This window comes from Drosophila willistoni, chromosome 3R (genome assembly GCF_018902025.1).
Source record: "Drosophila willistoni isolate 14030-0811.24 chromosome 3R, UCI_dwil_1.1, whole genome shotgun sequence".
NCBI lineage: Eukaryota > Metazoa > Arthropoda > Insecta > Diptera > Drosophilidae > Drosophila > Drosophila willistoni.
The window spans coordinates 27,861,901-27,964,663 of record NC_061086.1 but is presented as its reverse complement, the minus strand read 5'-3'; the positions used below and the strand labels follow the sequence as shown (position 1 = coordinate 27,964,663).

General features: G+C 40.1%; 2 protein-coding genes across 2 annotated transcripts; both read right to left on the bottom strand.

Moving 5' to 3' along the window:
- Positions 1-15,420: 15,420 nt before the first annotated feature.
- Positions 15,421-78,578, bottom strand: LOC6648184 (opioid-binding protein/cell adhesion molecule homolog). The gene is made up of 11 exons (XM_002069576.4): positions 78,198-78,578; positions 61,176-61,900; positions 26,776-26,934; positions 22,538-22,738; positions 22,277-22,398; positions 20,031-20,181; positions 19,385-19,482; positions 18,576-18,697; positions 17,589-17,769; positions 16,548-16,721; positions 15,421-16,394 (listed from the first exon to the last, which is right to left on the bottom strand). The coding sequence occupies exons 2-11, from the start codon at positions 61,333-61,335 to the stop codon at positions 16,203-16,205; spliced, it is 1,560 nt and encodes a 519-aa protein (XP_002069612.3). The 5' UTR covers positions 61,336-61,900; positions 78,198-78,578; the 3' UTR covers positions 15,421-16,202.
- On the bottom strand, positions 51,170-52,367 carry LOC6648185 (elongation of very long chain fatty acids protein F). Its single transcript, XM_002069577.4, has 2 exons — positions 51,850-52,367; positions 51,170-51,793 (listed from the first exon to the last, which is right to left on the bottom strand). The coding sequence occupies exons 1-2, from the start codon at positions 52,246-52,248 to the stop codon at positions 51,314-51,316; spliced, it is 879 nt and encodes a 292-aa protein (XP_002069613.1). The 5' UTR covers positions 52,249-52,367; the 3' UTR covers positions 51,170-51,313.
- Positions 78,579-102,763: the final 24,185 nt, after the last annotated feature.

Below are 102,763 nucleotides of genomic sequence, written 5' to 3'. Positions count from 1 at the left end.
CCCGGCTGCCTATCAACAGCGACACATTTCATGTGGCTCGGCCATGTAATTTAACTGCTTCTTTTGAAGTTCACAGCACTTTGCACAATAAACAGATCATAATCTTGGATAAAACTATCAATTTCAAGGCAAAAGTGGACAAAGGCAACAAGACCGAAAGGCCCCCTAAAAGAAATGTCACAGCAAGGCGGCAATGAAAATGCTTTACAACCCAACAGAATGAAAATAGAGAATAGGGGAAAAAGGGAAAGAGATCGAGAACGAGAACGAAAAAAACAGCTGCAGACGGCGGCTAAGACAATTGACAGCAACGATGTGTTAACATTTTTAGAAAGAGACCCAGCAAAGCGATACAAACGAGCAGTGGTCGGGTGACAGCCCAGAAATCACTCGATAGGTTCCTTCAACAGAGGTGGAGGAGACAGTGGGTTGGTTGGATGCCTGTACGTCCTTATAGATTTACGCACACTTAAGCAGCGTTTACTCAGACTCCGAATACGAATGGGTCGTATAAAATGTAGCAACTGTAGCTATGGCTTTGTCTCTGGTCTCGTGTTACTCATTCCTTGGACCCCCCTTTCCCATCCTTTTTTTTGTTTTTTCTTCGCCTTTGGTTTTATTTTTGTTTTTTGGAAATTTCGGGGCGTGAATGAAGTGTCATGTGCTCACGCTTACGCATTTGCTGGCCCACATGTCGTATGAGTTTTATGTGCCTTCATCCCTTTACACACACATACATACAACCATACATACATACATACAAAACATACATATTGTGTGTATCTATGACTGTGCGCTCAATCGTTTTCTAGACACATTTATTTGTCTTGGCAGTTCTTCTTGTAGTTGTTGGTGTTGCTGTTGCTTTTTTTAGTTTAACAAATAAAATTAGTGCTATAAACATTCGTTTGCCAATGTGTTCTTCTCTACGGATGTTACACACCACCACCATCAACATCAACACATCGCCAGCAGCAGCAGGAGAAGCTATAGAAGGAGCGACAGTTTGTCCTTTATATTTGTTTACACATTCGCAACTCTTTGGCACTTCACAAGTTTTAATACCCGTTACTTACAATTGCCAAAAAAAAGGGTGTAATATATATTTTAGATGCCTTTAAATGTTAGTCGAAATGTAGTCAAGAAAAACAAAAGACTTTTTAATCCCACTAAATAGGTTTAACTAATGCTAACTATTAAAATGATTTAATAAAAAGTTATAGAGTCTTGTCAACGGGTATATCAATGTCGTATACATTTTGGACTAGATAACGCGAAATTTTTTCCTCTTGATGCCAGCATTGCTTTTACAGTTTCATCTGGGATTTATTGCCATTGCCAGAACGGACACAGACCGAACTTGTATCCTATTTCCTGTGGATGACTTGGACTCGTAGTAGAATGTTTGTTCTAGGGGCAGATACATTCTTAGTATAGTATAGTGAATCTCTCTATCAGTATTTACAATTGTGTAGTTTTTTTCTCCCCTATTCAAGTTTGCAGAAAAAGAATGAAAATTGTAGCCCATTTAATTTTCATTGCAGTTCGAGTATGAAAATAAATGCAACATCTCTTAACAACTTAATGATAGAGTAGACGGTATATTCTAAAGGATTGTGTTTCTGCCACCCGCTTCTATTTTTTTCTTCCTGTAATGGATACGCTATTGTGGTTTTGAGCCAATTTCTACACGTGTCATAGAAGATTGCCTATACAAATTCATCTCGGTTGCGTTTAATGGGTTTTTGGGGTTGCTTATGAGTTTTTTTTTTTTTTTTGCTTGCGGCAACCATTTGTCAGCCATTAAAGTTGTTCCCGAATACGATAAAGTCGGGACTCTAAATCGGTAAGTACATATATAATATATATACCTTTTTATATGCATAGATTGTATGTGGATGTCTGTCTGTCTGGAGGGGAGCTTATACATATTTTTCAGAATATCAATTGGAGCACGCATTCAGCGCCCGCTGTGCGAGCATCGAGGCACATAATTATAATTCGCAGTCCGACGACCACTAAATTGCACAGACGCACACAAAAACAAATTGCTGCAAATAAATTTTATTATTATCGCGATTGAATTGAATTTTTGCTGATAAAAATGCCAAAATAATTCGCATGTTGCACATGACCACATGCCGAGTTGTTTTTGGTGGGAGATCGGGGAAGGGAATTTCGATTGTATTTTTCGGAATGGCGGCAAATCTCAGCGTGTGGTCCAGTTGGCTGACTAATAGCCAAAGGTATGCAGCAATTGCAAGCTCTCCAAAATATATAGTAGATATATAAAGCATGTTCTGTGTGTTTGTAATCCTTACCAACACGATTATAGTTTTTGTTTGAATTTTGAATGCGGTGAGGCTTGCGTTTCAAGCCTGCAGTATTTACATTGATGCACTTTAGTCGCATTTTAATTGCATGCAAACAGTGGACCACATCGTGGGGATAACTAGTTGTGCACACACACAGCAAGAGAGTGTGTGTGTGAGAGAGAGGCCCACACAAATCGGGCGATTAGCGTTCAATGAAGTTCAGACTTACTTTATTTCCCATTCAAATGTAAATTTTTCTGGTCAATAGCAGATGCAACTCTGATGCGATAACAACAGTTTTGCCGCACATTTTTGGGCCAATTCACTCAATGTATTTATTGTTGTTGTTGTTGTTGTTGTCGCTGCTATTTGTATTATTCGTGTTGCGGTAAATGGCCCTTTTGGCCACGTATGTGGGTACTTTTCGGGTGTCTGCTGTGCATGTGAACCTGATTTTGCCTTTTCTATAATTGTTATTTATTTTATTTTCGCCAATGGCAATTTGTTTTATAATTTGTCGTTGCTGGCAAGCCATAAATTCCAGTTTAGATATAGACCATTTCTATGTATGTGTAGGTATATAAATACGTATGTACTTATGTATATCTGTATAGTCATATATTTTATGTGGATTTCCACTTCTAGAGGGGTGGAGAAATACGAGAAGGCAATTAGCAACAACTTTTGTGAGATAGTTGCGCTAATTTAAAAGCTAATTAGATTCCATTTGCCTAACATTTCTGTGCAAATATTTGTGACCGCTCATTAGTCAATGCATTTTCACCATCTTGTTTCTCCTCCCCTTCTCACAATATCTCACTCTCACTCTCACTCCCTTTCTCTTTGTCTTGGCTTCACACTTGCCCGCATTTGTTTAAAAACTGAACTCTGAATTGATGCTGAGCGTCACTTGAGTTCAATTAAAACCGCACTTGTAGTTGTTTGCATAACAAACACACTCACAGTGTGCCACCCACAGCCAACCGCAGAGTCCAGGCTACAGGCCACCACAGGCCTTCGGGCTATAGGCTACAGGCTACAGGCTTACAGGCTCCACCATCACTCCCTTGCCTTCACCTAACTCCAGGACCACAGAGAAGTGTGGTTGCCCTTTCATGCACCTTTCGCTATTCAGCGAAATGAACTTTGCCAAGCGGCATAGTCATTGTTGGGTATTGTTTAACAATTAACCGCAAATTGAATGCAATTAAATAAATAACGGTGTTGAACCTTTGTGCAAACGTTTGTATGTATGTAGGCATCGCATTCATCGTCGTCGTCGTCAACGTCGTCCAAGAGCTATGTAAACACACACACACACGCACTTGCCTCCCTTCATGTATGAGAGTTGTACAAATGAAATGAAATATTACGTATACGTCATGTCGGTCCATTGGCCAGCACACACACACACACAGAGACACAATGGTCAGTCGGAGTTGCCTGCCTTCCTGCCTGCCTGTCTGCTGGATTGTATATTTGTTCAAGTTATTGTTGTAGTTATTCGCTAGCCAAGTGCCTACCGACCTACGACTGGCTGGCTGGCTGGCTGGCAGCTGCAGTACAAAACAATTTATTGAAAACTTCTGCATGCTGAAACAGGAGAACAAGTGAAACAACTGCCGCAAATGCAAGTGGATTTTCAACAGCGGCCAATTAATAGTCGTCCCCCCGAACCACCGACCCCCCGATCAGCTCTTTGATCGTTGTTCTATTTACATAGTAGGTATAGTTAAAGGATTGCCACATTCAACGCTTTTGATTGATGGATTTGTTTTGTTCTTCATACAATATAAAGCTGAGCTCGATTGTTCAACAATCGCTTTTGGTCTCTGACATTTTCTTTACTTTTTGCCATTCAGTTTGCCACTTTTTGTGTTGTTGCTTTATTGTATGTATTGTATGTTGTGGCTTTTAGCCTTTTATTGAGCTATTTTGTTATGGGTAGAAAATTTCAATTTTCTTTTTGTCACACGCAATCGAATATCCGTTTTGCAGCTTATTGCTTGCGCTTGAAATGATTGTCATACAGCGCCAAAGCGCATAGAATAGAAATATTGGCCAACAATAAGTGGTGGCAAGCCATGGTGGAAGCGAGGGGGGCAGCGAGGTAGAAAGGAAAACAGCGAGACTGAAACAAGAAACGCTAAAGTTAAATGTCAGTAAGACATGCAAAGTTATTGTCACACATTGCGGCATGTTCGATGAAAACCACACAACCCAAAAAAACACCAATCACACACACACACACACACATACACCTAGGTGTAATCTATGGTTGTTTGAATGCATTTTTCTTGTTGTACCTTTTGGTTTTTGTGTCGTTTCTTTTTTTATTATATTTCTTTTCTAGTGGTTTTTAGTGTCTTTTTTGTTGTTGTTGTTGTTGTTGTTGGAGTCAATTTGACTATTTTTTGTTGTTGTTTTCTCCAAACTGCTGTCGATTTACCCACACTTTGATGCATCATCTCATGTTTTATGACAATTTATTGCCTGGTGTTTGATGAAATTGAATAGCCAGACTTTACTACTTTTTTTTGTTGTCCAATTCTGCAACCACCATCAACCCATGACTGGGACGTGTGATGGAAATTGAAATTGAAAATTGCCAATTTTTACTTTGTACCCAAATAGAGTAGCAGCAGCAGCAACAACAGCAACAACAATAAAGCAAATGTGCAATAGAAGAAGACCAAATTGGCATATCCAAATGGAAGCATAATTGAGTTGTCTGTCCTTAATTCCTATATTTGCCAAATGGAAATACATATTAAAGTGCCACACAGAGTCTACAGACCAATAACAAGAAATGAACTGTCACCATGGCCATTTTTAGTCTTTCTTTTGTTTCGTTTCATTTCGTTTCGTTCGTTCGTTTGTTTGTTATCCAACTAAAACTTTCACATTTTTGCAAACAAAAAGTCAAATTGAAAAGTTTTTATTTTGTCAAAAAAAAAGAAACAAACACACACACGCCAAACAGAGGAAGAAGAAAAAAATTAGAAGCCGCGACTGCACGAGGAGGCAAAAAAAAAGAAGTGAAACAAAGTTACCAACACAAGCCAATTGCCCAGTTCCCAAGCTCCTCTCCAGGTCGAGCTGAATAAATATCGGGGACAACTTGTGGCCATATTCCACATAAACTTTCTTTTAACAACATTTGGTTTATTTTTTTCATCAATTTTATTTTAGATTTTCTACAGAATTTTCATGTTTTCAATTATATGTTTTCTTTGGAATAGGATTGAATGTAAAATGCGTCAAAATAAATATTCATATTCAATACGCTGTGGGTAAATAAGTGTCAAACCTTGAGCCATGCCTCCAATTGACTTGCATTTATTAGTTAGTATAACTCAATAACTAAATGAATGACTTGGCATTTAAAGACTTTATTAATATTCCTACAAAGAAAAAAAAAGAAGGATGGGAAAAATGTCTTAGTTGGCCTTTGCCAACTTTTGGTTGGCCAACATTATCTGCAGTTATTAAGACGTCTGAGAGAACAAGACAGAAAGAAGCAAAGAAACTGATAGGTTGAACAGAGAAAGAGATAAACTGCAGCGTAGGCGGTAATTATTATTCTTAATTATCCATGGATGGGTTGGATGGCAAACGTTTTCCATATTATATTCTTGTATTTAAGTATATGTATGTATAGGATGAAAAAAAAATGGGAAGCAGCTTAGCAGCAATGCCAACTAAGTGCTTTCCTGTCCCGTCACTAGCAGCTAGCTGGGCCATAGTTTTGCCAAGGACGAGGCAATTATGCAAACGTTGGAAGCAGCAGCATCAGTAAGAAAACAAAAACCAAACAAAACGCAAAAGAACTCAACAGAACAGAACAGAACAGAACAGAGTGGAACAGAACAGAACAGAAGAGGAAAGAATTCAGCGTAATCTTTATTTTGACGGCTACTTTGGGCCATGCTTGGTCTCTGGCTCGTATTTCTTTGGTGTTGTCCTTGTGTCCTTTTTCTGTTTCGCCTGCTCGTTAATTGTAATTGAAGTTTGTAATTAAAAAGTTTATACGAAGCGTGGAGTCATTAAAATGAAATGATTTCCAGCTTGGTTGAAAGGCTAATACAGCACAACTAACTGGGATCATTTGGTAAATAGATGGGTAAGAGAAATGGGTGTGTGTGTGTGTGTGTGTGTGTGTGAATGCTGCAGGTAACGGGATGGCACAACTCTTACTTGCACATTAATTTTGATTTAAATGGTGTGTAAACGTTTTAAAACTTTTGAGATTTGTGTTTCTGTTCCGGTTCTGGCCGCAATTGAGTTATTGGCCTCATTAGTGCTTGCCTACGAATGCTTCACCTAATTAGCCTGCCACATTTGAATTAACTGCCTAGCCTAAGCAGGAGAGAGAGAGGAGGGAAGAGAACTAGGCAGAAATTGATGGGTATGGGTGAGGAAGCTCCTATAGTTGTTTACCTTGTCGCACAATCAAAATGTGCAAACAACTCAAAGCTCGACAAGCAAACGACCTCAACCTAATCATGAATAATGTGCCACATATTCACACAATAAAATCACGAGAAAAAGGAAAAAGGGCCAACACAAATATCATAACAAGCTCACCAGACGGGACCCAACCGACGACCCTGTCACTCTCAGCTAAAATGTGTTAGACGACGATGGAAAAATGGAACGGAAGGGGGGCAGCATATTAAATATGCGTGTCATGTCCATTTATTTGGCGTTGTGTTGTCACCTTTGGCTACGTTAACTTTTCAATCTTATCATATGAATGTTATATGTCTATGAGAAAGATAACAAGAACAACAACTAAAATCTGTACAAAGGACAAAAACATATTTACGAAAATCTTGAGAGGCGTGAAAGTGTGTTTATGTGTGTGTGTGCCTTGATTAAATGGGCCTAGACCATGACCAGACATCTAAAGTGCACACTCGATGTCCCGTATCCCATACACTTTTTCACTCTCATCCCATATCAACATTGCTACCAACTTGGGAACAAATATTTTGTAGTCTCAGTCGGTCGCTTAATCAGCATTTGTCAAATGAAAAAAACCTTTCAACAGTTCATCACGGTAAGCAAGCAATGAGAGGGAGTATGAGTATGTATGTAATCATACGAGCATCCTTGGCTTTTAAAGACTCTCCCCCAGACATGACACTGACAGTGCAGAGACCCAGAGACAGGCAAATGGCGTCAACGCTTTTGGCTTTCTAACAACTTTGTGTGTCTGATGCCTCTCATTCTCCAGTTCTTTATCCAGGTTCCTGCTTCTTGCCCTGCCCTTCTACGCCTTAACAATGACACCAGAGTCCCTGGCAATATGCGGGCTGTGGGGGCGGGGCCGAGTTTCTGCATTGAGTCAACTGTTTCGGTTGACAAATTTGAACAAAAAGTAAAAATGTGCCCAGCGCACAGACAAAGCCACAACATAAACGACTCGTTGGGAAGTGAATGGTTTTCTGAGGCGGATGGCGAATGGAAATGGAAATGTGAATGGCTGCTCCCGTGTGAGCAAACACACAAAGGTAACAGGTCGAGTGCTTGCTGTTTCCCCCCCCAAAAGCAAGGCTGACAAATTTCCATAAATCATATTAACCCACATTCGACATTATTTACGCCCATTTGCCCCCGCCCTCCTTCTGTCAAAGTCGACAGGGCTTTTTCTCATTGTTTGGCCAAAAGTTTTCGCTGCACATTTGCTAGGCAAATAGTTGGCATCGTTTTCTTTTTCCGTCAAGCTAAGTTTCACTCATGAAGTCGGCACATATGTAAAATGTATCCTTAGATTAAAGTTGTATAATCCGAATGTTCGAATCTAACCAAGATAAATTTGCATTGTATATGAAAATTCTTTGGGCTAATAACCTCTTGACGTTAAATCACAGTAGACAAGATTCTGCAAGTGCAGCCGAAATTTCATTTTGAATTTAAGTACCTATATATTTTGAATATTAATAAATAACTAAAATTTCTAAGGCGATCAAGAGTTCAAAATCCTATCGACATGGTTCCCAATATTTTGTGGATTACCCTTAACTTAAAAAAATCATCCAACGAAATTACTCATATGCAATGATGTCTGAATGTTTATATTGCTAGTTTACAAGTTACTTAAAAGTTTACTGCCTTGCTTTAAACAATAGTACATATGCTTAGTATTAATCCTAATACCAAAACAGTCGCTTTGGACTATTTTGAGCTTTGTAATTCTGAATTTCAAAAAAACAAATTCAATTCTCATGCATTTTTTATACAAATTATCCAGAGGAAAACTTGCTAGCTAGTATTTGATGGGCATCGGTCTTTGGGCAATCACTGCTCTGTTTGCATGGCCACTAGTCACGAGAGAATCCAATTCGAAATTAAGCTTAGGCAAGCGCTTACACAATCGCCATCGCATAAAAGTCACCATCTGAGTCCGGGTCCGAGTCCGAGTCCCACGCCCCCAAACACATGTAAACCTGTCACGAAGGACACACGCAACGGAATCAACTGAACACGAAAGCTCGTCGAAAGCAACAGCCGAGGCATATTCAACACAATCATTCACATTTAAATTAACATTTCCCGCCGACGATTATCCTAATTGGGAACTGAGCAACTTGGAATTGGCCAACGTAGATTCAGAGTCACAGAAAATGCGGATTGAGCTTGGCTTTTGCTTTTCGCATATGTCAAAATAAACGAATACCGCGAGGACCCTCGTACAGTTGGCACGCGAATTTTGTTTGTTTTTCTCCATTTTTGTATTTTTTTTTTTTTGGTTTTTGAAAAATGAATTTAATGCGGCACAAAACAAGCAAGGACCGAACGGAATGGAAATTAATCAAATTAGCATTTTGTACAAATAGCAAAGCATTACCAGGGTTATAGCAACAATTTGTAATGTCAGACCATGGATGCCGAAAATAGCAACAAGGCGAAGGACATGCGAGGCATCTGGTATGAAAAATTCGTTACCTTACTCGGCTTCCTTGGAAGCGGCAACAAAGGTACATGCAATCAAGCCCACGCCAAAACAGTGATTGCATAATTACTCGGGGAACAAAACGTTGCACATAACAATTTCGACCAAGCCAAACAAGATGAGCTTGTTATCCCGCTGGAGTTCCTTCAGACCTTCAGATGTATAGACAATAACAAGAAATGAACAGGGAATACATTTCCACATCAATTGCCAAACATTATTCAGCCTGATGTGCATGACTTTGTATTTCTAGCTAGACATAATTTTAGGCTAACTGCATTCCATTTGCATATTTTCCAGGTAGAATAAAGCAATCAATTTCTTAATTTCTTAGTTCTCTCTTTTTAAAGAAATTTAGAAGCTTAAAGCATGAAAATTAAGTTTTAGTTGGAAATTTGAGAAACTTGAGATAGTTTTTCACCTTATTTTTTGGGGGGTTGGCAATCTTATCGCTTGGCTAACGAAGTAACGCCATTAGGCAACGCGTTTGCGACAACAAACAACAAGGCCATAAAAAAGGCCAACAACCCACCATTAGGCTGGCCCGAGCTGAAAAGGAGTGTGTATGGTGACTGTAACTGGGACATAGTCATAGAGTAAAGGCAAGCGAGTAAGCTGAAGCCTAATGAAATTCCATAGAAACATGTTCTCGCCTGATAAGCAGCCATTGGTCACTTGGATTTGCCAGCTGGATGGAGGACGACATGCAACTAACAGGGGAAATGTGCACCACACAGGCAATGGTGCGGAAGCCAAAGCGTGACGGGGTATGTTTAAATGGAAAGGAAAAGGAGAAGGAGCAACCCACCAACCACCACCAACTACCACCAACATGAATTATGAAAAAGTGCAAAAAGCAGAAAGTCAAAGTCATTTGCAATGCAACGCCGTAAATTATTTTACACGGCCCAGTTAATGTGAGAGTTTTCAGCGGCTATCCGAGGTTAGCAGCGTTTTTTGGCATTGCCTTCACTTATATTTCTACCTTTTGAGGCAAGAGCAGATTGCACCTCAACAACAACAACGCGAACTGCCTCAACTTTCATTTATCTTTATGAAAAGAAATCGCTCAACGTTCAGTGCTCGGTGCTCAGTCCTGAGGCTTCATTGTTTTATCCAGAACTGAAGCTTGCAGGCACCGCAACGTTTCCGTAGCGTTTTCCTGCGCTGAATTTCATGCAACGATTGCCAGAGGATTTCAGTTTCAGCTTCAGCTTCAGCTGCCTCTCTCCTGTCCCCTTAAGTTGCTTCTGCTGTCTTCACTTGCCTTGGCGTTGGCTTTAGCTTCGGCTTGGGCTTTCGCTTTGGCTTTGTGTATGCAAACAAAGTACGAGATAAACTTTTCTTCTGCCTGAACTTTGTCGACGTTGTTGGTGCTGCTGCTGCTGCTGCCCGCCATTATAATTTCGACTTGCTCTCGCACAATTCCTGTCTTTGTCCACGCTTTATGAAAATGAGTTGAAAATAATACAAATCTCTGGCGTGGAGAGTTGGGGGAAAATTGTTTTTAAATTTCTGCCACGGTTGTGTGTTATGCGACACGCGCAACAAAATAACAATGGACCACGGACAATATGTCATTAGAATATAAATTGAAATTGAAGGCTCTGGCTTCCCGTTTCTTATAACCAACAGACGCTCCACACACACTCACACACTCGAACATTGTCTTTTTGCATGTGGTAAGTTGATTCCGAAAAACTAAATGTTTCACTCACGTGCCACACGCAGCCTCATTCAGGATTGGACGATTGGGATGAAGCGCGTCAAACATAGAGGACATACATTTCCAATTTATACTGGCAAGGCTGTGCAAAATGAGCCACTCAATGCGATCGGGCCCCCCTTATAGCCACATTCACAATCAGACCACACCACACGCAATCACTCAATCCCATTCCAAAACGAAATCGAAACCCATCCAAGTTTCACGCAACAACCAACCATCAGCGCCATGAATTATGCAAATCTCTTGCGGCCCACATCACAAACTCAGGAAAAACTGAAAAAACACTCACACACACACACACAAAAGGAGAGAGACAAAAAAAAAAAACAAAATCAAACAAAATCGATTGATGTACAAATTTTTCTTAACATCGGCAAAGAATTTTCTGGGAAGAAGGCTGCCTTTTGATTTGTACGCCAATGACAGGCGTTGGGCCTACTCCTAAATTATGTAGATTTGTTTTAGCATAATGCTTGCCATGGACTACCATGGTCCTGGTCCGGAGTATGGGCCACAGAGAGCCGCCTGAGAGATTCGACAGCGATTTTTCCTCTGACTTTGGTTTTAAACCGCCATTAAGTTGCGTCCATAAATATCAGGCGTCCTTCTCTATAGTCCTCTATGGCTGGCAGAGGACCTAGCAATGGTAGGGAGTGGGGTGGGGGGTAAGAATTATGCAAATTTATTTGCCATTTTGGCCGTTGTTTCCTTTGTGGACTGTGTAAATTTTATTGAATTACTGTGCGTTGGCCAGGCAACTAATCAGGGCGGAGCTTGCTGTTGCCATAGCATATGAAGTGCTCCTCATTTCGGTTTTTCTTTTTTTTTTGTTGCTTTCTTTGTTATTTCCATTCGCTTCATCTAATTTGTTTTCATTTTGTCTACCCACTACCCATATGCCAACTTGGGTATATGGATTCAACAAACAGATTAGGGTATATAGGTCTATATAGCACTGTCTGCTTCTGAATTGTTTAATAACTCACACTTTTTTAAAGTTAATTAAAACAGATCTTGGGTATTTTTTTGGATTTTCATAATATTTTCTCCATTTTTATCCCTATCAAAAAGAAATAAACTGTTGGTAAAGACAACATTAAATATTTAATGACAAGCAACAAAGAGTATCTTAAAGTCGGCCAAGTAACTTACAAAGTTGGTAGTTCACTAAAAAAAAAAACAGAATGTTTCAATTTTTGACAACTGTGGGAATTGAACAGAAACTTGCCTTTTACGTCAAAACTTTTGCTGCATTTTTTCTTTCTTTTTGTTTTTTTTTTTTAAATCCAAATCAGCTGAAAATTAATTTAATTCGCGTTCAAAGTTTTCTGTGGCATTATGTTTTTCTTTTTTTTTCTGCTTTTCTCTTTTTGTGAGTCGAACTTTAGCTGAATTTTAATTATAAAAGTTGGAATCTTGCTCTCGCCTTGACGCCTTCTGGCTGCCTGGCTGGCTGGCTGGCTGACTGACTGACTGACTGAATGGGTGAGTGAGTGACTCTGGTAATCATTTTTAACTGTTATTAGTTGCACCATTTGGAGGTGCCTGATTGTCGGGGTTCGGGGTTGGATGTGGCGCTCGATGCACTTTTGCCAATTTCACCAATATTAATTATGATTTCATTTTTGCAGTTAGCAAATTCTTTCTGCCAGCGATTCTTCATTCCCAAATGAACATGAACCAATTGCTTTTGGTGAATTTATAAAAGAAATGAAGAGAAAACAACTATGAATATGTGATTGGCGTTGGAGTTGAAGATAGAGAAAACTTGCCTTGTGGGGGCAACTTAATTAATTTTACATTGCTTCAAGTGCTGGAGTGCTTTTGGCTTGGCATGGTAGTGGCTGCTGTCTTGCAAAAGTGTTCAAATGATAAACGAGCTAATTAATATGCCCCCCCCCCCCCCCCCCCCCCCCAAAAAAAAAGAATACTTTCAAATGGCCAAAACTGAGCTCTGCCACTGACCAGCAGTGCTCATGCAAATGGCTTCAAAATAGACGCGCCAACGGCGTCTCTGCCGCTCCTCTCCAATTATGCGATATGATTTGGAAAATTTTTATAGCCCACCCAGCAGCCCCCTTCAGTCATCATCCCACTTTCAAACTCGTACTCGAATTGTAGTGGTAGTACTAAAGCTTGGACTTTAACGAGCTTCAACTTGCAGGCCACTGGGAGCCAGTGGGGGCCATCGGGGGGAACCAGTGGGGGCCAGTTCAACGACACAAGAAAGAATTTTCATTAAAATTCATATGAAATATATTGAAACTTGCATGCATAATGGTCACTAAGTTCTCAAATGTCCACAAAACTTCCAGCTGCGGGCCGTGGGTTGGATGGCTTATGGGTGTCAACTTTGCCACGCCCACGCCCCCACGCCCCCACGCCCCCACTGCAACATGCAAATACTTGGCTGGCATCCGGGTAGTTCCGCCCCCCTTTTTGAACTGAACGAACATTCGTTCCAAATGCAACTAGCAAGTATTCCGCTAGGCGTCATCCTACTAAAGGGACCAGGACATCGTTTCCTCCACATCCGTGTGGTGCATTTTACTTATATTTATGTTTGTAGGAATATTTCTTTAAAAAAAAAAATAGGAAAAAGGGAAAAAACGCAACTCAAGTAGTAGTAGTTTGTGTGCCCTGTAAAATTTCATGCATAAAGTTTTTGCAAAATGCAAAAAGTTCTCATTTACTTTTTTTTTTTTCTATTCTATATAGGATTTTTTTTTAATAATTTAAACTAGGCACGTTTTGCATCGCTGTCCAGGACCTCAGTGTTTGAAAGGCTTTTCAAGTGCCGCAGGTAATGTCATCGTGGAAGAGAAACTTCATGGGTTTTGGTCATGCTAAAATGCCATCGATGAAATTCTAATTGAGTTTAAAGCATTTTAATACTTACATATATTTAGATGGAATGTAAGAAAAATGCATTAAGTTTTATGTTACATCTAATGCTTTATTTTATATTTTCTTTTTGAATATTTTTAAGGTTTCTTATGCGCATTATTCATACAATTAGCATCATACTAGTTTAAATGTATGTAGAGAGTTATCAATGGATTTTGAATGGGATTTTGGGGGATTTACTATTTTCTTGCTTGCCAAAACGATTTTACTGATTCGTTTCTATTTTGGGTTTTCTTTTTTGCTTGCTTTATGCGCTAAAATTCTGCAGAATTCTCTCGTGTTTATACGCCATATTCTTGCAGTTTGTTACTGGGTTCTCTTTTAATTTTTGTTTGTATTTGCTTTGCCTCAATTACATATACATACATATACATATACAGACATGTATATATATATATTTGTGAACTGTAGTTTATACTTGGCTATGATATAAGTAAGGTACACACACACATACACATTTAGTTATGTTAGTAAATTTTCTTGTATCCGAGTATTTGACAAGTAGTAAATGCAAAATAAAGTTGGTTGGAGCTCAGGAGCAGGAGCAGGAGCAGGAGGAGGATCAGGAACAGGAACAGAAACAGGAACAAGAGCAGGTGCTTTTGATATTTTTTGACTTTAAGATAGATGTACATACATGCATACATGAGCTTACATATGTATGGCACATGTTGCATATGTATGTGTATCGTTTGCAGGCTGCTAAAATGTACAGGAGTTTTCTTTCTATCTTTCTTTCATTCATTCACTCACTCATTCATTCATTCATTCATTCATCGTTAGTATCTTTGGTATTTCTTGTTTTTGGCTTTCATCTATTGTGTGCGACCTAAATGAAACAGATACAGATAACAGATACACACACACACATACATACATGTTGGGATGTCAATATGCATCTGCATCTGCAACTTGTTGAAGTGCAAAAGCTGATAAAATTCTGTTTAATGGAATTTATAATACTCACAATATGCATTCGTTTTTTTTGTTTTTTTTTTTTTTGTGTATTTACATGTTCGTCTAGATGGTCTAGCGAACAACTTGGATGCTTCTTTTGTTGGTTAATTCCAATTCACTATATAATATATATATATTTTATATAGTTATTAGTTATGCAAAAATTCACATTGAATAATTCTATGAGAAGAAAAAGAGGATTATCCTAATTTGCCTTCATTTTTGAATTTGCAATACTTTTCTTGGCTTTTCATCCTCTTTTTCTTCTGCGTGTCTGTGTCCGTGTGTGTGTGTTTGTGTTGGTGTGTGTTTATTTTCTCTTGGTGGTACAACATGTTTACTTAAATTCTAATGTACATTGAAAAACATTATGCTGAATTTACCATTATATTAGTTGATTTTCATTTTATTTATTAATGATGCAAAACAGAAACATGAATTTTACTTTACAACTATCATTTTATTATGGCAATATTTAATTTTAGTTTTGTATTTTGTTTATTTCTTTGTTTTTTTTTTTTTTTTATTGAATTTTTTTCTTTTTTTGCTTTGGTTTGGTTTGGTTTTGGGTTCATGATTTAATTTTCAAACTAAATAATATCACTATAAAATATTCACTTAATTTACATACACATAAATATAAGTACGTATGGACTAGATGTACTTGTTGTAATATACGCTCTCATTTATTTTTTTGTTTTTTGTTTTTTTATTATGAAGTAAAATGTAGTTCACATTCAGATATCTAATGCATATTTACATGACCTAATTCGAGTGGCTTATGCTATGCTATGGGACTGGATTGGATTGGGTTGGGATGGGGTTTGGTTGGGGTTGGATTCAATTGAAAGTGGATTCGGGTGTGGATTAGCATTTGCATTCGCATTTGCCATTTTCCTTTTTTTTCTCTGTTTTTTTTTTTTTGTTGTCCTCTTTATCATATTTGTGGGTTTTTCTCATTCAGTTTAGGTGTACTAATTAAATCGCTGACAAAAACTCTTGAAATATTATTTACATGGATTTTAATGCATAAATGTTGCATTCATTTTGCTCTTTCATTTTTTTTCTGTTGGCCTTGGGAAGGGGGATCATTGGGACGTGGGGACACAGATAATATGCTGAATCGAGTTAAGCTTTTGCTTAAATTCAAATCGAAAATTTTCACTTAAATGCCATAGAAAAGGTAAGCGAACATATTTCGATATTATCCGATTTTCATTTATCTGATTTGTGTTTGCTTAGTTTTTTCCCCCGAAATGCTTTTGCTGCTTCTCAGTCCCCTTTACTGATGTTTGGTGCTGCTGCTGCTGCTGTTGATGCTGTGGCATCTTTTCGCTTACCCCAAGCCGAGTCGACAATTACTCAAGGCTAAACCCAGCAGCAGGGCCATATGGAGTATCAGACATTGACTGGTGATGCCTGTGCCGGCGCTCTTGCTGCGCGACTTGGAGCTGGCCACCACTTCCGCATCTTCGGGGGCAATGTCCAGGCTGTTGCTGGCGACAATAAATTGAAATATATCGCTAACCTGCCGGGGGCGAAACATTAAGTGCAAAAGAAAGTGTCAGAAAAATATCGTATGTGTGTGTGTGTATGTTAGCAAGGTTAGATAAAGATTAAGTAGCCATCCCTTTCCATGTTAGATTCTTTGACATGTTGTGAATTTATGTTTGGCACTTACCTCATTCCAGCCATAGCGATTCTTGGCCTGTACAATTGCCTCATAGTAAGCACCTGGATGTAGATTCTTAATGGTGTATGACATGATGTGTGTCAAGGGTTCCGATGCTGGTCGATGCTCTGGTGTGAGTATAAAGTCATGCCATCTTCCCGGCTGCTGGAATGTGTCGTTCATCTAAAAGTGAATTTAAAGAGAGAGAGAGACAGAGAGTAGGTAAGTGATTTGATTTTCAATCGGCACTCCTCGCTCAATGATCATTCGATTGAATTATAACAGATATCATTGCATCAATTAAGCTACCAGTTAACGTTATATATGCATGTCGTGCCAAAAGGATTCCCTCTTTGCATTAACTGCACTCCGCAAGCCATTTGCATTCACATTCAATGGACCGTAAGCCCATCTCGCTTATGGCGAAACTCATTAAATTTTTCAATCTTCACATAAAAGTAGCCTCCGAGATGGTTTTCTTGCAATTAAGGGAGACATTTCCATATCCTTTGCGAGCATATTAAAAATCACTCTCCGTCTTCCTCACTGAATTTAATTTTTGTCGCTTTTACTGCCGCCTTTTATAGGAGAGAGTCGACGGATATCTTTGCATTCTTATTTATATATGTATGAATGTCTGTGGGTCTTTATGGTTGATTTCTTCTTTTTAGACATTTTTCCTCTCTTTTGAATTAAATTTTAATCACTTGCTTCATTAGTGCACACACACACACACACACACACACTCATGAACGTGAATATTATCCATTGTGGTGAAGTGGCAGCGCTCGGGATTCGCCTTATATGTGCTTCAAGGTATCAGGTTCAGTTCCAACCAACGTCATCATGCGTGGCTATTGTATAGACTTCAGCAACTGAAAGCAGTTCATGTCAGTGTCAGTCAGTCAGTCAGATTCAGATTCAGATTGAAAAGTCCTGAAGGCTTTTCTTTACAAGATATACGTATATATATATATATATATATTGAATGCGGGTAATTCTTTCACATCGGATTTATTTTACAGTCTACTGACTTGCCATTTTACTTACCAACACGCGGCGATAGAGGAGACGCACCTCCTCCAGTGGCGGATAGCTATCGATTTTCCATGTCAGATTGTAGCTATCAGAGGAACGTCCCCATTTGGGTGAATAAAATTCAGCTGGTCCCGGGCGTCCAGATAATTCCATATATTTACGGGAACGTCCCAGAGAATTATCGGCCACGCAGCTAAAAAAGGATTAAAAAGGTTAATTGCGTTTTCTTTGTTTTATTTCTGTTTTTTTTTTTGGGTTTCCTTCGCGTCATGTTGGCCAAAAAGCTAATTTCCTTTTAATTTTGCATTACACTCTGTCAACATTACTCATTCGCCACCCATGCCAGCCCAGAGTGCGGGCCGACTTGTGTGAGGATGGGGAGAAAGGGGCGTGTTCCCTGGTGAGTTGTGGCAATGAGCAAGCCCGCATCGAACTGGCAAACTGAACTCGTCTAACTGAACTAATCCAAACACGTCGACACGTCGTGTGCACAAAAGCCACTCGCTGTGGGTGGCAAAGCAGGTGGCCAGCTCTGTCTCTACCTATCCCCCATATGATGGGGGTCTGTTGGCTAAAACTTTGTGCATGAAATGTTGTGTCAACATGGCGAAACTTCCGCTTCTTTAATATGTTTCAGACAGATTGACATTGATGTGGAAAACTTGTTTGTCCACAAAATGGACAGGGTACGCCCACATTGTGCTCTCACGCGGTCGACAATTCCCACGGGCTGGACGTGGGCCATTGAAACGTATAGGAGCCGCTTACTTGGCTTATCCCAACTTTGAATCGGATCTGAGAACCGGAGAACCAGAGAACTGTGGACTGAGGACTGAGACCTGCTAACTGGCTGGCAAAAAGTGAAATAAGTTGTAGAGCTAAAAGTTGCCAAATTGACTAAATCAACGCTGGGTCCTACAAAAGTTCTTCATGGGAAGTTTATTGTGTGTCGTACAAGTTGTTGTCTGCAAGGATGGGGAAGGACACGCAATGCCTCACCTGTAGTTGCCAAAGTCCTCCTGCTGAATGTGGCGTATGGTGAGAGTATGTCGATTGCCTCTTGTGTTCATTATTCGTCTATCGGTCGTTTGTATCGGAAATGAGTTTTGGTACCAGGACACCTGCAGAGCGAGTGAGCGAGTGAGAGAGAAGTAGAATGAAGATGAAAAGTCAAGGATTAGCAAAAGAGCAAAATGATGATGACGATGAGGATGACGATGGTGATGGTGATGCAATGTGTTAGTGGTTGAATAGGTCAGGGCCATGTCAATTGACAGTGCAACAGTAAGTGAAACTAATAAATTCAGCTTAAATTTGACCCACTTGCTGCCAGCAAGAAGTTTTCTTTACCACAATGCCAAATGCAATGAAAGTTGGTCAAATAAAAATGGCATTAATTTGGCACAGACAAAAAACAACAAAACTTTAGAAAAACAAAACTGACAAAAAAAAAGACCCAAAAGAAATTGCAAACAGAACACAAAACATGAGAGGAGGAATTTAAAAAACAAAAAACAAAAAGAAAACAAATGAAACAGCAAGAGAAACACTGAAAAACAGGAAAAAGTGACCTGAAAACAAAGTTCTTGAATAAAGCAGACGACGACGACGACGACGTCGACGTCGATGGCAGGCACCTAACTGCTTGCTGCCCATAGCCCGTAATCGTAATAATCTAAAAATCCACCAAAAAGAAAATAGGAAAATCCTAACAAACAAAAAGAAGGAAAACGAAAACGAAAAAGAAAAACTGCATATACACAACACAATGAAACGAATGAAACGATGAATTCAAAGAGCCAACAAACCGTTGCTACTGGATCAGCGTATACAATGCAAACGAGTTTCGCCTCGTATCCCTCGCCCGAGTGTATCCAAGACTTTTCCACTTGTATATCCGGGGGATCTGCATGATGTCAGCCAGCAACATCCGTCATCAGTGGAGATAGTGAATGAGTGAGTGAGAGAAAGAAAAAGAGAGTGAGAGAGAGAGAGATACAGTGAGTATAACAGACACAGAGGCAAGAATAACAAGAGGCAAAAAAAAAAGTTTAGCACATGAAAAGAGAAGCCTTCTTCTGATTACAGTCAAAAATCAATTTCAATGCAGTTTGGCTTAGGCCATGATTGAGTTGTTCCACAAAAGATTCACGATTCCAAATTGTTGAACTTGTTGTGTGCCTTAGCCTCTTTGGTTGCATCTTAAATTTCTTCATTTTTGAAGACGAAGAAGAAGTGCGCATAGTCAGCGCATTTTATCCACGCTGATTTACGACCATCTGCCAGTTATTCGCAGATGCTGCTGCATTTTACAATAGTCTTGGAGGTCGGAGGTCGGTGGCTTGACTAGCTGGCCACATACTTAAATGTGCTTTTTCCTGTCCTGTTCCTTTCCCTTCTTGCTTCGTGATTAATGATTGCAATTTCGTGGAATTGTATGTATAGTTTACTTACATAGCACATCGAGACGCATATCAACGGTAACCGGATCACCCACACCATTATCGGCGGTGCATTGATAGACTCCAGCCTGTTGGCGTTCCAATTTCTCCAGAGTCAAAATGGGGCCATCGCCAATGCGGGCCGTTGATTTGCCAGCTCCACTCTGTCAATAAAGAACAGAGCAACAGAAAAAAAGAAGAAGTATTTTTGTTAAACAAGAATTTTCAGCAAATTGAATCAATCGACAGACATAAAATGAAGTCGGCAAATGTCAAAGGACAAATGCAGTTGACAACAGCAAGAAATGGAAAGTCAAGCTAAAAATGAAGAGATCTGCAGGGTACCCAGGGTACATTGGGTACACACAGAGTGCATATAGAGAGTGCAGCAATGGCAAAAGTCAAGCTGCATACAAATATTCCAAGTGAAGCATGCAAAACTGCATGTAAACACAGACAGCGAACAAGAAAGGAGTACGCCCCTTTCTTTTTTCTTTTTTTTTTTTTTTGCCATCGGAAACGGAAGAATCTAGTAAGCTACTACACTAGTTCACATACAAACCGAGCAATGTCTGAGCTGAACGAACGAACGTCTTGGTTGAGTTTTTGGCCCAAGTAAGTGACGCCCGAGGGGGAACACGTGTCAACCGAATGTGTGAGACGGAAATGGTATAGAGAAGGAAGTGAATTGAAATGAAACGAAATGAAATGACATACAACTCTGGGCAATATCTTTGGCCAAACAGACAGACTGAAGGACTGAGAGACAGAGAGACTGAAAGAGAGAGAAAGTCAGAAGGCAGTGAGAGCAAACAAATCGAACGGAAATGTCAAACGCGCCAAAGTGCACCAAGGCAAAAAGAAAATATTACCTAAAATAGATAGCTAAAGACCAATAGGAATCTGGACTCCAAATAGAACTTACATCATGCAAAATTCTTACACTGCTGACTTCTTCATTCTGTGTGTTTGTGTGTGTGTGTGTGTGTGTGTTTGTTTGTGGCTTGGTGTGCTGAAATGACACTGACAGTGACTGGGTCACTTTCTGTTTGTCACCTGCCATTGCCTGTAGCATACTTTTGTGGGTCTTTGGACTCGCATTAATTACAATTTGGCAGCAAAGACTTTGCTTGCCCTTGTTTGTTTTTGTCAACCTGCATGCACATACCTTTCACCTGCAGTTCACCCATCTATCCTATCTTCTAGTTTTCCACATCTACTTCTACTTCTGCTGCCGTTGCTGTTGCTGTTGCTGACAGTGATTTACTGAGTGTTTCCTCCTTTAGCTTCATTCTCATTCTACATACATAAATGTTAATGAGAATTTGATATATCGAGAGCTGTTGCTGCTCCTTCTACTTGGTTTCCTGCTGTTCTAATTCTGATTCACATGTTGATAAACTTGCCGAAAATTAGCAGCGAAAACTAATTGCTAACTGAAATTCTTGTTGGCAAGTCATATAAGTCGGCATTAATTCATTTGTCGCTCCGGCTTCAAGGACCTTAAAATTTGAATAGCTGGCTGAGTAAATGTGTGTGTGTATGTGTGTATGTGTATTGCTGCTGTTATCCCTTTGTTGCTTCATGCGTAAAATTATGTGTTTGTTGAATTCATAATTGCCTACCATTACAGGCACATGGCACAATCGTAGATGGTTGTTGCCGTTTCTCGTTTGTCGGTTGCCTTTGCCGTTGCCATTTGCCCCCTACAATTTATCATTTCACTTTCTAGGTGGAATGTGTTGAAAAGTTTGAGTGATGGGATTTTATGCTGATTTATAATAATAAGAAGTTTGTCCCTGTGTACTCTTTGCTCTGCCTGTGCGATTTTAATGTAAACGAATAATTTTTAATTAATTAAGAAGAGAGAATATGTCGAAGGCAACAAACAAACGAACAAAAAAAGAAAAGAGCCAATGCCAACATTTCTCTCCTTAATGAGTTGGCCAAGTTTGCCACTAAAGAGCTTAAAAACGGAAACCAACTTTAACTTTCAGTTGTAAAAGTGAAATTTTAATAGCTGGCAGATTCGCCCACTCTCCTCTCTTTGGTGAAGGTTCTCAGGTCCCTTTGGTCCATTTAAATGTACATAACGAAGCGAAACAGTTACGCGGATTAAATTCAATTAAATGAAATTCACTTAAAAATAGCATGAAAATTCTAAGCAGAAAAAACAAAAGCGAACAACAAGGCAATAACGACATAGAAAGGGAAAGACAAAACGAGAGAGAGAGGGAGATGGACAGGAAAAAAACAAACCTTTTTGGTCCAGTAAATGGATGGTACCGGATTACCAGATCCTTTGCACTCCAATGTAATGGGCCCCCCTTTGCGGGCCTGCAACTGTCCAGAGGTGGGAATGGCTCGTACACTGGGCGGCACTGGGGGGCGGAGAGAGAGTAAATGAAATCAGTTATTAATTGAAGTAACAGTCGACGACTGACTGTTGTCAGTGGGGCGGGGGGGCGGTGGGAATACTTGAAATGTAAATCTGTGCAAAACATGTCAACATATACTCACCCAATATCTCAACTGTGTGCACTTGATCACGATTTATTTTGTCACTGATTTGACAAACATAATCCCCAGCATCTTGCGGCTCCAAATCGGATATCTCTAAATTATAGCCATCTATCAGTCTTACGCGCTCATCTCTGGTAACCATAATGTTGGAGGCGGTGAGAACATTTGCTCCACGACGCCAAAGCAAAACGAAATTGCCTGAAAAGAGCAAAAAAAAGAAATGTATGAGAAAAATGTGTGTTGTAGTTTTGCCTGAGAAAATTTATTGTAAAATGCCGCAATATAAACATGAAGAGCGAACATGCAGGGAGACCAGCAGTTGGCATAGTTATATTTCAACACACACACACACACACTCGACACACTCTACACACACACACACATACACCCCACAGATACACATCTATCGCCTGTCCTTAACTCCACTCTCTGTGTCTGTTGAGCTGTGAACATTCTGCAGATTCACTTTTGTTTGCCCAGCCAAACCCAAAATAGAAGAATATATTCTTGGGCTTTCCACTGTTTTTCATCTATGTTTATCTTGCTTTTCATACTTTAGTATGTTTGCCCATATAAATGACATAATTTTGCAGATTCTTTTTTCTTTTTTTGGTTTCCTTTGCATATTTTTGTGAACAACTTACGGTTTTTTATTATACATTCTGTTTCGTTTCTTTTTGTATTGTATTATTGTGTCTGTTGCCACAAAAGGCAAACAAAAATTTGTTAAATGGGATTAAGTGGCGTATAATATGTTTATTTATTTGATGTGCTCAAGTTGTCGACAAAAGTGAGCGAGCAGGAGAGTGAGGGGGGACTGGTGCGATTCGATTGGACTGGTAGATTGGGCAACGCTGGTCGCAATGCCAGCGAATTTATGAAGTTGTATTTATTATGGAAATATTAAAAACGAAACGAAAGAGAACCAGCATAAAAAAAAAACAGAAAAGAAAAAATAACATAAATAAAAACTTGAAAAATGCGGCATACGCTTGTATGAGTATGTACATACATTACGTATACGTGCCGTAAAACCGAAATCAGAATTGTGTAAACATAAAGTCGTCAGCGTTTATCAAATGTATACAGAAACCGACTGACAGACAGACAGGACAGGGGTCCACTGGTCCACTGCTAGAGTCCTGCTGAAGTTGTGGCCAAGGGCGTGGCTATATCCGGGTCACTTGCCCCGCATTGGCTTATGATTTTCAGCATACGCCGTATAAAGTTTAAATGGAATTTTTTCCTTACAACCGACACATTTAACGGTATTTTAAGAAAGGTATGAAATAAATAATTAATGGCAATTTCATACAGACATGAGATTAAATTAAATATTTGCATCTATCTGCTTTTACCCATGTAAAAGTTCTACCGGTTATTGGCCCCAGTTGCAGAATGCAAATATTTTAAGCTGCCATTCATAAAAATTTTCGGGTGTGTGCCAACTGGCAAAGGATCTGCTGCCAAGTTAAACGCACACACAATCATCTTCTTTTATTGTCTTCGATTATTATTATTATTGAAACGCTTCGAGTTTGCTTTTACCCCAAAACATTTCATGAGTACAGAGCAAGTGTCAAACATTTAAGTAAGGGGAGAAGGGGAAAGGGCAGACAAGGCAGAGTTGAGCCAAGCAGGGTAAGAGTCAGGTGGTGGTTGGGTTTTATTTGGATTTTATTTTACAGGCCCCCAAACTTTTCTTTGCCTTTGCTGCATGTGTATATTGATATTATATTTGGGACCACAGAGAGAATGAGAGAAAGAGAAAAATAATTTAATGCCAAAGGCAATAAAAATTTCATTTTATAGCTCATCAATTTCGAGCATATGAATTTGTATTGGAGTTAAAGGTGCCCCATCAGGACTCCCCACAAAATGGCCATCGATTTTGGCTTTGAGGCTGCTTAAAAATTCCTAGCAATTTGGGCTGCTGCCTCATAACTATAGATAGCCATCCCAAAAATTGGGTTACATAAGTTTCGTATATAATATTTTTCTTCATTGCGGTTAACTTTAGTTTATTTTGGGGCACTCAGAGTTTATTGAATGGCAGCATTTGATTCGCCATAGAGTGAATGTTAAATGTCAATCGAATGGCTTCATAGACCATTTGATACTTAATTTCTTTTATTGGATTAAAAATACTCAGTCTCTTAGTCTCTCTCTGTTCTTCACTATCCTCGCACAGTTGGCTTTGGCGCTCTAAATACTATAAAGCTGCAATCAAACCCGTAACCGGTGCCATGTCAGTTCGGCCATCCGTTGATGCGGATTGATGTCTGTATGTATGTGTGTCTGTGTGCCGTAGAATGCAAAAGGCAACAATAAATGAAACGTGGCTTAGTTGTAGCTATCAAATGAAGAACTGCTAAACCATTTTCCCTTATTCTCCATGTGTGTGATTCATTGTGTCTGTGTTGTTGTGTCTATATGTATTTACTTTGTGTATTAAATTACACTTATTGTCTTTGTTGTCTTTATTTTGATTACATTCAAACTTATTCAATGTAAATTTAATTAAAACATGAAATTTGGCTCCATTTGTTCAATTAAATGTCAAAACTTTGAAGTATTCTCAACTTTAAAAGTTGTTTTCGTTCATTAATTGATTGAGAAATATCTTGAAATAATATTTATTTTAAAGTTAAATCAGCACTCTGTAATATTTAGTCAACTGTTTTCATTTGTAAACTAAATACCATTGGTGAATCTTTAATAGCTTTAAAACATTTTGTTGTTTTTGTACTGTGATTTAAAGGTGCAAAGATTAATTATTTCTCATGTGACGCGGTTTATTTGTTCCATTTTCGTTTTGACTGATGCGAAACTTGGCAATTTAAAGTGGCATGCGTCTCAGAGAGGTGCCAGTGCCCTCGTTGTTGATCGTCGTCAATGTGCAATTTATTTTCATTTGTTGTCAACGGTTAATTGCATTTTATTTATTGGCCTGTCAACGACAGTTGCAGCCCTTAAAGCTTTCAGCCGCTTACAACATTTCATTGGACTTTAAATTGTTGTTTAAAACTGTGTGCACTTCTCTGATAGCAAGTCAAATATATATATGATTGATGGCCCAAAATTTGTCAAAATTTATCACTCTTAAAGGCACATACATAAATAGCAAATATTAATTTTCAACTTAAGTCATTTCACATACAATTTGGGCATTCTAGTTTAGTTTTAGCAAACGAAGAGTACTAATTTATATATTCTCCAATAAAACCTTTTGAATATATTATTGGAGTTTCAAGCTGAAATCAAATCATTTTTGTCATTTGGTCTAATATTTGTTGTAATTACTTTTTGGTATATGCAAATTTTTGGCTGTCAAATCCAATTAATTTTGTTGAGAGAAAAAGTGTTTCCATTTTCATTTTCACAAAAATATATATACTAGTATTTATGTATGTACGTAGTGTCGTTTGCTAATTGAAGTTGAAATAAAAAATGAAGAAATATATATTTTCAAATGCGAAACATCAATCGATGCATAAAGATGCAACAACTTTTTATGCATCCATGAGCAATTATTATATTATTATTTACAACTCAGTCAAGCTGCATAATCATGATGCCAGACAGCCGGAGAGCCGGACAGCCGGACAGCCGGATAGCCAGTCAACCAACCAGCTAGCCAGCCGACCAGCCAATCCATCTATAATTTAATCCAATACATCTCAACTTTTAAATCTAGAACATTGATATGCCATCGAGTGGGTGGCCGTTATGGCGTTAATCATGTCAGACTTATATCTATATATAAAATTTCTCATATATTGTATGAGGTATATGTATGTATGTTTGTATATACGTATTTTGCCAGCAAAATTTATAAATGCCATTTGAAAGGAACAAAATGCCATGCCGTGGCCTGAAAAATCCAAACGACAAGCTGTTGACAGCTGTTGGTTTCACCATTATTGTTGTATGCTGGTTGTGTTGTTGTTGCTGCTGCTGTTTATAAAATTTATGTGAAGTGACATTTGGCCTAAACATATTTGCATTTATTTTGCATAATTTCTGTTGGTTTTCTGTTGCTTTTCTCTTTCTCTCTTGTGGTAAATTGGAATTTTTTTGTTTTATCGAATATTTACGCATAAAAATATTAATAACGCTAGGATTAATTATGCCATGCCATCATCATAGTCATCATCAATATCAGCATCAGCATAATAATAATCACCATCATCATCATCAACATCTTCCATAATCATGGCATTCGCCATACTTACCCAAATTTTCCACTTGGCAGGGTAGAACAAGCGTGTCGCCGACCACAGCCCGATAGGTGTGGCCACGTGATAGGAAACGGGGTTGCGGTGCGGTTAGAGAGGATGAGGCAGCCACCGCTGATTGTTGGCCATTGTTCATGGAACGACTGTTGGAGTTGCCTGCGAAATGTAAAAGGAGTGAGAATTTGTTATAGTAAAATTATGATTATACTTAATGGCAAACTCAACTAGCTTATATGTAAGTATATAGTTGTATGTATGTATGTATGTGTGCCTATCGATGGCAATTTGTTTCCATTTGAATGGCTTTCAATTAGCATAAAAATGTTGCTGTACAGATTCCCAGGATGGTCATAAACGCTCTTACCGTACAGTGATGCGAAAACAAATAAGCAACATTGAAGTGAAATATAAAGGGAATAGTGAATCATTTTGAACCTGAATGTTTCAAGTTCTGATCTGTACTTGTAAAGTTAATGAACTTGGATCCAATGTGCAGTATTGGCCATCAATGACATACACAGAGGAGGTAGAGAGATGGAGAAACTGAAGCAGACGGCTGTCGCAGACAGAGAGCGTATATAGAGTTCTGTTCTGTACGCTCTGCCTGTTCCGGCTTCGTGTTAACGCACTTTGCGCGTCCTTGGGGCATCGTTTGGCGAACGTGAAAATTGCCATTGAAGTTACCACCCGCACACACACATTTGGAGCCCCAACTTAAAACCAATTTCTGTGACCTTTCACACAAAACTGTCTGACCCAGGCACGCAGCGGCACATAGACAGTTCCTGCTGTTGTTCTTGGCTCCTGGCGACAAATGAGCCCAGCGTAGCGTAACAAATGTCTGTCGCCCCGCTGCCACATTGCCTGGACCACCTACACACATACATACATATCGCGAGGCAGCGTAACAAATTTGATTACAACAGAGGAGCAGAGCTCAGTTGCAGTCGCACAACATGACGCCCCAAGGAGTAGGAGCCAGAGAAATAGCTGCGTCAGCAAACAGGCCAAAACTTCTCCTTGCCTTCAATTCAGCCTTGCAGACGCTGTTGGCTGCACTTTTTGGTTTCCGTATTCCTCTTCCTTTTTTTTTTGCGCTGATGCCTGGACATTGGCACCATAGAACTGAAGTTCTACTACTGGCTCCTGGATACTTGCAGTTACATTCTTAAGAGACACTTTTACAGGTCCTTAGCGTCCAACAGCCATAAAGCGACATTTGCGCAGATCATCGTTTTATGGTGCAAGGGCAAAGCACAAAGGAAACGACACAAAATTGGTCAGTCTTTAATGCTGGGACTTGGCTTTTGTCACTTCTGCCACAGCCAGCCAGAGGCAGAGAGAGAGAGGCTAAGGGAAGGTGATGAGTATACACTATAACAGCTTCAACATTCCGAAGCATAACCCGCTGGCTTTCAACTTTTATAGTCATTCTCTCTCTCACCCTAACGTACAAAAGCTGGAGTTATATTAAAAAATTTCACAGAGAAATGAACTTTAAGACACTTGCCACTTTTGGGTAAATTCTGTACTTTGTTTTACAACCGGACAAAGGTTGCTCTCTGGCTTTGGATGGACAATCGACTATAAAAACTGTCATGTGGTTGCAGGACAGGCGACTTTAAAATCTCCCTTTTCTCCATGCCAAAGGACGAAATAGTCTAGCGTTAATATCTCGACATGCATAAATATTTCTCAGTTTTGCAGCCGGCGCGATATGCACTTCAGTCAGCTCTTGATCCTCTCTTCCTGCACCCAACCAAAGACTAACCCAATCCTGTCCTTGTTCGCTTTTGAAGTGACTCGAAATTAGAGTTTTGCATATGAATATTATGCAAAACTGTGAGGAATCCACACCAAGCCAGTGGTAGACAGTGGACAGCAGACGGCAGCAGGCTGGTCAAACGACCCAAGTGCCACATGTCGAGGCTTTTGCACATATTTTTCAAATGACCAAAAATGCAACTGGCCTTAAATTGCCATACATGAAATGCATTTAACATGCATGCAAGCTCAACTAGAAAACTCTGGCCAACAGATATATAGATAGCAGGGTGAGTAGAATGTAAAGAGAGAGAGAGGAGGGAGAGGTGGTAATAGGTATTTTGTGCGGACATGTGCATACATAGAGTTAGAGAAAGAGAGAGAGAGAGAGAGGGGGGCAGAGCTGGTGTGGTGGCATTAAACAATTTTCAAGTGGTTGCAAAGTATGCACAAAATTGCATTAAAACTGTGAGAGAGTTTCATTTCGATAAAAGGCAAACTTTTTCCATTTCTATCTCGCTCTCGCTCACAATTTAAGTCAAACTCGTAATAATGTTGCATACTTTAAGGCGAGTTGAACTTTAAGGGGTGCTTAAATTTCAACCAAACAAACGCTACTCTCTCACATTTACTAGTCGCGTGCACTTCACGGCACTGAACACAACGAAAACTTTCACCACTTCCGCCCTGAACACTTTCGCCTGGCCGTGTCCGTGATGAAAAATGAGCGCGAATGCATTTTGTCCTCGCTGCGAAACTGTGTCACATGAGTTACCACCATCAGAACCAGCATTTGCTCCTTCTCTCTCTCTCCCCCCTTCATCTCTCTATATCCCTCACCGTGTAAATACATGTGTATTTGTATCTGTGTGAGTGTGTGTGGCAAAACTGCAGTTAGGTTTTCAGATGTAAGTGTGTGAGTGAGTGCGTCTGCTTACCACAAAATGCTGCCGTCAGCGTTCCTGCCACACAATAAACTCAATTTTGAATAAGTGGCGACACACTACACTCGACAATTGGACTGCCTAATGCTCTAACCAACTCTTGTCAGATTTTTGTTTGGCAGTGATGACACACTAAATGTAGCTCGAAAAAAGAATTGAAATTGAAAACGCAAACCATTTGCCAACTCTAGAAGAGGTGATTTGAAACTCAGAACTATAAAACGAAAACATTTCTCTCTCTAGATCAAATTATCACTGAAATTTTTCCAACTAGATGTATCTATTATCCCGATTTTATTGGCATATTGATTCACTTGCTCTAACTTATAGAAAATTCACCTATACCCAAGAGAGTAGGGCACAAAGCAAAATGCGCAGTTGTTGTTTAAATAATTTATCTTATACAAAAAAACAATATATAGACACAAACTCACACAGACACACATCCTCGTAAGGGGTATATAGCACGACAACATTTGCCCATAAAACTATGTACACACAGTGCACAACAATGTTGCACTACACACACACACAATGACACCCAAATACCGTCAATGGGGTAACTCATTCACTGGTAATAGTTGCAAGCCGTTCCTTATGCGATGCTTGCGAAAAAGGTAATGGTGGCTTTTGCCCGTTCTGCGTGTGGTTACATTTGTAAACGAAACGCATGCAATTGGCATACTTTGGAGAGGCCTTCCTCTCGTTAGTTCGCCAGTTCTGACATTTTCGTTGTACGTGGACTCTGTACTTTGATTTAAGTCCGCTTGTCGAATGCTCACGTTACTGTGGTTTAGGCAGTCCCGTTTTCCATGCTGGTACTGAGATTTCAAGTATTTTGAATTGTTTCTGTGAAAGACTAAAAGACTGCAGCAGCATTGGCAATGCCAACTGAAACTGCAAATGTGCAGAGGCCATGCATATAGTTCTGTGACCGCCTATGTCGCGATTGGTTCCGCTTTCTGTGAAATTCGATTTGCAATTGTTTGCGCTGGCGGCTTTCAGTGGGATGACTGTCAGGAGATATTGTCACATGACGCTCCACTCCATCAACTCGACTAAATTTGTTGCATTATTTTAGCCAGACTCAGGTCTCTCAGTCCTTTCCGACATGCAAAACGCAATGTGTTGCATGGCTGGCAACATTTTCTCATTTCCGCTGCATGGCTGCAGCGTCTAACTTTGTTTTGGTTTTGCGGTTGAGTTTACACGCCGCAACACCTCGCCCACTCAGTAGCAGCAGCAGCAACAGCAGCCACATTTTGTTTCATTAAAACTTTAGCCACGTGTGGCAAGTCTTCGTGTGTATATATGTGATCAGCATCTTTGCATGTTGTGCTATTTGTTTAGTGTTTTCATTCTCTTCATCTCTTCCTCCACAAGCGACCAGCCAAACAATCTACTCATTCCTCTCCACTCAACCCCCCCAACACTCCCTTCTTGCTGGCCTTTCAACGTTCGTAACGCTATCTGCATTTCAATGCATTTTAAAATATGTATAGCAGGACAGAACGCAATATAGAAAAAAAAAAAAAAAAACGAAAGACAGAAGCAAAAACTAAAATAGACGGGAAAAGGAAAAACGGTTGAGGCAAAAGCAAAGTGTAAAGAAAACAGCAACAAAAATGTTCATTACATTTTGCCCGTGTTTCGGCAGCTTCTTGGCAAACTGTTTGCTTGTTAGCTGAGATTTCCATGCATATGGAGGTGAGAGCCGCGGGCTACATTGCCACACCTGCCGCATGATGGTATACAAGCGTTTTTACCTTGTTTTTTCTCCCTCTCTCTCTGTATCTCTCGCATCCAAGCACACAGCAAACTCACAGCATATTGCATTTTGTGGGTTATTTTTACCATGGATTGCATATTTAATGCATGCAAATTATTTACGGCGTTGACTTTTAGCTTCTGGGTCTGTTTTAAAGCACAGTTTGCCGCGGCCAATTCCGTTTTATTGGTGCCCGTAATTCTCATCACGCCCCCACATATCCACCCATCTTTTTCGTGTGTCTCTATATATATCTATCTAACCATTCGTCTAGCGGACTAAGTCAGTTGACTTTTAGGTCGTAAGTGCATTTTCTCGGGCGACAAAAAATAGCTCATGTCAATGGCAGTGACTTTGCTTTGTGCCACCATTTCCTAGTGAAATGTCACTCAAACAGCGAATGCCATTTACCCACCTATGAAGGTTGGGTAACACCCGAAATATGCAAATGCTTCTCGCGCTCTTCATCTTGCATCTGCATGCTGGGTGTGAACCCGTCAAGCGTTTGCTCTTGTCGATAGTCAATCTATTCATCCTTCTAACTGGTTTCACATGTGAAAGCTGTCAGTCATTTCGAGTTGCAAATCTTTCCTGCGCTACGTTGTGATGCACTGCCCCGGTAGGGCGTGGCCTTTGGAATCCAGTTTGACTTTTATGCACATATCATTTGCATAACATTATGTGATCCAGAACTTCATATCCCTTTCCTTGGCCCCGCCGCCAATCCCCTCTGCACGCCTGTCACCATGGAGCGCATTAAATTTTGAAATGCCAAATAAATCCGCAAGCGAAATGGTTTTTGCGCTATTTTCGTTTACGTTTGCACTTAGCATGCGGCACTGCAGCACTTTGGCTGCACTTCCTCTGCATCCTGATCCTATTCTGACTATGTGTATGTGTGTGTGTGTGTGACTTTGTCGCTGACAGTTTCTTTATTTGCATTTCGACTTGAGCTACGTTTGATTTACGCTGCTGCTGCTGCTACTGCTTCTGGTACTGATGTTGACGTTGCACTTGGCGTATGCGTAATAAGCGTATGAGCATTGACAGCAGCATAACCAAATAGTCATAGCATACTTTTTGGGGTCGTTCTTGTGCGTAAATTGTTTGATTGTCTATTTAGCATCTTAGATGAATTTCGGGTTTTATTTATAGCCCCATTTATATTTCAAGCACATTGCCAAAGTCTTTAAATTAAATAATAAAACCAAATCCCCTTCGATGCTGGTCTAACGCCAAAAAAAACAACAACCAGTCAACCCTTCCGCACCACAAGCCGTAATAGGCAAAAGCCGACTAACATAAAGTAGATAAAGGCACCCGGGGCAGACGGGGTGGAAAGTGGGTGTAATAAAAAATAAATATGAAAACGGCAAACGTGGCAGCCAGTTTGTGTGTTTTCTAAAATATCTCAAGACTTATGACAATTGCCATAGAAACACGCACGCACACACACACACATGCTCATGGGCTCAAGGAATTCTCTTAAAAGGGCAAAAATATACGTCGCGATACACTTGAAAAAAATCAAAGGAATCTTTTCATAATTCAAGTGAGCACACTTACACCTGTGAAGACTTGATACGCGGATTGCGGTCATAAGTAAATAATACCATTCCGAGTTATTTGAAAATCGATATTCATTATATATTTTTTTTCTTCTTTTTTTCTTCTCTGACAAAATTGGCACATCGAAATGAGAGCGCAGCTTGACAGTCAATGTGTAACGTCTGCTGTTGGTCGTAAATCAAAATTATGGACACATAAAAATATTTTGCGGTTATATATTGACAGGAATTTTTGGCTAATAACTTACAAACACACACACACAAACACAGAGACTTACACAAAATAAACAAACACACATATACAAATGGAAGTTTTATGATCTCCGCTTTGGCCATTTTTTATCTATGTCGCCGCAAAAATAGAAACGTAGAGAAGCGAAAGCGAAGTCAAAGAAGGAAAAGAAAACTTCGATTTCCGTTTCGCTGCTGCTGCAAAATTTTCACACTGCGTATGAGTAATGGGACTGTAGTTTATGGCCAACTTGTATGCTGTTGTATGGCTAATTTGAATTTAAAAGCATTTTTCCCTGGTCTCAATTTCAATGGCTTGGAAAATTTCAACAACCACTTTTGGACATTTACCACGGACCTGCCTCGTGCCTGCCTGGCTATTAATTCGCAACGCCTAAAATTGGTTTACGAAACATTAAACAATTGCAGTGCTGGCAAAAAACAAAAACAACAAGTAAAAGAGAATTTAAAGTATATACTATGTAAATAGTTGGCTGCCGGCTGTTCATTGGTCTGGCCACATAGTTAGAGGCAATATGAAGGGCGAAAAATATCGCATTAAGAATTAAAATTAATTAAATTAAAATGCGTGCGGGATTCTTGCTGCAAACCAAGAGAGAAACCGCCTGATGCCGCCTCATACTCATTAGTTGGAGGTGGAGGTGGAGGTGAAAGCCTGGTCTGGCTGGCTTGGTTTGTTAAAGCTGCCACAAGATTTGCATAAAGTATAATGGCCATCTTCCTGGGGCCCCCGCCAGCAGAATAGACTTTATAAGAGCAGAGAACAGAGTCCAAGCGAATGGGAAAGAAGACCATGAAAAGCCAACCGAGCGTGGCCATTCAATTTTCATTTTTTCTCTCTTTCTTTTTCTCAGTCTTTTATTCATTTTTTTTTTTTTTCTGTTGATGTTGCTGCCTTCAACGTCATCATCGTTGTCGTCTTTGAACTTTTCACATTTCTCGTTCTCGTTTTCGTTTTTTCGACTGTCGTGAAGCATTTGTACTTTTTTGTACAAGACATTTCCGTGCCGCATGTCCAGTTCCTGGCCAGGCTCTATGTTGGCCTGCTGCTGCTTTCTTATTTTTCTCTGTTCGTTTCGATTTTTTATGGCGCGCTATTTCGCTCGATTTCGCTTTGACTCGCTTTTCTTTTCCTTCCCTTTTTTTTTTTTTGTGTGTTGGCTTGGATTTTCCATGTCTGTCTGTCTGTCTGACTGTCTCGGCTTCCTGGCAATGAGAAAATTTCAATTTGATTTTGTTGCTGCGATCGTTTTGTTTTATTTCCTGCAGATAACTTCAATTTCATGTATATCAGATTTTGCTTTCTCCGCCAACTATAGCAATAGTCAATAAAAAGAAATTTTTAGGACTTTAGTTGCTTCCGCTGGGCTGGCTTGACAACTTTCTTTAAACTGTCTATTTAGTCGGTTAAACGAACTGATAAATTGTATGCTAGATGATTATGGTTTGATAGCCTTATCTGCTGCTGTTGTAATTGTGAATATTTTGTTTAACTCTTGGCCAAAGTTGCCATGGCACTTGGAGTATTTAAAGCCATGGCTCTTAGCCTGCCTGCAGCTTCATTATGTACCATGGCCATGGCCAAAGTAAAGTTCTATGGCAAATAACCTAAAAGTGCAAAAACTTTTCGGAAATTTATGGCCCACACACCAACACACACACACACAACCACGAGGGACTGAGTGGGCTGTGATGGCTGGCGGCTGCCATGCCTCAACGGACGACCTTTGCTTCCAAACCAGCCTCTCATATTTGTGTTAACTGTTTTCTGTATATCTGTGTGCGTGTGTATATGTATTCTTTGAGGCCAAAATGCAAATGTTTGTGCGCCGCTCAAATCCTATTATTTTCTTATGAGGGTCAGCTGAGTGTCGTCGTGCGCAATATTGTTAATATGAACAGCAAACAAAGCCTGTCGCCAGCCATCAATCCCTTCCGCCAGTCTGTTATGACTCCAACTAGTATTGTATCTGGCAAATTAGGATTCAGACTGAAACTGGACTCTCAGTAGCCATGTCTGTCTCTTGATGGCAATAGTAAACTAAATTTTAACAACTTGGCATAGCAGCTTCATTATATTTTCATAAAGTTTACAACTTGAATAATGTATAAAGAAAATGGAAAATTTACCATACACACACACACACAGAATAGACTAAACTACAAGATAAAGTCAAGATTATCTGAGAGAAATATAGTAAAGAAAAATTTGTTAAACTAAAAACTCCATTTGATTATAATTTAAAGTAAAAATTTAATGCAAAAGATGATAATCATTTATTTCAAATGCTAACTGTACAACTTTAAATAAGAAAATTCAGAACAAGCATGGGAATCAAACAGGAACCAATTACATGTGTAAAAACCATTGAGTATTTCCTTCTTTAATTTTCATTTTGCCAATTTTCAGCTAACTAATGTTTGTCTGTTGCTGGGCATTGCGCTTGTATCTACTCATTTATTTAACAATGTTTGCCTTTCGTTTGTTTGTTTGTTTGTTTATCGTGGGTTGTTCCCCTATTTACTAAGTGCTTGCATTTTCCTTTTTTCCGTAAAGCGATTACTTTGAAGGTAGCTAAATAATTTGAGGTTGGTTTGTGCAAAAAACAGAGACAGAGAGAGAGAGTGAGAAACCGAGAGAGATAGCAACCTCGTGTTTAATTTAATGAGCCAACAACAGGTACGAATTCGGTGACAACAATATCTACACCATATCCAGACGAAAATTACAGGCAAAATACACATTTAGTCAGGCTAAATACAAAATGGACCAAAAATGTTATCCAGTCGACAGTAGTAAATTTCAATTTGTAGCAAAACTAGACATACCAAGAGGAATGACAACAAAGAAAAACAGATATGCAATGCCAAAATTTGCCAAACCAAGCAACCAACCAACCAGGCAACCAACCAATCCACCCTACCACTCAGACAGAGAAAGACACTTGGACAAAGGCATACCAGAGAACGAGACAAATTGGTCAAGCATTTTTCAGTACTCATGGAATAGTACACTGTTGCCAGTGGTTTCATTTGCTGGACATAAATCAAGCAGAAATTGTTGCAGCATCCAAAAGTTGCAGCATCCACTTTATATTGCCCAATCAGAGACAGCAGCAAGAAGACATTTTAGTCTGCTTAAATTTTAAAGATAAACACTTGGTCATTGGTTGAATGGCAGAGAACTGTCTCCCTTTGTCTGTGGCATCAAGTTATTTCATATATTAAAGCCAAATTTAATGGGCATGTCCAGCAGCTCATAGACCGCAAACCACACACCCACACATCCCGCCGTCCCTCCTTCTCAAAAAGTACACCTTTTATGGACAAAAAAGGGCGGAGGAGCAGAGAATAGACCATCAGACCAAGGCAAATCAAATTCTCTGCTTATGTATGCATGAATATTTTGCCATTTTATCTTATGCCTTTTTGCTTTTGGCCTTGTCTAGTTGCTTTCTTTGCCTCACTCTCTCTTTGCTTGTTCCCTGCTTCTCAGGGCTTATTTGCAAATCAATTATGTAGAGTCCAATAGAATAGAAGCCGGGTAGAGAAAGGGAGAGAGAGGGAAATAATACAGATTCTGATATGTGTCAATGTGTAGTCTCGGATTGAGCTCCAACTAACTGACATTGTAAAGAGGGTTCGGGTCAGATCATTCTGGTTTGGTCAATGTATCTATTTCTAATTACTTTAATTTAAAACCACAAAAAAAGAGAAAAAGAAGAAGAGAAAGGAAATTGCTTGTAGGTTGGCATTCGAATTGGCCATCAAAGTTATTGAAACTGGGTCGATGGCGCCCATAAAGTTCACAGTTGTCAATTGGAGGCCAAGCAAATGTTGTCTGTACCGGAAACGGAAACAAGCTGTGCACATAAGTAGAAAGGAAGGACGGAAGGAAACGAACCCGCCATTCGAGTGGGAAAAACCAAAAGATTGTTGTTGTTGTTGCTGCCACAGTAAGTACGAGTAGTCAGCAAGTCGATGCAGCAAATGGAGCGAAGAAAAACAGGCAATGCCATCAGTGGAAGCCGCAATACCATCGGCATTGCTCTCGTCTCTCGCTTTGGAGTCGCGCTGCGCTCCTTATTACACATACACACACACACACACACACACACACTGAGAAAGTGGAGAAGAGATAGGCATCCTGTGCTGGCAATGCATTCAAGTGAAGTTTGCTTTTAATTCAGCATAGAAAATGAAATTGAAAACTGTGCCAAATGTGTGCACAGATACCAATGCCAGTCAAGCCACCGCAATAGTTTCTATAGCAGGATTCGAGCTCGGATTTCCCCATACTTTTCCTTTTACTCTCCCCTCCCGCCCATCACCACCAATGCCATACGTATCTCTTGTGTTCTCGCACATATTCTCCAAAGTGAAATGTAATAAATTTTATTGATTTTCACTTTAGCTGGGTGTTGGAAAGCTTCCGGTTCCACCAAGCTGTTGTGTGTGTGTGTGTGTGTAATGCTCTCTTTAATGAATCACTTTAAGTTTTAACACTACTGCACTGGGAAAATTACAAATAATTGTGGCATAACTTTGTCTGGCATTTCATAAATCTACTGGAGCTTACGTGTTGCCTGTAAGTATGGTGTCTGTGATTAGTTTGACAAGGATAACTCAAATGTGTATACAAAATTTCTCACATTCGCATGTCTATTTGTCTCTTTAGCGCCTCCTTCAGTTGGCATTGCATTGCATTCCATTCCACACACACACACACACACACTGTAAAGTCAAAGCCAGACAAAATGGCTCTGCCTCAGATTTATTGCATTTTTAATCCATACATTCTGATTGCATTATGTTTTGTTTTGTGTGGGCGTGCCAGGACTTGCGTTTTTATGGTTGAGCCGAGTTGGGCAATTTATTTATTTTTTCCCATTTTACCTTTCACTTGCACAATAAAACGGTCTATTAATAAATAAAAACCACTGCTATTGTTTCTACATATTAAACATACATATACATACATACATACAATTGTGGTTTTCCCTTTATTTTAATTAATTTGCTGTCGACGGCATAAAAAGAACTCACCTGCAAATAGAAAAACAAAACAAAAAATGCGATTGCAATTTTAGTAAAGGGCATTAGAAACAGCCATAGAAAATTACACATAACTAATTAATTTGCCATTTGCCTGGCAGTCATAATAATAAATAAGGCAAATTAAATATTTAAATCAAATCAAAAACGCAACAAAATTGAATGTCAAATTTAAAACTCTTAATAAAATATGTAGTAAATGTTTTAAATTTAAACCGAATCAACCCAAATTCAATAAGATTAAGTTACAAATTTTTGGTTAACATCAAAACATTGGTCAAGTATTTTTATTAAGAGGGCCAGTTTCTCCACCCAACAAAGTTTTGGTGAACGGACATTAGGAATACATTTATATACGAGTATTATCTTATTGGTTTAAAGGTAATGTCAGAGGGCAGACTAAGCTAAATCTAGACCTTTGGTATTCTAATGCAAACAAGTAAATGCTTATGAGGAATTTTTATTCTTAATACGCTTAGCGGACTTGAATTTGGATTATTCTTGGCATGTAATTAGGCATGTTTACTCTAGTTACTAGTTGGCCCATTGGTTCCCCAACCATAAAACTCCCCAGTTTATCTGATAAAATATGAGCACTAAACATGCACATCTAATTTACAGAAGGGCAAATTATAATATATTGTCGCTTGTTCCTTTGGCGTTTTCTATTTTTTTTTACGTTTCTGCTGATTCTGACTTGCGATTGTCGAGCTTAGCTTGGTGGCCTTTTTTTCTCTCCAACTGAGCCCAGGCTAATGTGTGTGTGTGTGTGTGTGTGTCGTCATCATTTATCAAAGCTCAAAATGCTGCCTTTTGTTTGGATTTAAAGGGTTAAGTTACGCCCAATACTTAGCCTCAACCTCACCCATAACCAACCGACCACCCACCGAAGGTATGTGCGTGTGTTGCATATGAAAAATCCTGCGGCTAATAAGTGACACGCGTCGATTAATAAAACTGTACAAGGCTGCCTGCCTCCTTGCCCTTTTTGTGGGTGTGACACACACAAGCAGCAGAGCCAGCTGAAGGGGGGGCTGCGTGTGTTGTACATTAAATGCCCATGTCACAGTCAACGATTATGTAAAGTAGTTGGGCCTATTATGGATAAGTATAAAAACCGCGACTTCAAGAGGAACTTTACTTGCAATTGCGTGAGGCATTAGATATTCCTCATGGGAATATCTGTAAGAACAAAGTACATAGTTAAAGAGTAACGACTGGTAAATGTCACTTTAAGAACTGCTTCTTTAAAAAAAAAAATACCACCAGACTTATTGTCAAACTGTCAATCTATTTAAATTGAGCTGGTGTTGCTTTTTCTTCTCCATCGAAATATGAAAAATATTTGTATGATTGTACATAGCAAATAGGAAAAATATGAAATCAAAATCCATTCAATTTCCATTTTGACGCAACCCACAAAGAGCATCCTGTTGCTTCTGCCACCGCAAGCTTTACTCTCACTCTCTGGGTCCTCGTTTCTTTCTGCTGGTCATATGCAAATGAACGTGCAACATTCTTGCCCATCCTTCGTTTTGGTCGTTTGGTTTTCCTTGGCAACAAAACAAAAACAGATGCAAATCAACAAGCTGCCAGTCAGATGAAGTTGAGCAAAAACAAATGTCTGTCTTTCGCTATTCATCCGTCCATCAGTCCATCGGTCCATCCGTCTATATCCTATCTACAATCTCCATTCAAAGATGAATGATGCTGCCAATGACTGTGTCCTCGTGTTTCTTGCATGAGTTGTAACAGCATTTTCCTATTAACTTGCTAGAATATTTCTTCTCTTTTTTTTTGCCTTCTCCCTTTTTTCAGTTTTGTTGGGTGTTTTTTTTTTTACACAGATATTTTTCGTAATTTTCGTTTTGCTTTTCGTTCACCCCATGGATATGAAGTTGGTGAAGAACTACACATTTGATAGGGCCAAGGACTGAGCATAATGACTGTCCCCCAGGATAGTAGATGGAGGCATGGATAAGTGATTTATGTATTATGCTTCTATCTCGTTACAGACATAAATTGCATTAAGATTGACCCCCCTCCCACTTCGCCCATCTTCTTATCTGTCCTGCTGCCTTTAAGTTTCCTCCTCCATCGCTCATTACGTGCAATACACACCCTTCCCAGTTTCCCTTTTGAAGTTTTGCACCTGCGGCATCTTTCACAGCCGGCAGCTACTTTGTCCTGGCATTGTTTGCCTGAACTCCCATACTTCAACTCCAACTCTGTTGGCAGAGTAGCAACAAAAAAAAAAAAAAGATACAACACAAGAAAAAAAAAACCTAGAAAAAAACAAAAGCCGCTTTGTTTGTCAACCTTCGGGCTGGGTGGACTGGCTGAAGTGTGTTTCTCTCTCTCTCTCTCTCTGGTTCGGGTTGGGCTTATCTAACAAGAAACTTCAATATTGTTGCTTTTGCCCAAACAACAAACAGCATCGGGGGACAAAAAAAACGATGAAGGAATGACTCAACCATGTGGGATGGGAGGACAAATATTAACCCCGGGCTATTCATTAAGTAGTCTTTTGCTCATATGTTTTGCTTTCGCTTGTTATTGTGTCCTTTCATTAAACAAGCTTCCTACGCTCTCTCTTTCTTTCTGGCACCTCTTGAGCCACTTGAAGCTTCTATTGTTTGCACTTGATGATGATGATGCTGATGCTGACGAACCCAAACTCTTAGCAGCTGGTGCCGTTTTACCTTTTGCCTTCTCAATATCTCATTTCAGTTTCAGTTCAGGATTCTCAGCAGTTGTCAGTTTTAATAATATTTCTCCGTTTCAGTGTCTGCACATTTTGTTATTGCCTCAAATTGTCTCGGCAGAATTATACATTAAAAAGCTTAACGATTGGCCGCTTAGATGTCCTTGTCCTTGTCCTGGTTATTGCTATTGCCGATGGCCGGCTGCTTGTCTGTGTATTTTAAGTTGTTTGCCCCGTCTGAGTGGGGCATAAAACGCACCTGATGTGCAAAAATTGCTTAATTGAAAACATAAGCCGCTATAATTTCGTTAGCGCGCCACTTGGCGTCAAGGAACTCCATTTGAATATTCAAATTTATGCGTTGCATATTAAATGTCACGATCAGACCAAGAGGGGGGCCCCTCCTCCACTCCAGTCTCCCAGAGTCACCATTTGTTTGGCTAATTTGCCACTCTGTCTGTTGTCTGCAATTAAAAGCGCTTAAATCAATAAGCCCACACAGTTGGCATTTTGTTTCTCATTTGGCTTTTTGAACGTGTTTCGTTTTAGTATGCAAAGCACAAAGCAAAAAGGCGGCAGGCAATACATACATCCATACAGGGATAGAGCACAACAAGGAAGAGAAAGACTATGAAGATGAGAGTGTCCTTAACAGCTTCCAGCATTAGACTGACTTATCGCCTCTACTTGTTTTGTTGTCGTTTGTGAGGGAACGAATCTCTCCCAGCGGCCTTGTTGGGTTATCATTGTCATTGTCGTCTTCATCTTGTTCCCCTTCAGTCAAGTTTGCTTCTTCGAGTCGAGTTTTTGTTGTTTTTTTCTGCTCCTTTCGTCTCAATATCAGAGAAGAACTTTGACACCAATCGCTGGTACAAAATCTGCCAAGCGCGACAAATACGCGCGTTATCTTCATCTTGGCAGCAGCAGCAACAGCAACCCTGTGACACCTTGATGTCCTTCTCTGCCTTCTTCGTCTTCGTCTTCATTATTTCTTTTCACACACAAAAATTGGGGGTAGAAAAAGTGTTCCCGCAAAAGCGAACGAATGCCAAACTTCATCTTGCCGCAGTCAGTCAGACTGTCGCACTCTGTCGCAGGGAGCGGGTTGGGGGAGTCCATTGTTGCCAGTCGTAATTTATCTACCGCTGTTTGCGGCATACTTTCCCCCCACCCACCAAATATCGCCTTCCCTTCCTTTTTCACCGTCTCAATGTCACCGGTTTGTGGCGAAATCTCAGCGCAGTGTTTAGCATCTCAATTTGGTTTTTGGTTTGGTTTGGTTTGGTTTGGTTTCCTTCTTTGCTGCCGATAACGAAAACAACGCCAAGTCCCAAGAGGGCAACAATTTCCCGCTTTCCATGTTAAGCAGGCAAAATGCCAACCCCGACCACATAACGGCCTCATCTTTACCATTCATTTCCCCGTTATCTTCGTTATCAACATTGCAATGCAAAATTTATGTCAATAAGTAAATGAATTTCAGCTAAATTCACATTTTAATATAAACTTGAGGCAAAACGAAAAGGAAAGCAAAACAAAAAAAAAGAGAAGAAGCAAAAAATGACAATTTTCAGTCTGTTCTTTAGACTTCTCACTTATTCATATGGCGTCATCTCATCAAGGCATATGTGAGCCCCGCCCACCACTTTATATACTTGATTCCAACAAAACTGTCGGTTTAAAAGGAAACAAAGTGAAATTGTCTCCTTTGGGGGAAGGACAGCAGTCAGCAGCCCACAGCCCACAGCTCTCAGCAGAAAAATGCCAAAAAAAAAATGTTGTCAAATGCCGGCAAAAATGTATTTAATATGCAAATCCTGTGTGTCCTTTGAGATGATTATGGCGTACATTATGTTCCAAACAGCACACGTACAAACCCATGAAGAAGGAATTACGGCAGGAGCAGCAGCAGTAGGAGGAGGAGGAGGAGGAAGAAATGCCGAGCAGTGCCTCTCACATCTACATATATATAATTATTGATTTTAAAAGCCGCTTTCGTTTGTTTGCTCTGACAAATTGAAGACTAATTTGAGCGAAATTAAAGCGGGTATCTACCACTACCCAATGCCAACTCCCTCTCCCACTTCCACTACCACCCACACCCACGTCACCACACGAATGTTGGAAAACGAGTGGAAAATTAATATAAATGGGAAATGGACTTTTTCGATGGAACTTTTCCAATTTGTGCACAAGAAGCGAAAGATAAACATAGACATTGGGCACAGACACAACGACATAGACATGGAATACAGACATAGGCAAACACAACATGCACCTGCACATAAAAACCACTCCAACACACACACACACACAACCATTTGGGTTTAACACAGACATCTATGTATATCTAAACTTTGCTGACCGGCTGTGGCCTCTCAAACAAAACAAAAAACACAGCAGGAAAAACTAATCGAAGCGAAATACTCGAAATGTTTGCCTGATTTCTCGAGAGTGCGCGCAGTTTGAAATTGCAATCATTGAACAGAATTATCCTTTCCATTCTCTTCATCCTTTCTTCGTCTCGCTTTCCTTTTTTTTGTTTTGTTTGACAGTGTCTGGCCCGAATTGGGCCGGTTAGTTGTCTGTGCTCTGTCCATGGCCACCTTTAACAAACTTCATCTTGTTTGCGAAAAAAGGAAAAAAAAATGTTCAAGTACAAACTATTCCTGCCCGCTGTGCAGATAAATTAGCTCTCTTTGCGGTTTTCCCATGCTTCTGGCTATCCTTTTGGCCATGCACTAGACCAAAGTCGATAATTGCGTGGAACCGAGACAGAAGTTGATTTAAGACCGGGAAAAACAGAGGATTTGTCTCTATTTTGATTGCATTTAATTTGATGGTGGATCGACAAGCATTGTTGACTCTGACAGTTTGCTAAACATTTGCCATTGATGGGAATTAACAAAAATTGCAAAAAACAAACACAATGCCCAGTTCGACTAGTAAAGATGTAAAGTAAGTTAGCCTAATAAGGATTAATACAGTAAATAAATCATATTTAACCCAACATCTTACGCTTTGTTTTGTAGGACAATGTAGTTTAAAGAAGAAATTCGTTTTTATGTTTCTATGTTTGGAAAAAGATGATAATAATCTTTTCTAATTTATCCTTTAACCTCAAGTTATGTATTTATGTATGTATCTTCTTTCTGCCATAGCGAAGAAATGTAAAAACATTTTCTTAAACCACTGTATTAATGAATTATTTATTTATATATGTATATCTGACATCTGTCAGTTTGTGTGTTGTTTTGCTCCCTCCATATTTTTGGGCCACGCCGAGTCCTTAATTAAACCATGTAGCAAGACCAATTCACTTAGAATTCGCCCTTTTTTTCGTGTCTGCCTTTTTGGTTATGTGTTTGGTTCTTAGCCTTTTTATTATGGGTTTTCTTTTTTGGTTTCTTTTTTGCTTTTATAATCGCCATCTAAATGATGAGAGAAGATTTAAGCTTGAACACTTTTCCCGCGATTCAAATTCTAATTAAATATGTGGCATTAGGTGAAAACAATTTGGCACAAAGCCAAATTTCATCTTTTGCTTAGATTTGCGGTTTGCGATAGCAGGAAGAAGGAAACGTATTCGACCAGATTCCTCCTTCGGATGCCATTTTAAGGGATTTTTTTTCATATTTTCACTGACCACATTCGACTTGAGTCGAGAAACAGATTTCGTTACTTCTTTCCATTTCTTTTTCTATGTACCTTCGGCCCCAACTGGAGCCAAAAGAAATGGGAAAAAAAGTAAATAATAATATGGCACGTTTCGCTCAACGCTCGGGCGGGAAAGTCGTAAAGTAAATTTTTTAATTAGAGTCACGAGTAAAACAAACCAATTAGTAAAGCTGTCAGAGCAATCCTTTTTTCTGCCCTTCTGGTGCTTGGCTGTTGTATTTTTAATTTCTTGGCCATGTTTTGGTGGCAATTTACGCGTGCCGCCTGAGCAACTGTTGTGACTGCGGCGTGTGAATTATTGAAAGAGTAAATTATGTGAAAAGGGGCGAAATTAAGAGCGGTACGTCGGCGATTTCTTCCAGCAATTTTCCGCAATTCCACTTTTACGACTATGACCCCGGCAATGGTGCATAGAACGGGAGCTACCAAGACCAGGACCAGGACCAAGACATGAACCTGCGCCTGACACTTGATTGCCATTGCTGGCGCATCAAGTGTCAGGGAACACTTAGGCTCCTTGCATTGCGGTTGTTAACCAAAAATTTAGGTTTAATTAAATAGCACAATTACTCTGGGCAAGTTTTGAAGCAAAAACTTCTTGGCCCATGGTGTTTTGTTTTATTTTATTTTGTTTTGTTTTGCTTTGGTTTTCTGCTTTAGTTTCTCGTTGGTTTATATTCCTTGCTCTACGTGCACAGCATGACCAATCGGTGCTGCCTCAAGACCCACTCCTACTCCTAGTCGCAGCAAGTCGCAGTCCAAGTCCAGACAAATAAACCAAAAAATGTGCATGACTCATGGAGCGAAACGAAACGAAAAGTTCACAACTTGCCCCCTATAAAAAAAAGTACCATAAAATCTGTTGGATTTCACAGAATTTAGATTACCCTAAAAAATTGAATGACAGTCTATGGAAATGCTTCGCCAATTTCATATGCTTTAGTTAAAACTATTTAATATAACCAAGTAACAATCTAACAAAAGGAATGGTTTAAATATTTAAAGGTATTTTTATAAATAATAAATGCTTAGGAAATCACAAAAATTATAATTTTGTTTAGAAATTTGAAAAGAAAGAATTTCTCCATACCAAGGAAGTCCTTTTTAAGTTAATTTCATGAAATAATATTCATCTCAAACATAATGATGTCTATAGATGATAAAGAAGTATAAGGATATGTATCCTTCTGTGCGTAAAAAAACTTCTAGCTTCAATTGAAATATATTTTTCATATTGTTTTGTTAGAGTGTATGAAAAAAACAAAGTTATTAGCACCAACAGTGCTGCTGCTGCTGCTGCTGCGGCTTTAGTGCTTCTTCTTGATGGTGGGCGGATGGTGCCACACCCACTTTTTAGGGTACTTGTAGTTTATGTTTACTGCATTCTGTGTGCGAGCGTGCGGCAACAATTTTTGGCCAACCATTTGGACCGCTGTGTTGGTGGTGGAGCTGCTCCCTAGATGCTGCTGCCCCTTAGCCTCATCCCTTGCCCTTTACTCAGCACACATTGACAATGCCGGCAAGTTGCTGATGGCCTAGTCACAGCACTGTGAGGATCAGCTAGGGTTTTGGGTTTTCAGATTGGAAATGCTCTTGCTGGTTGGCAGTTTTTGTTTTGCTTGCAGCTGCTGTTTCTGTCGTTGTCGTTGCTTTTGTTGTGCATACAATTTATTGTTGTTGTTGCAATTGGTTGGTTGAAAAATATTTGCGGTTCACAGTATTTGCATTTTATTTTTATATTTACGATACCTTTTATATTTCGTATGTCGCATATCAAATTATCCAACTTGTATATTGAAATTCATTTCGAGCTGTTAAACAGCAACAAGACCCACATACATAAATGCAACCACAATGGCTTTGTCATTCACTAACGTTTGTCACTTGCCACCTGCCAGCAATAAAAATAAACATAAATATACTAGAACAAAGTATAAATGGAAATAATGGCTCTCTAGTATAAAGCATATTATTTTAACATTTGTTTCACATGGCGTCAGTTGGCGTCAGGAGCAAAGATGCTACGTGATTTACAGAGACTTCTTATCGATGGGGGGCGGGAAGGGCAGTAGGAGATTCCGTGTCATTAAGCGATTTCATTGACTGGTTGCATTATCAGTGGCACGACATTAGGGATAAGGACATTAGGGATAAAACAATTGTCCCCAATAGCAAAAATGTGAGCGGAGTTTACTTAGAATACGGCACTTGCGTCACACAAATGCTTATTTATGCTTCATATCGTTCAAGTCCTTGGCAAAGTCCTTTTCAGTTAGTTACTCTACAGTGGCACTCGAATGCATCGAATAAAAGCTAAGGCAAGGCAAGGCAAAGCAAAGAAATTGAAATATATTGATTTATGGCAGTAACTGAACAACTGAACAACCGAACAGAAGTAGCAACAACTTCGACTTGGCCAAGGTGGTTGTGGAGGTTCTCGTTTTGAAAGTTTGTCCTGCAAACGCAGGTCCTGCTAAAAATAGCATTCGACGCATGGGTTGCTGGCTGGCTGCTTGTTGGCTTGTTCAAAGTTTAATCAAGTAGAGACTGCCTGACTGACTCTGGCCAAAGTATGGTCATTGATAAGTCATAAGTTGACGTTGGACCTGCCCCTCACCGCCCACCAATCGCCATCAAACCAAGTGCTGGCAAGTTGCGTTGGAAACTTTGTCAAAGTCAAATACAAACTTCGCTTTTTTTGCTGACTCCCTCTCTCTCACTTCCCATCGTCCATTTGAACGGATGGAGATGTGGCAAGGGGGGAGCTATGTCAATGGGTCGGATATTAGCAGTGCATTAGTTATTGCTGCATTATTAATGATCGGACTTTGATTGTGAATTGATTTGTTCTCCCCCTCAGCACATATGGTTGATATTAATTGAACACGGAAATGGTTTTGCCAGCTGACACTTGATGTGTGTGTGAGTGTGTGTGTGTATCCTGTAATATTCTTTCCTGCACTGTCCTCAATTCATTAATTCGTTCGCTGTTTTGTTTGCGTGTTCAGTGGGCTGATGACCCCTTTGACCTGTTGCATGTCCCTGGCAACTGGATGGCAGTTAATTACTTTGATTTATTTGTAAATTATTTACACGCGCCGCAGTCGCCACGCTTGTCACATATTTCAAATCGCACTTAATTACAAATGACATCCCTCCTACCCCCTCCTCCTTTGCCCTTCCCCATCACATACTAACAAATTAACAAAATTACTTGCATTTATGTATATGTGTGTGTGTATGTGGGTGGAGTGGTTTCTCTTCCGTCTCCAAAATTTATTACAAATTTATCCCATTTACCATCACCTTACACCACTCGTGCACATTGGTTCGCAGTTTATAGATCGTTAAGCCACATGGCAAATGTATTTGATGACTCCTGCTAAAGTCGTAATTGGTATCCCGTTGGATAGGTTCCGCCACTTAAGGAAATTGCATCCAATATAAAAATATTTCTAATCACAAGATTTTATTCAGACAGTCATAACTTAAATGAGAATATGTCTAATCAAGTTTAAAATTATTAATAAACACCAAAAAAATTAAGTCCTTTAAAAGGAGTTATTGCTCCTTTGAGAAGTTCCTTTTCATCTCCCACAATTCATGTTGATGCAAATCGATCAATTATCAACAATCGTCATCTTTTATTCCAATCCCATTGAATCCACTGTGCATGTGAATATGGTTAAATTTATTGTTTTACTAGACCAAAAATTACAACGATAAAAACATGCAAAGTGCTTAAGTGCTTATGCCTGCCACTCCTGTGCAGTCTGTGTGTGTGGCCTGGGGACACAGAAAAAGGCGACACCCCACGGCCCATCGATAAAATCGATAAGCATCGGCAATAAATTTGGAAACCACGGATGAAATTCAAATAAAACCAAATGCCGGCTAATCTCCATTAGGCAAATGCGTTCGTTCAGCTTACCAAAAATGTATTGTGACCCAAATTTTTTGCCTGCCTTCTGCTCCTATTGCCTCCCCTCACCTTACACCTGAAAACATTAATGCTGCCTCTTTGCTTTTTGAAAGTTGTTATTGTTGTCTGTTGTGTACTTAACAATGTTCTTTTTTTTTCGTCCAAAACACTGGAAAGGGGTCAAATTGAGTGGCTTTCATTGAGCATTGAAGTGAATTGGCGCCCGTAAACTTAATGCAATTTTGATTTCTTCATTAGGCATATATATATACATACATATGTATGTATGTGTGTATGTTCGAACATGGCAATAAGGCGTAGTAAGGACAACAGGTAAAAGAGCCCAAAATCATCTCACGTATAGCCATTTAAAAGCAAACCAACACACACGCTCACCTACTCACCTACTCACCTACTCACCTACACACTCTCATACACATGTGGTTGGAGAACTGCTAGCCAGCTAGTCTGGCTTTTTGGGTCGTTTAATGTTTTGGGTTCATTTTCATGAGATTATAAAGAGCTTCAGTGATGGCTGAGAAGGTCGATGGAAATTGTCGGGCGCAACATCAATAGCAAATTGATTTTCTGTTGATAATTTCAAAAGGTAAATAAGATTAGCCTAGGGCTTAACTTGAATATCCATAGATAAGTTTTTTTTTCTTGGGCGGGTCTTATTCATTAATTTACTAGACATTTACGTATGAGATACATACATGCACGTGGCCCAGGGGGGTCCATTCGAACATGGGCGTAGCCACATTGTGGCACAATTAGCAATTTCCATTTATTTGAATATAAATGAAAATCAATTCGACCATAACTGCAATTCAATGTTGCACAATCAATGACTGTGGACCAGACTTCAAATGGAAATTAAATGCGGTTAAACAATTTAGTATCAATATCACAACAAAAGAGGTAATTGCTATGATTTTATGGTATATTAATTAAACAATCAAGTTGATATCCAATTAGATAGTAATGTAAAGAGGAAAGGACATAGAATTATAGTTAATATATACAATAATATTATAAATGTTATAAACGTTTCTATTACGTTTTGTTTACTGAGAATTTCTGTCCTTTTAGTTAAGATTCTAGCTACGCCCGTGCTTTCAATTGATTGGAGTGCGGACTTCTTTGTCACATCGAACCAATACGAAATCGTGTCATAAAAATAGGGAATACAAACAATAAGAGGGAATCGTAACAAGGGACTGGGCTGTGGCTGGGTGGGACTGGTTCTGAGTGCTTATTATTTACATTCGGCTTCAACATTGTCGCAGGTTCAGCTTGGCCATTGTGGAAAGAGCTCAGTCATCTCACCCACTCAATTTTCGTATACGGTCCTCAATCAAGGCGCATTCCATCTACCCGAAAAACCGGGATAAGGCTTTAACTTTATGCTGAGTAATGGCCAACCATCGACCATCGAGTTGCTGCCAGTGGTAGTCGAAGGCGGTAGTAAAGAATCGCACTCGCACTCATATATGCGAATGTAGTTTACATAACAATTTTACTGCCAGCACTTAAACGAGAGCTCACGAGTACCCCCAGTTCATGTGACATGAGTCATAAATAGGCAAGGAATGCCCACTTTCGCCTGATTGATATCCAGAGAGATATCAGAGAAGTTCTTCTTCCATCCATCCCAAAAGGCGGTTCATTCAACCCTTTTTTTTTGGTTTATTGTTGTTTAAGGAAATATGTGTACTGGTTGCTGTTAATGATGGTTTTTCTCTCTCTTCTCGGTTGCTTTTTGACCAACTCAAAATAACATATCCTGCCCCCAACTTCCGTTCTCGATATTTACGCTCGGATTCAGTTGCACAACTTTATTATTAGAAAAGTTTTAATGTCTGTGCCAAACGCACGACCAAACATTCAGTTTGTAAGATACAAGACACAACAAGGCTGTTCTAGCTGCCACATATTCGTATTTAAAATGGCCAACCGCCGAATGTGGGCGAATTGTTTGCCCCAAATTTATCCAGTGCTTTCAGAGCTAATAAGCTTCATTCGACTTGTTGGCTCTCGCCTGACTACCCTATAACTTTTATGTGTCCTTGGGCTCTGTCGTCAACTTCGTTTTCGGAATTTACATAACTGGAAAAATATTGTGCAAGATCCTAAACGAGAAGCACAAAAACAAAAACCAAAAAAGGGAAAGTAAAAACGTTGCCCTGCGGCTTAACTTTCTGCGGCTTTCAAACGTTTGCCAGTCAGTCTGTTTTCTTTATATTTTTTCTTCCCATTTAACTTTTTTTTTTTTTAGACATTTTTCTCCCCTTTTTTTCTGGGAAAAGGCAAAAACACATGTAAAACTTGTGCAAAAAAGTCGGTGAAAAAAAAAAAATTAAATAGGCACTGCGTGAGGCTGCCTGCTAGGCGAATGTGTTTAACATGGGGAGGTAATGTTTACTTTCTTGGGGGTTTTCTTTTTGGGTTCTTTTGGGATACGAGGGGTGCCAACAAAAACAACAACACTGGGCAGAGAGTTAAAAGGTAGCTCAGGGCAACATACACAACACATGTCGCCGCCAATGGTCATAAATAGGACGATTGCCATACACACACGTGTTAGCAATTCCATTTCGATCTTTCACTTAAAGTGTGTCTCGAGGTAAGACTAAAAAGTTCATAACTTTATTACACAGAAAATCGGAAATTCACTTTTGGCAAATTGTAATTGATTAGACAACATTGTATTAGGGGCAAGAGTGTGCGTAGGGATGAGTGTAAACTGAATATTTATTAAGCAATTGATTGGAAAAATTTACATAAGCTTAAAGTTGTAAATATGCAAATGACAGCGTACAATGAACTTGAACCTTAATATAATAAATGCCAGTCCACTGGCCCGGAACTGGCTGGCGTTCAACTGAGCTTTAACTCGGACTTTGTTGTGTCTTTAGTTGCTGTTGCTGTTGTTGTTATTGTTGATGGTTGCTTCAGCTGACGCGATTTGCGTATATAGGTTTTGTAATAGAAGTCAAAGAACATGGCAAACATAAAGATATTCTGCGTGAATCCCGTAAAGGCTATGAAAATGGGAAACTGGCAGGGATTGTGCACAATCACCATGAGAAAGTGGCATGTAAGGTAACCAAATTGGATCAACTGCATCTGAGTGATGCGCTGTTTCCACCACAAAATATTCTTGGCCGCACCCTGCGATGAGGCAAAGTAGTAAGCGTACATAACACTATGCACCAGCAGATTGATAACACCAAGCATGGTGCAATGTGAGCCGCCGAGGAAGTTCATGAATATCGAGACGCCAAAGACCATGCCAGCATGATGATATACATGGAGGAAACTTATCTGTGAGTTCTTTTTGCGCAACACAATAAACACCTGAAAGAAGAAGGCGAATTAGATGGATATTCGTTGCCACCTCGAAACCAACTGACCGTATCGAGCATATCCAAGTATTTCAACATATAATATCCATATGAGGCATAGAGAGCCTTCATCATCTGTGGCGAGGCATTGTTATGATCCACTGGCTGACAGGTGAAACTGAATTCTGGCGACAGATATGTATTGATCAGACCATAGATGAACAATGATGAATTGGCCACCACTTGAACCACATTGTACACCTGCATAACGAATTTCAGTTCAAACGGCTGGCGATGTTCCATCCATTTGGGCCCATAGTGAAGTACAAAAGCCAAATAGACGGCAATTATGGCCATTACTGTCCATAGATTCGAAAGCAGGGGCAAGTGGGCCACACGAGGATCTGAATGTTCCAGATAAAGATCCCGCAAGAGGCAACACAAATAGGCAATCAAATTGTGCCGCATCGCGATCAGTTCGTATATATATCTCTCTCTCTCTCTCTCTCTGTGTCTCCCTTTCCCTCGCTCTCTGTGCTAATACTTCGCAAGCAATCACAACGATTCGCACCGCACAACAGTCTTTCGTTTTCTGAAAGGCCGCAGAGCCCATTCGATTTGAAATGGTTGTCGCAACGAGTAAATTCATTGGCACTATGTTAATGACCTCCAAATCAGAAGCATGAGCTAAGCCTAATTAACCCAAGACTGTTGCATTGCTATGGCCAGACATTCAACTTAAACTAATGGAAATTGCGGGGAATTTCGTCAGAAGTTTATCAACCCAGAGGGTATCGATAAAGCATCGTTTGTCCATTATGCAACATTGTAAATGCACATGCAAAAAAGTTTCTTACAAAACTTATGGCATATTACAAGTTGCCGCAAAAGTTGAAAGATGTTGCACATAGCTCTTGATGCAGCGTGCGAAAAATGATGTTCCAATTGTTGATGTTGCTGGGTGACATCAGTTTGATCCAATTTCGGTATTAATTCTCTACATATATCCCACAGATACATATGTGTGTATGTGTTAATGGTGGCAATTCACAGAGTATTTAAGTACATGGCTATGTACGTACTTATTATGTATATGCCAATAAATTTGGCACATAGAGCTGCCAATATAAGCGCTTAATGGCAGGAGCCAACTATTTTGAAATTAAGCCAAGAGTGCGCCAGCTGCAGCCGGTGACCCACTGAGCGGGCCATGCTTGATAAATTCGCCAAGTATCTTACTCTCTCTCTCTCTCTCTTTTCCTCTACAATGGCCGTAAATAGCCGCAGGCATTGGACAAATGGCTCTTAAAAACAACAACAACAATAAGTTTTAAGGAGCAGCAACAGCAGCAGAAGCAGCCAACTCGACTAAGTGCACAACGAAATAGGCAAGTGTTTTACGAGCAGAACCAGGATGAAGATGGGACTGAGGATGCGACGGGGACGGGGACGGGTAAGGGGTTGGATGGGGCAGTCAAATTGGAACAGGTGCAATTTGTTTGCGCAACGTGCAAAGTTGGCAACCATTTTGTGGTCGAGAGTTTGCAATTTAAAGGGCATCCAAGTTTATTTATATATACGAAAATTTATAGCTGCATTTGCACGCCTCGAGAATCAATCAATGGCCAAGTGCATGGCATCATGATGATCGTGATGATGATGAGGATGATGATGATGAAAGTGGCCACCACTTGCACTTCCCTTCAAGAGTTGCAGCTGTAATCATTACGATAAACAACAAGGACAACAACAACAACAATTGCTGAGCAGTCAGTGGCAAAAGTTTGTTTTTGTTTGTGGTAGATGGGATAGGACTTAGTTAAGTGAAGGCCATTACTTTCACTTGAGCCCTTAAGTCGCAATTGATGCGTTTGTTCTTACCCACACTCTCACGCGCAGAGACGCATTCACATAGACATACACATACACGTACACATATGTATGTCCTTGGGGCTTTGTATGACCTTGTTGGACTAGGTGGTTTTCTTTTTGGGGTGGGGGGCAGCGCCAAAACAATCATTTGCATGTCCTTTCCCCTGATCGACCGACCGACCGTCCGTTGGCCCACTTCTCTTCATGGACAATAAAATGGACGGCAGCTCATTTGCACAAATAAGCCATAACCGCATGGCGGTCGATGGCGGCCATTTTCGGTGAGAAAAAAGAGCGAGCAAATGGGAATGAACACGAGAATGTTGACCGGGGACGAGGACGGGAACAATGGGAAAGAAGAGGCGTGCGTCTCTGTCCGTGTAAGTGCTGTTGCAATAACGGTAATGGCCACGGTAACGACAACGGCAAACAACAACGAAAATAATAATGATAATCATTTCGCCGCGTCGCTCTGCGGAAGTATGCAAATATATATGACGGTCGCTGAACGACGACTCCAAAGACGATGTCGATGTCGATGTCGATGTCGGCAAGGACAAGGCAATTCGGTTATACAAGGACAAGGCATACGGATAAGGATGCGGATGCGGATACGGATACGAAGGTGAAGGCAACGACAGCGGCGGATGCGGCCAGGTGCCTACCGACAAGGACCTGGACTTTAACAGGTCGCCAAGCAAAATTAAAAGCGCCGCGAATGAAGCGTTAATGAAGGTGATACACGCGGAGTAAGTAAACAGTTGGGGCGACAGCATAAATATAATGCTGGCTGGCTGACTGGCTGGATACCAGCTACCTGCTTCATTTTTAAGGCTCCTCCTCTCCAATCTCCTTCTCTTTCTCTTTGTCGCTTTGGCTACAAAAATAAAATGAGAATGAAAATAATAATCTCTTTCGACAGGAAATGAAGGGAAATTCAACAGGAAACTTTTGTGACGTGCCGCAAACAGTCCGTGCAAACACTCTCTCTGAGAGTGTCAGCGTGTGTGTGTGTATATATATTTGTGTTTGTAGTTAAAGTAAAAGGTCCAGAATACACACACACACACATCAAAGAACCAACTCAAACACACTTCAACTCATTCACATAGGTGTGAAACGACGGCTGTGCAAATTATAGTCATTTAGCCAGGGTCTCCCTCTCCCCTTCCTTTCTACCACACAATATAATATTTAAAAATGTTGGGCGAAAAATGCAGTTGGATAAAAATAGTGAGTTGAAAGTTTATTTATAGACTGTGAATATACCCTTTAAGCGGCAGTCAATTAAGATCAGGATGGAGCCAAATGGTTGCAGGGTATTAAAGTGTGCAGAACTATTCACATTGGTTTGATTTTTGTTTTTTTTTTTTGAATGGGGGACAACAACATTGTTTCTTGGCACGCACGACAGTTTCCACAGCTGTTAACCGAATTTAATGGCTTCATAGTTTTCTATTGCTTTACCAAGCAACCTGGAGCACCTGGCTCCACCCATCAGCCATCGCCCAAACTGCTCTTCAGTAGAGGCAATCAAACTTTATATGCACTCATTATGTGCGCCCAGTAATGCACAATTGAGGACTGTCATTAGCAACACTGCACAACGAATTCCTTTTTGGGTGGTAGAGTGCGAGGAGCTAGGAGCGAGGAGGGAGGAAGGGCACAATCTGTGCAACAAGAATATAATTATAGTTCGGATAGCAAAAGAATGGCAATGCCAAAAAAATAGAGTTTGAGTGCGGAATGGAGTGAAGTGGCTAGGCGATAATGACTTGATTTCCAGTTGGCAAAAGCAGGTAAATGCGTATTAATTATTATGATTATGGTGGCAATCGTTGAATATGCCATACATAGAGTACATACACAATTTCTACATATACATTCACATAATATATATACTAAAAGGCCATTTGGCACACAAAAGATGGGAAACATCGTCCATTCAGGCGGAATTTGGCAGAGTCGAAAAACTTCAAGGGTATTACACAAAATGCTGGCCCATGAGTTCTAAGCATATTTTGAATGCCAACTTGAGCGCCCTTTCTACATGCATCCCTCCCTTCCCTTCCCTCAGAGACCCTCTTTTTCCCTTTTGACATCATCTATGTGTGTTGGTGTGTATGTGTGTGTGTGTGTATGCGCCCGAAAGTCACTTTCAAAGTTCAAGTCAATGTCGCAAAATGTTAACGGCGCGTTAATAATGCGATTAGTGGATGTTACGGACCCCTCATAGTACCCCCCCCCACTCCATTCGCAGTGGCACAATGAAACAGCTTATGGCTGTGCCTTCTCCACATTCCCTTGGGTAGCACAAAAAACATATTTGAATGCGAACGAGCATTGGAAAATTGGCTTTAATTGGCAAAATTTTATGGCTTGAAACAAGCGCATGCGAATGGAAATATGCCGCAGAACATGAATTCGGTTTACACTCTACTAAACCCCCCCTTCCAAAAGTCGACCACCTACACCCCTCACTGTGTGTGTGCGTATTTGTGTGGGAGATACTAATTAATAAATTTTTGTTGCGGGCTTTTTGCCATTTCGTCTTGTGATTGAACGCAGAGAAAGAGCTCTCTTTGGTATAATTATCACTTGGCTATCATCGGGGGAGAATAACGTGTAAATTTCTATGCTAATATTTAAGGACTGATGGAATGGAGGAGGAGTCTATGGCTGCGGCTCGTAATCCCTGTTAACCGAAGCCTTCAATTACATTTAGTGGCACTGTCAGTACAAATCCCCAAGTAATAGGATATTTTCAATTTCCATTTGCTCGTTCGTATATTTTGCAATTCGTTTTCCCTCTCATCTGTTTTTTTTTTTTCAATTTTCTATTTTTTTTTTTTTGCTTTGCGTGTATTTGTTTTAAGTTATGCGCCGTTGGCTCTCGAGAGGAATCGTCCCCTTTTTTTTTGTGTCGTTGTACCAACTTGATTCCCTTCCGCTCTCCATGGCTCTTAGGTCCTTGTTGATTGTATGTATGTACATACATTGATACAAGCAATGCGAGACCTGGATCAGGGCAATATGAGAAATAGTCAAAGAGCAGCGTTGGCAAAAGTCGGGCCTAGTTTGAATATTGGCAGAGCAGACTAGTTGAGCTATAGATACAGAACATCATCAGCAAGGAAACTGAAGCTGGAGCAAGTGGGTCCTGGTCACGTAATTGAGATGTACATTACAACAACAATAACAACTAGGCGATAGGACCAGCAATCCTAGGCCTCCACTGTGTTTGTGTGTGTGTGTGTGTGTGTGTATACAGAAATATGACAAACAATCAAAACGAATTTGAAAAAACCGCAACACAAACCAACAAATGCGCCAGCTGAGCCAGAGATTTGTTTGCCCCAGCGCATAGAGAAAGGAGACAGGAGACACAACAGCAAAGAGATAGAGAGAGTGTGAGAGACAGAGAGTTAATGGAGATGGTAGAAATGGTCGGCGTGAAGTAGGAGAAACCGCTTTGTTGCTGTTGGTTGTTGCACGACGGCAGCGACGACAGCGACGACGATGACTACAGCGACTGATGGAAATTTATTGCTCGCTACATACCCAAAGGGATTCGCAAATATAATACTACAACCACAACGGCAACTGGGCAGATGGAGGCGCAGCAGCTGCACACACACACACGCACACCCACAAACACAAACTGTGTGCTCTTCAACATGTTTGCTGGGAGTATATGCTGGCACTATGTTGCTCCTACAGGGGGGGGGGGGCGGTAAAACAAAAACCTATGAAAAATTTCCCAAAAGCATCAGAAAAACATAAAAAATGCGGTTTTAGCCGCTGAGAGGAAATCTGTGAAAAGAAAAAAAAAAATATACACCCAACAAAAATCTCTGTGAGAGAAATATATGACAGACAGAAAACATGTGGACCCCCCCATCCAATCCACCCCAACACCCTCTACCACCCATCACATCCCTGATCCCTAAACTGAGCTGCAAGCACGCACTGTGCATATTTTGTTATGAAAATTTAAGTGAAATCACTAAAAATGCCAAACAAAACTGCCAACTATGCAAAAATGCTGGGTAAGATGATAGCGAGGGGTAGAGGGATAGGAAAATGTGAGTGGAAAGGGGGGAGAGCAAGGGATAGTTGCCCCTCCAGGCGGAAAACAGCTGTTGGTACAGTGTTTATTGTTGTTGTTGTTTTTGTTGTTATTGTTGTTTGCCTGCTGACTACAGCCTGGGCTTGGGATGCTGCTGCTCCTGCTGTTGATGCACTTTTATGAAAAATTGTTGTCAGTTTATAAAATGGAAGCTAGATGTAAGCTACTTCACATCCTTCAAGTGCATCACGTGCACCAGATATCCGCCCCCAAACCCCTCCCACAAAAACGCAGCCAGAGTCATGACAGGAAAGAGGTTGATCGGCAGAAAAAAAAGATGTGGCCGAGTAGTAGGAGGAGCAGGAACGGCAGTTGGGCAGAGCGAGCTCATGATTTTGGGAAAAATGGGTCAAACAATGTTGGAGGAAGCAATGCCAAAGTGAAGCGATTGCAGTTTATGGCTCGTGTTACTCAATAAACATTTGTCAAGTCAATGCAACAACTCCTTCCACCACGTCCAGATGCTCCACCTCAACAGTCCATCCAATGTGCCGCCAATTTGTTGCTATCAGTTGACCACCTCGACTTGGTACCATTTGGTGTTTCCTTTTTTTTTTTGTTTTTCCCTCTCCAGCTATTGTGCGTTTCGTTGTCAAATGTTACCTTTTATTTCCTTGTCCTTTTTTGCATTGACTACACCCACACACACGCACACACACTGAAGGAGAGATACATGACAGCTAACGGTAACGGGGGAAACGCAAAAATTTATGATCAGTGGCAAAAGCACATTCTCACCTTTGATATACCTTTACTGCTTTTCCACCTTTGGCCTCCATTCCGCCTTTGTCGAATGCTAGAACCCAGTTGGGGGAAAGGAACAAAGGTGCAAAGACGGGGGTAAGTGGGTAATGGCTGGAGTTGGCTGGGTTCCCACTTTTGGGGTTCTGTTTTATTGTACACGCCCTTTTTGCTACCATTGCTGTTGCTCTCGTACAGTCAATTCCATGCTCTAAAAATTTTTGCACTCAACACACTTTGAGCAACGACTTGCCAAATGCCCATTAACAAATAAACAAACGAAGGTAAAGAATATCGATTTCAAAACTCATACAAGTAATAGACTAAAGTTAGAGGTCTATTAAGTTTCACAAATATACGACCCCATGACTACAGGGTATATACCAGTGCGTAGGCTGCAAACAGAAACAGCATTCCTGGGACGGGTCCAAGTCCAGGTCCACCCAGCACCACGCGTCAATGGGTCTTTTATGCGCTTCGCAGTTGCTTTCCTTTTTTGCACATTCTTGTTTCTTGTTTTTTTTTTTTTTTTTTTTTGGCCCGGTGTGTTGTGTGTTTGCCACTCGGATTTTTGCGATAATGGAGACAAATGTTGTGCTCTTAAATTTATCGATTGGTTGGCAAAAGCTACCCAAAAAAAATAAAAAGAAAAATATTACCCGAAATGGTAGAATATTTGTTTGCATTGAAAAGTGAGAGAGTGAGAGAGAGTTCCAGTTTAAAGATTGGTAGTAGCTTTTTGTTATCATTTGAAGGCTTTAAGATGCTCCACCTGAACCTGGATTGCTGGAAATATATGTTTCTTGTTTTTTCGTGGCCTAATAAAAGAAAAGCAAAAGCCAAAAGCAAAAAGAAAGCAATGGCCAGGCCAACAATGAACTTTGTCTAGTAGTCTATGATAAACTTATTTTCGTATAATCCAACTAGCTTGGCTTCAGCAATTGAGTTGTGCATTTCTTTGGCATTTTTTGCTTTTGTTTTTGGAACATTTTTTTTTGTTAGATGAAGGTGGTTTGGGGAAGTAGTTTGGCAAACTTTTAAATTGAAAGTTCAAAGCATTTTGAACAGATGTTGCATAAGGCTTGGTCAAAGAGTTCGTTTTTTTTTTCGTTTTGGGGTGGAGGAAAACATTTTGTGGATAGTTTGAGCTCTTTAAAAACTTTGCAATCGATGCGGTCATAACGAGTTAATAAGTGTATGTTTTGGTTTTGAGCATGTGCAGCGGATTAGTTGGGAACAAAGCTCAGATTCATCTGACACTGTCCCTACCACTATCGCTGCTCTTACCAACAAAATGACCGCAGGCTGGGTGTTTCTTTTTCGCCTGCTTTTAAATAACGCAGGCGGATTTAACATTAAATACCACAACGTGCTCGAGGGCCACGGCGCCTGGATTTATGCAGCGTTACATTGGCATTAAAATAGCAGTACGGATTATGAGGGAACAAAGGAAGGAAGGGAGAGAGAGAGAGAATGTGAGTGAAATAGCAGAGTTCGTTTGCCATTTTTTTTTTCTCCTCTCGGTGTATTATGTAAAAACATAAATGCAACTTGCGTTGAGTGCTGCGGCAAACAACAACAATAACCCAACGCAAAAAAAACCAGAGGGCCGGGGCTAACTTCGACCGCGTCAAAGTTTGTATACCCTTGCAATTTTTTTCGTAACTCTTTCCTTACCTATAGCCATCAAAGTGGAATAACGTTTAAGCTAAAAAGGCTAATGTTTCCGAAAGAACGGCCTACATAGGAAATAACGAAGATATTGATCAAAGTCACTGTTTTCCACCGATCGTTCCTTTGGGAGCTATATGATATATATACCTGATCCTTATCAAATTTGGCACAGTCATTAACAGATATATTAAACTAACAAATGTTTAATTTGAAAGCAATCGCGTCAAAAGTAACGAAGTTATTGACAAAAGTCACTGTTTTCGAAAGATCGTTCCTATGGGAGCTACATGATATAGTCACCCGATCTTGATCAAATTTGGCATAGTCGTTTATATGTGTAATTAACTCACCAATATTAAATTTCACGACAATAGCTCAGAAAATAACGAAGTTATTAAGAAAAGTCACTGTTCGTGACTTTGCCATTTGTATGGGAGCTATATGATATAGTGATCCGATCCGGCTGAATCCGAGATATACAACGCCTGCAGTATATACAAGCCTACATGCAAAATTTCAGCTCTGTAGCTCCAACGGTCGAGGAGGAGTTTGCGTTGATCCAGACGGACGGACGGACGGACGGACGGACGGACGGACGGACATGGCTATTTGAACTCGTCTCGTCGTGCTGATCAAGAATATATATACTTTATATGCTCGGAAATGCTTCCTTCTATGCGTTGCACACTTTTGACCAAAATTAATATACCCTTTTTGCAAGGGTATAAAAAAAGAGGAAAAGAAAACGAATAAACGCAGAGAGCAAAAAAAAAAAAAAGGAAAAAAAAGAAAGCAAAGTGAAAAATAAAATAAGAATAAAATGAACGTTAACGGTGAAACGATGTAGAAATAAATATGAGAGGAATACACGTAAAATGCATATACTCTCCCTCCATTCCCCTTGTGGGAGGCGCCCCAAATGGGCGTGGAAGTTGAATAAAATTGTGACTACAAAATGCAACAACGGCGGATCACTTACCTCCTCTATTCGAAATGGCCGCCTCCGCTTGGGCTCCGGTTTGCACTTGCAGCAGACACACCAGGCTAATTACAATCAGAATGGGCCAATTCATTTTCACTGTTGCACGCTTGGCGTCCGCGCCGTGACGTATGCTACATGAAATTATTTTCATTTTCATTGTTTTGCCTCCGCCTGCACGTCGTCGCAGGTCGACCCTCAATATGCGCGTGGTTTTGTTATTAAATTTCAGTTGTGTAATTAATATAGTGTACTTTGCGTTCTCCTACTCCTCTACCCTTGCTTTCTCCGGTGTTTTCTAGTCTATTCTGTTGGCAACTCCTCCTCCTTTTGCGTTGCTTGCTTGCTGTTTGCTGGTTGCTTGCGGGTTGTTCGTTTTAAGTTTTCATTTGGTTAAGCGCCAACATACTTTGCATATTCGCTCTTTGTGTAATTTACAGTTTATTTTAGTTTCAAATATTTTCAACTGCTTCTGCTGTTTCTAATTAGAAATTAAGCGTCATGCCGCAAGCATTTTTTTTTTACTCTTTTCCTCTCGTTTTTTTTTTTTGCAGTTTTATCTTTTGTTCTGTTTTATGTAATCTATTTTGGTTGCTATGTGATGTGAAATATTTTCTAATTAATTTTTATTGTGTGGCTTTTTAACTGGGTGTGTGTTTGTGTCTTGGCTGCACATTAATTAGTTTGTCATCATTTCGCGGAAAAGTTCCAAGTCCTTTGGTTTTCTATAGAGAAAAAAGAAAGAAAAAATACTAGTTAATATATTGTATTAGCTTTTGTTAGAACTTTAAGCTTTTGCTTTTACTTTGCCATAAATCTGCACTCATATGTGCAGTCTGTCTTTAGCCTCAAACTCTCAAGTGCCAGTGGTTTCGAGTTTGTTGTTGTTGTTGTTGTAGGTAGTCAAAGCCAAAACATTAAAGCATTCACATACATGGGAGCCACTCAGAGTGCACTCCATAAACTCGCCAGTGCGAGGCACCAAAAAATTCGTCTGCAGAACTTCACTGACATGCAAAATTACCCCACAAAGTGCAATTAGCACACAAGTTAAATTATAAAAGTTCTGTTTTTAACCATTTCCCCAAAGCTTCACCCACACACACACACACACACACACACGCATTACCACACTTGTAGTGGGGCAAGTTTGAACTGTATTGGGCAGACTTGTAGAAGGCTAAGTGGTAGAGAGAGAGTAAACAACACTTCAAGTCCAAAGCCAAATAGCAAATTGTTCCTTCTCAAATTCTCCATTCTCTAAATACTCTATCTCACTCTGTCTTTTTCTCTCTCTCTCTCTCTCTCTTTGTGTATCTTTCTCTTTGGGCTCCTTTTTCCATTTTTAATGACAAAGTTTTGCATAATTTCATGAGTTTGCCGTTTTGTGTTCTGAGTTTGTGTGAGTTAAGCCAAAGAAAAATCAGCAAACAGAAAAGTTCCAATTATTTCATTATCACTTCCCATGCAGGACAAACATGGCCAGAACCAAACAAAAAAAAGAAAAAAATGGTTTAAAGCTTTGCGAACGAAACGAAACAGTTGGCCAGGGACAAAAGGGGAGAAAGTGTTCAGTCGCGAGCTCATGAAAAAATAAAGTTATAAATTTAGATTAACCCATGCAATGTCTGTGGCTGGGCAGGCACTTCCGCTCTTCCGCTCTTCGGAGGCAGAAGGCATACTTTCACTCGTTTGGTTTTGGCCATTGGGATGCTGGGCAAAAGCCCATTAAAAGTCACAAAATGGAATAACCGAACACGAGAGAGAATGAGAAAGAAAGTTAAGGGGAAAGGTTGGGTGGAGAGATAGACACTGTGCTTGGCCGTAATTATCTATCGTTTTCATTATTACCATGGGCTTGCTGGCAGCGCCAGGAGGTCGAGTATATGCTACGTGCGGCGCTTATGTGCGGCTCATGTCCTGGAGGAGCAATAAAATATTTGTATCTATTTTGTTGGAGGGGTCGTGGGATCGAGTCGTCGTCGTCGTCGTCGTGTAGGTGCCGCTGCTTTTCCCTTACAAATCTGAGCTGGGCATGTAATTACTCAAAAAGTTGCTGCCTCACCATCTAGCAGGCAAGATATCCAATAGACTGGATACATAGACACTGTCGAAACAGAAAGGCAAGAGGCAGGGAGGCAAAAGTATAATGTCTATACTAAAAGTAGCTGGCGGTTATTTAAAGTGAGTACTTAAATTCTTGAGAAAATTTGCATTAGATAGAGATTAATTTTTTTTTTATTTTTTTTGTCTTCCAGCTACTTATTATGGCTTGATTTTGAGAGCAAGGTATTTGGTTTCTCTTAGTGTATAAAGTGAGTTTTATGCTCGAATGGCAGCAAAAGGCTTTTATCATGTAGGCGGTAAACAGCCGTAAATAAACAAGGCAGCACATAAAAAGGCAACAAAAGGCGCATCAGAAGTAGAATCAGCAGCAGCAGCAGAAGCAGAAGCAGGAACAGCAGCGGTAGCAGGAACAGGACACAGGACCAGGTTGTCATCGCCTAACGCCTGGGCAGAGCATTAGCTCAGAGTCTTCGTTGTTGGGCCAAGGTTATCAGTTTTATGAGCTTTGGGGCCCATACAGATTCCTTCTTCTTGTTGTGTGTATGTGTGTGTGTGTACGGGTGTGGGTGTGAGTACCACATGCTGTGTGCTTTTCCCCGTTATTTATGACACGGCATCGCATGGCGGCAACAAATAGCTGGTCAAAGAGCTCTGGCTAAATGTTTTAGCATTTTATCGCAGCTCTTGTTGTGGTTAGTCCGGCGGGTTGGATGGCTCAGGGGGTTGGAGTGTTGGTCGCCTGGCTGCCGTCATAAAAGTTTAATACTCTAATAAAGCGGATTTAATTATTTAAAAAAGAGCATTTGATGTGTCCGGAGTACAGCAAGGTTTTTAATTTTTACGCGCTCCATTTCCACAGCCGCAGCGCATCAGAAAACTTAAGGCGACTCTCGACTCTTCGCGCCTTTTGCACGACTTTGCGTCTAAATTGCACTTTGCGGTACAATTTCAAGCTACAAGTTTGCCGCGCAAGTCGTAATTAGTTTTTGCTGGTTTGCTGTGAAACTGATTTTCACTCCGAGAGGCCAAGAGATAGAGATGGCGACAGAGAGAGACGAGGAGGTGGAATAGTAAAACAAAAAAGTCCTGTCTTTTGTCAGTTTTGCGCTGTGGTCGACTGGCGAAACTTTAAAATGGGTTAATTGCATTGTAAACTAAGCAAACAAATGGCAAACAAGTGCCACAACAGAGACGACTGCTGCAGATTCGATACGAACATTGGCTTATTTATAATTCCATGTCTCCATACTGTCCACAAAGATTCCCATCCCTCTTCACTGGTTACCACTTGACAACCGACAAGTGCATCATTAAAATTAAGAAAACGACTCAAGCGTCGAATGAGAGATGGGAGTGAGAGAGTTTCGAAGATGTCGCAGAACTCATTTCATGCGTGCCCTCTGAGGCATGTAATCAAAGCAGAAGCAACATATTTCTAATACACAGAAACCCACTCGAAAATGCTAGCCAACAAGCCAAGTCTTGGCATCTTTTAACCCTTTGTGATACACACACACACATGTATAGAGAGGGAGACACACACTCATGTGTGTGTTCTGCAAAATTATCAACTGGAGGCCACTGGCTTAGCCAGTCTCTAGAATATTTTGTGAAATTGCAATGCCGCGGCAACGTTGGCTAAAGGAAGGAGTAGAAAAGATGTCCTGCCAGTGCGCCACATTGTCATTGGAATGATTAACAAGCGGCACAATGTTGCCTGACAGTCAGCCAGCATCCAAGCCTGGTCCCGTAAAAGGCAACAAAAAAAAAAAAAAGAACTGTTTCTAGAAAACTCTTCAGCCACACAAAGTTCAAGCTGAACACTTGGCACTGCCACAAACGAATTGACACGGCAACAATGTGGCGCACACACACACACACACAGTTCGCTTAGCTTATAATCAAAAGAGATAGATAGAGAGAGAGAGAGAATGGATAGAAAAAAAAAACTAGGGAGAAAAAGGAGATCCTACCCGCTCGATAAAAGATTATTAAAATTTTCCAAACGAATGGCAAAAGTTCGCTGCAGCAGTTTGTCAAAGGTTCAAAAGGTTATCTGCCACTGCAAAGGCAGACACACACTCACACACACACATATAAAAAATACGCATACGCCGTGTGTTCATGTGTGTGTGTGTCTACAAAGTTGACAGACAATCTCTTCCAAGCAGAAGTCAAGCAGCCAGCAAACACTCGACCCGAAACTTTAAGTCTCTCTAGACGCTTAAATTCTGGAAAACTCAAGTTTATGGATTTTCATTTGGAATGAATAAACGGGAATCCCTAGCCCAGTTTGAAGTTTGCCCTGTTGCAAGTGCCATAAATGCATGAAATATGAATATAATTTTCTAGTATATATTAGAAAACATTTTGACGTTTGCTTTAACATGCAGCCAACCAACCTGTAGTAGGAGTAGTAATAGAAGGAAGGCAGCTATCCAACGAACCAGGAATCCAGCTTGGGCTCTTGATACTTTACATTTTTGCTGAAGCAAACATAATTCGTCTATTATGCAGTGTACCAGCCTATATATCTACATATGCACACACATACATACATACATATGTACGTCTACCCACTCCATGCAAATATGTATGCATGTATGCATATAGATGCATCTGCTCAGAGTTCATAGATCCTGGCTGCATTCACTTGGCAATTACTGCTTTATTTATTATGCCGAAATGGATTATCCCTTTTAGTGCCCTGGGATGCAATTTCTGCTTGTGCTGCTATTTTGTGCCGTCAACAATTTTTCTTTCCTTCCCTATTTAGGGAATTTTCCCAAAGCACTTGCCTGTTGTGTTGCCTGCCTGGCTCCTATACACTCTTCACATCTGCACCCCTCTCACTCACCTCTCTTGAGCTTTCTCTATGAATTCCTGCCTTGTTTAGCTGTTTGTTGTCAACATTGCCCTTGTGGGGTAGAGGCCTCATCCTCATCATCATCATCATCATCGAGTGAACGCGGCGGCAAGTGGAAATTTGCATGCTGCTGCGGAAGGATACCATGGCCAGGCCTATGGCGGATGCAGACACATACATTCATATAACGTGAATATATGTATATTAATATGTGTAGGCGAGCGGTTGCATCAATGTATCCAATTTAGGAAAAACAACACTGTAAAATGGCTTAAAAGACTAGACAATAAACTGGCATGGAGTCCTCGCCATTCATAATTTCTTTTTGAAAAGTTCAACTCCATTATTATTTACTTTTTGTTCAAAAGATTTACAAGAATGTAATTGCAACAGGATTCGCATCATTACACAAAGAGAAAGAAATCGATTTAAAGCCGAAAAACTTATTCCAGACAATGACTTTAAGTATTCTGCTGCTTCATGGCAACAAATGCAATCGATATGCATATCGGATGAATAATTGAATTTTCATAAATTTAGGCAGTCATTTTTAGATATTTCCCAAAGGCAATTTCATTTGCAATGGAAATTTGAAACCATAAAATTTGATTTCTTGATCTATTATTAGCCTTGTCTACAAATGGAAAACTTGTGTTTACTTCATTCTGAGATTAAGTTTTTGTAGTTGAAGAATTTTCTTGATTATTTTTAGCTTATTTCTGCGTTGGTCATGTACCAAGCTCAATAAATTGAGATGGAATTGGTTTAGGCTTAAATTGGCTGAAATTTAATATGTAGAATTTATTTTAAATTGAATATAATTCAATAGACATATAGAATGGGGCAAATTTTTGCAGTTCAAATGGCCATTTGTTTGACTTTGTTTCGGCCAACGTTGACCTCAGCGACATTTGTAACAAAAATTCAATGCACACAAAATTCATAAATCAAATCAATAAAATGACAGCATGAAAAATTGCCACAAAAAAAAAGGAGAAGAAGAACAGGAATATAGAAAAATGACAAAATGGAATTCAAAACCGCAGGCCAAACTATTATAACCCAAAAAATTCAAAACTTTGAACAACAAACAAACAAAAAATGATTGCAATTTTCAGAGGCTGGCATACAAAATAAAATGGAACAACATCTCAGGCCCATTTAAATGCCAATCTGCTGTTAGAGAACAACACCAAGGCAATAATAATAATAGAACAATGGCACACATACATATGTAAATATATATGGACTATATATGAACGAAATGTAGAGTGCATGTTAACCTTTCGACACCTACAAATAAATAAATGTGCAAGTAAATATTGTAAACAGAGCAAACACACATTTATTCATGCAGACAGACAGACATATAGATAGAGAGACAGTAAAGAACAATGCAGAGCAAACAACAAACAGACATAACATGAAAATGGTTGTGCCCCGGCTAAGGCGAAGGCGGTAACAGCGGCAGTTGGCGGGGGTGGGTTGGGGGCGTGTCCATGCCAAACAACAATACAGGGCGTATGTGTAACAAATAAAATGTCGACTATGCCAGTAAAAGACAACGAGATTGAATGAAAATCCTCATATGACATAAAAAATAATGCGCAACACACGAAAAAAAAGAAAGAAAAAAAAGACAGACAGAACAGAAAAAGAAAACCCATGCTCATACAATAGAAATTGGGAAAAATAGCAAAACGAAAGGATTCCGTGGCATATTAGTTATATTTTCGTCTCCACTCTACGTGTGAGTAGTGTGTGTGTGTGTTTATGTGGGTGTGGGTATCAGTGTCAGTTGTCATTGCGTCAGCTGGCGGAATGGGACAGAGGACAAAGCCAAGCTAAAGGCAAATCCAAGTTGTAGCATGTGGAGGAGCAACAGAAGATGTGGAAACTCGAACCAGAGGCTTCCATTCAGCCATAACACAATGGCAATAATAATACGTTATTGGGAATATTGATTGCCTGTATTAGGCTTCGCCACCTCGAATGCTGAAAGTCGCATGACGGGCACGCATTGATAAATGCTTGTAAGCCAAAATGCCAGCACCATCACACACACAAAAGTGATCCTATAGAATGAACAGCAGATATTCAGGTAGCAGGAGCAGCAGGTGTTCTTTGTTTTACGCTCAAATGACTTTTGGATTTCGTGGCAAGGTATGGCATTAGTGGGGATCTGTTTGAGAACTACACATAGCAGGTTAACATGCAGGAGCAAACTGAAGTTGCCAAAAGGCAGACAGGTCGGCAGGTCGGCAAGTCGGCAGTCAGGCTGGCAAAAGCCTAGACGATGACACGCAATGATTCTGTCAACATACACTCACACAATCACAAAAGGCACAAAAGTGAAGCCAGACTGAGGGAGAAAGCTGCACACAGCTGTGATTAATAAACAAATTGAAAGACGCGACTCAATAAATCACTCCTCCTGCCAGCCTAAATCAATTATACTTGAGCACACAAAAAACATGGCCTTTAACAACAAACAAACACAGCAATACGTGTGTGTGTGTGTGTTCGTTTGTGTGGGTGAAGAAGCAGCAACAACAACAGTTTAATTTATTGATTACCATTAACAAACAGCATGTCAAGTAAGTGTCATTAGGATGTCAACGCATGTCCATGAAGACGACCCTCCTGACTGACTATTTGACTGGCTGGACACAGAGGGAGAGAGAGAGAGAGAGAGAGAGAGAGAGAGACAGTTACACGCTCTGACTGGGAGTAGGGATTGTGGACAGTCCAGTCAAGAGGCACTCCCTATTGCTCCCGCCCTCTAATACCGTTGGCATGCTCATTAATTTCAGTGACAGCCATTGGGTCCTGTGTGTGTCTGTGTGTGAACAAGCTCATTTCGTTTGCAATTTCCTGCAAAAAGGCGTTAAATACAAACATCTAGCTAGGTTAGTGACCGCAATCCGCCAGCTCGCCCGTCACATTTGACAACGTAAATTGACCAAGTCGCAGTCCGGAGTCGGCAGCGGCCACCTTTTGTCTGCGGTGACAGCTTGAGAGAAAACAAAAAGGAATACAACGAAGAAACAAAAAAAAAAGGAGCGAAAAAAGTACACAAAATACTGACAGTTTGACAAATTGTTTATGTAAATGGAAGTGCAAGTGGTCGAGAAAATATGGCCAAAGGAAAATTCATTCAAGCCAAAAGCTTAGGCATATTGGCTTAGCCACACTTTTTATTTCAATTTGCTCTCGCCCCCCTCCTCCTCCCATCCATGCCATTTGCCACTGCTCATTGAGTCTTCTCCCATACCTCCCCCCTCCCCCTTGTAGATACAAGTTTAAGCAAATATCTAATTTACTGTTTGTGCGCTTTAATTGTTTGTTATGCCCGAGGGGGACAGTCTCGGTGAATGGCTTTGTCGGTCCCTTTAAATGACAACGTCGACGGCCTTCACAAGGACACGACAAGAGATGGGTGGTGAAGGTGGTGGGTGGGTCCACTCCCAGGCAATTAAAAATTGCTGTCTTGAAATTTCAACAGTGCCTTATGCAAAGGCACAAGAAGAAGAAGAGGATGGAGAAGTCTAGCCTGCAGCAACTTATGTAGTCGGTTGATTCTCGTGCAGCTCCTCGCATGCTAAACAGAAACTTTGCTTTTTCCTTTTGCTGGGCAGGCAAACTTCCTGGGCGTCGTCGTCGTCGTCGTCTTCTTCGTCTTGGTTGTTGTTAGCCAGCTGCCATCTGGCTTTAGTTGGACACAAAACGCTTTGCCAGCTTTTCTTTTCTTGCTGGTTTTCATTTACTTTATGAATATGCGCCTATGTGTGCGTGTATGTATATAGTTTGTAGATATGTGTGTGTGTGTGATGGCACAAAAAGCTGTTGCTTGCTTTACTGCTTAGTTGCTCTAGCTGAATGCCTTTCCGCTGGCTACGTCGGCCTAAACCAAAAGTTTTCCTTTTGAAATTCTTTACTTACCCAACCATACATTGACTCGCTTTAGCCCCATTTCCAACCTCTTTCGCCTTGTCTTTGGCTTTCTCACCACATCTCTACCTCATTCCACATTTCTTTGTTGCCTTTGGGGAGGTCTTTTGTGTAGTTGGTTTTTTTTTTCTATCCCCCTTTTCCAAGCCGTTGCCTTACTTTAGTGTTATTAACTATAATTACCACATTAAACGCCAAAGTGTCTTAATATTCAATTATAAGTTTCTTTTTTTCGTTTCTTTTTCCATTTTACCGAATTCAGTTGGCCACTTTTGTGCGTGCCACACATACACAGACACTCACACACACACAGGCACTTTGTGGCAGGCTATTGGAAAAGTTTTGCCGATATTCCCGACTATCAGGCTCGGCTGTCCTTTGTGACCACCTTCACTTCCTTACTGCCGACCGATGACTCTAATGATGTCTGAGTGCTTACAAATTATTTCAGTGAAATGCGTTGAATGTTTATATTGCTTTTGATTTTGTTGGATAAAACTTTCGTATCGAAATGAATGTGAGTGCGAATCGATAAAATAAATTGTGTGAGTGTCAGTGAGTGAGGAGGCAGGAGGCATCCTTATTGCCTGGCCTGACTGTCAGTGACAATTAAACGCTACCGCAAAACTGGGCTAATGGAATTAACTGAACATCAAGAAGTCAGCATTGACAAGGTAAGATACACAAAGAGAGAGAGAGAGATACACACATTCGTACACCCACTCACACTCACACACTTCAATAAACTAATGAGCGTTGACAAAGTCAACGTTTGGCGTCGACAGAATTTTAATTAACGAATCGTAAAGCGCTAATTTTGCATATTAATAACTACTACGAGACACAACGGTACAATGAGACACAATACAAAACACTGACACACACATACATAGAGACTTCTTGCCACATGGAACGGACGGAATGGACGGAAAGTGCCATTGCCAGGAGTTGCCAGGAGTTGGCACTGGCACGCACACAGTGGCAATAAATAAACCAAGAGGAGCTAAAGAGTCGCTACCTAACTCATTCGCTCGCCATTTAAGTAGTTGAAATTAATTTGCCGTACATGGGAAAAGAGAGTAAAGCTGCCGTATATTTCCCCCTCTCGGAATGTTTCAGTTTTGAGCCTCACGTAGAGCAGACATAAAAGTCGCTTGCCAGCTAAATTATAATATCAATTATTTTGCAACATAAAACTCCCTCACATGAGTGGGAAAATGGGATTAAAAGTTAGTGAGTGAGGAGATGGAAATGGAGATGGAGATGAAGAGAAAGCTTCAGGTTCAGGCTTTCTGTTCCAGATAGGAGTAGGCTGTGTTGTGTTAATTATTTTGATATTTTGGTATGCAAATGGCAACAAGTAACTACGCAAACAAACAAAATGTTGGTTGTAATCATACGCCGACATGAACATCAAATCAACTTAACCTGCTAGGCCAACTAATTAGGCAAGAAAATTTGAAATCATAAACTATTGGTGGAGGGAGAAATTTATTTCAAAATTAAAGTCTAACAATAAGTTTGAGTTTTTAACCTATTTTACCTATCACAAACCTTTAAATAGAATTCCAATGAAATATGGCCAAAGTCCTCGAAGCACCTCATGTCAAATTTACTTGAATTCCTTTTTGCCATAACATAGAAAGAAAATGGGGAGGTGGGGAATATAAAGGGGAAAGTAAATGAAACATTCTTTGCGCTTCAACGCCTCGAAAGCTGGGAGGAAGGTCAGCTTCAAAAGTTTTCTCTATAAAAACTCATTAAATCAATTTCACACCTTGCCTGGTCCAGCCCAGACAAAGACGTAGACATGGCGGCCATTTAGATGTCCTGAACGAAGAATGAAGAACGAAGGTTTCGGCAGAGTGAGTCCTGCGGGCCCTGAACTTAAGCTGATCGATTACAAAAAGCAAAGTAAAATGAAATATTCGTGGCTCCTACTCTCAGAGCTGTAAGCCCAAAGAATAACTTCCTCCCTGACGCGCCTTTTGTTTGACCAAATGCTTTTCACTCTCTTTGTTTTCATTATATTTTTTTCCTCATTTTTTCCTCCTTTTTTCATTTTTTTTTTTCTTTTAACTTGCCCCACAGAAATTGCTTCTGCGTGATTGAGGTTTTCCGGTAGACCTTTTCTCGCTGCTGCCTAGCTTTGTTCCACTAAAAAAAAAAAATATGTATATGTATATGTATAAACGAAAATATATATATATATATATATATTTGAAAAATAGAATAAAAGAACATAAAAGAAAAGAGAGAAAAAAAAGGCTCGAAAGGTCAGTGGGACGCGTTGAAAAAATTAAAGAGCTCTTGCAGTCTTCTGCCTTCTGTCAATGTTCTTTGTAGACCATAATTCATAAAATTTGCACAAATGTTTTTTCGCTGGCTATTTTTAATATTTTGATTAATTTCGGCTTCCCTTTGTATGCGTGTGCGCAATAGCAACAATAACAGAAGCAAGAAAGAAGAAAATGTTTTTCCAAAATAGAAAAAGAAAATTGTTATCAAGCCTTGATATCTTTTCTCAAACAATGGGAAACCCTTTTTTGCCATATTATAGATAATGTTTTTCCTTTCAAACAAGCCACAGACAACAAGACACAGAGAGTTGGATCCTAGTGGCTAACCTTTAAGGTGGCTAAACAAAGACCAAAAGGATGCCTATGTTACCTTTAGAACAATAACAACAACAACAATCCACTCGAAAAAGTTGAAGATCAACCGAAAAAAAATCATCTAAATGCAAATAAAACTATGAACGAAACCTTAAACAAAAGTAAACGACTGTCAGGGAGGGCGAAAAATAAATTAATGTAAACTTGGCACGGGACAAACATATTGCTTAGTATGGAGGAAAACAACAAAACAAAACAAAACAACGACGACGGAAAAATGTAAAAATGGGAAAGAGAAATGAGAATAAACAACAAAAGCAAAACAGCAACAACAACAACAGAAAAAGGGGCAACAACAAAAAAAAAATGAAAAGAAAAGAAAATGGTACACACACACAACATTTCGAAAGCATTTATTTGCACATTTAAAAATGCAAACAGCGAGGAATGACTGTAACAGTCAGACCCAGACCAGAGACCTGGCCGAAAACCCTACCAAAAACATGGCAAAGGCAGTTGCCGTTGCCGTTGCCGTTGCCCTTTCATGAAGCGTAGGGCCAACGCCAACGCTTAAATTAGACAGAGAAGGCAAAAGGATGCTGCCAAGACAACGACTGCCAATTCAGTCACTGAGTCAGTGAGTGAGTGAGTGAGTGAGCGAGTGAGGTAGTGAAATGTGTAACCCTTTTGCAATGATTTGTTAAATTACAAGCAAAGTTTTTGCGTTACAGCAAAAGTTGGGAGTCCTCCCAACTGCTGAGTAATTAGTAAAAAACTTGGCTATGCCCATGAAAAATTACTTGAAATTGGGCATGAAAACGTTCCTCGCAGTGAGAAAACTTGAAAGTGTACACATCACATCGCCTCACATCCCATATATAAAGATAGAATCGTGATCAGGTTTAACAGCAAATGTGCGACTTTTTTTACCTTAGTTATTCTCTTTGCCAAGAGAAAAATCCATTTCTTAGGAAAATTAATGCATTTCTTTGCCACTCAGACAGAGTTGTGGTATCATTTGCTATCATTCGTTTTTTGGGCGAACAACTTTTTAATGGAGTTCGAAGTTTTTGGGCCAAAAACTTAATCCGCGTGTACATGCCAATCTAAAGGATTTCAGTCAAATATCTTTGGCTCTATCCCGGGCATAGATCGACCTTGTTGCTGTTGTTGTTTCCGTTCTAGATTTCGTTGTTGTCGCCGTTGCCGCTTTCAATAAACAAATTTGTACGCAAATATTTTGGTACACAAAATTCTGGCAAGCTACTAAATATTTTGTGTAAAGTCGTTGAACATTTACAAAGATTGCAATAATGACAGTCAAGGCCGGGCTGGGGCAAGGGAGCCGTAGCTGAAGTTGGCTTTGGCTTTGGGACTAGTCCTCTCTCATATAAACTGGAGCGCACAAGGCGGCATACATTAAGGGCGACGGTGGCCAGGAAGCGAAGGCAAATAGGCTGACTTGCTGCTCACGAACCAGAGGGGCCAGAGCCAGAAGACACTGCGGGAGCAGACACACAAAAGTCAACATAAAATTTAATTAAAAACTTCGCTACAACTACAACCAAGAGGCGGAAGACTACACCGACGACGACGCCTTCAAAAACGAAACAACATAATGCAGCCAAATAGACGGCCGAATGTAAGTAGCTACACAAGGAAGTGTGTGTGTGTGTTGTGTATGGGTGTCGTCTTCTTCTTCTGGAGCAACTAGTCAAATTGTAGTCCGAAACACGGCCTGAATTGAGGTCAACGAACCAGCAAACGAACCAACCAAACGAAAGAACGAACGAACGAACGTACGAATAAATGGGTAGATAAATGGAAGGAAGTAAGAAAAGAACTATGAACTTGGAGTTACTTAAATTCGCCAAAAAACATATTGAAAGAAGCTGCCGAAAAATGCGCTTAGAAGACAGTTTCCACAGAGGCAGATATACATAAAACGAAGCAGCTATGGAAATTTAAATAAATAAAATGGCAGTTGTAGTCAAATGGAGATACGGCAACAGAAACGTAGCGCACACACACACACGCACACAGTCAGTCTCTTTTTTTCCGTCTGGAGCTAAAAATTTGCGATTGGGTAATGGGGGGAAAAAGTGTGGGCAGTGCGGATTGTGGCTGGGGTACCAGAACCAGGACCAGGGAAAACCAATTACGAATTCAAATGAAATTCATGAAATTCTTGGCACTTTGTGCTGAACTTAAACCACGTCTTTGTAATATATATCACTTTCGGGAAGCTATCTAGCTACTAGACTTGCCTCAATACAGAAAACTGTGTGGCATAGTTACTCAAATGGGTTTTTTGGGGGGTGGAGTTTCTGTGGGTGTGCTCGCTTGCTCTAGCTTTTGAAGGCATTTAAATTGGCAGCATGATTTCAAATACAAATTGAGCAAATTGGCAAGAAAACTGAGCAAAAGTATCACAACCAAATGCCATAAACCGCAAGACACGAAGTCAATGCTAGCTAAATTGAGGTAGTCGATGAAACTGAATGAAAAAGCTTCTACGAAACACACAAATTGAGATGAAGGTGCAGATGGTAGTGGAGGCGAAGGCAAAGGCGATGGCAAATATCTGAAAAATTTAAAAATTCTATACACCCTCCCTAGGGGCGTATCTTGAGTTTTTCTTTGGCCTCATCTTAAGTGCGAGCAATTTTGATGTAGACAATGTGCGCTCAAATCTCTATTGATTTTTTTTGTTCTTTATCTGAATCTATCTATATACATTAAGTGTATATACAAACCTATCTATATATACAAAATTTTGTATGTAAATAATGTGTATGTACAGTGTACACAGATCAGGTTTCGTTATATAATAATTAAAATGCCAAGAATGTGGTCACGATTTTTTTTATATGTTGAAGGAGGCTGGCAAACAGATAAGCGGACAGCAGGAGGTATTTCCTGAGCTATAATGGGCGATGTCGTAAATGATATCGCGGTCGCATTGAATTTCCAATGAGCAACGACCTGACGGTATTACGGAGTACGGGGTGCTCCTCGTCTGGAGGCAAATTAAATTCATTCGTTCATGGTGAGTGGTAAATGCGATGGCATCACCTTGACAGCAACAGCAGAAGCTCGTTAGTCAGCTTACTTGGAAACATTTTATCTTTTTGCAATTGCCCGTAAAGGAAAATGCAGAACCTGACCCAATCTAGAGACTGTCTTATTTAGCTTTTTTTTTTCTTTAAAGAAGAGCAGGCGATAAACTCAAAGCTTCAGACTGGTCTCACACTTCTACTCATGTTGCCTAATCGCATTCAATTAACACATAACAAGAAAAACAAAGTGGAACTAGTGTCGGGTCGAAAAGGAAATGACAAGAAGAAAAAAAAAAAAAAAAAGGAGACGAAACAAAGTGCATGAAAAGAAAGCAAATCCAATAAAGTTGTTATTGCTTTTGCTATTGGGCTGTTGTTGGTTGTGTTGGGTGAAAGTCGTTTATAAATTACTTAAAGCGCTTAAGGCCGAACCAAAGGAAAAGAAGCAAAAAAAAAAAAGAAAAAATCAGCCAGCAAGTGGAAGACTACAGCAACAGGAGCTGAACGGCCCTGCCCCAACATCTCACAATAACGAATCATAGAGGACCGAGAGAGTGAACAACTTGTGGCGTGACCAGAACAGCAGAACAACCAAACCTCTCCACAATATGTTCGCCCTAGCGCGCAGATTAAAGCGTATCATGTGGCAGAAAATCCAAACCGCAAGCAGCAGGCAACAAAAGGGCCAAAAGAAGAGGAACGACGGAAAGCAAAGGAAAGCCTACCAATTGGTTATCAATCAACTTTTTTGGAAGACCAACTAAATCCGGAGCACACCGAAAACTGAAAGGACTGAAATAGAGTAAAGCGTGGCGAAACAAAGCTCATGGGTGGGACCCATCGAAGTGGTTGCCGACTAATGGAATTAAAACTGGCAATTTCAGGCCCCAAAATATATGCTATGTATTAGAGTACATGTGGTTGTGTGAATGTGTGTGTGTGGAATAACATAAGCGCGTCTAAACGAATTAGGCAACACAAATCAATTGCATTAAATGGCAGCTAGCGCGTGTCTGCTTGTCTACATGTCAGAATCAAGCTCCTTGCTTTGCTTGTGTGTATGTGGTTAGAACTTCATCCGCGCCTACAAGTATGCCGCACATTTTAGCATACGAAAACAATTGGCTCGTGCGAAAGGAACAAAAAAAAGTGTTGGGCCCAATAAATGCCAACGAACAGCTGCAAACGACTTATTTATGCCGCTCACGGGCTTACCAATTCGAAAAAGGAAGCGCAACTTGGTTTTACTTGTGGGTTGTTGTTGTGTTCGGTTAGGTTTTTGTGGGTAGTATATAGACATGCTTATTGTGTCTTAAATGATATCCCTATTATAATTTAGGGATTACTTTATCACTCGCAAAGCAGAGAAATGCTTTAAATGTACGGTAGACCAGAAAGTTGATTTCGAAAAGCCTTTAACCATTTCCCGGAATGAAAACCCATTGGCTGAGTTAAGGCAGCTAAACAAGAATTCTTATTTTCAAGTATTCAAATCAGAATACTTTTTTTTTCCTGTTAAGAAGAATGGAAATGGGATGGATGAGTGTGTGAGTGTGTGTGCACTGCTGTCTTCACACACCGTCGCATGTGTTTATTTCATTTCTTATTTTCACAAATATACACACACGCACACCTACACACACACACACACACACCATTTGCACACATGCAAAACACCCACAGAAAGGCAGAAAGAAGAGACTCACATGCCAAGTTCTACTTCATTTCATGTTGGCATTTGCACATTTCGGGTTTTTTTCCCACTCTTAGTATTTATGTATATATGTATGTATGTCTTTTTGTGTTTGTGTGTATATGTTGATGGAAATTTTGTTATACTTTTTGGTTTCTTACTTTTCGGTTTCTTGGCACCTCGCCATCCCCCCACATCCCACAGATTTGGCTGGCCCACCCAAGCAGCCATCAGTTGGCATTCTTGGGAGCGACCACAAAACAATGAAAATTGGTTTTGTTATTTTGCTTGCCTGCTTTTTGAAAAAGGAAAACGCCAAAGGAGCCAGAGCCTTTACTCTCTCTCTGTGTGACTGAGACTCTGACTCTAAGTGTTGCCGCGACTGTGGCTGAGCCGTTGGCGGTGGCTTTTTATTGCTTGCCTTGTTATTGTTGCTGTATTTATTTGGCAAGAAGACTTCACAATTACAGTCGTTGCCCGAAGTCGTTCTTTGCCGGTTTTTGCAGCAACTATATCCCTATCTCACTCCCTCTTATTCACTGTTTTTCTGTGTGTGTATTGTCGTTGCTGATGGTGTTGAGTATTATCACATAAAATCCAAAATGTAAACACAAACAGGCAGCCGCCGCCTTAGTTGCCATATTCATGTTCTTAAAGCACACACACACACGCAGACACATTCATATTCAAGAAGGACATTCGCGGTTTCTTGCTGCCAATTTGACAATTCCCGCCAAGTTTCCCAACAATAAGAGTCTTATAAATGATTACCTTGAATCTTGGACGTTGTTGAAATTCACTGTCTATACTTATGATGGCTGATTGATTGCCCTCAATTTAAGATCCACTTTTGCACCTTGCGGTTACTTGGGTACTTTATTATTATGCAAACTTTAGTTTCATTTGTCTGACCAGAAATGGCACATTGCCCCAATTTGGCTTATCTGCTTAGCACACACACTTTCACACAAAATCACAAACACCATGCACAAAATCTATGCACAAAAATGAGTTGATAACACTGTGAAATTCCAGCACTCTTGCATCAAGAATCCGTATGTCTGTTGTTCTTCTGCTTGATAGTGCTTGATAGGGGAGATGCTGATAAAATTTGAGTCCGTGAGTCGCGCGCGAAACGTGTCAACTTTGTCGAAGAGTTCACTTTCAACTGAAACGAGTTTCATTCCGGCTTCGTTGCCGATTGCCAAACGCCATGGACTCGTATTCGTTAATGTTTCGGGTGTGCTCGTTGTTTTGTCGTGCTTGTGTCACGAAGTTGGCACTGAGCTGTTCCATTTGAGAGAGCATGTCTAGCGGAAAGGACACTCTTTGTGCTCTTATGCGGCACAGGTATTGCGGCGAATTCATCCTTATTATGGAATGCCGTGTTTAACGGTTAATTATGATTAAATGTTAAGTGTTAAAAAAAAAAAAAAAATGATTAAGGCTGTTTGTTATTAGCTTTTTTTTTAAAGTTATAGTAAAATATTTTAGAAATTATTAGTCTCTGACTAAAATCTAAACTGATCTGTTAGTTAGGTCTTTATTTTTGAAGGAAAACATGTTCTCTTAATTTCAATTCATCTATCAAAATGTTCTCTCATTTCATACTATGTCACTCTCTTAAGTCAGACTCTCTCTCTCTTGCCCACAAAAGGAAAACCTACCCCTGCTTGGGTTTTCCATTTGAATTCGCCCCACTCCGAATGTGTCTGAATTGTAGGGGTAGTTTCTATAGTCAAATTCCAATTGGAAATGTTGCTGCAACATTGTCCGTCAGTCGGCTACATTTTAATTTCGTTGAATGAAACTGAGTTGCTGTCACATTTCACATGCTTACACCATCTAGTGTATCACCTTTTTCTAGAAAATCAAGCCATCGAAGCATGTCCAACCGGGGGCAGGCTCGCGTGTAATTAAAACTAAACAACACCGCCATGAAGACTGTCATCCCATTTGCCGCCGTTCGTTCTAATAGGACAACACCATGGGCCGCCAGGCCAGTCCAGGCTAGACTTTAACCGTAAAAAAAAAGTCCATCAGCTTTTTGTTTCTGCTGTTGCTGTTGTTGTTGTTGTGTGAGAGCAACAAAGGGGAACCGAGCTAAACCGACTGCTGGATGGAGACCAGGTCATGTTGATGACGAAACTGTATATGTAGTCCATAAGTCAGGATTAAAAACAATGCTGGACATTGGATGGAACAGCGTTGGGGGGAAAAGCCACACGCAAAATATGGCGACAACGTGGTCAAAAGGAGCAGACAAAGGACGTCATGAAATTAATTTGAATATTTTTCAACCTTTCTGCATTGTTTCCGCTTGTTTCAGCATGTTGGCCTGTTGGCAGCAACAGGGGCTTTTGACTTCATTAGAAGTAATGGCAGATTTTCTATGAAAAGTGCAAAAAACCAAACAAAACAGGAACCTGTCGTCGACGTCGCCAACGCCGCCAAAGCTATTGTCATTGCTGCTTTTAGCCACGACAGCAGCAACGACAATAACAACAACAACAACAGCAACAACAAGTCAACGGTTATAAAATGTCAAAATATGCATATAAAGATATAATCCCTCCCTCCCTCCCAGAAGGTGGCAACCAGATTCAGTTGCGTGGCCAGGCGGAAATAGAAACAATCTCGAAGTTAACGGAAAAATTGTGGGTGGGCTGCTTCCCTCTTTTGCTTGGTCAGTCGTTCGTTTTCTCAGTCTGACGGTCGGTCGTTAATTTATTGGAAGAGCAGCAAAATAAATTTGTTTTCTTTTTTTTTTTTTCTTTTTTAAAATATGAACATTCAGCATCACAGCATGCCGAAGGCTGTGGCATGGGGCAGAATGTTGCTATCACCAGGTACACCCAAAATAATGAAGCGGGGTTGGTGGGGCACGCGAAACAATAGAAAACACAAAGCGTTTTCTGTCTTTGGCTAGAAATTTATTTCGAAATTTGTTGCTCAAACAACACAACTTGTTCTTGTTTAATATTATATGAATCTATAGAAACGGTCTTGGAGTAAAGTATTAATCTGTTAAAAAGATAATTTTAAATTTCTACAAGCATTCAATTATTTGATTCCAAGTAATATATATATTTTTCAAAATACTTGGAAAATCCAATTAGCGAAACCAAGAAAGTTGTCTAAACAAATGACAAGGATATCAAGTAAAGTGTATTTAAATTCTGTTACTTTAAAACTTAATTATTTAAACACACAAACATTGATACATTCATTGAAATCACAACTTGACGTTGCCTAGAGAGATTTGTTTTAATTAGTAAAAGATATTTTCATAAATGCAATTTATTAAAATAACGAGAACTATTTTCGATAATTAACAAATTTAGTTCACCTGAATAAATACATATTTTCTGAAATTTATACTAAGAATTTAAAGCAAATGTAATTATTGTCATCGTTCTTAAATAGTCGAAGTTATTGCAAGTAAATCAATGGCAAACTATGCTGATTAGCTATTACAAAGTATATAAAACCAAACCAAAGTATGGAAAATGATATACTTGATATACACAATGGAATAAACATTTGCAATGTGCAAAGATTGTGATATGCAGCTGCTTTTCGTCCCGCCCACCTCACGTTCATCTAAACATTCCTCAATTAGTTGCAGTGGCACGCTTCGATTGAGTTTTGTAATTTCATTTAATCGAGGCATTAGTATTATTTGGTAATACTGAAACATGCAACTCAGTTGCATGAAAGGCAATCGGATTACGGCTCAACTTCGATTTACTCACTTGGACACAGCATCAGGAAGTCACAATGCGGGTGCGTTCCAAATGGGCAACAGTTGAAGGCAGTAAACAAAGCCGAAAGGTTGCAAACAAACAGGCAGGCAAGCAAACAGACAAACAAACAAACAAACACCCAAATAAAGGACGACACACAAAAAGGGAGGTCCTTGTCGTGATTTCCCAAAAAACAAAAAAAAAACGAGAGGCAAAACAATTGAATTGGATTGACAACATTGACGGAGGGGATGGGGGGGCTTTGCATCTGATGGTGCTGCTGCTGCTGCTGCTGCTGCGGGGCCGTTCACTCGACCGGTAATGGTGTTGATAGCATTAAGAATGCCTCGCCTCGTCTGCGATTGCCGCAGTTTGGCCCAGTCCTCTCAGCCAGGATATGCGTGCAGCCGCCAGTGCTGTCGCGGCCAATCTGTGCGGTGTCTGTCAGTTGCCACCACTCTACTCTGGTGGCATTGTTGTTGTTGTTGTTGTTGTTCTCTGTGTTGTTTTCACTGCACTCGAATGCTTTTTGCAATGTAAACACCCAACACACCGGGGTCCAACGCACTTTCACATATTTCCAAATATATTTATTTTCTTTTGTTTATTTGCTGTGGTTACTTTTACTTTTTTACGGTCTGCTCAACAAATTAGTTAAGTTACGGTACGGTTCGAACGAACGATAGCGACCAAAAGAGAGATGGAGGAAGAGAAACCGTGCGGGAGTTGTCGTTGTAACTTTTTGTTTGACACTTTTGGGCATAAGCCTCAACCACATGCGACATGCAGTGCCATCCCCCGTCCGTCCCTATTTGCACTTAAATGCCCTTAAAATTGCCTGGCACCAGGCTGCTCTTGCAGCACTTAATCCGCTTAAACGTTAAAAGTGCTAATAGTTTTTCATGTTGCAACCCTGACTTTAACTTTTTTTTTCCTTCTCTCGACTACCCACCCAACGAAGCAAACCAAAACCATCGTCCAGCCTCCTGCTCAGTTTTTTTTTGGCCCAAGCAAAGGTGTTAAAAGCCAATAATTTATGTGCTTAGAATTGTCATGTTTATGCCATGAAATATCATTTGCCTCCCCTAACTTCTCTCCCCTTGTGTTGGCATTATTGCATTTTTGTTTTGAGGTTTTTGGTGAATTTATTCAATGGTTAAGCGATTAAAGTTTTCTCATTACAATAAAACCCAATTTGCTTTGCTCATCATCAATCAAATATATAAATGTTATATCCAATAAAATCACATATGTGTATGTGTGTGTGTGCGTGTGTGTAGGTCAAGTCGCCATCCCTTTGCCTGCAAATAAAATTCCTCAATTATAACAAAGGACGATGGGAGAAATCAAGCGTGCCAGGAATGCTGAATTCAAAGAATTATTAAGCAACCTAATTGCATAAGTTCGTATGAATCAATAGTTAATGGCAACATGGAACCAAAATTCATTGAAACTGGTAACAATATGCAAAAATGAATTAACATCATTTTATGGCATATGTGTGCCAATTTCCTCTGTGTTAGTTTCTCATTTCCGCTGGGCGTGGCCCCATCATTTACCCAGTATTGCAATATTATAATAATATATTATTAATATTTTAGTGGGCATCATTTCACTACCCAAAATTTAAGTGACACCCAAAAACCAACGCACATGTTCATCATCTTTAGCCAAAGGAGCAAGCAAGAAGAGAGAAAGAGAGAGAGAGAGAGCGAGGAGGAAAGGGCGCCTGTTACGTTGTCGTTCGGGAATGGCGGACATCCTGCCGCGCATTGAGCCATAGCCTGCCTGCCTAGCTGCCTTATTATTTATGATAATGTTTGGCCATTCGTTTGGTTTATTGTGCTAATGTGCCGCAATTAAGATTAAGAAGATGATTTTCCTGTTTGCACCCCTGCCAGTAACCAGGAACGTGAGCCTTTGTCTTTCTCTTTTGTGGCTATGCCTGGCCATGTGAGTGTGTGAATGTGGTTTCCCTATACCACTACTACGACTACTTCTACTACGTTTACTGCTACTTCTCAGGGTTATGTTTAAATCATTACTCTTAGACGCCGTATTTGGGTTTATCATCTACATATCTATGTATGCCAAAAACACTCTGATGCCAAAACCATTCAAATGCAACCGAATCATACTGTGGTTAGACTAGAACTGATGTAGTTATAAGCATAAATTTTGCCTACAATTGGGTTTGCGGTCCTGTCAAGTGAGACTTCTCTAAACTTACTCAATTACTCATGAAAGATGGCTTAAGAATGCAGTTAAAGATTTATATTTTAGTGTAATTTAAGGGCTATCAAACTACTTTTTAATTAAAGTGGAAATCAAGTTATCAAAATTCAAATTGATATTAATAAACTTTATTCTTACTTGCTTTATAAACAGATGTAATTAAATGAACTTTAGTTGTTGTACTTTATCAATTTTTTGACTGACATTCAAACTCATTATGATTCTCCAATATGCCCTAATTACCATAAATTCTTATCGTTTTCTGTCTAATTGCAGTTTTTTCCTTAATTTTTCTCAATTCTTTTCCTGATTGTCATTTAGCTTGGACTGCTGCCATTTAAACTTTAATAATCTATGGGCTCATACACAATACGAAAGAGAAATCGTATAAATGGTCTTTGGTTTTGGTTTATTGACTGTACAATTTCACTAGACAACAAAATAAAGTCAATACTTAAACTTTATTAGTCGTACAAGGCAACTTAAAAAAATATCCTCCCAACACTTGTTTATTGAATAATCAAAGATTATTTTTAAACTTTGAAGTGAAATAATTTTGCATAAGGGGAAAAATAGAAGGCAAAAAGCTGTTGTAGCATAGTGTTTGTGATTAATGACTTGGGCTTGAGCAATGGATAGCAGAAGGAAGGGGGGTAGAGGCAAAATGGTATTGGTATTCTCTCCCACCAATTTGGAAAGCCGTACAAAATCGTTCGATAAAAAGTCTTAAGCATCAATATCCATCGGTTTCTGGGCCTTTTCCAATGGCAAGGGACTGACTGCATACACCGTGCTATTTTTTGTGCCTTTATTTATGACAATCATTTATCACCGGCGATGTACAAGGCAAATTTTACGCGATTACGCTTTTCCATTATCCTACCACTGACGGAGTTGTTATTGCCAAGGCCTGTTGTTGCTGTTGTTGTTGTTTGTCCGTTGTATTGTACAATGGCACTTTGATCTGATAAAAGAGATTCCCTCAGTGTTGTTTACAACCTCACCTCACCTCCAGCAAAGCCATTGTTCTGCATTGATTTCATTTCTTCCTCTCCTCTGTGGCTTGTAAGACAGCTGACACATGTCAAACAGATAAGTTCAAGTGAATAAAGATGAACAATTGCCACACTTTCAAGTTCTTTAAAAATAATTAAGCATCGTAAGTTTGTATAGCTAGAAAGAGGGAAGCGAAAAACAACCATCAGACTGTTAAAAAATACAAGAGATTTTGTTATGCAGACAGCGATTTGGGCAAGCGAATAAAAGCCATATCAGCGGATGACAATCAACATGTCGCTTTGTGTCGTCAAAAATGTGCTAACTTTTTCCACGAATATTAAACACTTTTTTTTCCGCTGCTGCCAATGCAGAGGTTAGATGCCAAGAAGGAGAAACCAGGACCATCATGGACATGGACAGCAACGACGATGACAACTTAAGGGCGACATTGACGCCGGTCTTGGCATATTATGCAATTCACGTACCAGACATTAGACGAATTTGAGTTTTGCAAACGTGCAAACATCAGCCAAGTCCAAGCCAAAGAATAGGAGAGGAGGGGGGCGGAATGAGCCATAGCATCTTGTATTTATGTTCTGGCCCTGCATTTGATTCTTCCGTAAATTGCTCAAATGCACAAATCCAATTAAAAACAAACCTCTAAAATGCAATTCCATTTGGCCTCAATCTTCTGCATTGTCTTCAATTTGTTTTCATTTCATTTGATCCATTTGTTTATTGAATTCGAGGCAAAATATTTAATTGATGCTCACGTCTGGCCATGCAATCAGATACCAGAACAAAGGCATAATCATAGATTAGCATCAATATTTGTTATCAACTAGTCGGTGGGAGCGGAAGCACCAGCCTCAGACTTCTGGCCAAAAATGATTTCAAAGACTCTTGCTAATTGTACATATGCTAGTTTGTTTTTGTTTGCCAGTTCACTTGTGTATGTGTATGTGTACAACTGTTTATGATTCAGTGTGTCTGTGTGTGTATTCCAAATGGAATGAAACATAAATATTACGTATACGCATGCGGCTGAAGCAAAGGCAACTCTTAGGGGAAATGCAAAACTTGATGCCCCAATTGTTTTCGTCTCTCACGATAAGTTTAATTGATGTGAATTCCTCTTTATCCCACTCTGACACATTCCCATTATCAAAACTCTAGCCAGCCTTATGTTCTGTTAAATAAATATAAATCGAACATGAGCCTTTATAAATTTTGCATAGAAATCATTAAGTTTCTACCCAAAATCTATGTCTATGCCATTTGCCATTTGCCAGACAAAAGCAAAGCAATCACAAAGGAAATTGGAAAATTAAAACGTGCGGAAATTTGCCACTGAAGGCTAATTAGCTTTGTGGTTTTCAGATTGTGCAATAGAGCGAAATGTTAATCATTTTGGGTAAACCAATTTCTATAACATTTATTTTCTTTTTCTCAAGTTTGAGGTATTAAACATTTGGACACTTGGGTGTTGTAGGCAGATCAATTAATTTGGTCACAAAAAAAAGATCCAAATGACATCTTTCTGACTTTAATTTAAACAAAAAGTTGTACAGAAAAATCAAACACGCTAAAAAGGACTCTTCTCTTTAAGAAAAGTTCAATATATTTTATATTTTCAACTAAAATAGATTAAACCTAAAAACTTTAAGCATCATCAAATAGTTCTCTTACATATCCTGATCCGATTTCGATTCCAACCACTCATCCATCTCTTGACTTAAAGCGTCATTTCTTATGCATTGATTTACCTTGATTGTGCCTTAGGCCTGAATCTCAGCTTACTGTTGGTGAGATTTAAACGTATCCTTCATTTAAAAAAATGCGCAACTCATGCTGCGTCCAATCGTCAAATGTTCCACACGTACGCACCGCCACAAACCGTCGTCTCCACCACCATCAAACAGCCATTTCGTGTCGGTCAGTAGCCACGTGGGCCTCACTTCATTCGTTGTTAAACAGCATTGACGAATTAAAAGCTGAATTGGCAAAAGGGCCAGCACGAAAAAAAAGAAGAGAAATATAACCAAACAGAACCAACCTACTCTGCCATGGCGGCTACTACGAAATAAGGAGACGCATCAATGCCAGTGGCGTGGCAATGGTGTACATTTTGTGCAATATCATCAACTATAAATTACGAATATTGAGGCCCAACAGTAGTATATGTATATGTATGTATGTGTGTACGTACGTGGCGTGATAATGGATATTTGTCAGATATGTGAACATTTTAAACTTCCGTCGAGAGCCAAGGTCTGTAACTGGGGTTCGTGGTTGTTTTTTTGAGCTTTACGAATTGGACTTTGTGTTTGGTTTTTCGTTTTTTTTTCTGTATGTTTGTGTGCCGCCCCATAAACATAAAAAAGGTAATACGGCACTAGGGACGGCATGAAAAAAAAAGAAAACAGGCCGAAATGTGTGGCACTCTGATTGCAGTAAAGTGCAAAACAAACGTAAAAGCAAAGTGTGGGCGAGATGGACACAGAGTGAGGGAGTAAAAGAAATGAGTAAGAGAAGCCAATGACAAAGGCAAAGGGAAATGCTAAGTGTTTTGCAATGATGTGGCAGGTTTTTTGCTTCTTTTTTTTTTTTTTGGCCCGGACGGTCTGATCTCATCGTTATGATTAGCCGAAAAGCAGGGGTATATAGAGAGAGAGCGGGTTGCCAATTTCGTGTCAAACGCATATAAACGAATCAACCGGGACACTCGAGTGGGCGGCGGAAGTCAATCTTTATTCCTATTACTTTCTTTTTTTTTTTGCAGTTTGGGCCAAAGACATAAAACTGAATTTGAAAATTATGCACAACACTTGAATCGAAACGAACTGAAACGAAAAGAAACGAATATAAAGTTTTTCCGACCCCTTTGCAAAAAGAAAAACCCAAAAACGAAGGAGTGAATTTCATTTGGAAATGAATGTTGCAAAGGCAGCAAAGAAAATTTCAATTCAACCCCTTCCATTGCTTTGTGACATTGCATTAAACTTGAAATATTTTTTTAATGAATCCAACATCATCACAAGCTGAATGGACTCTCACTTCTATCTATGAATCTGAAAACTTCTTCAACTTTAACTTTATTTCAAGCTGATGTTGCTGTTATTGTTATTACACTTGCTGACTTTTCATAAAAATTCAAAAAAAAAAATGAAAGAAAATAGCAAAAATGAACAAGAGAACAACACAAAAAAAAAATCACAATGCTTGGTGCAAAACTTTGCATTTCCTGAACATTTTTCTTCATATTTTACAACAGCAACTTCCGGTTTCCGCTTAAGAAATATAAAAAAATAAAACAGGACTCTCTACACTACCCACCATTTCCATTTCCATCTACTTCTGTGGCTGATCCTGCTGCTGCTGGGGCTGGTGCTGGTGCTGCTTTTTGGCACTTTTAGGGCCATTTTCTTCATTTTGTTGTCTAGGATTGTTTTCTGTTTTCTGCAAGAATAGCAAAAAGTTTTCACAGACATTTTGCCATTCATTGGAGCTCATCTATGTCTCTGGGTGGTTCGTTGGGGTGTTAGTTGCAATTTTTGTTGGGTTTTGTCAACTCTCAAACTCAGAGCATGATAATTGCAACAAAATAAACTTGAAGCAATAGGGAATCAAAGTTCGCAGACATAGCCAAGCAACTGTATACATATGTCTCTGTGTGGACCTCTTATAAATTGAATTAAAATTTCATAACTACGTGAATAAGAACAATTTCCAAGAAGCGTCCCCTTCTATAAAGAGGGAAAAACAAAAAAAAAAAACTTGGCCAAGTCATTCTAACGAATGTCTATCACTTGAAGCAAATGTTACGCCACATTCATCACACGGCAGTTCCTGGAAAATTGAGCAAAAGTGACTTTGGGGATGGGAAAAAGGGGACCGGGACCGGGATTGGGCCGGGTTCAAAGGTAAACGATCTACAAATAATATTAATTGAAACATACAACTCATATGACATTTATGAAGCAAACTCAGGCATTTCAGAATAACCGAAAAGACCAAGTCAATGCTTGAGGGATGAATGAATGAATGAATGTACATATTTACGTTTGAACCGGAATCATAATGAAAATGAAATACGGTAAATGGAAACAGGGCAACCCTTAGCCCATTTTTTGGTGCGCCGTGTGCATGTCCAAATGCCAAATACAAGCGTTAAGCTAAATGAAAACAAATTACAGTTGCATGTGAGAAGAAGTCGAAAGGGTGGCCAAACCGAAGGCGACGACCAAGACTGGCAGCTCAGCTCAACCCCGATTGCTTTTCCGCTGACACCCTCCCGTCACACTGTGACACACACACTGTGTCGTCGACTGTTGCAATATGGTGCAGTCAGACACACATTCGCCTCGCTTCGCGTCGATTCATTTGTCCACCAAAAAACAAAAAAAAAAAAAAACTGAAATTAATGAACACAGGCCGCAGCAATGAAATGAGCCACGCTTAGAGACAAATGAGTGTCGTCGGTTAGGGGCCTAATGACAGTGCTGTTAGGGGAGTCAAATGTAGTCGAGGACGGAATTCGATATTACTTGTGGGCCAACAACGTACGCTGCGTGTTGTGCAGCCAAAATGAAATTAATTAAAGCCCTTCACATGACCCCAAAAAACTTTAACGAATCTAGAAATCTCGATTCAGAATGGTGCATAAATCTTTTGAATTGAACTTTCGTGTTGTGTACATATTTAATGAGCACAGCGAGGAGATCATAGACAAAGTACAAGTAAAAACAATATTCGAAAACAAAAAAAACAGAATAGCAAATGTACATGTACAAATTCAACTAGACGAAAAGCAAATACTCTTTTAAGAACAAAAACTCTGAGCACCCTGACATTGTCTGTCTAAATATTTATATGCTCTTTGGCATGTGGTAAGAGTATTCTATGGAAAACGAATGCTCCATTGGGGGTCGACAGTTGCACGGTGGCAGTGGCAGCGGGTGTGGCGGCGCCTCCCAATAAACTGCAATAAATCTCAATAAAAGTCGCACGACAAAGCGAGCCAACAGGCAGCAACCAGTCGGCAGCAGCAGCAACAACAAACAACCAGCAAAGGAAGCTCTATGGGGCTAGCGATGAGTGAGGAATGTTTATATAGAAAGAATATTTTAAATTTGATTATTGAAAGAGGGCTGAACGCGATTATGTGATTTGTATGGCGACAAACGTATTTGCCATACGAAATTCGAAACTAGAAACTCGAGATGCCGTGAAAAGCTCCGAAGGGTGCTTAGCCCCCCATTGTCACTCCTCCTCCTCGTCCTTCGTCGTCAACTGCCACCTTTTATGTGGGGGCGGTTGCTGCTCATATAAACTTTGTTTATTTTATTAACAAGTTGTGTTTTGTATGCTGAATAGATGCGTGCAAAGGAGACTGAAAACCCTTTGTTACTTTTACTTTTTCTATGTAGACCCACGATCAACAATACTCTAAGGGTTGCAACCCTCCTGTGTAAACGTGCGTGAGAGTGTGTGACTGTGTCTGTGTGTGCTTGTAGCATGCAATTCAATTTTCATTGTTTATCAATTTTCTGCTTATTTTGGGCGCTTCAAAGAGCCGCTTTGTAATTAAATTTGGAGAGCTGCCAGCAATGCATAAATCAGGGCAAAACGATGATTATGATTGCTGTCGAATGGAGGAAAGAGCAGTGGCACGCGAAAGTGATGGTGATGGCAGTGGTGGCATAAAAGTTGTGGCATTGTGCTCGTCTGGCAACCAGCCGCGTCGTCGTAGTCTAACATCAAGTTTACGAGTATAAAATTGCGTGGCTGGGCCATGGCATTGTCTTGGCAACTTTCTTGCTCCAAAAAGTGCAATCAAAGCAAAGGACTGGCAGAAAAAAAAAAAAATAAAAACCGAAATTATGTGTTCATATTTCTGTATTTCAGCGCCGCAGACACATAAATCTCACACACACAATAGACAAACATACAACACACACACACTCATGCACACACAGACTGATTTGAATTTATGTGAAACTGATTATTTTGGCAAAATGAGAACTTTTTTGGGGGGGAGGGCGCATAAAACTGACAATGAGACATGAAAAAATATGTAAAAGTCGGCACTAGAAGTGCTTGGCATCTGCCACGGATAACCGATCCGATGCGGCTGGGCACGTGTCCGTTTATGATAACACACACAAACGCCAATGGCCAACAACAGTTCTCGCCACACATTCATAACACAAATAGCCAGGGTCGTTTCAGAATAAGTCAAAGGACTCAAATGCCACAATGCCACATTTCTTTCGTAAATATTGCCCCTCAAGAGGGCTACTAATTGCCCGCGTGTCTTCACTCCGGCCCTGGCATTGCATTGAAAGGTTAAACGAATTATGGCAAAACAAGATAGATTCCCGCTGTTGCCATTGCTGGTCCTCCGCTTTGAGGACTACATAAGGACCACTCGGCGCACAGTCGGCACTTCATTAGACGCGTGTGGCTTGGGCCGCTAAATAAAAATCCAACAAACCCTAACCCTTCCACTTCAAGCTGTGCACGTGAACAGTGATCAGTTCGAAAGGGCGTGATGAAGAGTTCTGGGCGGGGGGTTAGGACAAAGGTCATCTTGGGCTTGGCAAATTTGAAATTGATATTCGCACGGCGTGAAATCAGCTTTAGGTTCAGTTTATTTTTCCATCTTTGTTTTTCTATTTTGCTTGCTTTTACTCTCATTTTATACTCGGGCTTTAACTATTTCCACGCTTTCTACCTTTTGCTGCGGCTGTTTCCCTTGGCCATACCTTTAACAAGGGCTGCTCGAGGTGGCCATGATTTATTGAGTTGCATAAACAGAAATGGCAACGCAATCATGTCGCAACTGGCGTAAAGTGAACGCCTTGGCAAGCGACCCAAAAGTTGCCCTGGACCGCAGACGAAGAAATTTACCGAGTGAGCTCAGCTTTCAACTCGATTGCTTCACAAGTCGTTAGACCTCATCGAGAGGTGAGGCAAGTCGATATTGTTGGGAATGGGAATAGAAATGGGGGTGCTGCCTGAGGATGGGAATGGCCGACCTGCACTTCATGGTCTTGGGTCCTGTGCAATGGCAATTCCAACTCCTCTCAGCATTTTTGGTTATGGGTCTTGTCGTGCAACAAAAGGGAAGCGAGCGAACTAGCCAGCTCCTTGAAACAAAAAATATAAATCACAAATAGATTTCTTTGCTTTTTCCTTCCTTTTGGCCAGACTCCGGTTGCGTCTTCTTCCATTTCCCAAATGGGCAAAATGCTGGCGCCTGCTCCTCTACTGTCTCTCTCACTCTCGCGCTCTGACTTGTTCTATCTTTTAGTCCTTTGCCTGACTGAAGTTTATGTTGGTTTTCATGTGCGGCATTGGTGGCACTTTGTGCCGCTTTGTGTTGCGCTTCAATGAGGTCGAAATGGCTCAAAAATAATGTGAAAAGTTCCCCTTAACCATTTTTCTACGCACACAAAAACAAAGCCCAGAGGGGATGAGCTGCTGCGGGCTGAGGAAAGAGATTCAGTTAGCAGACTCTCCGCCACTCTTTGCAAGAAAGGATTCGCGCCACATTTTCTAGTTTTCCATGGCTTAAGAGTCTACTCCTTTGGCTGCCTCGTTGAAGTTATGTGACTTTAGGGAATAGCTGAAGACACTTCCCCTCGCCTTTGCCACTTCTTTGGCAAACACTTTGCCTTTACTTTGACTTTTCAAGAACTTTGTTAGCAGCATCTTTGAAGTTATTGCGGCTTGTGACAGAGAGCAAATGCTGCATCCTTGGCTTTCGATATTGAGAGTGAAAACTTAAAAAAAAAAGAAGAGAAAAACAAAAAAAAAAAAAACTTGCGGTGGCTAATGTTGCGGAAGACTTTGTTTCGCCTTCGTCTTCTTCTTACTACATGTCGTCCCCACTAAATAAATTTCACTCTAAAGTTTAAAATTATTTGCCCCCATGTGTCCTTGACTGACTTAAATCTCAAAACAAAAACTAAACCAAACAAAAAAAAAAGGGAAAAGCGCACTACCAAATTAATGCAATTAGCCAAATACACTTGAAACGAGCAGCAGGCAGCAGGCAGGAGGCAAGATCAAAACAAGGTCGTCTTGATTACAATAGAAATTCTGGCTGTTGAATGGAGTGAAGGCACAGCAAAAGACTGATGTGGCACACAAATGACTTAAGTGCTGCAGGAGAGGGGAGCCAGCAGCAGATTGTCAAATGCTTCGCCCAGGATAAGCAAAAACAAGAGAACGACCATAAAACAAAAGCAAGGCAAACAAACGAAAAAAAAGAAGAAAAATCCCGCACCAAAAGGCAAAGTCAAAGAAAGCAAAATGGCTGCAAATCTGTGCGCAGGGCGGGATGTTGGATGTTAGATGTTGACTGGATTGCTGGATGGCTGACTGGTAGACTGAATGGGATAACTGCTGACTGTGTGTCCTTGCTGGGATTCTGGCACGCAACAACTCAATTAAGCCGCTTTAATTGGTCTAATTAATTTGCGCTCAAACGCACTTCAAGTCTAAACGTGTTTTTTCCCCATCATTTCAAACCTGAAGAAGGGTTCCATTCCCTGCCAGCCAGACCGTGGTCATGGTCGTGGCCGTGGCCCGTTCTGAAATATGCATTAACGTCGCAGATTTGCGACTGGCAACATTGTCGGTAATTAAGCAGAAGCGCGGCCCAACACTGCGCTTAGAGCTCTCTGCTGCTCCCAATTGTTGACAAGCTGGGATCGAGTTGTGGGTCTTAGTTGATTTTTCACAATTTCAAGTGATGCGTTTAATGAGCAGCACGTGACGGACGACAGACGAGAGACGACGAAAGGCGGCATTGGCGAGTGAGACGACGCGTCGTCAATATTATTTGAAATTCTGTTGCCCTGGGGGGTCCAGCCCAAAGGCAAATTGCTCACGTTTAATTTGTAACAAAATGTTCTTTTAACTCATTTACTCGATGTTTGCCATTCTTTTCTTTACTTTTAATTTCGTGATCAATAAATTTATATGTAGGTATATTTTTTTTTTTACTTTACACCTTTCGGTTTTTCATTTGCAGGTTTCAAGCATCATTAATTTTAATTTAAATCGAATCGAAGATTAAATAAGAGCAACTAAAAGAAAAAAGAGAATCTACATAGATGAGGGTAAAAGTGGGAAAAAGGGAAAGAAGTTGGCATGGCATATCTGTCTTTAACTGCGACAATTCCGGGTGAGAGATTATTATTATTGCTGTAATTCTGTCATGTACTTGGCATAAATTTTTATTTGCCAGCCCCAGCGCCTAGCAGAAGCCCATTGTGGGACGACAAGTCCTTTGAGTGTGCTTAATGGAGAAATATGCCACAGCGTTAAGCAAGGAATTGCTTTTAGGACATGCTACTGATACTTTTAAGTACTTGCCAGCGGATTTGGTTCGCCTATTTAACAATTACAAAAATCACAATCACAACACAAGCCGCAAGCTAAGTCCCCGAGCGCACTATGGTCCTTTATGAGACATATGCAAGGACAACCGAAACATAAAAGCTGCAGTTGAGTGGGAAGATGGGATAGCATGAGAAAATGGGGTGGTGTGGGTAAGATGTTTCTGTCATACATAAATTTTAGCCAGTGGGGTCGGTTGTTCGGCCTTTGGATGGCCAAAGAAATGAGTGATGTTTATTTGCGCGAGGCGAAGCCATTAAAATGAAAAGCAGCCCGTCGAGCAGGAGAATCCAAGAAGAGATCATGAATATGCAACAGCCAAAGAGATAAAGCCCAGTGCTTTTTGACTTCAAGTGAGGCGGAGGGTGAATTCGGGCAACAGCCAAACAAACTGAAAACGCACACTTCTCGGCAGGGGCAGGGTCGGAGGGGCGGGCTGCAGGAAGTAAAGCCAAACGCGCCATCACAATAAAAATTCATTACGCAAAGCGAACGAACGTACCAACGAACGAATGAGCGAAGGAACCAAAAGACCGGAAAAGAAATCGCTATAAATTTTCGAAGCAACGCAAAAAAAAAGCAAGGAAAGCGAAATGAGGGAAAATAGCAGCAGCAACGCGCCAGTTACATGAAGAATTATTGCGGCGGCGAAATGCTGTCCACCTACTTAAAATTAATTTCGGCAAAGAATCGGCCAAACAACAAACAACAAGAAACCATCAACAGACGCCGAGTACATCCCGCTGAGAAGCATAATACAAGCCAACCAGAACTGGCCCAAAAGGGCTGTTTATAGCAGCGGCAGGGGGGAAGGCAAGGGGTGTGGTTTTCCAATGTGCAAGGGCAAGGGCAAAACAAGAGGTCTGGTTCTGAGTCTGAGGCCCCTGACTTTCGGCGCGTATGTCAAAATATTGAAATATGGAAACAAATGGCAACAACAACATTGCCAATGGCTCGTTCACTGGTCACCCCTTCCCATCCATAGGCAATCGCCTCACCCCCTTTATCTTTAACAATCTCGCTGGGCCAAGTTTAATGAATGTGCGATGTACACGACATCCTCATAAAACTATCCCGCTGCCTTCGCCGTCGCCTTCGCCGACGCCGTCCCCAACGCCTTTGCCAGCAACCAAATTAGTCGCAGTTGTTGGATGAGGAAGGGTGCCGATTGCAGTTAGTTGATAACAGCAAAACGCGTGTGAGAAGCCAAACTTCCCCCCCAACCCCCAGACACAAACAAACAAAAAAAAGAAACAGAAACAAACCCCTCCTAGCCAAACAAAAGCGGCACAGACAGGGAGTGGCAAAAGTCGTTGCATTTGCTTGCACCTCTCCCTAATAGTCAGATCGATAAACGGCATTCAGCCCAGCCAGCCAGCCAGTCGACTATTATGAGAACCTCATTAGGAGAGTGCCACTAATGACAGCTACCGACCTTTGCACTCTCTATCTCTCTCCCTCTCTCTCTTTCTCGATGTGTCTCTGGCCTCAATGGAACAGAACAGATTCCATTCATGCAACAATAGGCGGCAACTTTGCAGTCATGTGAGACTTGCTAGTTGTGCGTTATAATAATGCCAATGCCGCCTCGTTTGTCATTGCCCCGCGGTGCTAATAAAGCCATTAAGGGGGTTCAACCCTTCGACGACCCCTATAAATAATTTTTACATACATATATGTAGGTATATAAAACCCAAAGGCGAGACAAAATGGGGCGTATTGAAATACATTTATGGCTTTACCTGAAAAATCGTTACCAGTTTAGTCACTAGTCAGTAATAGCACAATAAAACACGTAAAATTTCATTCGCTAATTTTACCAATTTTTGCGTAACGTTTTCACTTTGCCTAAAAGGGTTACAAATCTGATTGCAGCTCCAAAAAAAGAGAGGGGAAAAAAGTAGGAAAATGAATAAAACAAAAAATCCAACCAAACAGTGCAAATTTGAGTGCATGCCGCTTAGGGGTAAAAACCTAATACTGGACAGAAGTGCCTGCTCCTCCCCCTCCTCCATCCATTCTATAAAGTGTGCTGGCAATTGGCCGCAAAAAATAAATCAAAAAGCAGCGCTACGTGGCAAACAGACGAAACAAAACCCACAAGCAAAACGAATGAAAGCCAAAAACGAAAAAAAAGGGCAAACCATTTTGTGTTTAACTCATAGAAAAACGACTTTGAAATGCTCTATATCAAATCGTTTTCAAGAAATAAACATTAAATTTGTAACAAGTCATATTGAATATTTTTCTGCCTTTGAGAAAGAAGTTGTTGTATATTGTAAATGGCAAATGTTACTCTTCTTGTTTCTCAAAAAGGTTAACAAACTGTCGGCCATGGCCCTGACGTAGCTACTGAGTGCTACAAGAGTCCCGTATGAGTTTCCCAGGCAATTCAATTATATTTTTGCAATAATTTTCAATACACTTAAGTGCAGATACAGGAAAAAAAGGGGAAAAAAACACCATGTACCCCTACCCCTACCCCGTTGGTATATAGTCATCGATTCACCTGGCCACAACTTTGGCGGCAGTTTAGAAAACAAATAACAGTCAATACAAACTCGCATCCCTCCGGCCCATGGCCCATAGCCCACAGACATTTCTATCCAATCTTCCATCCAACTGTCTGGCACATTTGCTTATATGCTGATGTGTGTGTATGTGTGTGTGTGTTCTGGATGGTGGGTACTTTTGCTCCTGTTTCGCCTGCTACTCCGATTACTTCTGCTTCGCCTGCCCTGTTTTGTGCCTTACTCGTGCCACTATTGCTGCATATTTTCTTTATTTTATTGGCCAGTCGCTCTTAGATGTTAATGGAAATTGAACGAGCACTTGGTCTTTTGGTGTGGTTTCAACTTTTGAACGCAGCTTAAATTATGAAAGTGACTGAAAAATTAACTCAAATTGTTTAGGGCTTAAGCACAGCCCTTTCCCATTTTCATATTTTTGTTGCTTACTTTCCCCATGAGCAATAAATTCAATGAAATCGCTTACAAATCGCTCGAAAATTGCCTCAACTTGGGCATGGCTTACAGCTTAAGTGCAGCAGCACTTCTCTTTCTCTCTCATGACAAAGACAATGGAATGGATTGCCCGCCATCTCAACAATCTATGTATCTGGAAAGTGTTGCAGCAACTTGAATTGACATTGACATTCGATATTATCTCTGACAAACGATCACCAATTGAAAATTGCGCACAAGAAAGAGTTTATAGAAATACAAAAATCATGACTACGCTGAATGGTATTTTGTTATCGAAAAGAAGTGCACTTTGTCGCAGCTTATCAACATCTGACGGCTGGCTGGATGGCTGGCTGGATGGCTGTCGGCGCAGGAAGTAGCGAACTGTGTCCCCGAGATAAATCCTCAATACACACGCACACTTCAAAGATTAAAGCAATTCACAGATTGAGCCAACTTGCAATAACTTTAAATTGCAGCAGAGGGTGAGCAGTTGTTCAATGGATGGTGTCACGGGATAGTGTTTCGAGCGAGGGTAGAACAACAGATAGACAACGGCAGTAAATGGGGGATTGTGGGATGGAGGGCATTCGGGGCGGAGGTATTCTTATGAAATGCAACCGTTTGGAAAATCCAGTCAATACTTTTACTGTTATTGTTTCATGTAACAACAACAGGGTTCCCCCACCCTCTTGCCGTCTGCGTTCATATGGGACAGAGAGCTTAACTTGCCCTTACACATATGTTGCCAGTTTTTGGCGAGCTATTGGCAGTTCTTTTTACCAATTTGCAGTTTCGATTTTACACGCTTTTCCATTTGCCCCCCTCTCAACTATTACACTTGCAGAATTCATCGTGGAAATGTATTTTTTAATTAAAACTATTAGGCTTACAATTGCTATCACAGGCTTCTCTTCTCAATAGGCTTCCCTTGTTGACTAGTTGCGGCATTGAAAAAAGTTTTTATATATGGTTAATTGAATTTAATTACGTATATAAATAATTGCTTTTAAAAAGCAATTCATTTCTCTGAGTGTATCCTTGTCATGTGCTTTAAATAATTCAAGTGAATGGCAAAAGTGCAGTAAATCGTTGTGCTATCCGTTGATGTTTTGGCCATATTAACTGCAGCAACAACAACAACTAGAACACAAAAACACTGACAAAGAAGCAATAAAAGTCAATCAGCATTTATTTCAGTTAACCCCAACAAGAGCAAAAACAAAGCAAGGCAACTTTACAATACTCGCTGGGAGGGTGCAGAGGTCATAGGGCTAGGCGAGGGGGTAAGTAGAGAAATGTTTACATTCATTTGCCATTTGAAATGAATTTCAGAATGAATTTGTGCTGAGCAATTTACTGCCAGTTGCACACATGAGAGTAGGGAAAAATGCGACTTGAACAAATTTGTCTCAATTAGCTCATGAAATTACCCTCAAATAGTACACATAGAAAAATATGTATATACATAGTGTGTGTGTCTAGATAGTTTCGAAAATTCCCCTAATGAAATGATTTAAAATATGTAATCTATTTATCCACAAGATTTATCTGATTTTTGAGCTCTTAAAATGAATTGAAAATATAATGTCATTACTATAATCAGAAAGTTTTCTTTTGTTCTTCAAGTATCTGGCAACGGATAGATCAAATCCCATAACTTGTCTATATATCTTTCTTAAATAAAATTTAAAGACTTTTACAATATAATTGTTTTCTCTGTAGAAAAATCTTTGAGCTCTTTCCGTTATTCAGGTGATTGATATTTAAGTACGCCACAAAATGATTGAGAGCCCAAAACAAATGGCTAACCAGGTGAGACTTTTATATGTGTTTGTGTGTTTGTGTATTTGTATATCTCTCTATTTGCTCGTATCGAATAAATCACAAAAGTAATAAATAAATGAATGCAGCAAATATTTAGATTTTCCGTCTCTTCAAAAATATGGCAACATAAATCAGCGCTGGCAGGAATTATTTCAAAATAAATGCATTTAATCAGAAAGAGAGCAAAAAAAAAACATAAAATTGTTGTGTTGACCAAATGCCAATAAAGGCAACAATTTCATTTTGACTTTTTGGCACTGAGAAATAAGCGTTTGGCATGTATGTATGTATGTACTATGTGCTTAGCCCATAAGTCAATCAAATTATTAAATCATATGAATTGGGGCAGTGGAGGGGTGGATTAACGTCTGATTTTTTTTGTTCCGGAATGGGAATAACGGTGGTTTATTTTTGTCGACATATGGCGATATTAAAATGCAAATTGAATGCAAATAAACAATTAAATTTTCAAACACTTGGCTATGGACCTGATTGTGGGGGCGTAAATGGAAGTTTATTTATATTTTTTTTTTTTTAGTTTAGTTTTCAACCAGTCTTTTAACAGTAGCAGCAGCCCTTTTTTGCCATCATGCCAAATGCATAATTAATAGACAAACAAACCAAACAGTGGCACTTGAATGGCCTTTGGCTAAACAACAGCAAACAGAAGGCATTCTCAAATTTAAAACAAATGAAATGAAATGAAAAGCCCGCAAGGCATTTTACTATTTGCCATAGAAACAAGAACCAAAACAACAACAACAACAACAACAATAACAAGCAAATCAAATCACACCTTTGAAGTGGCAAAGAGAGTTGCAGCAGAAATCGCAGCAAAACGGCGACACCAAAGGCTCTCAAGTGATTAACTGAATGGATCAGTGGCGTAGTTGTTGAAAGGGGTTGTAAATTTGATCTGTACTGTACCAGAACACGCTCAATTCAATAGGCTTTTTACTTGTTTGCTTTAAGATATGCTTTATATTTTTTTAATGAGTAGATCAGAGTGCAAAATTTCATTATAAATGATAAGATAACTAAATTAAATCAGGTTCCTCGTCAAAAAGGTGTCATTATGTTTATAAAAACAAGCCGAAGAAAATATATTCATATTAAAAAATATTCAAAAAATAATTTGAATAGAAAATTTGAGTGTTACGTTAAGCAATCATCATTTAAATGTACACCGATGAGATCAAGGACTTATGTAATGTAAGTAACAACAAAACTAATCCATACAAAAATTAATAAACAAAAGTTAATGATATTTTTGATTACAACTATTTGACTATTAAGTCAAAATATACAAATCCCGATTTTTACTATGTTCAAAATAAAGTTTACCTCATTTTAAAAGCGATTAGGGCATTAATATTTAAAATAAATCAAATTTTTAGTTACAAAGAGGTAATGTTTTTGACTTCATATTAAACATAGTTGCCAAGAAATTCTTTTCTTTAGAAAGAACCCCCGCAAAACTGTACTGTACTTACACCTCTGACTTTTGCCAGGACACCCGTGTGAGTGAGAAAGTAAGCAATTGCCCATGCCACAGTGATTATGAAGTGAGTTGTCAGTGAGGCGTCATCCAGGTTTTCCCTCTTTAAAAAACGAAGCAATTTTTTATGTATTGGCAAGGGTTGGTTGAGACTAAATTGATATAAACATCAATGCGGGATGATAGCGACGCGTTCAGGGGTTCAAGGGTTGTCACTTAAAAATTGAAACTTTTCATCAAGTCGGCGTGAAATCCAATTCACTGGAAATCTGTGCAAAAATAACACAAAAAAATGCAAACGAGTACTCATTAGCCATGCACGGGGCAGGGGGCGTCGACCATCTACTCGCCCCAAGGGGCCTGACAATTATAGCCAAAGTGAAAGTGGAGGCCCCCAGCGGATTGATTTCGAATGGTATTTTTTTCCGTTGTGTTGTTGATGTGGCTTATCTCCATTGCATCAGCTGGTTTGTGGGTTATTTGCTTCTCCATCGCATAGAGGGGGTGGAGAAATGGACGAGTGGGTAAGGGATTGGGAATACAGACGCTAATGATACATCGACAACTGTTGTTATTCTGCGTTCATTGCGTTTTCTCTCTCTTTGTGCGCGTGTGTGTGGGTGTGTGGGTGTGTATATGTTTGTGTTTGTATGGCCGGCGGTCTTATTAGGCCATTAGATGGATCTCAGGATGACGGTTTTGGTGGGTGCTTCAATTCGGGAGATGACAAGGGAGTGCGCTTCATTAACGCATTATGTGATTCGCTTGCTTTCATCTTGGCCAGACCAGACCAACACAAATAACTGACCGCACATACACACACATACGGCTCACCCACACACACACACACTCGCTGTGGATGAACAACATGAAAATGCAATTAACGCGTTAATGTCAAGTTGAAATGGCTGTTGACCGTTGTCGGTTGTTAGCTGGTTTTTGGTTGTTGCTTGTTGTTTGGTCGCAGCGACATCAAATTTTTTTTTTGTCTCCTCCCGGCGGCTGCAACAAATTTTGCTAATACCTAATATGTATGTATGTATGTTGGTGGCCTACATAATGTTTAGCAATTGCCTGTGAACATGTAGATACGTATGAAAACGATTCATGAACTTTGTATGTATTTGGAGCTGGAATATCATTTTTCTAACTGGTTACTCTGAATGGTAATTACTAAACCAATTTACAGCACACAAAAAACAAACAAAAATATCCATTATTTATTTAATAAACATTTTGTTAGAGCTACAAATTTGTTGGGAGTTCTTGAAACCATGTTGTAAGCTAATTGCTTTGCAACCTGTGGAGGAAAAATAATAACTATTGCACCAGAGTCAACTCTTTCATAACTCTGCTCTCTCTCTCTCTCTCTCTCTCGCTCTCTGACGCACTACTTTTGTAAATAGGTAAATTGGATCGCCTTTTGTTGCACTTTTTACCTATTTTCACCATTCACCAGTCGCACCGCAAGAGAATTATGTCGTAACCGAGACGGGAATGGGAATGGGTATGGACGATGCAGATGGACCTGGATGTGGATGTGGATGTGGCCATGCAATCTGCTTTTACTCTACGCTGTGATTTTCTAATTAGGCAAAGTTGTCCGACCATTTTGTGGTCGCCAGTGTTGCGGCAAATTTCATACACACACACATACACATACAGACGGTACAGGGGGTGGGCACCTGCACTATTTTCTATTTCAGCAAATTAACATAGAAATATGTAATTTCCGTTCTGTTCTGGGAGGGAAAACAGCAAAAAAAAAGGAAGAAAAAAAGAAAATAGGGCCCAAAGACGAGTTACTTTATGACTCGACAAGATTCTGCGGCAACATTTAAGTAAAACGGCAGCCGCAAAACCCTCGCCTACTTATAAAAATATTACGCTGGTGCCCAAGGGGCGGCAACAATTCAACGTATAATAAATTCCACGGGCTCAGTGAGGCGGCGCCCAACAGATCTCTCGAAGCCAGCAAATGCGCAGAGAAGAATGAACTGAAGGCACCGGTAGGTTGAAATGTGTGTGTGTGTGTGGCTGTGCACAGGCCACAGGATGTGTGTAAGAGCAGGTCGAGCAAGCTGAGGGTAAGCTCAATGAAAGCAAGAAATGGCCCAAGTAACTGGCCGACCGAAAAAAAAACAACAAGAAAACAAGAAATTGCGCCGAGTTGTGAATGCCACGCAGGGATTTACGTTTTCATTACGTTTGCCATAAGTAGGGGCAACTCTGTGGGTGGGTGTGGGTGTGTGTGTGTGAAAGTGTGTGTGTGAGTGAGTATATTGGTGTGCACCTTTTGCCCTGCACATTTTGTGCGTAATTTATGCGCTTATTGTCTTTTGCCAACCCACGCCAGCCTACTTCTGCTTCTACCTACTCATTCCAAGCACTCTGGCTCGTGTCGAGGACTCATTTTGACTCGACTCGCTTATGCGCAAGGCTTCCCATCCCGTTATTTCCCTTTTACACTGGCAATTTTTCATAAATGTCGGCGAGTCACCGTCGCTGTCGACGATGTTGGCCCCCGCTTTGATCCAAGGCGACCCGTTGACTAGCTGTTGGGCCACCTGTGAAAGGAGTCGCCTCGTCCTCCACACACACACACACACACACACACACGTACACATTTGAGACGACAGCGCAAGAAATTAAATATAA

Bases quoted from the DNA above. Each gene is read 5' to 3' on its own strand.
- LOC6648185 (XM_002069577.4), bottom strand. From the start codon at position 52,248: ATGCGGCACAATTTGATTGCCTATTTGTGTTGCCTCTTGCGGGATCTT. The intron at 51,794-51,849 runs GTCAGTTGGTTT...TTCTTCTTTCAG, and splicing joins ACTTGGATATGCTCGATACG to GTGTTTATTGTGTTGCGCAA.
- LOC6648184 (XM_002069576.4), bottom strand. From the start codon at position 61,335: ATGAAAATGAAAATAATTTCATGTAGCATACGTCACGGCGCGGACGCC. The intron at 22,739-26,775 runs GTAAGTATGGCG...TGCTCTTTTCAG, and splicing joins CTGCCAAGTGGAAAATTTGG to GCAATTTCGTTTTGCTTTGG. The intron at 16,395-16,547 runs GTAAGTGCCAAA...CGCCCCCGGCAG, and splicing joins ATCGCTATGGCTGGAATGAG to GTTAGCGATATATTTCAATT.